This window comes from Triturus cristatus, chromosome 1_2 (genome assembly GCF_964204655.1).
Source record: "Triturus cristatus chromosome 1_2, aTriCri1.1, whole genome shotgun sequence".
Lineage (NCBI taxonomy): Eukaryota > Metazoa > Chordata > Amphibia > Caudata > Salamandridae > Triturus > Triturus cristatus.
In genome coordinates, this window is record NC_140580.1 from 506,408,566 (window position 1) to 506,552,744 (window position 144,179).

General features: G+C 44.4%; 1 protein-coding gene across 1 annotated transcript; it reads left to right on the forward strand.

Annotated features, from left to right (window-relative positions):
• Positions 1-12,305: 12,305 nt before the first annotated feature.
• Positions 12,306-74,365, forward strand: CLRN3 (clarin 3). The gene is made up of 3 exons (XM_085606230.1): positions 12,306-12,804; positions 69,056-69,238; positions 73,124-74,365. The coding sequence occupies exons 1-3, from the start codon at positions 12,564-12,566 to the stop codon at positions 73,393-73,395; spliced, it is 696 nt and encodes a 231-aa protein (XP_085462356.1). The 5' UTR covers positions 12,306-12,563; the 3' UTR covers positions 73,396-74,365.
• Positions 74,366-144,179: the final 69,814 nt, after the last annotated feature.

Genomic DNA, 144,179 nt, shown 5'->3' on the forward strand with positions numbered 1-144,179 from the left:
TGGGGACACCTTCAGTATTGAGGTGTGTTATTTGGCCTTGGATGCACCAATACTGTTTCGTTCACAGTGAACAAGAGGTGGCATGGATTCATATTCTTGCTGTGCTCAACTGTCCCTAGACACTAGCTTCTCAGTATAATTCGATATCAAGTTTTTTGCTGTTGTGTCATGATCTCCATTGTTTCCAAGTGTCATGGTGGGTCAACCAACTGGGGAGCGCAGGGTTACATATGTGCGGACTATTCTAGATGTTACTCATGATGCATTTCCTGATATGCACTGTGACATTTTAATTGGGACTCATGTGTCTGTTGTATACAGGTGACTGATTATTTTCTGTCTCTTCATCTTGCCCACAGCATCATTGGAGGACACCGAGGGAGACACCTGCATGGACGTGGAGGAGGGATCCAGCACTACTCCCACCACTGCTGCGGAGTCTGCGGGAGCAAGTGGCACGGAGGGCAGGGGGAGTCAGGCGGAGGACCTTTCTAGTGACAATACTGACTACGACGCAGAAGGGTCCGATGCTGAATTCCTCCAGGGGGCGGAGGCTGCTACAACACCTGGCAGCAGCACTACATCTGTCACCGCCCCCTCCATTCCCATCACTGCCCTCCCAGTTGCTCCGGTCCCTTCTGTCCGTGCTAGGCAACACCGTGTCTCCTTCGTGCCAGGCACCGCACCCCCTGCCCCTGTCCCCCCTGCTGCCCTCACTGCAGAGTCTTTGGACATTCTGCGTCAGTTGCAGGTTGGACAGACATCGCTGCTGAATGTCCTCCATGGCCAGACCCGAATGATGACACAGATGGTGTCGTACATGGAGGGCATGTCATCAGCGATGTCTGACCAACGGATGTTGCTGAGGTCCGTGGACTCTTCACTGACGGCAGCAGTGAGTCTCCCGCAGCGCTTTGTCCCCCCCTACCCCTACCCCTGCACCATCCACACTTCCCACTCCCATACCTGTCCCAAGCACACACAGACATTCACAAGCACGCACCCCACCAGACACAGCCAGCACACCACCACGTAAGGGCAAGCGCACTCCTCCTGGCACGCACACTCAGGGGGGTGAGGGCACACCCACTGGGTCTGGGGCACACAGGCATACACGCAGCCACAGTCCGAGGCCGCATGGCGCACTAACCAGTCCCTCCAAAGGCACTCCCCTCGGCTCCCCTACCACACATCCAGAGAAAGAGGCCTACTTGGCTGTACTGGGCCTCAGCCCCTCTGTCTCTCCAGCCCGCAAACGGGAACAGCACTCCACGGGTAGGGGAGTTGAGCCCCCCCCTGTTCCCCCCTCCCCCAGTAGCGCTGCACCCCATCACTCCGACCCCCCCCTCCTTTGAGGCTGTGTTGTCTTCTGGTGAAGGGGAGACGCTTGACGACCTGGCAGCAGTGTGCAGCGCCGAGCTGACCTCCACCTTTGGCGCTGCCCCACCCCCTGTGGTGGAGGCGTCCGTTCCTGCACCCACCACACCTACCCTTCCACCTCCTGTCCCTGCGGTGCCTGGTCCTTCCCCACATGATGCCCCCCCCCCCAGTTGAGGAACCTGAGGGTTCTAATGTGCAGGCAAGCTAGGGGAGACGCGTGGCCATGTGTCCCCCCCAAGGACTTCAGATCTGGACTGGCCATGTGCCTTTGTTAATAGTGCCGTTAACTACTTTTTTATTTAATGCTGAATAAAGCATTTTATTTTCCGTTTAAACACATTTGCATTTCAGGTATTGATGTGGGTGCTGATGGTCCCGGAGTTGGGGTGGTGGTAATGTGTTATGTGTCAGGAGAAAGTTGTCGTCTGATGCTAATGCGGTGGACCATGGTATCTGCGTGCCATCACAATGTCTCTGCAAAGTATATTTGGTTGTGTGTGCTATTTGTGTTTGGAGACATTGTCCCAAGGACTGTTCCTTCCTCTGTGGCACCTGACATCTACCCTGCAGGGAGTTGCACTTTTGTAGTGCTGACCTGTGTCTACATTTCCTTTGTTGGTGACGGATACCTTCAGCTATGGCCATGCCTGCTCAGCAATGTCTCCGGCTGCATCCTCTGTGCCATCCTTGCTAGTCACTGTACTTGTGTATTGAGTATGTTGTCATGCCTTAATGGCGACAATCAGCATTTTCCACACTATGCATGTGTGTTATCCCTGCCTAGCACACATTTGGTACTTGTTCTGCAGGGTATTTGAGCACCTGACTGACAATTGTGGGCATTGTATCTGTGGGAAGTCCACCCTATTCCTTCCATGAGATGCAACATCTTGGTGGCTGTCCCGGCACCTGTACATTCCTATCAGTCCTGGGATGTGCGTGACAGTGTGTGTTCCCTTTGGCTCTCTTAGTGTAGTGGGCATTGACATGAGAATACTGTCTTGTGGCATGATCTCTGTGTGTGTATTGTGCTGCATCCGCCAGGGGTGGGTATGCTTGTGTCTTTCTCCTCACACCCACATGTGTTGTGTCATGCAGTGGGGGAAGGACATCCATCCTCATGGGAGTGGGACACTGCTGTCAGTGATGTGTTGTTATGAAACTATCAACATAGTCGAACATTAGGGATGCGTACATACACCCATGGAGTTGTGCTCATCTGATCATGATGTACACACACCCATGACTGTGTCCACTGCTGGGAGTCCTATACACCCACCCCTCACATGTCTGTCCACTGCTGGGAGTGATATGCACCCACCCCTCATATATCTGGGCACTGCTGGGAGTCCTCTGCACCCACCCCTCACATGTCTCTGTCCACTGCTGGGAGTGATATGCACCCACCCCTCATATGTCTGTCCACTGCTGGGAGTCCAATGCACTCACCGCTCGCATGTCTCTGTCCACTGCTGGGAGTCCTCTGCACCCACCCCTCACATGTCTCTGGCCACTGCTGGGAGTCATATACACCCACCCCTCACATGTGTGTCCACTGCTGGGAGTAATATGCACCCACAAACACATATGTCTGTCCACTGCTGGGAGTCATATACACCCACCCCTCACATGTCTGTCCACTGCTGGGAGTGATATGCACCCACCCCTCATATGTCTGTCCACTGCTGGGAGTCCTCTGCACCCACCCCTCACATGTCTCTGTCCACTGCTGGGAGTCCTCTGCACCCACCCCTCACATGTCTCTGGCCACTGCTGGGAGTCATATACACCCACCCCTCACATGTGTGTCCACTGCTGGGAGTGATATGCACCCACACACATATGTCTGTCCACTGCTGGGAGTCATATACACCCACCCCTCACATGTCTGTCCACTGCTGGGAGTGATATGCACCCACCCCTCATATGTCTGTCCACTGCTGGGAGCCCTCTGCACCCACCCCTCACATGTCTCTGTCCACTACTGGGAATGATCTGCACCCACCCCTCACATGTCTGTCCACTGCTGGGAGTGATATGCACCCACCCCTCATATGGCTGGGTACTGCTGGGAGTCCTCTGCACCCACCCCTCACATGTCTCTGTCCACTGCTGGGAGTCATATACACACACCCCTCACATGTCTGCCCACTGCTGGGAGTGATATGCACCCACACACATATGTCTGTCCACTGCTGGGAGTCATATACACCCACCCCTCACATGTCTGTCCACTGCTGGGAGTGATATGCACCCACCCCTCATATGTCTGTCCACTGCTGGGAGTCCTCTGCACCCACCCCTCACATGTCTCCGCCCACTGCTGGGAGTCCTCTGCACCCACCCCTCACATGTCTCTGTCCACTGCTGGGAGTGATATGCACCCACACACATATGTCTGTCCACTGCTGGGAGTCATATACACCCACCCCTCACATGTCTGCCCACTGCTGGGAGTGATATGCACCCACCCCTCATATGTCTGTCGACTGCTGGGAGTCCTCTGCACCCACCCCTCACATGTCTCTGTCCACTGCTGGGAGTGATCTGCACTCACCCCTCACATGTCTCTGGCCACTGCTGGGAGTCCTCTGCACCCACCCCTCGCATGTCTCTGTCCACTGCTGGGTGTCCTCTGCACCCACCCCTCACATGTCTCTGTCCACTGCTGGGAGTGCTCTGCATCCACCCCTCACATGTCTCTGGCCACTGCTGGGAGTCATATACACCCACCCCTCACATGTCTGTCCACTGCTGGGAGTGATAGGCACACACCCCTCACATGTCTCAGTCCACTGCTGGGAGTGATATGCACCCACCCCTCACATGTCTATGTCCACTGCTGGGACTCCTTGGCAGACACACAGCCACCCACCCGCACCCTTGGTGCTGTACACTGCTGTCCTGGCCATGTACACACCCCAATATACTGGTTATATGCTGCACCAGGCCCTAAGCCAACATTCGTGGTGTGTGTACGCCTTGTATCACTAATGTACTGGTGCCCTAGAGGTACGGGTGATGCAGTCCGTACCCCCGCTCTGAGGGCGTGGGTACGGCCTGTACCACCATTGGAGTGGTGATGTAGGGGTATGCGTGGTACGGGCCGTACCCACGCTCTGTGGGTGTGGGTACGGCCCGTACCACCATTGTAGTGGTGATGTAGGGGTACGCGCCGTAACCACGCCCTCAGAGCGTGGGTACGGCCCGTACCACCATTGTAGTGGTGATGTAGGGGTACGCGTGGTACGGGCCATACACACGCTCTGAGGGTGTGGGTATGGCGCGTACCCCTACATCACCACTCCAATGGTGGTACGGGCTGTACCCACGCCCTCAGAGCATGGGTACGGCCCGTACCACGCGTACCCCTACATCACCACTCCAATGGTGGTACGGCCCGTACCCACGCCCTCAGAGCGTGGGTACGGCCCATACCACGCGTACCCCTACTTCACCACTCCAATGGTGGTACGGGCTGTACCCACGCCCTCAGAGCGTGTGTACGGCCCGTACCACGCCTACCCCTACATCACCACTCCAATGGTGGTACGGGCCATACCCACGCCCTCAGAGCGTGGGTACGGCCTGTACCACGCGTACCCCTACATCACCACTCCAAAGGTGGTACGGCCCGTACCCACGCCCTCAGAGCGTGGGTACGGCCCGTACCACACGTACCCCTACTTCACCACTCCAATGGTGGTATGGGCCGTACCCACGCCCTCAGAGTGTGGGTACGGCCCGTACCACGCGTACCCCTACATCACCACTCCAATTGTGGTATGGGCCGTACCCACGCCCTCAGAGCGTGGGTACGGCACGTACCACGCGTACCCCTACATCACCACTCCAATGGTGGTACGCGCCGTACCCATGCCCTCAGAGCGTGGGTATGGCCCGTAGCACCATTGGAGTGGTGATGTAGGGGTACGCATGGTACGCGCCGTGCCCACGCCCTCAGAGCGTGGGTACGGCCCGTACCACCATTGGAGTGGTGATGTAGGGGTACGCGTGGTACGAGCCGTACCCACGCTCTGAGGGCATGGTTACGGCCCGTACCACCATTGTAGTGGTGACGGGTACGCGTACGCGGGGATTGGTGGACACGCCACCCGAAGTGACCAGACCCTGGAGGTAAGGTAAGGACAGTATATGGTATTTTACAAATTTGGTGGAGGTTATGTTTCCTGCCCCTCGCCCTCCCTTTGCCCCTGGGTGTTGTGCTGACCTTCTGCGGCGTGCGCGGCAGTTTTGGTTCACCAGGTCGTAGGCTAGGAGGGCTGGGAGGACACGTAGGATGGGGTCCATGGCTGTCCGTCGCGTCCCGCAGCTCCTTCTTCGCTTCATTCTCAATTTCCCGGGAGTTTTTGGCTGCCGTAAAAAATGATCCGTGCGGAGTGACGTAGGCACGAATCATACTTGCTGGTCCGTAGAACGCTGCCTGACTCCGTCCGGACGTCACGTACGCGATGTCCCGGATCGGAATTGTGAGTATTTTTTCGTCGCACGTAGTTTTTTACGATTCATACGGAAATGGTATTTCTGTACGAATCGTACTTGCTGGTTTGTAAGGTGCATTTCCCGAGTACGAGTCGTACGGAGAATACGCTCCGTACGACCATTCGTACCCGGGTTTTACAGGATCAGAATCGGCACCTTGATGTAAAGAAAATAAATTCATAAAACTTTATACATTTGCAACATATTGTCTAGTGCAGCAACTACAACTTAATCCCTGGAAATAATCTTTAGAAACTCACTTATCAGTGACTATATGTACAAGATCGATTTAGACTATCTCCTCGATAGTAATATGTATATCACATGATCCACATGATTTAATATTTACCATTTACACCTATTTATCCTCATGGTAAAAAGAGGAAACCTACCTAGTTATATTATATGGAGATAGAGTATTGAAGAATTTTTTACATAATTTTTTTTCATAACAATAAGAGTTTTAATAAAATAATTCACAGCTTACTATATGTTTAAGTTTTGATTTTTATTGTAACACATCGTGTCCAATTGTAAACGAACAGCTTTTCTCTGGAAAAACTTGTGGTTATTTTTATTGATGTAGCCCACTTCTGTTATATTATTTATATGGAATACCTATAGCATATGATCCTTATTTAAGGCTGGTTTGCAGGATTTATACATATATATTCCCGGCTCACTTTCTAGTCTTTTGGAAAGGGATTTCTTTGTTTTCTGTTTCATAGACTCGTCCCTTTTCTAAGTATCAGGGTACCTTCCTCACATTTTGGCCTGCATAGATGTAGGCAAGCTAGTAAAGGGGGTAAAAACCGGACACAAGGTAGCCCCTGCGGCTTCGTCCATGTTTAGAACAGTCTTACCACCTCCAGCCTCTTGATAGTTGGGACCAGTCTCCACTTACCCGGATTCAACAACAAGCAACCACGCCGAAGGATATGAGCCATGGACCAGCTCCAGAGCATCTTGTCCGGTGCTGACTCTTCCTTCTCCAACCCGGACCTGAAGGCGGCCACTTGGCAGCGACGCAACTCCTGGGCCGTGCCAATCAAATGCTGCTAGTGGGCCTGCAATACTGATTGATGCACCCACTTGTGAGGCCCTAAAACTTCCCTTTTCTTACATGTGAGTAACCGCTCAGGTAGGCCCAAGGAACCCCCATGGGCAGGGTGCAGTGTATGTGAAAGGTAGGACATGAACTGGTGTGTGTGACAAGTCGTGATAGTGAAATACTGCCAATTTAGTTTTTCATTGTTAAAAGGCTATCTGTCTCATAGGTAAACATGGGAGTTAATTGATAACATCTTACAAATCTAACTTTCCATTGGGACAAGTTAGAGAAATGGAGATTAGGCTCTCTGAACTCAGAATTTAATAACGCATCTTTTAGTAAAGATGGTTTTTAAATTGTGTGTTTGAAAATGCCACTTTTAGAAAGTAGGCATTTTCTTGTTTAACCATTCTGTATATTCATCGGCTGGTGTTTGATTGACAGGAGCGCACAGCATCGCGATCGTGCAGCTAAATGCCCCCACTAGACACCAGGGATGTTTTTTAAATGCATGAAAGCGACCCCTTAGGCAAGGATCACTTCCAAGGGGCCATAAATATCATGGATGTTTTTCTGCATCCAAGGGGAACATTTAATTCTGGATGTTTTTCTATCCCCCTTGGGGGCAAATAGGCCCTTTTTTTTGCCTTTCCTGGGGGCAGAAATACCCACTAGGCACCAGGGATGATTTTGTTACTGCATGGAAGTGACTCCTTGGCAAGGGTCGCTTCCAAGTGGCCAATAATACTTTGGATGTTTTTCTGCCCCCCGGTGGCAGATCGGCCTATTTTTTGGGCCTTTCCTCGGGGCAGAAATACCCACTAGGCACCAGGGATTATTTTTTTTAATGCATGGAAGTGACCCCTTGGGCAAGGGTCGCATCCAATGGGCCAATATAATTTTGGATGTTTTTGTGCCTCCCCTGGGGGCAGATCGGCTTGATTTTTTGGCCTTTCTGTCTCCAGGAGGGGGGGGGGGGCAGAAATCCCCACTAGGCACCATGTATTATTTGTTTACTGCATAGAAGCGACCCCTTGGGCAACGGTCGCTTCCAAGGGGGCAGTAATATTTTGGATGTTTTTTCTGCCCCCCCGGGGGTAGATCAGCCTGTTTTTTGGCCTTTCTGCCCAAACCCCAGTAGGCACCAGGGATTTTGTTTTTTGTTGTATGAAAGCGACCCAAGGCTTTCATACATCAAACAACTAAATCCCTGGTTGCTTCCAAGGGCATCAAATTAACTGGATGATTCTTCTGTCCCCCCGAAGGCAGATCGACCCGTATTTTTGGCCTTTCTGCCCCCAGGGGAGGCAAAAATCCCTTTAGGCACCAGGGATTTTTTTTTTATTGCAGATGGAAGCGACCCCTTGGCCACGGGTTGCTTTCAAGGGCCTTAAGTTATGTTTATGTATTTTCTGCCCCACCATGAGGACAGATCTGCCCGTATTTTGGCCATTCTGCCCCCAGGCGGGACGGGGGACAGAAAACCCTACTAGGCACCAGGGATCTATTTCTTTTGCAAGGGGGCAAATTTCTGCCTACTGTTTTCTGCCCTACCTGGGGACAGATCGGCCTGACAGAAAACCCCACCAGATCCATTGGGCAAGATCACCCCCATTTTTCTCGGCCCTATTTGAAGGCCCATCGGGCAGATTGAACATTTAAGTAGTGACATAGCGTGTTATAATGTTAATTGTTTTATTTCTTCTGAATTGCAATTGTAACGTTTTATTTTTCCTTTTTATTCTAGTTCAAGACTTTTGCTCTTTAGACTGATGTTCCTGGTTGCGGTTTCGTCACTGGTGGTTCTGCAGTTTGTGTAGTTGCATGTGTTTGGTAAGAAAAGGTTTTTTGTACTATTTACTCTAAATGAGTTTCATTTCCGTGCATGAATGTCATTTTGTAAATGGTGTAATAATAGCTGAATGTTTAGCGTCTGTTTTATTGCATTTGTGCTTGATGTGTATTTTTTTGTTTTGTGAGTAATTAATTGTGTTTTTTCTTTCTAGTGGGATATTGTTGGTTTTTGCTGTGTCTCTGCAAAGTAGGTGCTGGTGAGTGTAGCTGTCTCTTGTAAGTGAATTGTATAGTTTTTGAGTACATAGATCTTTGTGATAAAAGCACACATTTTTTTTAATTACTTATTTTGCACAGTGTTGGTTGTTGTTGACTTGTTTGTGCAGTCTCCTTTCTTAGTAAGGATTATGGCTAGCCGCAAGATTACTGCTCAGCAGGTTGTTGGTATGCTTTTTGAGTCTTCCTCTGACCATGGTTCAGAGACTTACTCTGCATCTGAGGCAGAGGAGGGAGTGGAAGATTCAGGCAGTGAGTTTTCTGTCCATGGGGAATCATCAGATGATGAAGCTGCTCTCAGTGCGGATGAAGCTACTCTTAGTGCGGATGAAGTGCCTGTTTTAGAGGAGGACATTGATGTGCCGATAGTGCAGCAAGAGGCATCTGGGCTGCATACTGGGGCTGCAAGGCTTCCCGTTGGAAGTGCTGATGTCTGGGTTGCCCCAGGCATGGTGCCGCTGGCATTGCCAGACTTTACTGGTGTTCCAGTAAAGTCTGAAACACCTGACTTTAAATAAAACAAATTTTATTGCGCGCGCTGAAACGCATTTGGCGCTTCAGCGCGCGCAATGAAATTCATTTTATTTATTTATTTATTTACATTACTCTGCTCGGCCATGAGCCGGAGTTTACTACCCCCCACCCTGCCCTTCCCCACCCCACCGCCCGCGGCACTCCCTCCAGGAGCTGCTACTATTTCCACCACAGAAATGTGAGGAAAATGTGTTTTTTTTTTACAAATGTTGAGGTTTGCAAGGGATTCTGGGTAACAGAACCTAGTGGGAGCCAGACAAGACTCCCCATCCTGGATTCCCCTGCGTTTCTAGTTTTCAAAAAAGTATAGGTTTGCGAGGGTTCCCTAGGTGCTGGCAGAGCTAGGGTTCAAAATCTACAGCTAGGCACTTTGCAAAATAAGGGTCCGTTTTCACTGTGAAAATGAGGTGTGTCTACATTGCGTTTTGGGACATTTCGTGTTACGGGCACTGGGCCTACCCACACAAGTGAGGTACCATTTTTCTCGGAAGACTTTGAGAAATGCAGGGATGTGGAATTTTGTGGATCCATGCAGATTCCAGAACTTTCCACCACAGAAATGTGAGGAAAATGTGTTTTTTTTCACAGATTTTGAGGTTTGCAAGGGATTCTGGGTACCAGAAGCTGGTGAGAGCCAGACACGTCACCCCATCCTGGATCCCCCTGGGTGTCTAGTTTAAAAAAATGTATAGGTTTGCTATGTTTCCCTCTGTGCTGGCAGAGCTGGGGTTCAAAATCTACAGCTAGGCACTTTGCAAAAAAAGGGTCTGTCTTCACTGTGAAAATGTGGTGTGTACACGTTGCATTTTGGGCCATTTCCTGTCACGGGCACTAGGCCGACCCACTCAAGTGAGGTACCATTTTTCTCAGAAGACTTTAGGAAATGTGGGGTAGGCGGAATTTTGTGGATCCCCACAGATTCCAGAACTTTCCACCACTGAAATGTGAGGAAAGTGTGTTTTTTGGGACAAATTTTAAGGTTTGCAAGGGATTCTGCGTAACAGAACCTGGTGAGAGCCAGACAAGTCACCCCATCCTGGATTCACCTGGGTGTCTAATTTTCAAAAATGAATAGGCTTGCTAGGTTTCCCTAGGTGCCGGCAGAGCTAAGATTAAAAATCTACAGCTAGGCACTTTGCAAAAAAAGGGTCAGTTTTCACTGTGAAAATAAAATGTGTCCAAGTTGCTTTTTGAGCTGTTTCCTGTCGCGGGCACTAGACCTACCCACACAAGTGAGGTACCATTTGTATCGGGAGGCTTAGGGTAACACAGAATTGTAGAGAAACTGTTATTACCTATTGACTTATGATGCATTCCTGCCTTTCAAATGAAAAACAATGTGTAAAAAAGAAGTCACTGAAAAATGTCCTATAATTCTCATGCTAGTATGGGTACTCACAATTTCGGAAATGTGCAAATATCTACTGTTTCTAAACTCTATATTTTGTTCTAATTTCAGAAATACACAGGTGTCTTTCATACCGATTTTTCCATGTATATATTTTCTCAAATTAATTGCTATATACCCGGGAAATAATAAAAAAACATTGCAAGACGCTGCTCAGTTATTGGCTCTGGGTTCGTCGGGCTCTTGGTGAACCTACAAGTCCTATATCCCCACAAACAGAAAGGTCCAGCGGATGTAAAGGTATATTGCTTTCAAACAGCTGTCATAATTAGAAGAAGTCACAGGTTGGCACAAATGGCTGTTTTTTTCAACTAATGTTCAATTTTTCCTATATTCAACTGTTAGTTTATATAAAGAAACAATGAAGGATCTACACAAATGAGCCCTTGCTGAATTCAAAATGTTGTCTACTTTTCTAAAATGTATAGCTTTCCAGGATCCATTTTTGCTTTCATACCCATTTCTTCCATTAACTGGAAGAAGGTTGAAAGCTCAAAAATAGCAAAAATAGGCTATGTTCCAATAAAATGCCAAAACTGTATAAAAAAATGTGGTTTTCTGACAAAAAGTCTGTCAGTCCCTAAAAGCTGGGGAAATTGTGCTTTCAGCCCCACATACCCTTTTTTTGATACCATTTGCAGGGGAAAAAACAGACGCTTTCATTTGCAGCACTTTTTTCCAATTCCCCCCAAACCAAATTTGCTGTATTTCGGCTAATTTCTGGGTCCCCTCCAGGGGAATCCACAAACCCTGGGTACCTTTACAATCCCCATGATGTTGGAAGAAAATGACGCAAATTTGGCGTGGATACCTTATGTGGTCGTAAAGTTACAGAAGCCTAAGCGCAAACTACCTCAAATAGCCCAAAAAAGGCTTAGCACAGGGAGGGAAAAGGCCTAGCAGCGAAGGGATTAATACTATTAAGGCACACAGTAGATATAATATCAGACTATAAATGCAAATTACGCATTTATGATGCGCAAGGGATGGAGTCTAAATATCGTGCATCAAAATAATGATACTAGTCTGACAGCTAGAAGATGGAGCAATTAAGCCCTCTTTCTTTATTGCAGGGCACATTTCATAACAGTCATGCATAAGGAAGTTCGACTGCGTCTTCAAGCCGCATACTGAAGCATATCTTCAGAACTTCCAGGTGAAGTAATAGTATTAGTTTATGTAAACAATCAGCACTCAGCTCGAATTGGCGCCCTCCGTTGCTAACAGATGAAATGTGACGAGAGAACCCACTAGCTGCAATGCAAAAACAGGAACATTTTCATTTTTACTTTGAGACAAAAGGTCATTTATGTCCTGTCCGTGGATGCTTATTTGTTGGGAAACAGGTAATAAAAGATTAGACTATTCGTGGACGTGGTAGTGACTTATTCCCGAATGTTCTGCTACACCGGGCTGCAGTCTCTATAGCAACACTTCTCTCCCGACCAAAGTCTAACCACCTTTATTGCCGTGGTTGGTGCAAAGTTTTCCTACATCCCCTGAGAGGCAGATGAGCCGCTGAGAAACATCTGGAGTCCTCGGGCGCCTTCCTCCTCACAGCAGGGCTCTCGTGCAGAGGGAGACGGGCAGAACAGCTCCCCTCTGAAGGACGACACGATGCCGTCCAGGAAAAAGACGTCCATGTTCCTGGCCGGCTTCCTCACTAGTGTGGGGTCCTTCGTACTGGTTTGCACTTCCCTCGGAACGCAGGACTGGGTGTCGAGCAGGATCGCGTTCACCGAATTATCTGCGAATAATGCTTCTGGGGGGTACGTCAGCTTGGCCTACGGGCTCTTTGAAGGCAAATCACAGACGATCTATGAATCTGGACTCGGCATACCAGAATCCACTTTTCAAGGTAATTCTTCGCATTTTATTTTGTATGCTTTTACTTCTGGATACCCAAGGTTTTGCCTGAAGTTCCAAAGTTACATTTAAGCATATAAACTAACCCTGGGCGTAGTGCTCCGCCCCGCCCTTGGAGTGTGCGTAGTTTTGCCTACTTCGCGGTCCGCAAAGAAGGCGTAAGCAGGCAGGCTACGCACACGCCACGGCAGAGCGGAGTTGCCCGCCACCCGCCTCCCTCCCGCCCTCTTTTAAATGCAGTGATAATGTTCAAAACTTTTAAAAGCAAGCGCAAAGTAATTAAAATAACTTACCTGAGCTGCGGCGTCCCGGGGCTCCCTCTTCCTTCTCTATCGCCGACTTCTTCCTCACAAATGCGCATGCGCGTTTTTCGCGACAAGTCCCGCGACAAGTCCCTTGAGCTATCATATCTCTGCTCATACTGTTAAATCAATCAAGTATCGGCAAAGGTGTTCCAAGATGACTTGGTGATGGGGCTTCCGACTTCGTTTCTCTGGCCACTGGCCAAAATTCTTATTGGAATGAATGTGTCAACGATGTTAATTGGCTGAACACAAATTCAAATTATGTCACAAATGTACTCTGGCCATGTATTCGTCCTCACATTAGAAGCAGAGGCATGGGTAATTTCTGTTATGCGGTCAGCTCTTTTTTCCAATATGAACAATTCTAATTCGTTTTTTAGCTATAATGATATTTTTGAGCATTATGGGCCAGATGTGTGACCCTTTTTTGCATCCGCAAATGGGAGATCCTCCCATTTGCGACCGCAAAAAAGGGTAATGGCATGTACAAATGCTATTGTTCGAGTCACTGACTCGCAAAATAGCATTTGCGGCTTCCGCTATTAGGAAGGGCCGTCCCTTCCTTATAGCGAGTCACCATGCCATGTGCAATTGTTTTGCGACTGCATTTGCGGCCACAAAACACTCGCAGTTTACCACCTACTTCAAGTAGGTGACAAACCACTTGCAAACGGGAACTTGGGACCCCTTCCCCTTTGTGAGTATGTGAGAAAATATTTTTGAGAGCAGACAGTGGTCCCAGGGACCACTGCCTGCCCTTAAATAAATGAAACTGAAAAGTTTCAGTTTTTTTTTTAAATGCATCCCGTTTTCCTTTAAGGAAAACGGGCTGCATTTAAAAAAAAATGACTGCTTTATTTAAAAGCAGTCCCAGACATGGTGGTCTGCTGACCCCAGCAGGCCACCATCCCTGGGAGTGCTAGCCATTCCTAATGGGGTCGCAAATTGCGACAGCCTTATTAATATTCATGAGGCATGCAATTTGCAATCCCATTAGGAAACGCTAACAGTGTCTGAGACACTGTTATACATCCCAATTTGCAAGTCGCAAATGCAATGTAATTTGTGAGTCACAAATTGGTAGGTCGTACATCTGGCCCTATGTACTCTCTAAAGATTTAGGTGTAGGGCTAAAAGTTCCTAAAAGTTGCCCCAAACATCCCTTATTGCCTTACAAGTCCTTGCAGTGTACTCAACTCTCCTTGAAAAGACGTTGCCCAAAACAATTTACATTTTAGCACAGGTGACTACTGTTCCCATGTGCAGGCCATGACACAGTTGGTGGGAAGGTGATTGACAGTCGAGGGCTACATGCCATGTTACTGTATCCCAGGATGGGGTTCCAGCCTGCTGGACTTCCTGAGTACATCACAGTAGTTTGGAATGACAGGGTCCTCTTTCTTTGGTGTGTTGGTTCATGAGGTGTTGATGTACCTTGGGTTTTCCCTAACCCCAAGAAGGCAGGGTAACTTGGAAGATAGTGGCTGTTCAGGAGAGATCTCTGTTTGTCTCACTGCAAGTCCTAGCACTGCTGATTCCTCTCGCTGCAACTTGACAGGCCATTACAGTAGTTTGTTGTGTGTCTGATATGGATCATAAAACCTCCAATGAAACAGAGAGGATCTTTTTGTATTCACATCACTAAAGCCCACTCATTCAGACAAGTCATACTGTGCCTGAAAGATTTATTTAATAATTTTTATATATTTTTTAGCATCAAATTATATTTTTAAATATTTTATTAATATTTAATTTAATTTAACTTTATTTCCTTTGTGATTTTACTTTAAGATCCTAACTTCATTATTTTCTAACGTAAGGTGTTTCAGTAGCAGTGACTGGCTATGTGCTTTGGGTCCTTTTTTGGCTGTAGTAACTTTAGAAGTGCAGTTTGTGGATAGGAATGGGCTTGCGTTTTTGTACCTTAGCAAAGGCAACATCCAGCGGCATGGCCTACGCTCATGCCTGAACACAAGGGAATATGTTGTCTGCCACTTACCTGCATTTGTTGCTCAGCTCTTGAACAGCTGAAATCAAGCAGTGGTGTGTGGTTATCTGAACATCTAGGTGAGTAAAATGCACATTCTATGATACTATTATGGAATGCCTACCATCACAATGTAATCAGAAACACTGTGAACAGGGTGGCACATAAAGATATGGACATGACATGGGTGGTTTTAGAGAAATAAACACTTACACCCCAGACCTTCAAAAAACCTGTTCATAGAGAACAAAGATGGATGTACTGATTGAGAACATGGGAGAAGGGGCTAAACGTTGAAATCCCATGGTTACAACTAGTATAAAGACCTAATCGCATATGATTACAACACTATAAGGCAATCCTGATTCACCCAGATGCATCATGTCTTATATAAACTCTGTATAACGGACATACATTTACATCTGTACTACATCGTATTAATAAAGTCTGTGCAGCGCATGCACACTCACATTGGATGCGTGGAGTACACTGGTACATCTCGGTAAATAGTCATATTGACCCGTATTTTCTAACTCCCATGACTATCCCTAGTAATGCTAACGGAGCATATTTTATTTGTCATACAATTGTTGGTTATTTGAATCACAGTGTAGGAGATTGAGACCCACATGCAGAGAGAAATCAGCACTCAGGGTGAAACAACTACCAACCATTGAAAAGCATTAGTACTGAATAAACTGTAGTCTGGGACCACAACTCCCATGAGCATGTGATGTAGGGACCGGGTGTGGTCCCCCATGGGTGCTGCCTTCATGACATCACTAATCATGGCCACACCATGCAGAAAGGCCTGCGTCCAGGGAGCAAGACCCATATGTATTGGGTCCCTCCCAGCCGGAGGGCTTTGACCGAGTAATTTACCAGTCTGTGACTACGAGTTCCATGAACCTTAAATGGACGACTGTAATTGGCCAGTTTGAGATGCCGCTGTAATGACGTTAGGACCTGTGTTGTCCCTGTGCGGAGAAGCATACCGAGCACTCTCTTAGAAATGCTGCCACAGGTGAAGGCAATTGCCCCTCGGCGGTTAGGCATTATGAGTGACGACAGCTGCAATTTCAATTGGCATGAAGCCTCCCTATAAATATGCATCCCATCCCTCCTCCTCCTCACGTCGGGAGGTAGGTGCAGACACAATTAGGTTTCATGAAAAGAACACACCTTGACAAAGTAACAGGGTGGATGTGTACAGGGATTTTGAATCTCACTATGTATTTTACTGCAAATGGGGGTAGATGCTATAACTGACTGATGTTGAACGCCCTTCCATTGCTACTGTTAGAGTGTGACTACAGGGGTTCCTGAGCCCTTCCTCCATGGGGACCAGATGACCAGACACTGGGGTAAGATTGTGAGCAGGTCTCACAACTCAATAAAAAAATTGTTTCTGGTTATCTCCCATGTGCAGTGTCACTTCTCACCGAGCATGCACATGTTGCATACTGATGGTTATCTATAATTGTACAAATCCTTGATCTGCACTAGGCGATATCTCAATATTATCTTTATCTGTTGCAGGTACGTATAGGCCAGATACAAAAGAGGTTGACACAGGTCACCCCTTCTGTTATTAGTGGTATAATTAGTGTATATTTGCCTTACCAGGATCCCGTGTTTCCATCCGGAGGAATGCGTGGACTCACATGAGGCACCAGGCAGAAACATGTTGACGGTACAGTGGTGATGGGGTACTAATTTCCCTTTTCCCCATGGTTGGTTTTAATACCAAGTGTCATTTCTAGTAAATATAAAGGTCGGTTCATGATGCCACATTGGTGTTTAGTTTATCTAGCTCATAGGTCTGTTCTCAGATAGAAGTGCCTCCCTGTCTCCAGGTGAAGGCCTGCTATCCATCAAACTGGGTTTTTGGAGAGCGTGGGTTGTCCTATGATGAAGCATGACACCTGGTAGGGTGTGAGAACATCCTATCACATTTTTGTGTATGTCCAGCAATGGATGCTATGTTGAGTAGAAGCATGAGGGATATATAATTGAAACATTAAATCTCGGGTGGCTCTTTTGTGTTAAAACAAAGGCACAGAAACACACCGGAAAAAAGATTGAATTGTATTTGATAGGTTCCCTGTAAAAATTCTGGGGCAAGTTTACTAAGTATTTGCATCTGGGTTGTGTAAATTTTGTGGTGCAACCCCGAGACAAAATCATTTTTGTTACTTACAAAGCCATGCAAAGCCACTTTGAGTGCCTTTGTGTGGTTTAGTAACTACAAAGTAAAGTGTTACCTTGCATTGGGAAGGCGTTCCATGGGTGGAGCCTGGGTATTCCCATGCATCCACTCATGGATTTTGGAGCATTTCCAGATTTATAAAGATTTGCAAACCTGGGAATGGATCAGAATACTACTCCTCCCCCATTTAGGCATAACGAGGAGAAATATCTTCATTTCTCCTCGCTATTTCCTCTTTCCAGGTGTGCTGAATTTTGCAGCACACATAGAAAGAGGAAAATGCTGTTAAGGATTGTTTTCATGCAGGAGCGTGACTCTTCCTGTACAAGCAAAATCCTGCCTGCAATGCACCGTGGTGCAAAGGTGCCTGTGTTTTAGCTGTAAGCAGCACATGGTTTGCCTTCTCTAGGAGGCAAAAGAAATGCATCATATCTTAGTTGGTATGGCACATCTCAGGCCCAGGCTGGCATAAGGAGCATGATTCTAAAAGAGCAGAGCTCTGCAAACATTCTCTCTGACAAATGCAGATTTTTCAAATAGCTTTTAATTCCCAGGAAATGGTCCATGTGCCCCGTTCTACATGTTACTCCAGTTTGCTGGGATTCCTGTATTTCCTCTGAAGTCCAATATACTACACACTTCACACACTATATTGCAGCGCTTCCTCCATTTAAACTGCTCAGGTTTCAGGTAACTCTTCGCAGATTGCCAGGTTGCCTAAAGTTAAGAAAAGCTCTGAAAGTCTGAGTCTCTCCCAGTGGCAGCTCCTCCGCTCAGGCAGAGGAGCGTCGCCCCACTGCTATTTAAGCAGTGCACAAAAGAAAAAGAAAATGATAATAACAGGACGTTATAATCATTTTATTTTTCTATGCAGCACTCAGAGCCAGGTGGGGGCGGGATTGGGCTCCATGACACCAAGCAGAGTGAAGAATGGTTTGCACTCCTCTAAGTGCACCTGACAGTTTGGTCCACCCTCTGGGGCCAGCCAAACTGTCATGCGCACTTGGCATGTTCCACAAGAATATGCCTAGCCTCCCCAGGCACTGCCTGAGCATCCAAACAGGGTGCTCAGACCAATCAGGACACTACTTCCGCAGCGTCGTGATTGGCTGGGAGAGCCCGAGTGCTTCTGGTGCTGTAGCAGACCTGAAGAGGACGGAAGAGAGGTGGCGGTGGCATGGTGGCGAAGGGAAAGGTATGTTTATTTTTTTGTTATTATTTTTTTTTAATCCATTTCCACCAACCACCCTGTTGCGAGGCAGCCACCACTGGTCTCTCCACATTGAACTGCCAAACTGTGTTTTACTTAAACCCAGGGTCAAGAAACCCATGTGTAAATGATGTGTTAAACAAATGCCATAGACAGGTTAGAAAAACAAGTTTATCTTTATTTCCCACTGGTGAGTCCAGCCTAAGATATCCATGCAGTGGTGAGACACAAACTTTGGTGATGTCAACTCTTTCATTGTAGGAGGGCATTGCCCACATACAGCCCAGACGTTCTATACACAAGCCACCATAAGTTCCTGGAGTTGATGTCTTGTTATGCAAATTGGAATCTTTTGTAGACACCCTGTTCTAGGGTGTTTTGTGTTTGTGTGTTTGTGTGTTTTTGTGCATATACACTGTACTGGGCTACACGTGGTCTCAGAATGTGTGTGTGGCAAAAGGAAAACTGCTTGCAGATGGACATTTCAATGGATCTAGTTGTCTGAGTAATATGATAGATACTGTTTGTATGACACTGTATGGTAGGGCGTCAGGCTGACGAATGAGCTTGGCAGACCACCTGTGGGGAGTTGAGAGCCGAGGTATGGGCTGTGCGCATTAGGAAATGATCTGCTATTATCTGGAGGGCACCTTGCGTGCTGTATCATGAGATAGTATGAGACAAACCCTAGCATGGAGAAGTGAAATTGAAAAACCTCAACTGATGTGGAAACTATCAGAACCAGATCAAGGGTTTTGCATTAAAACAGAAACTGGAAGTAAATTCAAAAGGCCTGTGGGCCGGAAAGGATGTGTAAATAAATAACACGTAACGAAAATACAGCTGCACTGTTTCAACGAGCACCAACTCCTTTTAATGCCTTGTCTGATCCATAGTTGCACTGGAACAAGGGGGCACTTGATAAGAGTGCATTACCAGAGTACCCTTTTAGAATCTGCAAAGTAAGGTCAAATTCTCACCCCACAACACCCTTTCGTAATTCCTGACAGTATCCGAATTAAAAGACCAGATGTAAAGACAGCCCTCTGGAATCCAGATGTGGGCCATCATGACTCTTTTCTCTCACCCCAGAAACACTACAGGTTCATGCCCCTGTACCAATCTGCTCTCTTCAACCATTTCTTGGAAATGGATTCAAACCCTACGCCTCAATTGCTTGACATTTACTCTGGAGAGCCTCATGTATTCCAAACTTGCTATAATAAAATACATTACTGAAACAAACTTGCATATTTGTTTTATGTGCAAGTTGGCCTTGTGTCAATGAACCTAGATGAGAATGAATAGCTGATGATATCTTGATTACTTAAAACTCTGAACCACATTCAAAAGAAAAGCATTCTAAAGTTTTTGTTACCGTCTAGAGATTGTTATATTATTTTTCTGAGGACTCAGGTAGGGAAGGGCAAGCTTTTGGCTGGGACTGCCTTATTGAAAGTCAGAAAGTTCTGTCTCTGGTACTGATGCATAGCAGATATTCTGTTTTGCTCCATCATAAGAAATGGAATGCAAGAAGTAAGACCTGTATAAAAAAACAATTTGTTATTTGAGTTCAAGAACATTTTGGTAAGACTTGTACATACACACTGTTTAGCACACTCTACTATGGTTATCATGGAGGTAAAATGCATGGCCATCCTACCTGGAAGATTGCTGCTTGCTGTGACAAAACCAGAGCACATCTCTTTAGGGCTCCCCTTTCCTCTCTATCTGCCTGTCTCTGTTTTGTAAATAATACTTCCACAAGAAACGCAAACATCCCCACAGGGACAACACACTGCACCAAGCACTCACACGAAAAAGTGCAACTCAGCACTCTAATACAACCCACACCCAGTCATAGTAGCTTGCCAAACCAACATGATCAAGTGGCAGGCTGAAGAATGCACTTAATTTGCACACAGTACCAACCATCTGGAAACTGCATCAGAAAAAGTTACATACTTTAAACTGAATGATAGTATCCAGTCAATCCCTGGTGAACAATTATTGACACAAAAGTCAAACACAAGAGCAGTCCAGTAATATAGTCATTGACACCAGACCACTTCACCAGATAAAAAGGTGCTCACCTACAACACACAGAGGCTACATGGGATACTACCATTCAAACACAACACTGACCAACTTCACTATAGGCAAAGTGAAAAAAAGTACCATAATACAGTCACAAACAAACTTTGTTCTGTTTCCACACACACGTTGAATCTTTCCCTTTCAACTGAATGACGTTGCATGTGAAACTTGTGACTATCACCCACAACACTCAGCTGAACTTTAAGGCTATCACTCACAACACCCTGGGGTACTCTCCTTTCCCATATTTTCACTCCATGACTTACTTTCTCTTGTAAACCCTTGCGACATTGAACTTCTCTTCTCCCACATTGTACACCTCGGGTGCTACCCGATGCAGCCTCTCATGCCAGGAGACTACTCTTCCACACATTTTCACTCCATGAGGTACTTTCCCATGCAACATCTTGCAACTGGGTATTACTGTTGCCCAATGTAGTACACCATGGGGTTCTCCTTTTTAGGTCTCGCTGAGACAGCGAAAGCTATCTCTTTGAGACATTTTGTAAGTGAGTTTTTGAAAGTGCTTCCCCTGGCATAGAGCGACAGTGCACGAGGCGTGCACGCGCGCAAAGCAGCCATATGGCTTTACGTCGCTCTCCCTCGTAGCCCCTCTCCGCCCCCTTCCCTGCTGCTATTTCACACCAGTTTATCAGAACTCGTGCTTCTCTCCCCCACCCCCCCACCATCGCGTCTCGCGCGTCCAATGCTTGTTTAAACTTAAAGCGCGAGGCGCGCGTGCGGCCAATGCTTGTTATATTCACCGTGCTTCATGTTTTGGACAGCACGGTGCTAGCAATGCTTGTATTTTAGCAGACGCGCCGTCAGCTTCATGGTGTGTTTTGAATTTTTTCCTTTCCATATTGAGCCAACCCTCACCCTCCCTTACTCTGTCCACTCTGCCTCCGCAGGAACTCGCGCTTCTCTCCCCACCCCCCCACCATCGCGTCTCGCGCGTCCAATGCTTGTTTCGTGTAGCCCTCCCGCCTTGCTGGTTCTCAGGGGCCCATGCTCTGTCTTCAGGTCGGCCGGGTGAATACTGCTCTTTGAACCTGCCGCTGACCAGTAAAAGCCCTGTGAGTTGTTTACATTTATTTTTGCTTTTTTTTTTATATAGCGCAAGCTCGATCAGCAGATATTGGAGCGCTTTACATGCATAAATTAGAGAAGAACACGTACATTTATGGTAGGTGTGCGGAGATTAATTTATTCATGACGTCGGAATGGGCGGAGTCAAGGCTGCTCTTGTTACTTCTGTGACTCCGGTAACGGTTGCCGCTTGCTTTTCTTCCTTTCTCCCGTCTTTGCTCCGCTATTCATGTCTTCTTATTTGGCTATGGTTCGCCAGTTGCTCCACTCTCCCCCTCCTCCTCCTGTGACAGTCTGCCATCTCCTGGATGCTTCCCTGCCTCTTCTCTATAGGGGGGATGCATCTCATCTGACGGGACACATGGCCATGCAATGCTTGCGATGGGCAGTGACCTGGAGGTACAGCTGTGCTGAGGGAGGGTGGGCTCCTCCTCCGATCCACCTCTCACTGGTGCCAGGGTATTGGGGGGGATCCAGGGAGTTGGGACTGGGAACCCTTGTTGCGAGCATCTCCGTAGTGCATCCAGTGTGTGCATTTTCCCTCAAGTGGTGAAATGGAATAAAACGTGCATGATGCCTTTTACTGTGCTATACTGGACACCTACCTTATCTCTTTACATTTTAATTTTCGAGTACTTGTAAACTTTTTTAACCTGATGTTGTTACTCCTGAACAGCTAAACTGGAGAACACAGGCTTTAAAAATGTGTTTTTGCTTTATGGGGGTAAGGAATGTAGTCTATTAACCCTTACTATACCGCGGCATAATTATAGCGCACCCTTCTCTTGTTCTTACTCCACGCTGTAGTAATTGGCATGCATTTTAGCGACCTTGCACAAAACGTTCTAGAGTCAGTGAAAGGATTTCACAAATCCGTGTCAGCTGCACTTCAGGACAGTTTAGCTCAGGCTGGGTGATTGTTGCTTCAGTCGGGAGCCCAGCGGTTGGTTTATGGGTCTGTGGCACCCACGTGCAATGAATGCACTTACCCAGGGGCATCACCCGTCGTGCGCCGCCATTACTGGGCAGCAAGATCTTCCCGGCAGTAGCACTGTCACAGGCACTTAACTCTACCCCCTTCAAAGGAACCAAACCCCCGCCTCTCGGAAGGATGCCATCCTAAAACAAACACTGATTAAAAGTGTGCACAATAAAAACCCAGTGCCGTACACGTGCACTTTTATTCTACTGTCACTTCGTGTCTCTTGTCGCCACGGTACACAGACATGCAGTATGTCTCACAGCTCACACTGGTGTAAATGGGGAACATCAGTGAGACAGCACAGTAATAGGAGACAGACCTCAACCTAATGCACCACAGACCCTCTTCCGCTCGCGCTTCTTCTTCACGCTGTGTGCCATAATGAAGGGCACGTCATTAGCACATTATACAAACAAGGATTGTACCCCAGCCAGTGATACAGCAACAATCTGCTTAGATATAGCGCCAAATGTAGCACCTGACACATGACCACTGTCTATTCAACTTACCCTGCCTCTCCTTCCTCTTCTCAATTTAATTCCAGCGTGAACCAATATGAGTTTTCTATCCTGTGAGATGTGTCTTTGTACATCCAATGGGAGAAATGGGCATGTGGGATGTAGAGGCCTTGAGGATTTTTTACACTTGATTAAGGTGACCTGCGGGGGGCTGGTGATCTCTGTTCAGGGGAGGGAGTGCAGCGCAGCATAGGTCTGAAGTCTCAAATCTTAGCTGCATCAGCTGTTCGTGGCAGAGTAAAATGTCTTTCTCTACCAAGCTCACCATGGACATGGTTGATGTAAAAAAACAAGAGATTTGTGATGAGGTTAGCATTGGAATTTTGTGGATGGGGTGTTTACCGCTACACCATGAACTTGTCACTGCCTAGGTAAGGTGGCTCCGAGATGCAGTGCTCCAGTGTTGCTCTTGTCATTTACAATGTACTGTTTTTAGGTTCGTTACATTGGGTAAACTGGAGTGAGCTAAGACTTCAACTCCCAGAATGCATTTTTTGAATGGAGATCCAGGATTGGAGCAATGTGTTATATGGTGTAATGGAGCCATCTGATACCCTTATACAGAGGGGGGCTGGTGTGGCTGCTGCATTAGGATTTAGGGCTGCAAGGTGGGAAGGGCACGCAGTCTTCTGGCTGGAAAGAGCATGAGTTTTCACTCCCTTCTTAAGGTTGATCGACAAGTCAGTGGTTTAAACTACGAAGCTGGCTGGAAAATGGGATAACTACGGTGTTGATTCATGGAAGCTGCAGCCTAAAGCTGGTGTTGGCTCTAAATAACAAAGGGCTGCTGGCTCTTAAGGGCATGGTCTCTGCTGGCTCGTAGAGCATTGAGGTTTTCAAGATAGGAAGAGCACAATGCTGAACACAGCCTGCCCCCTCCCTCCAATAATATCCATTATGAGGCGCTGCAGTCGGTTTCAATGGAGAATTAAGCATTGATATCGGCATAGAGGCCCAAACATTATTTTACCCACCTTTTTGTTGGGGCTGACGTGAACAAGGGCCACATATCATACTGTTTTAATGATTATATTATCTTAGGGAGGAAAAAAGCATTCTTCATTCAAGAAAAATGATTTGTGGGCAGCATTATCAGCAGTGGGCAGATCACATCCTCCCTGCATCTCTGTTCTTGTAATGCTTTTACTTAAACCGGTGCCATTCTTTTTGGTTATTCATTTCTATAGACCTCTTAGTGAAGGATTGACTGAGTTTCAGCAATTGTATTACAGAGGCAGCATCAGCCTTATTTTTTAGTTTTCAAACTTGTAAAGATGCACTAAAACAGCTGGGAAAATGAACATGCGTGACACAGAGGCCCTAAATTTAGCAAGTCTCCCCAACACATATGAACTCAGCCTTGTCATAACTGAAGAACGCAGCACGTTTCCAGATATTGAGCACACAAATTATGCTTCATCATTTTAAAACTTGGCATCACAATGCACATAAATACACTCCACACCATGTCACATAATACTAATCAGCATATTTTCACTGAGTGTCACACACTTCCACACCACACAATTCATATCTTCACGTTTCCATTCCACGCCACATAATTCAACAGCAAGCCACATAAATCAACACACCACATACATCCAATCCACATAATATCACATCATGCCTCAAAATTCAACAGCACACCATATAATTAAACAAAACTACATACCCCTCCACAACACAAAATACCATTTCACATAATTACATTCTATAACACACAATCCCACTCCACATAATTCCAGTACACTCACTACTACATAATTACTCTCCACACAATTCCACTACTCATAATGCCACATAATTCCACTATAGAAAACCACTCCACACAATTCCAATTAAACCTACATAATTCCACTCCACACTACATACATCCACTCGAAACCAAAACACGTAGGTAAAACACATTGTCATTTACAACGCCAAAAGTTCTAATTCCCAGAAATGCGAGACCTATTGCATTGCATTTACATTATGTTTGGATCTAATGATAATAGAAGAATGGTTACAGGGAGCATATATTCCTTGGAGTTCTAAAAGCAGCCCTTCCCATTTCTAAAGCTCCTTATACATTCCCTGCTGATTTTCTGTTCCCTACCACATTAGTCTTGCATATTCTTTTGCGCATTTGATCCCTGAACGCTGCGGTTGAACCTATCCGAGCCTGTCTATGAAAGCTTGCAAAACTCGAGTGTATTTAAAATGTGGCAGCATGCTTGTGGCTGAGTTGAATTGAAAGGATCCTATCAACTTTAGGCTCCTATCTCTTCATTGGCTTTCACTTCTAGGCTGTATTGATTGTAAGAAATCCACAGAATAATTGTATTAATTAGCTCTGTACTGCAGCCAGAAAATGCCACGGAAATTGCAGAGATAGGAACAGTTGTTTAAAGAAATTGTCATATGTGGTGAATGGACACATCCGAGTGCCTGCCTAGCGCGGCACAGAGATGGCTGAAAGGATTTCGAGACCCTTAATACTATCTGCTGGGAGTACTTGGCTAGTGCATTTACTGTGTGTGGGTGACTTGGCTACAGGAATACCCTAGTTAAAATGGTATACGTTTGCTAGAAATAATAGTTAAGTAGTGAGTGATGTCAGTGAGATTGTGTCTAGGTACAAAATTAGATTTATTGAGCAAAATCTGCAGAATAGCTTCCTATTTTTTTTTTTTCACACAGGCCTTAATGAAAGCTATTCTTAAATCAGGTTTCATCTTGAGAAACTACAGTGTGACTGAACTATAAGAACCAATTTGGGCTGATGTTATTTTCTAGGAGGACCTGGGTGAAGGAGTATCTGTATCTGCATAAATTAAGTCATGTATTCAATTACACAAGGAAAGCAGTACACCCTAAAAGAAGTGCTTAGAAAAATCTGGCTGCTGGGTCCTGCACAGGCTACTGCCCTTTTTTATGAAAACTATATGGAGGTGAGGTTAAACAGGGAAGGGCCTTAATCTTCAAAACTAATCTCAATTTGTGTAGGATCCAAATGAACAAATCAATAACTACAAAATGCAGCTAGAATTAATGTATTCTGTAAGCCAAATGTGCAAATCTAAGCCATATGAAAATTATAAATGAAAACGTTTGCTGCAAAAAATCATATATTATCATAAGGACCCTATATTTTTGTGCATCTGTTTGAGAGCTCACAACACTAATTCCATTTGCTCTTTGGCATGTCGGTTTCCAGGATATTAATTTTCTCCAGTCCGAATATCTTAGGAGTACAAAAAACAGGCAGTTATGCACATTTTGAAATTAAAATATCAAAAATGAAATTGCTAAGTGTTGCAGGGATTGGAAGTTCCTCTATCACCCGGCAAGGTTGACTGAAGATGAGGGAGCCCTGTAATAGTCACTTTTAGAAAGACATTCTCTATTTTGTAAACAGGGAGTATCGGTCGGTTCTCCCTGAAAAAAGTTAGTATTCCCTTTTAATAGCCACAGCATCCAATGTGGAGCCTGTACATATTTTAGAGCTCAACGACAGCTGATATGCATCCAATCATTTTAGGGTGCTGAGTTCTATATGAAAGTAACATTTAAACAAATAGTGGGTCCCACGAAAACAACACACATTCTGATTACTTTTTCATCCTGTACACTCTGTCTATGTGCCATGCAAAAAGGGCCCTAATATACAGTAGGAACTTCTACCTAGAGTGGAAACTTGCCCATTCAAGAACTCATGCCTATAACAAAACCATTGTATGCCTGGCTTTAGAGCCAGCCAAAGAAACAAGCATTTGCAATGCAATAGGTCTCGCAATTATGCAAGTTTGAGCCATTGACATTGCAAATAACAATGCCTTTTATTTTTGTTTTAGTTTTTAAAACGTAGATAAAAGGCATTGTCATTTACAATGCCACTAGCTTAAACTCTCGTAAATGCGAGACCTATTGCATTGAAAATGCTTGTTTCAACTTCTAGTGACAGGGTAATGCTTTTTCCCCGATTCGCACTGACACACACATAAGTGTACTATACTGCATCTCTCACCACAGGGTACTACTGTTCCCTACATGTGCAACACTTGAACATGCATTACCAGGATGTATCTAAACAACAGCACCCAGATGGCTACTAGACTCTTTTCCTCAAACAGCTATATGTAGGAAATGACCATCTTTTGTGTGATGTGCCCCCAGATTTTTGCCCTGTCTGTTTGATGGCTTGTGAACTCTGTGCAGTTTGACCCGGCTAACCAGTAGTTAAGTGCCTGTGTTCCGTTATAAGCAAAGTCAATTTGTTATAATTCTAATTGGTATTATAAGTCCCTAGTATCTGGAAGAAATTGTACACAATTAAATTTCACTAGCTGCAGCATCTATTGTTCCATCCACTACAGTGCTGGAGCAAACATGGCTTCAGGCCTGCCATTGTATCCTGACTGTAGCATTGTAAAAAATAGGGTGGGCAGAATATTCTGTTCCGCCTGTGGAATTGGTGGAATTTGGCGACGCCATGTTACTCTTTTAATGCCGAGTTCTAGTCAAATTCCGCTAATCTCCATGTGGTGGGATTTTAACTCATACGAGGCTCTATAATGGTAAGTTGGCGAGCCAAATTTGGCACCCCTTTGGACAATTTCTCGTCAAAAGGAGGACATCCAGTGAGATTTTTCTAATGTAGGGATAATGTTTAGGGTAAGAAGGCTGCCACTCAAGTTGAAAATCTACTCGAGCTGCAGCAAAGTAAACTTGAAAAGCTGCACCCTCTGGCGCACAGCGTGGTGCTGTATGTACTGATTTTTCAGTATGGAATGTGCTACTAGCACTAAATCACTAAGTGTCTATTTCTAAATGTTGGCAGAACTCCATGGAATCTTGCAGAGTTTTTATGTAACTTTGCGGAATTCTGAAGAGTTAAATTCCACGAGTTCCACCCACCCCTAGTAAAACTGCAGTTTGGCCTGTCAACATAAACTCTTTTGACATCTCAAAACCTTCCATCTAAATTACACTATGTCACCCCAATGTTGGCCGTTTAGCCCAGAAGGAAGGATGCATGGTATTTAAAACTATGACATGTAGAAAATTTATTTTAACATGTCATTACAGTGACTAGCACCTATAACCTGTTTTCTCTGTAAGAAGGTCGTCTGGCCCATAGAGAAGCACTGGGAAGCAATATTAAATATTAATTTGTCATAGTAGGGACCAGCAAGAAAAATGATTCAACAACTCATTTTAATATTTAATAAAAGCCTAACTCAGTGTTGAAGTAGGATTTTCAATACAAATGAAGGAAAAGTTACTTTTAGAAAGCTTTCATTTCCCTGCCAGAGACTCCAGAAGACTAATTTACATGAACCTTTCAACTATCACCCAGTTTGTGAAAGGCCCTGAATTACTAATGTAAACCGCTCCCAGAGCAGAGACAAAGACCTGGATGTGGGTAGGTATTTTTGTTCCTCTGGCAGGATGGCCATTTGGGCTGTGCTCAGGAAATTAATTTACTTCAAAGGGCCTCCCCTGTCATAGGAAGATATCAAATGACATCTGGAAAGGCCCCTTCCTTTGTCCCCCCAAGTCAGGCATGCACCAATCCTAGTGAGAGTGGAGATACCCCCAGAACTGGTTTGGAGTGATCACAGAAGAGGGTCTTCTCAATACCCTGGCTACACCTCTGGGTGAGCTCTGCAACAGAGGAGAAGGGTTTCACCATTTTACATTTTACATGCTAGGGTCACTGTGGTATTGTTTCCAGTAGGGAAGATAGGAACTGCTGCAAAAAGAGGGTAGGATTAAACCTGGGAACTTATGCCTCATTGGTTAGGGAGGGACCAGGAGTCAACCGCACATTCAAAATAGTGGCAGGCACAAATGTGGCATCTCCTGGCACCCTCTTCAGAAAAACAGAAGAGGAATGGACCTGCTGTCTGTGACCTAAGTGAAGCCTTAAAGGTTTGGACCTGCTCCCTCTTCTACCTAGGACAAAGACGTGGACACCAAGAGTCAGAAGACTAACCTCCTGTTCAAGCTACACAGACACAAAAAGCTACAAGAGGCTTTCTTGAAACTGCCCAGCTGCCCATCTGCAACTTGTCCTGTCCTGGAGCCTGCTCGTAGCCTTTGTTGGAGGGAATCCTGACCCTCAAGTGCTATTTCTGAGGTCCTAGAACCCTTTTCTGTGTGTGGCTAGAGTTCTCCTACCACTCCTGAAAACCTGAAACGTAAAAACTTTTTTGACTTCAAGTACTCCAGAGGACTGTGACAAACTTCCAAAGCTAATACCCACCCAAGGTGCGGTGCCACTGGACTGAAGATTAGGGGTTCTCCTACTCCAAACTTCTCTGCAGCAGCAAATCCAATTCAAAGGTACCTTGCAGAGAAGGTATCGGCCTCATGGTGCCCTCTGCATCTACAGCCTGCAGCTTTGCCCCTCTAAAGGACTTCAAGCTCCCAAAAAGTAACTAAGTGCGAATGTAGAAATCTTGACTCGGTCAAGGCATTAAAAGAATCTTGTCTACAAGAGGACTTCCCTGGGTGAAAAATGTGGATTTCTCCCACTTTAAGCTTTTCCCACTAAAACTAATGGCTTCACCTAACCGTGTCCAACAGTTACCCGATTGGTGGAGCTCTTTTCAGCTGCAGCCCACTGCCTTGCATTGGTTAAGATTTTTGGCTTCCATCTTTAAGACTTGGGGCCTCATGTAGGAAGCCAAATACCGGTCGGTAACGGCCGAAATTCGGTAAATATCCCGTTACCGACCGGTATTTAGGCATTTGCGATGTAGGTGGCAGATTTTCTGGATTCGGTATTTACCGATTCGGAAATTAAGAAATCGGTAAAATACCGATTCGGTAAATACCGAATCCAGAAATGCTATGTAGGGGGCACTCAAGTGAGTGCATCATTGGTGTCTGGATTCGTTATTTACCACCAACTACTAGTTGATGGTAAATGACGAATACCTTTCAAAAAGCATTTTTGTGTTATTTGAAAAGTGCAATGTGGCAGACATACATGCCCTTAGGGCATGTATGTACGCCACATGTGCACACATGCACGAATCAGGGGTGCAACAGGGTGTCAATGTGACACCCTGCCACCCATGATAATGCCTCCCCTATTACCGATTCGGTATTTACCGAATCGGTAATGGTAACTGGCTTCCCATTCTTTCCTATGGGCCTCCAGGCCCATAGGAATGAATGGGAAGGGATGCATTATTACCGATTCGGTAAATACCGATTCTTAAATACCGATATTTACCGAATCGGTAATAATTACCGATTGGTTACCTACATTACATTTACCGATTCATAAATACCGAATCGGTAAAATTCGGTATTTAAGAATCGGTAAATATAATTTACCTACATATGGCTCTAAGTCCCAAGGTGAAACATCCTATCTGGTTGAGCCTGCTTTGTGTCATTGACCTGTGCCTCATCATGGCTGACCTCAAATCACACTTAGGATGCTCTATTTTTTTATCTAAAACTTTAGAAATTCATATTTCCTGATCATATTTTGGGATTTTTGTCATTTTATCCATTAAATTGGATTTTTTTTGTTTTGACATTATTACTGTTTTGGTACTGCATCAATACTTACACATCACCTTAGGATAAGCCTATCTGCTCTCTGCCATAGCTACCGGTGGGCTGGGGGGTTTTGCTCAGATTAATTTAGTGACTTGGAGGGTTCACCCTGACAAGGATTGTGATTATTACTCAAGGTGGGCAGTCACTCCCTCTTTTGACTAATAACCCAATTTCTTACATTGGATTTTAGCGGTGGGATCCAGGACTTTTGTCTGCAGAATCAGTGATTTAAGTTAAAATTGAAAATTCCTTTTTAAACAGCAAAAAATCACTTTTTGGATTTTTTATTGACTTTAATTTATTTTGGGTAATTTTCTTATTTTTCCTAAATTCATTCCTTCCATCAATTTTTGCCCAATAAACTTTTTAAAAATATGGCGGTAGATCTGACCAGTGTGGAGACCTTAATCATTGCAGAGAGAAGGAAGATGTACAAGGAAAGGGGGCTGAGGCTAAGCAGAGTGTCCAAAAAAGAGGACTACCAAATTGCAGCCAGAGCTCGGGAAGATATCTGGCTGCTACAATCCACCTCAAAGGATACTGAGGCACAGGTGGAAGACAAAGATTAGGATGAAAATAAGGGAGCTCCAGTATCAGAGGAGTGTGTCACCTCAGGAGCAGCCTCACCTGCATTGCGGGGCAATGAGAGGAGCCAGTGCAAGATGGACTTGAGGATCCAGAGGGCCTGTGAGTCCAGTGATAATAGTGGCAGTGATACTGAAGTGTCTAGGAGGTAAACATAAAGTCCACATCCCCAAAGACCAGGTGCTAATTATGTGGTGGGGATAACATTGATAAGATAAGTGGTTTGCACTTTATAAGGTGGCTTTATAGATGTATTGAGTCTCAGAGAAATACTAGGGGGGTTGACTATAAAAGCACATGCCCATTGATGAAAGGGTTACACTATTGGACCCCTAGATGCATCAGACTAGGTTACATGAAAGAGGTCTTCATACCCAAATTTGGTCTAACACCAAATAAGCATTTTCTATAGTTTAGAGATAGTGAGAATCAGGCACATCACCCATGGGTGGACTCTGTAGACTAAAGGATTATGATGGGCTGTACAATTTCTTTAAAAGGAAGCACATCTTGAGTAATTGCTTTACAGATTTGCACCAGTACATGATAGATTCCAAGCTAACTCTACTCAGAGAGCATGGGAAATAAGTTGACCTTTGGCTCAGACCTAGAGTGTCCAAAACGGTACATTGGGGAAATGCAACAGAGATTGTTTGCGTCTTGTTCCACAGAAGGTAGTGGGAGGAAAATGCAGCACATGGGAGTTCTCTAAAGGCCCCTAAAGAGTTTCTATGGAAAGAAGTCCTCTTCAGAACAACATAAGAGGGAAGGGTTTAATGGGAAGAAGGCCATGGGGCCACACCAGCCCAGGTGCCATGACTGTCTCCAATAAGACCCATTAGAATGGGGACGCCACATGTCTGAAGAAGGAGCCCCTCTACCGGTGGGACCACATGGGGATTGCTAGTGTTGAGGTGGGGAGGAGGTAACCTCATCCTGTATTGCAGAATGGACAGAGGTCATATTAGTGTCCTTGGATGACAAGGAGAAGGTGCCCAATGCCCACTTGCTAACACTAAGAAGTACAGTGTCACTTGCAGAATAACCACTAATCAGATTTGTCAGAATCCTCAGGAGCGAAGAGTTGTCCCCGACTCTCTCAGACGTTAGCACCAAGAGGAGTCCTAATAACCACTCACTCCTCGACTACTCTCGTCCAGGAGACAGGGCGAAGGTTTCTTGGAGGGACCACACAACTTCATCACAACAGGAATCGACACCCTGTCTCCAACTGAAACAAAACAACAAAATCTTCTGTTAATACCAAATATACTATCCAACACCTATCTCTCTCAATGCGTTTTTAGCTAGTGCATTTTACGCCAGGGCAATCAAGGATTGACTCACCATAAAATATTTCCAACCCCAATCTATTTGGTAAGAGAAATTACAATCATTCCTCCCAAAAGTTTTAGTAACTTCCTTAATATGTCGTCTTTAGGAAGGTATAAGAAAATAGTCTTGCCATAAATGTGATCCGAAGTCCAACAAAAATAAAAGGAAACAAACAAACAACAAAGAAGGTCAGCGTACAGACCTTTTAGCACTCCGGCGCTAAGAATTGGCTTCAGGAAGGAGTAGTTGTCTCCAAATCTGGTTCATTGTCGGATATGAGGAGGTACTTCTCTTAGTGTGAAAGAAGTAGGGTGTCCGGTGTCTGCAAACACCAGCCGCTATACAAATGCGAGCTCGTCCGCGCCTTGCCGAATGCTTCTCATAGCGAAAAATGAAATGCGGCTGGCGGTGACGTCCTGAGCAGGTGGGTTGATGTGGCAACGCAAGGAAAGTAGCCAGTGAAGGCGATCCAAAGTAGTTAGTCAGAACCAAGAACCTCCAGCCGTAGAAGAGTCAGGAAGGGAATCCAGAAGACGCAGCTCCGATATGCAGGTGGCGGCGTGGTCAAGTCCAGGACCAGTAAGCCAAGCAACGGCTCGCTGGCGTGAAGCGTTTAACCGCTTCGCAAGGGAGAAGGAACAAAGGCTGACTCCTGTCAGCAAACGTAAAGGCATTTGCTCCGTAAAGAACTTGAAGAAAAAGAGGTTAAAATAGGAAACATAAAAAGCGGTTGTAGGCGCCCAAACACAAAATGCACTTTCTCTGCTGCAGCCTATTCCAGTTTATCGCGCAGGACGCCTGGGGTCTGACATGCAGGTAGTGACGTACCATCAAGGGGAGGAATGTGGAGGCTTTGTGAGACAAAGGAGCCAGTATAACCCTGTCAGTTGTCATCTTGTGCCTGCAGTGCAGGTTATCTCATATATAGTCCACTGAGTAGTGACGTCTGACAATTAGGTCAGAAACTATCCTGTGGTGACGATTCCCCTGGAGTAGAGTGGGGTAAATAGTTTGCTGTAGCTGTGAGTCCAGCCATGCCGGTTGACTGTCTGCTTGGGAATGACCTGGAGCATACTATCTGGAAGAAGGTAGAGCTTATGTCACAAGCTGAAGTGTTAGGATTGCCTGAGTGGATGTTCATGACCACACAGTCTATAGCTGCCTGTCAGGGGAGTCAGGCATGCCTCGAGCCTAAAACAATGGCCCTGGTTCAAACCAAGATCAGAAGGGCCAGGGGCCATTAGAAACTAGTGCCAAGGATGGCTATGGTCCGGAAGGATTCCAACCCAAAGGGGAAAGACCCAGGAGGTACAGGGAAGGATAAATCTGTCCTGTGATATCTGCCTGAGCTGGCCTGGGTGATAAGCTGTAGGAGGACCAAACCAGGTAGAGTTCTGCAAGGTGCAGAGGAAGTACCCCATACTCAAGGATCCTTGGTGAGAGGCTGAGGTCCAGAAGAATGGAAACATCTATGGCGATCACCACATTTACTGGGAGAATAGTCTCCTATATAGTGAGTCTATGGTGACTGGGTCAACCAGAGTGTTAGTGGTCCCCCAGAGCTATCTGGCCTTACCACTGGAGCTGGGCACAATATCCCCATAACAGGTCCTCTCGGGTAGACCTTTGACCACCTGGCCAACCACTTTTAGTGGCCCCAGATAAGTATACAGGCAGATGCATTCTGTAGGACTTGTATAACCTGTCAGGACAGCGGCAAGTCAGGAGGGAAGTGCAAGGCATCCCTCCAGAATTTATCTGCAGTAGGGACACCCTTTAAGAGGGTAGGAGTGAACATTGCTGGTTCCCCTTAATCCTAAAACTGCCCTAGGGAGCAGGTTTATCCTGTTGTTTGTGCCTGGTCTGAGGAAGTCAGAGAAAAGAAACCACTCTCCTTCCCTTTTGGAAAAGACTGATTTTTTTTTTCTGTAAACAAGCTTGGGACTAACATGTTTCACCACCTTCAGATGAGCGCCAAGAGACCAGTGGTATTTGCGCTATATAAGTGTTATTAACATAATATAACATAACCTGGGGCTGTACCACTGAGAACAGTACATGTGCCAAGACAATGATGGGGATATTTACTTGAGGAGGGTGCCCCAAGGGACATGGTGTCTGATAGAGGGACCAATTTAGTTTCATTGTACATTAAGTCAATGTGAGATGAGCATGGGGTTACCCACAAGTTCTTCACATCGCAGCACCCTCAGACCAATGAGCTTCTGGAAAGGTTTAGCGAGACCCTGAAAGGTATTATTGTGATTATGGGTGTCACTGAGCTCATAAGGCAGACGTGAGACAACTTATTGCCATGCTTGTTTTTTGCTTACAGGGAAGCACCACAGAAGGAATAGAAGTTTCAGCCCCTTTAAATTTCTGTTTGGTCACCCTGTGAGAGGACTTCCAGTCTTGTGAAGAAGAGATGGGCGAAAGTCCAAATGACATTCTCACAAGACCTAGTAGACTATGTGTAGGCCCTCAGAGCAGGAATGGGACAATATCTGAAAAGGGCAAACCTTATTTTGGAGGCCAGCCAGGAAAGAGTACAACAATGGTATGACCAGAAGGCCACTCTGGAAAAAACCAACCTGGCCATAAAGTGTGGGCTGTGGAGCAAATAAAGCCCTGAGCCCTCCAGGATCAGTGGATCTGGCCATATGAAACCAAAGAGAGGAAGGGGGTGGTCATCAACCTGGTGGATCTGTAGACCCCCATGTATTCCTTAAAGGTCAATGTGAACAGATTGAAGCCCCATTATGAGAGGTTTGAATTCACTATGCTCATGGTGACAGATTGGGGTGAGAAGGAGATAGTTTAATTCCTATCTGACCTATCCTGTTATACAATGAGCAGGGTGGGCCAGTGGAGGGAGTAGTCTCCTCCCCTACTTTGATAGGTTAACAGATGAAATGCTGCCAGTTGCTGGGGCTGTTTCCTCTTCGTTCTCAGTCCAGCCCAGTGGTGTTGGTACCAAAGTCCCCCCAGGTAGCACCCCAGGACTTAGAGTCTGTGTGGACTACATGGGAATCAGTTCAGTCACCAAGACTGATGCTTACCCCATATCCAGAGCTCGTTGGCAGTTTGGGTCTGACAAGTTCCTTAGCATCTTTGACTTGACATCAGGGTATTGACAGATTGCCCTAACTGAGTATGCAAATGAGAGATAAATAGTCTCCATGCCTGAGAGATATTTCCAGATCCTGGATAATGCCCTTTGGGTTAGAGAATGACCTTGTCACCTTCCAATGGTTAGTCAACAATGTACTGGTTGAGCTGGAGAATTCAGTGCCGCCTCGATGGATGACATTGCAGTCTTTAGCTCTAGCTGGGAAGACCACCTGACCTACCTGAACGAAGTGCTTCAAGGCTCTGCAGCAAACATGTTGGCTATCATGGGCAGTAGGTAGTAGATAGGACAGGGTTCATCTCTGTATTTGGGCTGCCAAGTTGGTCGAGGACACGCAAGGCCCGTCCAACCCTAAATTTAGAACACCCTGACTATGGAACCTTTCAAAACTCTCACTAAGTATTGCAGGTGCTTTGTGAAAGCTATGGGACCATTGTTGCCTCCTTACTGAACTCACATCATAAAAGCAACCCAGAAATATGATCTGGACAGAGGCTTTTCAAAGGGCATATGACACATTGAAGGAGATCGTGTGGTCAGCACCAGTACTCAAGGCACCTGACTTCCATGAGGAATTTACTGTGTGGACAGATGCTTCAGAGGATGACACTTGGACAGTTCTCCCACAGCTTAATGATGAGGGCCTAGAAAAACCTGTAGCATTTATCAACAGATGGGTACTACCCAGGCAGCAGAGGTGGAGTGCTACTGAAAGGGAAGCATTTGCACTGGTCTCTGAAGAAACAGAGATCATAAATGTTTGATACTTAGTTCTGGTTCAGACAGAATACAGATCTCTCAGGTGGCTCATGCAAATGTGGAGAGACAATCCAAAACTGTTGGGATGGTCCACAGGATATAGACTTCATGGTGGAACACCACCTTGGGACTGACCTCATCAATGCTGATAGTCTTTCCAGATTTATTCGCTTCAGCGATGCGAACCCCCAAGGGTGGGTAACTATCCCCACCTTCAGCTCTGGGTGATCTGTCTAGGGAATGACCATCTTTTGCATGTTGTCCATCTAATTTTTGCCCTACCTATTTTGAGGCTTTAAAATGCTATGCACTTTACTCTTGCTTACCAGTTGTAAAGTGCCTTTGCTCCCCTTTAAACATGGTCAAATTGGCATACTCCGAATTGGTATATTTACCTTGCTTATTAGGCCTTATATATGGTATAAAGTGTATCTAGGGCCTGGAAATTAAAGGCCACTTGTGGACTACACCATCTATTGTGCCATCTGCCACAGTGGCAGTGCAAACATGGCTTCAGGCCTATTACTTTAGCCTGATTGTAGCAGTGTAACAACTATAATTTGACCTAAAAACATAAACACTTTTGACATAACCCCCTTCTTTTTACATGTTCATAATTAGCACCATTTGGCATTGTAGCCTACAATGCAAGGTGCTTAGAATATAAAATAGGGGTGTGCAGATACTTATGTATGACCTTCGGAATAGATATCGTGTTGAACGGCTCTCTGATCTTTTTTGCCAACGACCAGGTGTCCACTGCCGGTTTGGCTCAACCACTCAGAGGGCTGTTATTATGTTTGATTTTGCTGGCCCGAAGGGAGATATGTTTCAGGTGGAAAGACCCCCTCCCCCCGAAAGTAGAAGACTGGTTAAAATCAGCACTGGCTATGGCCCGGTTAGATGTTATGAGTTCCAGCCCTAGCCTTCCTTCACTTTGGGCACCCTTTGTTCGTCTGGGCCAGGAATTGAGACTCTGTTGATTCCATTCTGCAGTTGCTAATGGTCGATAAATACCATGGTCCTATGATTAACACCTAAATCCCGGACGACAAAAGGGGATTGGTTGGATAACCTAAACAATGGCAGGCGGTCGGAGGGCGCCCCATTATTAAAACTGACCGGTTATGTCCTGCTAGCAGTTTATAGGTGAGATGAGGACAAGAAAAAAAAATAAATAAAAAAAAAAAAAATAAATAAAATAGGACATATAGAAATTGATCGTCAACATAACCTTACAGTGACTAGAAGCCAAATGCTATTATCACAATAGGTAGACTGGCTGGTCCATAGAGAAACGATGGGAAGCAATGTTAAATATTATTTCTGTTATCTCAGGGTAGGAACCAACAAGAAAAATGATGCAACAACTCTTTTTAATATTGATTAAAAATACTGATTAAAAGACCAACTCAATGGTGAAGATGGATTTTCACGAAGGCCAACTTACAATAGCCTTCAACTGCCACCTATCTGGTCAATGTCCCTGAATGAGATATAAAATTGCTTCCAGAAAGAAACAAAAGCTTGGGATTGAGGAGTGTTTGGGCCATTTAGGCTGTGCCCAGTAACATAATTTACTTCAGAAGGTGCTCCCATGTCGCAGTCAAATGTTAGATAAGCCCTGGACTACCTCTTGCTTTGTTTCCCGAATCAGCCAAGCAACAAGCCCAGTGGGTGGGGAAGATGCCCACTGAACTGGTTTGGAGTGACCACTGAGGAATGGTTGGTTATTAAATAGCCCATACCTCCAGGTGGGCACATATGCCCTGCAAGAAGGGGGAACGGTTTTACCATTTTGTATTTTAGGAGGGAGGTGCACTGTGGGACTGTTTGCAGTAGAGCAGACAAAAACTGCTGCAAAAATAAGCAGCGTTAACTTTGAGAACGTTTACCCAATTGGGCATGGAGAGACCAGGAGATACCTTTACCCAAAAGGTAGTGGCAGCCACAATTGTGGCATCCATTGGCACCCTCTTGAGAACATGACTAGACTGTCTGTGACCTGAGAGAAGCCCTAAAGCATTGGCTTTGCTCCCTCTTTTCCTAGGACAAATAGTGTACTCCAGATTTTTAGGAATCTGACCTTACTGTTCAAGCTACAGGGATAGAATAAGCTGCAAGAAGCCTTTTCCTGTGACTGCCCAACTGATCATCTTCAATTAGATGAGACCTGGAGCTGGCTTTCGGCCCATGCTGGAGTGAGCCCTAAGCCCAAATGGCTGTTCCTGAAGTCCTGCACCCTAAGCTGTGTATGGCTGGACTTCTCCTACCACCCCTGAAAATGTGGCTACTGCAATTTGAAAACTTTTAAAACATCAAGACCTTTCGGTACAGGAACAAGCCTGCCACGCCTATCTACCCAAGGTGCATTGCTGCTGGGCTTAAGATTCAGGGTTGTCCCGTTCGAAGTTTCTCTGCAGAAGTAAATCCAATACAGCGAGCCTTCGCAGGGAAGGTATTCAACCTTGTGGAACCCTCTTCGTCTGCATCCTACAGCCTTGCTCTGTTGAAGGATTCCAAACTCTGAAAAGTGATTAAGTGTGAACATATAACTCTTGATTGGGTGAACACGCCAAAAGACTGTCATTTTCGTTACAAATTATCACTCTCTTCCAGGCTCCATAAATATTCAGTCTCAGATCAGGAGCACGATTATTACTTTGCACATTCCTTTAAATGCTTTTCTTATTACTTTCCGGAAAACTTCCTTCTTGTTAATTTCCAATGAAAATGAAGCCTGAACGAGAGTGATAATTTGGAACAAAAATGACAGTCTCATTTATTATCATTCCAGGATAACTAAAAGGAAGACATTGAGCACATATTTTTACCGTTATATTTTGAAGCTGCAAGAACTGTTGTAAAGCACCCTGAATGATTTTAATTTTTGTTGATTGTGTGGAGGTAAAACAGTGCATACAAACAAAATAACGACTTTATTCATTTTCTAAAACACAGAAAGTATTTTGTCTATGTTTACCTACTCGCACATGGAAAAGTATTTAATCTGTGGAGATAATGAGCCTCTCTTAGGTTGACAAAGGCTGAGTGAACAGCCGAAACGCGTTCCTGTGGCAAGCATTGTCTTCAAATAAATGAATAATGCTTATATTTCTCAGTGCAGCCTTTCTCTTCACATGGGAGAAAATGCAGTGATGTTTAAAAATGGCATTGTGGTATTGCCCTTAAAGCTGCAAGCACCACCGGTGGTTTGGATGCTCACCAGAAAACCACAAACCCAGGAGTATATATATATGCAACAACAGTTGCGGTAAATGCTGGCGTGCTGCCAGAACGCTGGTGGTGCATCGGAAATAGCGCTACCGCTAGCGCTTGAAATGTGGAAAGAATTCTCCCCAACCTTCCTCTGATTAAGGAGCCTGCACTCGTGTTGTGGGAATTGCTCCCGTTTATTTCAGAATTTGCATCAGTTACAGGGTGGAACACAAGAGGGATGCGTTTCGGCAGTCACCCAAGTGGGTTGGTAAAATTGTTCAAAACTCGGGGGATGCACCATGCGACTCTCACCTTGCTCCGTCCTGTCCATAGATGCTGACGTCGGTTGGCACCAGCAATGATCCGTGGTCACACCACAGCGGGGCTTCTTTCGCAGCAGGACTGGCTGCAGGTAAATCCAACAAAGTGTTGTCCCCAGAAAAGAAGCTTCACAACAGGAAGGTAAGTACTTGTTGTTTATTGGCGTGAGCTGCAGCTTCCAAGTTGATCAATGCACCAAATTAAAGTCAAAACTGCCAACACGTTTCGTGCGTATCATGCACTTCTTCATGGGCTGACTTTTACAACAACGCCAAGCAATCCACAGCACTTAACTACCTTGTGATGCTGGCCTCAGTGAGCGGAGACAGTCGAGCTGCCTTATGGTCTTGGTAGTGCCGGGCTGTGTGAGTGCAGTGACTTAGCCTGCGTGCTGCAACATGATGAAAGTAAAACCCAAGTGGGGTGGTAAAATTGTTCAAAACTTGGGGAATGCACCATGCGACTCTCACCACTCTCCGTCCTGTTCATAGTTGCTGACGTCAGTTGGCGCCAGCAATGATCCGTGGTCACACCACGGCGGGGCTTCTTTCGCGGTAGGACTGGCCGCATGTAAATCCAACAAAGTGTTGTCCCCAGAACAGAAGCCTCACAACAGGAAGGTAAGTACTTGCTTATTGGCGTGAGCTATAGCTTCCAAGCATGCACGAACATTGTCACTCACTGAGAGGCCCACTGGAGGGCAATCATTATAAAAGCACGCAGGTGAGAGGAGAGGCTGAGTAATCATTTCGTGAACTGCTGGCAAGCCTTTGAGAAAGGAGCATGTTGCTCTGAAACGCGTCAGGTGGAAAATCTACTGGTAAGAAAATGACGAGTTTTGAAACGAAATGTTTTGTATGAACTATCAACTGTGAGTGCGTCTTCAGATCAGGGCACAACTTGGGAACATTAACACACAGCAGTCCGGCCGTAGAAGACTGCACCACCAGGCAAAATAAATGTTGGGCCTGCTGCTTTGAACAATGCCAAGCAGGTACAGCGCAGTGGATTTTCTCTTAATATAAAACTGGATTTCCTTCCTGGGGCCCACTGGAGGGTGAAATTAAAAGCTTTAATTGTGGCATAATTCACGAAACCCACTGAAGGGAGAAAACTGGAATTACACTTACTTCAAATCCCAGCATGCACGAACATTGTCTCTCACTGAGAGGCCCACTGGAGGGCAATCATTATAAAAGCATGCAGGTGAGAGGAGAGGCTGTGTAATCATATCGTGAACTGCTGGCAAGCTTTTGAGAAAGGAGCATGTTGCTCTGAAACGCGTCAGGTGGAGTCTACTGGGAAGAAAATGCTGAGTTTTGAAAATAAATGTTTTGTATGAACTATCAACTGCGAGTGCGTCTTCACATCAGGGCACAACTTGGGAATATATACATATATACATATATATATATATTCACTGAAAAAACCATGGGTTTCACACACGTTATAGTTAGGAATTAGCATTTAAAAAACCTTGCAAATTCACTTAAAAAACCATAGGTTTCACACATGTTATAGTTAGGTAGATATTTCACTCGTAAAAAACCAATGAAATTCCCCCGTTATAGTTAGTTCAGATAACTATAACTCGCACGCCCGCAATCCACTGCTCATGACGTCACATATTACATCACTCATGACATGGTCAGTGGCATCACTCATGACATCACTGATGACATCATCCTTGTGATAGAGTGGCGGTCGCGCGAGTTATAGTTATCTGAACTAACTATAGCGGGGGAATTTCATTGGTTTTTTACGAGTGAAATATCCACCTAACTATAACATGTGTGAAACCTATGGTTTTTTAAGTGAATTTGCAAGGTTTTTTAAATGCTAATTCCTAACTATAACGTGTGTGAAACCTATGGTTTTTTCAGTGAATTTGTACGTTTTTTTAAATGCTAATTTATTTATGTATTATTATTTTTTGTATATATTTATTTTACAATAAACTACGTATTAAAATTATTATTTTTTTTTTTTTGGTTTTCACCGTGCGCGCACCCCGCGATTTAAAAAAAAAAATATATATATATATTTTTTTTGGGGGGGGGGTTTCACCCCCGCGATTTGTACGTTTTTTTAAATGCTAAGTTATGTAGTTATTATTATATTTTTTATATATTTATTTTACAATAAACTACATATGAATTATTTTTTTTTTTAATGGTTTTTCTCCGTGCGCGCACGGTGCGCGCACCCCGCGATTTAAAAATCGGTTAAAAGAAGGTTTTTTTCTGCCTTCGGGGTCCTTCAGGGACCCCCTGACAAAGGCTAGGGGGTCAGGAACTCTCTACCCTGCCCCCTTTTCACGTTCGCCACCTTCCTTTTTCACTCTCGCACTCAAAACAAACAAAATGGCGGCCGACACTTCCTGATTTCGACCGATTCGAACGTTGACTGACATGTAACCACCAATCAGAATTACGCTCGTGCACGTTTGGGTGCGCGCACGGTGCGCGCACGGTGCGCGGCTATAGATATTTATATGCTTTTAAATGCTATTTTCTCAGGAACTACTGAACAGATTGACACCAGACCTGCAAAAGGCACTTCCCTGACCTGAGGACTACTTCTCTGCCAAATTTCAAGTAATTCTGTTCAGCCGTTCGGGCTGTACCTTCGACTAAAGGTCCTATGGAAAAATGCATGGGGAAAATGCATTTTGGGACACCCCTTTTTTCTCGGCCCCCGCTTGACGAATCACCCCGAGACTTTCAGGGTAGGAGCTGAGCGGAGCGCCCCATTAGTTTTGAAAATTTCGCGAGGATTCGTCAACCGGCGCCAAAGTTATTCAAAATAGAATTTTCAGATTTCCTATGGAAACACGGTCCTAACTATAACTATCTACTGGCGACCACCAGTAGATAATATATATATATATATATATATATATATATATATATATATATATATATATATATATATATATATATTCACTGAAAAAACCATAGGTTTCACACATGTTATAGTTAGCGGAAATTTTAATCATAAAAAACCATTGAAATTCCCCCGTTATAGTTAGTGCAGGCAACTATAACTCACGCAACCGCAATCCTCTGCTGATGACATATGTGTCTTTATGAAAAAAAAATATTTGCAATATATGTATAGCTAAAATTTAATGGAAGAAGACATGGGCAAATAAGTGTCTAAATACAGTATTAGCATCAGCAGAGGATTGCGGTTGCGTGAGTTATAGTTGCCTGCACTAACTATAACGGGGGAATTTCAATGGTTTTTTATGATTAAAATTTCCGCTAACTATAACATGTGTGAAACCTATGGTTCTTTCAGTGAATTTGCAAGGTTTTTTAAATGCTAATTCCTAACTATAACGTGTGTGAAACCTATGGTTTTTTCAGTGAATTTCTACGGTTTTTTAAATGCTAAGTTACTTTACGCCATTCGTGGCGTGCGCGCCCAGTTAACGCAGTTAGTTCCTTGCGCGCACGGTGCGCTTCGCGCACCGTGCGCGCACAGTGAGCACGCGGTGCGCTTCGCGCACCGCGTGCCCACTTTACGCAGTTAGTGCCGTGCACGCACGGTGGTCACACGGTGCGCTGCGTGCACCACGTGCCCACGTTACGCGGGATGGGCCATGTACGCACGATGCGCTTCGCGCACCGTGCGCACATGGAGGACATATTATGCGCTTCGTTGTGAAAGGTAAACATTTATGTTTTCATTTGTAGAATATATGCCATGCACAAAAGGTGCCCTTCGTGCAGCTTTTGCACACGGGGTGGGGATATTGTGGATAGTTTTTTTTTTTTTATTAATTTTTACCGTACGCGTACGGTAAGCGTAATGGGCGATTTTTCGAAAAAAAATAAAATTGAATTTTTGGCCTTGGGGGTTCTTTGGGGACACCATCAATGCTAGGTGGTTAGGAACTGAATACATTGACCCTTTAGATGTTTTTTGCCTTTGTTTTTGCTGCCTCACTCAGAGTGCGAGAGAGAAAATGGCGGCCGCCGCTTCCTGGTTTCGACCGATTCGAATGTTTACTTAGATCTAACAGCCAATCAGAATCGCGCTCGCGCACGGCACCGTACGCGTACGGTAAGCTTACCGTAAGCGCACGGTAAGCGCACCGTAAGCTACCACAGATATATATATTGATTTAAATGCTATTTTCTCAGGATCTACTGAACAGATTTACACCAAACCTACAAAAGGCACTTCGTTGACCTGAGGACTACCTCTCTGCCAAATTTCAAGTAACTCTGTTCAGCCGTTCGGGCTGTAGCTGTGTCTAAAGATCCTAAGGAAAAATGCATGGGAAAAACGCGTTTTGGGACCCCCCTTTTTTCTCTGCCCCCGCTTGACGAATCCCCCCGAGACTTTCAGGGTAGGAGCGGAGCGTAGCGCCCCACCTATTTTGAAAATTTCGCGAGGATTCGTCGACCGGCGCCAAAGTTATTCCAAATAGAATGTTGCGGATTTCATATGGAAACAGGGTCCTAACTATAACTATCTACTGGCAATGATTCTTGAAGGGGGGGGCCGAGAAAAAAGGGGAGTCCCAGAACGTGTTTTTTCAATGTTAATTTCCATAGGAAACTTTAGACAAGGCTACAGGTCGAACGGGTGAACGGAATTACCCCAAATTTGGAAGGGAGAAGGGTCTTGGTCTAGAAAGAATGCTTTTGTTTATTTGGTGTAAATCCGTTCAGTAGTTTTTGAGAAATATCGAAATTTACAGATATCGATATTTGGGAATTCTGCCATCTGATTGGCTGAGGCATTACAAGCACGAGCTTGCTGGTGATTGGCTGCGAGCGGTGCGAGCGGTTGCAACTAGGAAGTGTTGGCTGCCATTTTGTGATTCTGTTGAAGCGAGTAAGGTGAAAAAAGGGAGAGAAAATGGAGAAAGAAGTGGGAAATAGGAGGGTAGCAGCACTGTAACCTCTGTGGGATGTTTAGGGTGTGCTATAGATGGGGTGCGAAGTGAAGTATTTACCCCTACCGGTGTGTAAGTGGTGGGCTACGGAAATTAAGTGAGGTATTGGGTAGAGTCGGATGCGGGTAAGGTGAGCTGGTGCGGGACTCGGGGATTAAAGCATGAGCCCAAATTGTGTGTCTTATGCATTGAAGTCATGTGTCGTGGCTGCTGCACTACAGTTGTGGAAGTAGTGCCCGGATGTGTTTATAACTACTAGGACGAACTACTGATCCGTACTGGTATGAAAGTCCTGGGGTACGGAATATATGTGAGGTATTGTCAAGAGTCTCATGTTGCTAAGCTGAGCTGCTTCCGGAGCCCTTGTGTTCATTAGTTGGAGCTACATATAAGTGCACAGCTTCAAGTTTTTCAGGAAATCTCTGTTTCCCTGATCTGTAAAGTGTACTCCATCACTTCTGTATATATCCGCCATATCAAAACGTATGTTGTTGTTGTATATGGACCCCATTTTGTTGTTTCTGAGGTATGCAGAGACAGCTTTGTTGACTTTTTTCCGAGATTTTTCAATCTGAGGACAAAATTGTTTGGACCATTTCCACTTCTGTCTTTGGCATATATTGGAATATACAAAGACAAAGTCAATGTGCCTAGGTCGTTTCCACCACAGTGCACAATCATGAGGTCAGGGTGTTGGAGATGCAAACAGGTTTTAACCAAAGGCAACAATTGGGGCCACTTCAATCCTCTCTGTCCAAACCATTTAATGTCCACATTTTGTCAACCTAGGTCTAAGTCAATACGTCTCTGTTCTGCATACCTCTTGTACCAGAAAACATAGCTATGTCCTATGATCCACACTAGCATTTTGAAGGTATGGCTGGAAGGTATGGAAAGATGTCTGTAGCTCATGCAGTTCCTTCGTAGAATAAGAGATATGCTTCAAGATGGGGAACTAGTTTCTTTTCGCATACAAAACGGTACCTGATTGGGAGATGAAAAGCATTGTTTTTTAAAAGTAGTGTGCACATTCGTTTTGTGGAAAAGTATGTTTGTGATTGGTTAAGAAAAAGCAGTTTGCACGTACATATTATAGTACATATTATAGGATAAAATTTGCTCAACTCAACCACACCTGCTACTTGCATTTGGAAGGCACTGTTCGAACTTAAAACAATCGTGAACTTTTAATCTGCACGTGCCGTTAAATGTTTGAGAAAATGTTGCAATTTTTTTTCGTTAGGTTTAAAAAAATGTATGAACTTTTAACCTCCACGTGTTGTAGAATGTTCTAGAAAGTGTGTTGATAGAATACGTTGCATTTCGGACTACGATGTGTACTTGAATATTAAAAAAACTATTTATATGGAAAAATAGAAAGACAGTAATAGAGAGAATTTTTGAAAGCTAAAAGAATCAAGGAACTATTGTAATTTGTTCTGGATTACCTACTGGCAGTCGACAGCAGGTAGTTATCCCTGTTAACGGTCTGAAAGTGCGGTGTTGCTCAGAGTGGCATGGTGGTGATATGATATGGTGCTACACTCGGGTATGAAACCGAGAGTCTAAACCGTGAGGTCATTGCTGTAAAGTGATGTGGTCTGGTGTTTGTAGCATACGTGTGTTATTAGGCGTTTATACCATACAGGGAGTGGGAAGCGAACTACTGACCGCTACTGTGTGTTGATAGTATACCAGAAGCGGGAAGCAAAGTAGTTATGCCGACTGGTGTGAAGACTTGGGGATGAAACCGAGCTGATTGCTGTAAAGTGATGGGCTCTGGGCGGTGTAGGATACTAGCCACTGTAGTATAAGTGTGTAAGTAGTGTAAGTATGCGTTTATAGTATATAGGGAGTGGGAACCGAACTACTCATCCCTACTGGTATGAAGACTCGGGGATTAATCCGTGAGCCTAAATTGTGAGCTCATTGCTGTAAAGTGATGTGCTCTGGGCGCTGTAGCATATTTGTGGAAGAAGTGTTAGTTTACGTTTATACAATATAGGGAGTGGGAAGCGAAAGTCTTACCCCTACCGGTGTCAAGACTCATGGATGAAACTATGAGCTCATTGCTGTAAAGTCATGTGCTCTGTGTAGTATTCCATTGTAAGTCATCGTAGATAGTATGTAATTCTACTAGAATCTAAGGGGCATATTATCAAGGAACGGCGTTAAAATTATCCCGGCTTTAGCGGCAGGAAACTGCAGCTAAAACGGCGATAATGGGCTTGATAATATGCCGTAGAGAATTCCAATAGAAGCCCATGTTAACATGAGAACATGGGCTTCTATTGGAATTCTCTACAGCATATTATCAAGCCCATTATCGCCATTTTAGCAGCAGTTTCCTGCCGCTAAAGCGGCGATAAGTTTAACGCCGTTCCTTGATAATATGGCCCTCAATATGTAATGTTAGAATGTAGGGCTGTCATGAGGGGTACCTTGCGGAGTTTGTACACAGTGATGGATTAGACGGTTGCTTTGCTGTCTGCTCCTGTTGGTGGTTGTTTTCTTGTAATAAATCTACTTATTGGATTCACTGCTGTCTTCCTCTTCACTACATAAATTAGGCGATGAGTGGGAGAAGGCAAAAAGAAGGCACCACTCAGCAATATTTCAAAATTGCTTGCGTTGTGCTGAAGACCCGTTTTGATCGTGTAGCTGTTTCTACTCATGCCAGGGTCGTCGGCTCATTGAGCTATGTCATCCGACTTCTGGTAGGATTTATATTTTTAGATTTTGCGCTTTCTCTGCTTCTTCACTACATTCTGGTCACTGTACTACACGTGTGTAAGTAGTGTTAGTATGCGTTTATACTAACAAATGCATCATGGTAGTAGGGAGGGCGACCTCTCAGGCGCAGCTCATACAATGTCCCGGGGTGTGCATTCGCTGGACATTTGTGTTTGCTATTAGAGGGTGGTGCATGGCTCCCACCCTGTGATAGCAAATCCTTGTTCGACTACTTGAAGCGAGAGGAGGCAAACCTCGTATTGCTGTAATAGAGGGGATGCAGATGGTAAAAATGGAGAGAAAAGAACAAAACAATAAAAAGCGGGGTCTCACCCGTTCTTTTAAATGAGGCCCCTGGTGGGTGGGTAATGTTCCGTGGCCAATCCAATTATTATATTGCGGGGTCTCTGTAGGACTATGGATCTTAACGTCACATGTAAATTAGGCGCGGAAGGACACAGAGACGTTTTGCAGCCTAGGGGAGCGGCACCTTCCCGGATATTGTTTACTAATTGTTCGGGGGGTTTGAGGCCAACTGAAGTCCGGGGATTGCCACACTCCAGGTCTTTATTTAAATATGCAGGGAGGGCCTTGGCAGTCCCTGAAGCCTCGGTGGTCCTAGGCAGTGCCTTATTTGTTCTGTAATCACACGGGCAGTAATTATGGTGTTATAAAGTGATACACTCATAGAACTCTTGCAGTTGTACAATTACCCAGGCTTCATTTGTCTAATAGTCAGGTAGATTATGTTTGGTAGGTGCACTCTAATATTAAATAATGTTGTCCTTAAAATCTCCTATAAACAGATGATTTTCACAATAAACAATAGACAAGTGTCGTCAGAAAAAGAAGACCTATACACTCAGTTATTTATTTGAAAAAATAAGTAACCTTTATTAAAACAGATATAAATAGAAATGTCACTTTAATAAAATAAACGTGGGTTGGACTCCAGTGGAAGCAGCGTAGGAAACCTTCAAGACAAAAATGAAACATAAGTATGTGTGCTATGTGGAAGAGGTAAAGAAAGGTAGTCCGAATGAAAGGACCATAGTGAGAATGGAAGGGAGGGGGAGTGGGTGGAAGGGAGCAGGGGAGGGAGAGTCAAAAGAAGAGAGGGAGGAGGAGACAGAGCGTTGGCCTATTACACCCAGCCCTTAGTGTTTACCCTCCGTCACCTGTTTGTCTAGGACGCTGGGGTCTGCGAGAAAGAGTCTGGTTCAGCAAGTCCTTAAAATTAAATACACGAGGCCAGAGATTATGGGCCATATTATGAAGGAAGGGCGATAACATTATCGCCGCTTTAGCGGCAGGAAACTGCCGCTAAAACGGCGATAAGGGGTTGATAAAATGCCCTTGTGAATTCCCTTAGAAGCTCAGGTTCTGGTGTGAACCTGGGCTTCTATGGGAATTTACAAGGGCATATTATCACCCCCTTATCGTCGCATTAGCGGCAGTTTCCTGTCGCTAAAGTGGTGACAATGTTATCGCCGTTGTTTGATAATATAGTCCTACATTATTAGTTACGGGAAAATCGCTTGCATGCATCTGTGCACCCAGGGTGCTGCACCCCAACCCCTTCCCCCACACTGTGCTCAATTATAGGTCTTGCACACCAAGGCTTCACTGCCCACCTGCCACCACTGGTGTTGTCCCACGACGTGTTGGTGCAAGCTCCTAGTCCGGGGTATGTTTGTCCAATAGACCAGGTCTCCGGTCGGGGACGGTGTCTTGATACCACGATGGAAGGTGTCAGAATGCCAGGGCATCACGCGGGGTCAGCTCCCGCTCCGCCCTTCTTGTGGCAATCAATGGAATGTCTGAAAAGTGAGAAATAATTGAATGGTGGAAACGTCTGGAGGTAAATGAAGGTTTATTTCAAGCTTGATAGAAAATAGGAGTAGAGTGCATCCTTCGTTTTTGAAGTACGATCTACCAACTGTTAGTGGTAATCGTGGTTCAAAGAGGAGTTGGAGTGCACGAGAATACACAAGGTTAAATAATAATATGTTATGCCAACGTTCACATACAAAGGAACAGAGCGAATGCCAGAAGGATAATGTGCATGTGTAATGCAGTGGCGGGAGCCTGTGTGCATGTACACTTAGTAAGGAGCTCACTACAGTGTCCTAAAAGTCAACGCCACATGTCTGTAGGGCAGCGCTGCCCGCTGGCTCAGGCCTACAGTACGGTCCAGCAGGTCCTTAAAATTAGACCGATGTGACTGAATGAGGTCAGAGATCACATCATTACGCACGGCAACATCACTTTTTCGCACGTGCGCACTCAGGGTGATGCACCCCACCCCTCCCGCAGAACCGCCCTCAACAGGTGTCTGTAGGGCAGCGCTGCCCGTAGGTTCAGGCCTACCTTATGGTATAGCAGGTCTTTAAAATGAGACAGAGATGTGACTGAATGAGGTCAAAGATCACATCATAACACATGGCAATATCGCTTATTCGCACGTGCGCAGTCTGGCTGATGCATCCCATCCCTCCCGCAGCACTGCGCTGAAGAGGTGTCTGTAGGGCAGCACTGCCTGCTGACTCAGGCCTACAGTACAGTACACCACCCCTCTCGCCGCAGCGCACTCAATTGGAGGCTCTGTGCACCCAGGCCGCTCTGCTTACCTGCTGTCATTGTTGTGTGAGCAAACACTATGGGCAGCAGAGCTCGCAATTCAGATGGAGTGTTGATTGCAGGAGAGTGTACACCTCATAGATCCCATTCATAGACGACGGGCAGTAGAGCTCACAATTTAGAGCACGTGTTGATTGGCAGGATGGAGTACACCTCATGGATCCATTTCTTTTTTGTATTGCGCATTGTGACATGCGAGGTGGATGCGGCAAATCATTTGAGGTAGTGTGGAAGAAGAGGGACGTGTGGCGTCGTGGTTATCCTATTTATACGTATGCAAAGTGGGCTGGGCTTGCGTACGCCAGGCCAGCGTAGGGGTGTGAATAATTATTCCGGGGACTTGGGCGTTGTTCAGTTCCTGCATGGCCAGGAAGTGTACTTATGTGTGTTTCTTTTGTAGTTTTAACCTCGCAGAGTGTGCAATTTAGATTAGTGTAGCATTTGTCGGGAGGGCGAAACTATCGTTAATGAGATGACATGTGATCTAGGATGTGCAGTCTGCCCGTGGCTGATGATGCTCCTTAAAGCCAGCAATACCCAGGCCGAAAGGCAGCACAATAATGTGCAGACACACACACCAGAGGCATCGTGTAACACATATTTGTTTTTTGATGGAACGTTTGAGATGCATGGCAATCACACATGGAAGGCTAATGTACAGAGCATGAATATTGATCAAGATGATCGTTGCATGTTGTGTGTAGTATAAGATATGTGTATAAAGGAAAACACTTTTCAAAAAAGCTTTCTAAGCAGAAGAGGTGTCTCTCATCGAACGCTGTAGAGAGAATGAGTAAAATGGGTGGGGTCATACAACTGTCACAATGGGAAATGTTATGAACCAATCAAATGCTTTTTTTTAAGGTCACATGGCAATCGCGCACCGAGCGCGCAAGGAGACCGCACCCGACACGATTTTTACAAAATATATTTATCATAAAATAAGTTTATTAAAGTTAGAAATATATAAATGTTTAAAATAATTTAGATTTTCGCGTGCTCTCATATACAGTTTAGAGTTATTTAAATATACTTTTGAGACAAAAAAAAGGGAATGGCGTACCCAGCGCGATACTATACGTCTGTGATGTAACACAGGGCCTGGCAGCGTGTACTCGTCGAATACGCAACGCGCAGCAGGCGCGACCCCATATGTACATGACGTAACGCATGGCTTGGTACTGCGTACCCGTCGGATACCAAAGTAGTATCTGGGGTGACTTCATTTATGAGTTTAGCAATATGGCGGATAGGATTCATGTGGTGATGGAGCTTGGTAAGCTACCGGTAGGGGAATGCAGTTCCCCCCCCCCCTCAAAAAAAATATATACATATTTTTGGGGGAAGATATAAAACATTACATGATTTTTAAAGTTAAAAACAAGAAGTATAATAGAGTTCCAAAATATTTAAAACTATAATAGAATAAATATAGGTTTTATAAATATTATTAAAATATGAAATTAATATTTAAAAAACCTTTGAAATTCACTGAAAAAACCATAGGTTTTACAGACGTTATAGTTAGGAATTAGCATTTAAAAAACCTTTGAAATTCACTAAAAAAAACATAGGTTTCAGGGACGTTATAGTTAGTTGAACATTTGACTCATATAAAACCAGAGAAATTTGCCTGTTTTAAATGCAGACCATTTTCCTTAAAGGAAAATGGGTTGGTTTTAAAAAAAAAAAGAAAAGTTTTCTTTTCATTTTTTAAGTGCAGGCAGTGGCCCGTGAGACCACTACCTGCTCTTTAAAAACATTTTCACCACCATTCACAAAGGGGAAAGGGTCCCTTGGGGCCCCTTCCCATTTGCGAATGGGTTACCACCAAATGGGTTCACTGTCACAAAACATTCATACATACCGCTGCTATTCGCTATTTGGAAGGGACGCCCTAAACATGCCCCTTCCAAATACCAAATCACAAGCCCATTTTGACACATAGGAAAAGCCTTGTTTACGTTCGCAAATGGGCCGATTCTTCGAATCAGCCTGTTTGCGAACACAAAATAGGTTCATACTTGTGGCCCTATATTCCTACCACATTACATTTACATCCATATAAACAATTTCTTGCTATAGGCCTTATTATGACTATTGCGGTCCAAAACCACCCTCTAAGTAGTGCAGCTTTGCCTTACTTTGCGCTGAGGGGGCGTTACATGTGTGGTACATGGGTATTCCCATGCAACCACCCATGCCTTTTGACGCAAAACCATATTTAAAAAGATTTGTAAAACGGGTTTGGCCAAAAGTTAACGCTCCTTCAAAGGAGCACTAACAGGAGAAATGCTTTCATTTCTTTGTGCTTTTCTGACTTTGCATGCGTGCTGCACTGTGCAGCACATATGCAAAGTGGGAAAAGCTTTGCAGTGTGTCTAGCATAGTATTTTGTAAAGGAAGGGTACCCTTCCTGTACAAAACCTATGCTACACTCATGCACACACCCTAGCGCTATGGCGCTAAGGTGTATGAATGGCGCATGGCAGCTGAAATCAGCGCAAGCACAAGGGAAAGGGGAGAAGAGAGCCTGAAGATATGGAGCTCTCCTGCTCCCCCCCTGTTGCACACTGCAGCACAGCCTTGTGGGGGGCTGCGCTGCATTGTGTGACTTTTTGGAAAATCTCTACTAAAGGGTCTTATTATGACTTTGGCGGTCTGTGGATCGCTGTCCCGGCGGTGGCGTTCTGACATGAGTGAGTCTCCTGCCTTATTACGAGTTGGGCAGATTGGCTTTGCGAAGACTATGGCTGGACTGCCGGCACAGCCAGCACACTGCTGACTGCTGGGGTCAGAGGAAGGCAGCCTCCATTGGGTGGTACAGAGGTGCAACACCACCATCCGTATTATAAGTTGACTTCCAGATGAGCCGACCACGGCGGTCAGATTGCCGCCTTAAGGTCAGTGGAAACAAAAGATTTAGGGTGCATTCTCACCCCTTTCCAGAGCTTTCCAGCAGATTTTAGTGTGGATCCCTTTTTCCAGGTCCCCCTTCACCCTGAGTAATACGACCCGTCTTCAGCGAAATAAAGGTAAGTGCTTTAGTACCATGTGCCCACATATGGGTCTAACTCCAGAAATGGGTAGGTGGTATTTTTCCACATATATTATGCATATGTGTGCATTCAACACATATGCAGTCGGAATGTACACACAGGCATCGATATATATGGAAATACATTGCCCACAGCCACAAGACCACTGCAGACCCCTCAAAAACCCATAATACAGCAGTCGGAAGGCCACAGGCGGAGCTGTCTCCTAGCAGATGTGGTCCTTCAGCGGTCGAACCGCAAAACTCGCAATAAGGACCTTAATGTTATTACACTCTACACCACTCCACTGTATGCTACTCCACTGTATGCCACTCAACTCTATGCCACTGCACTCTACACCACTCCACTCCACGCTATTCAACAGTACGCCACTCCACTCTACAACAATCCACTCTACGCCAATTCACAGTATGTAATTACACTATACCCCACTACAGGCTACCCAACTACACTCTAACCTGCTCCACTCTACAACACTCCACTTTACAGTATTCCACTCTACAACACTCTACTGCATGCCACTTCACTGTATGCCACTCAACTCTATGCCACTTCAGTCTACTCTCTTCCACTGTATGCCACTACACTGTACCTCCCTTCACTGTACGCCACTCCACTGTATGCTACTCCACTCATATTTACGCTATTTCACTGTACGCCACACAACTCTACACCACTCCACTCTACCCCACTCCAGTGTACGCTATTCCAGTGTACGCCACTCCACTCTATCCCACTCCAGTGTACACTGTTCCACTGCATGCCACTCCACTCTACACTAATCCACTCTATGCCACTCCACTATATACTTTTCCACTCCACACCACTACACTGTACTTCTCTCCAGTGTAGACCAGCCCACTCTATACCACTCCTCTGTACAACACTGCACTCTATGATATTCCACTCTATACCACTCCACCCCACTGAGCGCTACTGTACTAAATGCTATTCCACTGTAGGTCACCATACGTTACACCACTCCACTGAATGCCACTTTGCTCTAACCCACACCATTCTATGCCACTCTGCTCAATGCCTCTCCACTCTACTCCACTCCACTGGACACCACTCCACTGTATGCTACTCTACTCTGTGCTATTCCACTTTACACCACTGCACTGTATGCCACTCCAATCTATGTCAATTCCACTGTATGCTTCCCCACTATACACCACTCTACTGTATGCTTTTCCACTGTATGGCACTCTTCTTTTACGACAGTCCACTGGACCGCACTTCACTGTATGAATTTCCACTTTACCCCACACCACTGTACGCCACGCCAATCTAGGAAACCCCACTATATGCCACTCTACTGTACGCGCCTCCACTCTATGCTATTCTACTCTATGCCACTCAACTGTTTACCACTCCACTCTACACTATTCTACTATATGCTACTCCACTGGACGCCACTCCACTCTATGCCATGCCACTCTACCCCACTCCAGTTTACAATATTCCATTGTATGCCACTCCACTCCACACCACTCCATTCTATGCTCTTCCACTCTATGCCACTCCACTCCACGGAACGCTACTCTACTACATGCTATTCCACTGTACGCACTCCGCACTATGCCACTCCACTCCACTCTACTCTAACCCACTCCACTCTATGCCACTCCACTCTGTGCCACTCCACTGTATGCAAATCCAGTCTATGCCACTCCAGTCTTCGCCACTACACTGGACACTACTCCTGTATGCTACTTTAATCTACGCTATTCTACTCTACTGCACTGTACGGCACTCCAATCTCTGCTATCCACTCTATGCCAGCCCACTTTACGCCACTCAACTGTACGCTATTCCACTGTATGCCACTGTATGCTATTCCACTTTACTCCACTCCACTGTATGCCACTCCAGTCTAGGACAATTTACTATATGCCACTCCGCTATATGCTTCTCTATGCTATTCCACTCTACCCCACTCCCCTATATGCCACTCCTCTCTATGCTATTCCACTATATGTCACTTGACTGGACACCACTTCACTCTACACCTATCCACTATACACCACAACAGTCATCTCCATGACACTGTACATCGCAATACTGTTTGATATGACACTCTATAACACAACACTGTATGACACTGCACTCTATGCCACTCCAGTCTATGCCAATTGAGTCAACTCCCCTCTACGAACCTCTACTCCACTGTACAACACTCCCCTTCACTCTTCCGACCTGTACTACACTCTATACTACTCCCTTACATAAAACTATAATCCAGTCTGTCACTATACAACACTGTAGTCCACTGTAAGCCACTCTACCACACTGTATTCCACTCATTGACACTCTATGCATCTCCCTCAATGCCACTCCACTGCAATATACTCCAGTATTCTTTATAACACACTGCACTCTCATCGACTGGACTCCACTGCTCCTCTCCACTTAACGGCACTGTATGCCACTCCACTTTACAACACTCTATGCCACTCCACTATACCATTTTGTACTCTGCTCTAGCTCACTCCACTTGACAATACTGTATTGCACTCTATGCCACTCCACTCTACTCCATTCTGCAAGTTTACAACACTCTACTATACAGCACACCACCCCACTGTATGACACACCACTCCACCCTATGGGGCATATCAGCAACAACCGGCGATAATTATCGCTCAGCGCTCTTAGTGTGAGGATAATTATCGCCGGGTAACGTGGATTTTTATCACTGAGGTAGCGTGCTATTAGCAACGCTTATCTCCTCAGTGATAAAAATCCTCACGCTAACTGCCTAACGTGAGATTATCGCTGGAAACCCAGCGATAATCTCACGTTAGCTTGTTGATAGGGACTCACAAACTTAGCCATGATATCCACCTTCGATAGGATATCATGGCTAAGTCAGTCCTAAAGTAGGCATAAGGAAAGTAGCGATAACAGGGGTTATCGCTACTTTTCCTGACTCTATGCTTCATAGAGTGGGGCTTGATGATAGGAGAAATGTCGCTTAGCGACATTTATCCTGTCATGTCAGGTCAGGAACGCCCACTTTGCATCTCATTAGAGATGCAAAGCTGGGCGTTAGGAATCCCCACGCTAAAGCAAGGTTTCACGCGTTAGCGTGACCTTGCTACTTAGGCGATAAAATTATCGCCGCTTTTCGGCCGAAAACAGCCGCTAAAGTGTCGATAATTTATTATCGCCTCCTTGTAAATATGTCCCTATAACACTTTACTCCACTCTATGCTACACCACTACACTGTACTCCACTGATCAGCATTGTAGTATACAAGACTCCACTCCATTATCTGTTAGTTTAGTCAACTCTATGATATGTAATTTCACTCAACTCCACTGTACAACAGTTTACCCCACTCTACACCAGTGTATGACATTCCAATGTGCGCCACTCCACTCTAAAACACACTATAAAACTGCACTCTACAACACTCTATTGCACTCTATGCCACTGTACGACACTGTACTAAACTGTATGCCCTTACAATTCCCTGTACATCACTCCACTCCACCTGATGCCACTGTAGGACACTCTACTCAACTCTTCGCCATTCCACGTCACTCGACTACACTCTAAGGCACACTACATGCCAATTCATCACACCTTACTCCACTGTACTGTATAACATACTACTCCTCTCTACTACAATGTACTCCACTGCTCAACTCTACATCACTCTACTCTATGCAACTCTTTGCTACTCAACTCCCCAACACTCTATACCACTCTAGTGCACCACACTCTACAACACTGTACTGTATGCCACTCCACTGTACAACACTCTACTCCACTCTATGCTAATTGACTGTACAGTACTGAACGGCACTTTACAACACTATGTGACACACCACTCCACTCCACCTTACCACCCAGCACTCCATACTATGACACTTTGCTACATTCTATGAGGCGCCAGGCAACTCTACTCCGCTCCACACCACTTTACTGTACAACATAACACTCCACTACAGTTTACTACACTGTATCCTACTCACTCCTCTGAATTCCACTACACTGTACTCCACTGTATGACACTATAGCCCACTCTACACCACTGTTCCACACTCCACTCAATGCCAGTCCACTGTACGACACACTACTGTACTCTTATGTAACTCCACTCTACAAGAATCTACTACATTCTATGCAACTATATGACACTTTTCTCTACTATGTACATATCCCTGATATGCCACTCTATTACAATGTATAAAACTCTAGTGCATGTCACTCCACTTCTCTCTACAGCATACCATTCCACGGTATGACACGGCACTCCTTTCTTTGACATTTTTCTGCACTGTATGACAGTGTACCACTGTCCATTATACAACACACCACTCTACGACACGCCACTGTACAATAGTACACTGTATGATACTCTCTGCGACTCTACTAGATGACACTCCGCTCCACAACATTGAACTGTACCACTTTATTTAATGTGCTGTACTCCACTCTATAGCACCAGTTTGTACAAAACTCTTCACTACACTTTGCCACTGTATTACACTATACTTGAATAACACTCCACAACACTCACCTGTACTGTACGACACACCACTCCACTGTACAACACTCCACTCTACAATACTCCACTCCACTATACAACACACCACGCCACTCCACTGTATAATTCTTTTCTCCACTATATGGACTGTCACTCCACTCTACTCTACACCACTGTATGCATCACACTCTTCAACACTAGTCTCTGTGACACTAGACTGTGCAACACTGTCATTCACTATACTCTATAACACTGCACTTAACAACACTAAATTAAATGACACAACACTAAAATTTGAAACACATTTTTATTAAAAAATAAAATACATTTAACTGCAATGAAATAACCAAATGTTTAAAGTTAGGAAAACCTTATTTATTCTTTCGATACAAACCCAACTTAAACTACATAAACATTAGAAATTCTAAAGTTATAGTTAAGACTTAAATTTCTAATTTACGCATCACCTTCAAATTACTATAAATTCAAGTTGCACACCTCCATACACAGCCTTGTCACCACATTACATTAACTATAACTCGCCCCTTCTCCAGGGGCTCGTTATACAATTGCATTTTACAGGACTTATAGCATTTGAAATCATGGCATTGATAACACTTATGACATCTCAAATTACAGGATTTTTGAGAACACAGTGCATAGTAGAGTGGTGAATTATAGTTAATGTAGTGGGGTGAGTAAGGCGACAAGACTGTGTACGAAGGTGCGTGAATTTTAGTAATTTGAAGGTGGTGTGTAAATTACAAATTTAAGTCAAACTATAACTTTACAATTTCCAATGTTTGTACAGTTTAAGTTTGGTTTGTATACAAAGAATAAATAACTTTTTCCTAACTTTAAGTTATCTTTAACCTTTGTTTTCTATTTTAGATGTATTTGTGTGTATGAGTGTGTATTTTATAAATATAAAAACAATATTTACACTATTAGAAAACATTAATAATATCAGCAATGAGCTAAAATTTGAAATTAGTCAACATATATTACCGAAAGTATGTAACACTCACAATTAAAAATGTTAAATGTAACTAAAACAATAAAGTAAAATTTTAATAAAAAGCTAATTTTATTTGTAAAAAAAAGTATACAGCTTTTAAGAACTCATACCATCTAATCTAGCTCCAATTTAATCTAAAATAGGATAAGTGGTGGACTTTGGAGAGAGTAGATTTACTATTCTTACTCCAACGTATGCTAAATCCAAGAAAGTGTTGAACTTTGGAGGGGTTAGATTACACCCTCTCTTTTACCCATAAAACTAGAGATTTAAATAACAGATTTGGCTGCTAACATGAAAGAACCTGATTTCATAGTATTTCAATTATGGGACTAGAAGGCTAATGTGGAATTTCACTTGTTGCCTAATTTCAAATAATGTTTTGCCCAAGTGAGGACCCTAATGCTGTATCCATTTTTCCTTAGGCTAAGAGACAATCCATAGAGTGTCTGTTCCTCCGCTTGGGCACATGCAGAAATTGTCTGTGCTTAAGCAATGAGTTAGACACTCTTTTTGCTATTTTCTTAGCCTAAGAAAAAAATCATGCCTGGTAACTTAGTGTAAATATACACACATCTGAGGCCTTGGAAGGAGCTGGACACTGGCTTTTTTCTTAGCCTAACAAAAAATACAAACACCATCTCGCCCCTTGCCGGTACACTGCCACACACATCTGTGACCCAGTGAGGATTCTGATGCTGTTTAGATTTTCTGTTACCCCAAGAAAAAATCCAAACATGCACACACAGGTATGGGCCTGGGGTTGTCTGACACCTAGGGCAACTAACCAAACCTACTCATTTCTGACCACTGAACACCTGGAGGAGTCTTGGATGGTTTGGGAAAGTGGATACCACCACTGTTTATTACCCAGAATTACCTGCACAAATTAAACATTGATCATAAAAAAGTGAACCACACATGGTCAAATATTTTGGCCTATACCTGTCCTGCACAATGGACCCATGCAAACATATGGGGTAATGATTTTGTCAGGAAAATGATTGGAACATTTGATGGGAGGACTTTTGTCACCTGACTGAAGTTATGAAGTGTTACAGAACATTGATGAAATTGTGTTTTGTTTCTCCCATACTTTGACATTTGTGGGGGATTCTGGGTAATACAACTTGCTGAGATTCATATACGCCACATCACCATAGATTCACTTGTGTCTCTAGTTATCAGGAATGTCTGGGGTCTTTGGTACTCTCTGACTCCTGTGAATAATACTGGAGACATCCATCATGGAATCTCCCTCATCAACAGCATTTCCTGGTGCCTAGTGTGCGGATCACTGCTCAAAACCATGGAAAAAAATACATGTCTGATACACCAATACCAAGAAGATGTTAGGGAACACAAATTAGGATCAATCCTCATCATGGATATATTCCTTGTGAGGAAGACTGAATGAAACAACTATGTTTTGGGTAAAAAATGCTTAAATTTTGGCATCTTGGTCAGCTCTTTGACCTGACCAACAAATCAGGGTGAAGGAGATTTCACACTCAGCAAAATAAACATTAGGATGTGCAGATGGTACGGAAATATGGTTGTGGTTGGCTACCCTCTGTGGCGTAGCAAGGAAGGACAGTCTTCCCGGGGCAGCAGGGACCGTCACGGGGCAACAACTCAGGAATTGCCAGCACCCCCTCCACCGCTCTTAAATGAGGCTTCCATGGTTGGCAAATGAGGGGACTGCCACGGGCTGCCAAAGGTCCAGCTACGCCATTGGTCCCCCTGCAGCCTGGGGATAATACCTGTGACCGTTGTTTTTCAAATGTTCAAATTGCACTGCACCTAGTTTATCATCTGTGGATACCCTGGAACCATATACAAACTCACACTTGTCTGGTGCCTACATACCATGCTCAGTACACCCAAAGGAACAAGGTTGGGGGTCAAGCCTTGGCAGTGATATGTTCTTCTGTAATGGAGAGTAAAAGGAATTACCAATTTTTAGGGTAACAGTTGCTAAACATTTGCATATTTTTTATTCAGTGTATTCCATAGATAGGCTGGTGATGGAGAGGGAAGTCTGGCTTGCACAAATAAATTATTTAGGATATACAAAATTAGAAAATGTATCACTTTTATATAGTTTAAAGTATGGTGTATGTCATTATATAAACAGTGCAACTGCCAAATGTTTGTAATGTGTGCTAATAATATATAATTAATTGTGCAGACTACAATCCGTGGGAAACCTCACACCACACATATTTGGTATTGTTGGAAACCAGATATTCAGGATAGGATTTTCTTGATTAGCATGCTGATATTTTTGTTTTTCCATTTGAGAAATAAAACAAAATATCGAGCAAGTGATTTAAAAAAAATCGAAATATTTCTGAATTTTGTATTATATATTCTGACTGCAATGATAATTTGATGCTGGGTGTGCATCAATCCGGAGCCCTAAAATGGCAGAAAAATAGTTTGCATGTGTGCTCAAAGATGTACAGTGGTTTAAATAAGAAAACATTGTTTACCCAGCATGCGAAACAATGCATGCCATTACAATGCGTTCATTACAACGACCGTGTTGTTACATTGCATGCAATTACAATGCAAGCGGTTACAACAGCTTGTCTAGGGGACAAAATGAATAGTATAATTTACTATTCCAACACCTTCCCTACTATTGCACAGACTGGAGTTGGAATAGTAAATTATACTATTTCAACACCAGCGCCCCCCCCCCTAAAGCAAGTCGCTGTAATGACTTGCGTGGTAATGGTATGCAATGTAACATCGCGGTCGTTGTAATGACCTCGTTGTTATGGCATGCATTCTAAACACATGCGTGGCATATTTATTTAAATAACCTGATTCCGATTTTTTTTTTATATAACGCTGGCAGTGAAAGTGTTACTGCTTAAATTTGAAATGGGATTAAAGACCACAATTGTGGAGGAGTCTAAAAAGTACTTATGGGCTCTTTACGATGTCAGACGGACTGTGTCTTCCCGACAGTCGGAATCTCCTCGACAGTGTTGTATCCTATCCGACCGCCTGATCACGATGTTCGCAGTCAGAACGTAAACCGCGCGGTCATTCTGAATCGATTCTGACCAACTCGCAGAGTATTCCTGTCGGTCAGAACCGCATTGTACACTCCTATGGACAGCGTTTCCTCTGTCGGGATTACAATATTGATTTCCAACAGCCTTTCCGCGTCGGCCTGTCCGACACGGAAAGGCTGTTGGAAAGTGACTTTGGGGCCCTCTGGCAGGGCCCCCTAGCACCTGCGGCCTACGGTTGATGGCCGAGTGGGTACCTAAGGGACCCCCCTGTAAAACCCTGCATGGTGTGGCAGGCACCGTGGGGTGCCTGCGACAGGGTGCAGGGTTTTCCACACACACCCCATTTCCCCATAGGAGCCTGTGTTATGGTCGGTCATTGGGCGAAACATGAGCTCCCATAGGAAACAATGGGAATCCGACCGAACAGTGTTCGGTCGCATAGCAATCCGGCGGTCCGTACCGCTAACTACGAATCGGTCGGTCCCGAGCTCGAGACGGTGTTGCTCTGAGGCTTTCCACCCAACATCGTAATGAGCCCCTAAGCTCTAAAAGTTTTTAGTAAATATCAAGTTTATTAAAAACAAAGGGAATGATGAAGCTCAATAGTGATGAACAAGACTATGTCAGATGTAGGATTTACATTTTCACAAAAAAATGGAGACAAACCATTACACATGTACAGCTTCTTTTTTTACTCAAAAAAATAAATAAACAGCTAATGAAAACATGGCTAACACCTATACAATTAGCATGTTCATCTGTTTAAAATATTTTGTAAAATTGGCATAGACATGATACATGACATTTATCAACTAATATAACCATGTGGCAAAATCTACCTTAGATGTAAGATTTACCATATTAGGACTAGAACCCAAGAACCCTCTAGGATGTGAATGAACAAGGATCAATGGCATTCACTCATTAAACAATATCATTATTCAATCACACATTGTTATTATTTGTGGGCCTGAACATGTGGACCAACCACAAAATAAACATTGTTATGAATTGGGTTTGTGATTAAAGAATGAAATGAGCGGTCTAAACATGTGTCACAAAACACTTTTCTGACATAGAGCAAAGGACCCAGTTATGGCATATAAGAACTGAAAACCATTGAATAGCGAATACTCTCAAGTATTTCTGTAATTTACATAGATATGAATATGATAAAGTTGATAAAATGCTGCACATGACAAGAAATCATGTAATAAAAGAAGAAAGATGATGGATGTGTTAAATGGAATGCAGACTGATAAACATTTTGCACAATATTTTTAATTGTGTATGTAACTGAGATGTGTAATACTAAAGAGGTGCACTTGACTGGCTCATGGCCTTGTAATGTCAACCAGAGACATTCGTAGCGAGACGATGAAACACGCTTTCTTACAGCCATAACCCACATATTGTTATGTTATGTTATGTTAAAGCATATTTATAGAGCGTGCGGCTACTCCCTGGAGTGTCCCAGCGCTAAAACCAAACATAAGTCACGCAATATAGAGCAAAACAAACCAATGCTAAAGAGCTCATAACTGGAAGACCCACGTTTTAAGACTTTTCCTGAAGGTAAAGAGATCAGGACTCTGTCTGATAGAAAAAGGAAGGCTATTCCACAGCGGTGAGACAACTGCATGAAAAGATCTACCCCCTATCCGGGAGAGTCGCACCTTGTGAGTAATAATCAGAAGTTGGGATGAAGATCTCAAGGTGCGCTGAGGGAGATAAGGTTGGAATCGATCCCTAAGATAAGGGGCTCCAATTTTGTGGAAGGCTTTATAAACCAGAACCAGGGCTTTAAACTGAATTCTCTTCCGTACCGTAAGCCAATGAAGTGAAGACAGGAGCTGGGTGGTATGGGTTCTAGATCCTGTCAGAAAGATGGCTCTAGCCGCTGCGTTCTGGATCACCTGTAGTCGGCCCAAAAGATATTCAGGAAAGCTGAGATACAAGGAATTAACATAGTCCAATCTAGACATTATTAAAGCCTGAACCACTGTCTTCCTGTAGGGGATAGAGAGCAAGGGGGGAACATTTTGTTACATTCTCAACAGCCCGAAGCAAACCCCAGCTACCGAATGCACTTGGGCCTTCATAGAGAGAGTTGAATCCAACTTGAATCCCCGATTTTTCACAGTGGAAACGGCCGACACAGGGGGGGGGGACATATCCTGGGGCCACCATACATGCCAAGTATCGGGTGGCTGAGGGCCAAAGAAAATAATCTCGGACTTCTCAGAGTTACATTTTAGATGGTTATGACTCAACCAGGAAAAGACTTTAGAGAGACATGTATTAATTAAGTTGCCATCGAACTCAACTCCTTTCTCGCAGGTGAACAACAGGTGAGTGTCATCAGCATATGACACTATTTTGGCACCAAATTTTTCAGCGAGAGGGGCTAGGGGGTCCATGTACAAATTAAATAATGTAGGACTCAAAATAGAGCCCTGAGGCACCCCAACATTCAAAAGAGGAATCGCCACCGAGAAAGGAGGAGACCAGATGGTTTGGGAGCGGTTGGCGAGAAAGGACGTAAACCAACTCAACACCGTGCCTCCAATACCGCTGTCGCTGAGTCTTTGCAGTAATCTAGGATGGGGCACAGTATCGAAGGCTGCTTAGAGGTCCAGTAAAACCAAGACGGCATTACCTCCTCTATCCCATGTAGCTTTAATAGTTTCTGCAACTTCCAGCAGAGACGTTTCAGTTCTGAAATTGGCTCTAAACCTGACTGGCTAGAATGCAGCAAATCGTTGGTCTTCACATAATTCGTTAAGACTTTATTTACAAATTTTACCAAACCTTCGGAAAAAAATGTAGGAGAGAGATGGGTCTATAATTACAGGCTGCCTCAGGGTCTGCCAAAGGTTTCTGAAGTAGCAGGAGAATTTTAGCATGTTTCCACATTTGTGGCATCAACCCTTCCCGTAAAGTGGTGTTCAAGATGGAATTCACACAGGGGTTGATCACATCCGCTAATGAGGACAAAACCTTCGCTGGGCAGGGATCAGCGGGCGAGCCAGATTTCAAAGCTTTCATGAACACCAAAGATTGTTCCACAGTGATCTCTGGGAACTCCCTAAGGGAGGCACTGGGACTGGAGCATGCAGCTAGGGGAGATCCCTCAGCATCCTCCAAGTCCAATGATTGGGCTGCAAAGGAATCCTGGATCAATTAAATTTTTTCATAAAAAAAGAGGGCCATTCATTCAGTCCAGTCGCTTGTAGGAACAAACGTTTGACTTTTAGTCGCAGGGGAGGAGAAGCTTTTTACGACATTGAGAAGGGTTTTACCTTTATTAGCCGCCAAATCTATTTTAGTTGACAGAAAGAGTTTCTTTCCCTCACGTACTTTCTTGTAATGATTTTTCAAAGCAAGTTTGTAAATCAGTTTATCTGAGGGATTATAATTCCTCGAACACTCTCTTTCGAGATGTTTACAGGCTCTTTTACTATCCCTTAAGGCCTCAGAGAACCAAGGAGCTGAAACTCGTGTGGATTTAGCCGGCTTCACAGAGGGGGGGGGGGGTAAATCAATGGCCTGTTGCTGTTACCAACCCTCTAAGGTCTGCTCATCATGTTCCAGAGCGCCACATAGGGGAATCGGCTGATGGTGCAACGCGCACTGAATAGCCTCAGGTGTCAACAGATGGAATGACCTGAAACAATGACTAACCCTGGCTGTGTCCAGGTGTTGGGGCCTTGCAGCGTCTCTACAAATTTTAAAATTGATCAAGTGGTGGACAGACCAAGTTAAGGCTAGAGTGGCATCCATATAAATCTGGTTAGAGGAGAAAACCTGATCCAGTATGTGCCCTTCATCATGTGTGGGAAGACATACAAAAGGGGTCAGGTTAAGAATATCAAAGGATTCATACAGTCTTAAAGGGTCAGGCTCCAAAGACTTATCCATATGAATGTTAAAGTCACCCAGGACCGTACAATGGCTATATTTAGCTGCAATGGGGGAAATGGAGTGGCTGATAGAATCCAAGAAGTTCTTCGCCACACCAGGTGGGCGATAGATTACTACTCCTGCCATAGATTGATGGGCCGAGAGTGTCAGGAGAAAACCCAGACTCTACGCCCCCTCTATCTCCGCATTTGCCAAAGGAATACATATGAAAGAGCTCCTATATACGATGGCTGGCCCACCGCCTCTCCCCGCAGGGCGGTCCTTCCTCAGAATCTGATAGCCCTGGGGAATCGCATTGGCTCCTTCTTTCCATAACTCCTGTCTGTGAAGATTACAGAGGTATATTAAAGATTCAGAGTTCTAACAGCTAACAAATTGTGCTATCTCTAAGAGACATGCTGCTGGGCAACACAGCTTAAGAACCCTGAAATGTTTTTGCAGTAGGGTCAATACACAGGTGTAAGTGGATTTAGTCACTGCTGTCACAAGTTATAACTGAACTCTGTTTACTTGCAAATTGTTTTAGTTTTGTACACCCAAAGCAGAGACAGATTTGATTATTCATGATTTAAATGTATGCATTTGTGTACATGTGCATATGTATTCAGTCCTATACAGCAAACCTTTTCTTTTCGATTTGTGATACTTGTTTTAAACAGTACAATCCATGAAAACGTTCATAATGATTTAAAACAGTTGTTTCATGATTTTGATAAGCACAGTTAGTAACAAATTTTGGTTTATAGACATTGTTTATCCATTGTTATATTTGTATTTGCTGGTTTGAACATTTTACAAATTCAGAATGTTGTAGAAGGTGTAAATAACCTATCTATATGCAGTTTTAAAACTACAAAATGATTGGTATGTAACAGCTTTACTATGCATGTATTTTATATTTTATTATTGATATTTGTACAGCCACGCATACACTCAGGCTTGTAAAGTAGAGCACAAAATATAGTGTTACAAAGATTACCACTACGAGGCTGGATGGATGCTGTAGGGTCTCTGTGACCTCAGGCACATCCATTCTGCAGACTGTTGTATCTGTTCTGGGGGGCCTGGTGCTTTTCAGGTGGGAGTTACAGCACCTTCCAAACAAGCAAAAGAATGGGTCAGATAAACATGCACAAATCTTTTAGTGATGATTGCTGCAACGTGTTTATCAACTGCCTTGTTATATATTACATTGGGTGGACGTTTTACATTGCATATGTTTATATCTGTAGTGTATGTTTGGTGTTACAATACTTTGCAGTATTGAATATACTGCTGAAGTAGATACACATAGGGTTCCTTTCTGGTTGATAGAATATTGTGTGCACTGCATACAGTAGGGTGATGTGCAGAAGAGCTGGATTTATCATCACATGTCTTGATCAATTATAGAACCTAACTTTTGCAATTGTGTTGTCAAATAGTAGTTGTTTACTGGGATGTGCTTAAATGTTGCACTGCTTGACGGTCGCTCATAAATGGTGTCTCAAAAAGCACTGGGTTTGATTTTTGCAGTGAATCAATTATCTGCAATCTATTTTTAAGTTATAAAGCATCTCTAGAAAGACTGCCAAAATCCACATTCCTTTACAGAAGATTTTTTAAATTGTTTCAATTGTTTGTTTCTACAGGTTTATAGCTACAGAATACATTATTGGAAAAAAATCTACACTTGCTATAGTCCTAAAACCCTGCATGAAAAATGTACCTTGGCTTAAACTTTTAATAGCCCCCTCCTTCTTTATTTTGAATGCATGGCTCCTTCTCTTCTTTTCCTGTCTCAATGCATCTTGGGTAGAAACACTATCCTAAATCAAATGCCTATCTTAATCTTTCTTTGTTTGAAGCCATATCCCTGCAACCTAACACAATCAAATAATTCCCTCAACCATTTCCTTCCCACACTTCTCTCGTATCCTCACACTTAAGTCATTAATGTGCAACAAAGAAACATGAGCCAATGCATCAAACTGTGTCTTTTCAGAGCATCAGCCTAATCCCAGTAAACAATAGATTTAACACTAACTTTGGACTCCTGGCCAGCAATCTACAACAATGTAAAGTGCTTCAGTACTTGGTCAGGGGTAGTCAGCTCTATATAAATGTAATGTCAGTTTCAATACTGTGATATTTATGGTTTACTACGGAAGTTCATTTTGACCTAAATATAGATAAATATGTTAGCTAAGTAATGTAGTTAATTTTAAAATTGTGTTAACAACTGGCCTTAATGTAGTAATTTACAATATTTATATAGAGAATATATACAGATCTGCAAGGTGTGAAATACTATTAATTCGCCAGTTTTGAGAATGAATTGATTAGGTGACACATGCTCTGATGGCTATAAGGGTTATTGCGTTAATGACCGAACAGTTCGCCAGGAGCTACTGCAGGTATGCTATAGTATGTTAGGAGAATTAATGCAGAAATTCACACATATTGCTAGGAGTATCAGTTGGGATTGAAAAGGGGTAGTCACTGCTGTCAGTGCCTTGTAATTTGGAAATCTTAGCATTGAACCGTCTAATGTTCGTTTCATGGGTTATTTACACAGGCAAAGGAATTAAAGATAAAAGGGTTCAAATAAATGAAACAGGGATGCAAGAACTGTGATTGCCTTCCATAGTTTCCTCTCCATAGAATTCCCTAGCCCCCTCAACATATGAGAAAAGGTACGAGGCTGTGGGTGGGGTAGCGTGGGGTCAAAGGGTGCTTGATGTCACTTCTGCTATCCCAGGTATTTTCGTAAACTGATAATCTGGGAAGTAAGTCAGAAATCATGACTGTACTTGGTGAAATTATTAGCCATACTATGGCCACTCAGTAATGTTTATTTGCTCAACAGTGTTCTACTAAAAACACTAGCAAACTACTGGGATATAGTACAATTTTGAGGCTACCTAAGAGTTCAAATTTTAAGATGTGGGAATAGAGCTAAAAGGTTTTCTAAAAAGTTGGTCTAGTTTCATTAGTTCAATTCTGGTCCTAGTGCTGGAATAAAAAAGAAAGACAGATTGGTGAATGTTTACTAGATATACATATAACATGACATCCCATGCTGCACTGTTTTGTAATTGAAATCATCCTATTGTACATTAATCCACAATTCTGTTTTAGTTTTAAAGGAAGCCCGAGGAACAGACAGTGCTGAAATTGTTCATATTTTGATTATCGTGTTGCTGGTGGCTGGCCTTTTCTGTTCTCTTTTGAGCTCTGGAATTACATGCTACAACAGTGTGAGCAATCCCTACCAAACATTTTTTGGACCAATCGGAGTGTACGCATGGAGTGTCCTAAATGGTAAGTGTGTTTGCTTTCACCATAATAGACATGAGATTAAAGATGCTTAACTATGCAATGCCTGGTTCGATTCACTAAAGCTTTTGTGCATCAAGCTTGATATATTATTATAAGAAATCTGGCATTTTCTTGAGAGAAAGTGTTCTCTGTTAGTCAACTAAAAACAGAAAATCTCAAATTGGGGTGGATATGTCCACTTGCCCCTATGATTTACAATTTTTCTTCAAATGAAGATTCGGGAATGTGCTTTCATCTTTTTTAGGCTGCACACTGTACAAAAGATTCAGTGAGACAGCAATAGAAGTACTACCTTTCTAGTTGCCACTTCAGAAAAAACACTTGTCTAATGTTCTCCTGGTACTTGGACAAGAAGTTGCAGAGAAGTGTACTAGGACTGTGCATTCAAATTTGAAGATAGAAATGTTTGAGTGACAAAACATTCTTTGTGGTAAGCATGAGATTAAGTCAAACAATCCTCCCATATGATTGTTGCTTTCCTCTGGGGTATGCCTAGATATGGGTCCCATGGGAGCTGTGCCATAGGGCTCAAACTACACTCTGCTGATAAGACCCAAATAAGTTGAAGCTGGTCTAGGTGCGCTTGAGCTCCCATTCAGAAGGGACTTGTCCTGATAGTTCTGGCTGGACTGTTCCTGTTGGTGCTAACCAAAACTGATTTGCACATTGCCCATTTCACTCTGATGTGACAAATTGGGCAAACAATTGATGTATTGAAGTATGGTCCAGATGAATTACAAATGGCTGAGATTAATTCAGGTAATTCACCCATCACTTCTTTGTTTTCTTCATTTAGATGTTGGTGGAGTGGGAGAATGACCATAAATCAACGGTACTCCTGTCCTGCCAAACCTAGGAGCATATTTACAATAAAGTGGCGAAGCGTGTTGTTAAGCCAAGAAGGCTAACAACACGCTTCGTCACTTTAGAAAAGCAGGGCTGCAACATATTTACTAGAATATGGTACAGCCCTGCGTATCCCTCTGTGCTGGTGCTAACTTTAGCTGCCTAGCGCCAACGCAGGCACCCTTGCACCATAGTGCAAGGGTGCCTGTGTTGAGAGGAAGATTGTTTATGTGCAGGAAGGTTCCACTTCCTGCACATAAACAATCTTTAAATGCTGTTTTGTAACTTCTATATGTACTGCTTAATCGAGCCCACATAGAAGTTGCAAAACTGCATTTTTTAAACAGGATTGTTTATGTTCAGGAAGGGGGACCTTCCTGCATATAAACAATCATAGGCAATTTGCTGTTTCTATGTGTGCTGCACAAGGCAGGACACATGGAAACAAAAACGATGAGGAATAAAACATTTCTCCTCGTTTCACCTATTTAAGATCAGGTTTTCACTGGTCTTAACTTTGGCGCTGCATCCTATTTACTCTGCCCTAGTAAATAAGAGGCAGCGTCCAAATCAATGGGTGTCGCACTGGAACGCCCACCACAACACCCATTGCCCTCCCCTTTCACGCTAAGTACAGTGTGAAAGGGTTCCTTATTTACAAGGCAGCTTTAAGCCATGTTAAATGGCTTAATGCTGCTTTGTGAATAAATTGAAGCACCTATCGCCATCGCAACGTCACTGAAAGTGATGTTGTGGAGGCGATAGGGGCTTGTAAATATGCTCCTACTGTTTCTTCACTCTATTTAGAGTCATGGAAAGCACTGTGTTTACACCAATTGAGCCTCTGTTGGCTTCACCTGTGTAAATCTCTGACCTTGAGGTTCATCCTGCAAAGGGTCACCTGGCCACAGACACAATGGCCCACACTATCAAGGGTTGGTGAATCATTTCTGGTTTTGCTTTCTCATGTCCAACACATGGTGGACATATGCAGGGAAAATGTGGCATGCCCCGGGCGTACAGGGAGAAAGTTTTATTTGAAAGTAAATAATTTAATTAATTTAACATTATTTCCTATAGGATTTTATTTTAAGACAATATTTCAATACTTTTCTATGGGAGGGTATTGCAATACCAGTGGTTGGACACGTGTAGTACTAGACTTACTACTGTTTTTTAGTAGCAACTTACAGTCAGAATTTGTAACTACTCTAAATTAGTAAACTTATCCAAAAGTATAAACTTACTTGAAAGTGTAACTTCTCTATGTGAATCAGACTCTATGATTACATTATACTGAGTCTGCAAGCATGTGTCGTATTTTGTGTATTCATTTTTTGTCAATTTTAAAACATGGCAAAGCACTTGCACACGAAAAAAAATAGTTTCATGGCACTCAACAATTTAAATAACCTATAAAGTGAGCCATTCAAGCACATTAGTTCTTGGAGTACAAGAAGGAGTACAATTCTAAAATATATACTCACTCAATGTGTGTAGGGAATGAATGTATCCATGTTTGCAATGTGGTTCTTGGCATATATATTTATGACAAACTGTGAAAAGAAATTCCCAAGAAAACAGAACTACAGATTTTAAATTGATTTGACTTTACATGCCACTGACATGAGCCTCATTTCAAGATCAGGGTTACAGTAGAGGAGAACTTTTGTCAATGATCACACACATGACACAAACAACTGTACATAAATCCGCACACACACACACACGTATACAGATATGTATGAATCAATATAGATATAGATGCACACTCATGTACACAGACTGGCACGTGCACTCAAGGACCTCTTTGCCACGGATATGATGCCTTCACTTTTTATGTGAGTGCCAGAGTTTATAACTTTGAGCTTGAGACAGTATCATTGTGTGTGTATGGGCATTTGTGATAGAGAGGTGCGAAAGTATGTACAAAATAAAGACAAAAAGAGTGTGAACAAGCATGTGTGGGTGCATGCACATTTGGCCACCAGGATAAAGGCTGTGACACATCAATATGGAACCCACTTAGGCAACCTAGGTGAAGACCTTTGAGATCCGAAAAGTTAGCCTCTAGGATACCCTACACTAGGCAAGTGCAAGAGCTAAAAGTTTAGCACCTTGTGGTGCGTTGCTCATGTAATCCTGATGCTCCTCTTTAAAAAGCCTTTTGAGTTACTGTAGCTCTTTCTCCCTTCATCTCCCTTTTCAACTATGTTTTCTTAAGGGCATGTAGCCATTAGGAAATAGGTGTCTCGCATTGTGGTGAGGAGGGAGAGGGCAGTCTTCAGCCTTCCGAAGCACTCTTTCTGGTCCACCCTGCTAGCTTCCTGCGCTGTAACTCTCCGTCTTGCCTTGCCCTAATTCCTCTCACTGTCACAACTCACCTCACCTTCTACCAAATTCACGCTCCAATTCCCTCCTTCCTCCGCCAACTGTTACCATTTTCCCTTCTCTTCTCTTCGTTTGTGCCAATACATCAGAGTGGAAGGCCGACTACCCACAATGCACTAGTGCTCCAATCAGTGTGGTGCTAAAGTTTTCGGAGACACCAGTCAACCCACAGAGCTCATTCTGATTCCCTGTAACATGTCCCCTCCTTCCCTCTACCCTGACCCACTTTTCAATCGTCCCCGGCCCTTGTTCTTTGAAGAGCCCTTAAAGTGGCAGAACAACATATAACCAACATAGCAACTGCATACAGAATGGCAACGAACTGAAACAAACCGGTACAATTGTCTTGAAACACTGAGCTACCTCACTCAAACAATAGAGTGTCTTCCACTGTCTAGTGATGCACAGTGTGAAGCCACTCCCACCTCAGAGGCCTTTCGTAAATAAATGTGATTCATGTACATTTGCACACCCTGGATGGGAATGGAGAGTATAGGGTTAACCTGGGCCCCATCTTTGTACTGTATCCTAATTGTGTAATAATAGCACTGAGTACCTGTAAATTGTATGCACGATATATTGCAGTGATGTGATTTTTGAATGAGCACTAATGTGTGCCCCATTTTCTAGGTAGCTTCATCCTGCTCGCCCTGATCCTCAGCGCGGTCAACACAGAGGTGAACAAATTGCCCGAGCGTCTGATAAAAAAGAACTTCAAAGGTGAAACAACGTTCAGCCAACAGAACAGCTATGGATACTCGTTTTGGCTACTGCTGGTCATTCTTCTGTTGAACGGTGCCACCATTGTGATTATATATCTTTATCACCACGCGAGATACAGCGAGAGGAGGGAGCAGCAGAGGCCCATGGAAAACGCGCCCAAAGACATCATCTTATTCTAATCGGAAAATCAGAACTGGAGATTGAAGTAACTTAGGTTGCCTAATAAATTATTTTCCTTTTATTGGTGTTTATTGAAGCCACGTGTCTCTAGAAAAATGGGATGCAGTTCTGCAGTATGACTTCACGCGCACGACTCGTTGTTTTGAACATCATCTTTGTACTGCGTACATCATTATGGGGCAGAAAGATCATACTTGTGCACAACGCAACACAGCAAGACAACTTGTTGCACTATATTTACCAATATATGGCACATTCCTGCTCTCTGCATGTGGTAGTGCACAATGCGCTGACTTGTGCCAAGCCAGACTTCCTTGCACCTGTGTTGAAGGTAGGAATATTTTTGTGCAGGAAGGGGCACCTTCCTGCACAAAACCAACCCTGAGAGGCATTTTCTTCCAAGTGTGCTTCAGAATGCACCACACTTAGAAAGAAAGAAGAAACAACGAGGAGAAACAAAGATATTTCTCCTCGCTCTGCCTCTGGTGTGAGGGCGTACAGTTCTGAGGTATTCCCAGGATTACAGTTTTTAGTAAATCTGGGAATGTGTCACAATGAAGCCCCAACCATGCAGTGTAATGCAAGGCAGCGATTCGCGCAGCCTTGAGTTACACCAGATTTACCAAGCCACTCAGGGTGGCATTGCGTGCCTTGGGAAATCTGAATCTAGGTTTTACGTGTCCTTCCGTGGTACAAGGGTGACACAAAACTATGGTAGATCAGGGCCCGTATGTTTTATTGTGGGCGCTGTCAGTTGTTTGCAGAAGTACGTGCGTATTGGGGTCAAAGTTTGATTTACGGGAGAAAATGATAACAATATCTATGAAATTTATACATTACAAGACTAACACATGATTGTATCATTGAGGGAAAAACAGGTTAATTATCTACCCTTATATTTACAAAGTGGCAATTATTTTTGTATTAACCGTGGAGTTGCTTAATAAATATCTACATGGGAGGTAATAATTGGTCGCACAAGCTTTAAATTCATTGCGTGGCTCATCTAAGTCTTATAGAACACATACTTTTGTACAGACATACCCAATGCTTAATTTGTAAAAGAATAAGTGGTGGGGCCCAAGGTTTTACACAGAAGCCAGCGGCTGGTGCTATCGAAGGTCGGGGTATCGAAAACCAAAGCTGCATAATCTTAAATCCACCGGATATCTCTCTAATCTACCACCATACACTCCCTGCCTATTTTTATCACTCTTACAGGTTCCTGCTTTTTCCCTTTGTCCCTTTGTCACTTTTAACTTTCTTTTTATTCCTCCTTTTCCCCTTGCATGTTTTTCTCTTTCTTGCTCTTGGTGAAAGTTTGAAGAAGGAAATAAGAGCCGGTCCTCTAAAATGAGTGCCGATGGTCCCCACCTACAACCAATGCCTCAAATAATATACCAAGTATTAGACCTGGCACCTTGGCGTGAGTCTCCCTTCCATTTTTTGCTGTTGCCTCATGTGTTTTTGCTGGTATTAGATGCTCAGGGCCCTGTGCCACTGCTGTCCAGTGCCACAGTGCAAGTGCTCACTATTGTAAATTGATGTATGAATTTGTGATTCCATGATTGGTTGGTTTGGTTTACTTGTCAGACCCTAGTACAGTGCACCAGGAGTTCCCAGGGCTTGTAAATCCAAAAGCTGCTGGTGGGCTTGCAGCACTGATTGTGCCACCCACAGAAACAGCCTGTAAAAGTGTGTCTAAGGTCTGCTATTGCAGAGCCTGCGTGCAGTCTGGTACTGTCATGCTGACTGGGCAAGTGCACCCACTTGCCAGTCCCTAAACCTTCCCTTTTCTTCATATCAGACACCCCTATGGTAGGCCCAAGGGCAGGGCGCATTGTAAGGATAAGGAAGGACATGCCCTGGTGTGTGTGGCATGTTCTAATAGTGAACTACAGCCATTTTCGTTTTTCACTATTGCAAGGCTACCTGTTCTCCATAGGCCAGAATGGGCAGTTTGAATATTACATTTTATAATCCTAACTGACTCAGGGAACATGGTAGAAATTCGAATTTAGTGTGCCTGAACTCAGAATGATAAAATACATATTTTAGTGAAGTTGGTTTTAACATTCTGTGTTTGAAAATACCACTTTTAGAAAGTAGGTATTTTCTTGTCTAACCATTCAAACCTGCCTCTGCTAGGCTGTGTATTCCTTGTCTGGAGTTTGAGTGACAGGGCTGGGGAATTCCAGGAGACAAGGTGAGGTGGCCCAGTGGTGAATAGAGAGATCTGCATCTAGATGGGAGGAAGGAGTTGCACCTGGGACCTGAATAGGGCTGTGCCTTCCTTCTACAATGCTGGCTCCACCTCCTGTGGTGCATCTGATGTCTCTGCCCTGCACTCTGAAAGGAAAGAAGGCGTCAGGTAAACAAAGTGCTCCAGGACTGACCAGAACCGGTTTGAACAAGGCAAAGGCCCCTCTGCCCTCAGAGTACAAAGGATTTTGGGGTATAAGTATTGTGACCCTGATCCCAAGAATTTAGATCACTTTGGGAAACAAGAAGAAAAACTCTGCTGAGGAGAGGAACCAAGAAGAAGCTGAGGAGAAATTATCCCTGAAACTGGGGGATTGGCCTGCAGTGGTTGCCTTACTGCCAAAGGTAGGAAAAAAGAACTGTGTGTGTGCTTTTGCTCAACTTGTGAAGGATCTCCAAGGGCTTGGAAAAGAGCTTGCCGCCTGCTGAAGTCTCAGGGACAACAGACTTCAACCACCAGCTCCCCAGAGTTCTTTAGAAGTGTCTGCTGCTGTTTTTGGGGCCTTCTGAGGGACTGTGTGTTGCAAGGAGCTGGAAGCACGACTCAAGAAGGAGAAGCGTGCTGCTGTCGGAGTTGTTGTTGTCGCATCGCATAAAGAAGTGTTTCGCAACGCCGAAGAAGCGTGTCGCCATCGCAGCCATCATAGCTGATGCATTGCACAGCATCAAGAGAAGAGTCTCGCATCTTGGATGACGCCGCTGTGGCTGTCGCATTGCACCGCATCAAGTAAAGTGCATCGCATCCACGGAGAGGCGTACCGCCGTCGGAGGTGTTGTCGTCGCATCGCTTAAAGGGTGTCGCCGCTGCAGTTGTCGCATCGAACGGAAGCGCCTCGCAACTTTGGAGAAAAGTGTCACCGCCAAAGCCGCTGTCGTCGCATCGCGTAAAGGGGTGTCGCTGCTGCAGTTGACGCATCGAGCCAAAATCTCTCGCAACATCGGAGAAGCGAGCCGCATCAGGAAGATCTTCACGTCTTTATTTCTTTACACCAAACTTTCATCGCATCAACATCATTGCAACACTTTCGTTGCCCTGCGTGTCGCATCTAAAGGTACATTGACTTAAAGTGTTGCATTTAAGAGCTAAAAAGAACTAAGCTAATTCTACCATCTTAAAGTAACAGTATTGTGGATTTTTGTCGTTTATGGTCTTGTGGTAAATCTATATAAAGAATACTTATTTTTGATATAAAACCTGTGTGGTGTCCATCTGTAGTGTTGTCACTGGATTATTGTATGTGTTCGCAAATGCTTCACACACTGCCTCTGAGATAAGCCTGTCTGCTCATGCCAAGCTACCAAGGGGGTTAGCAGGGGTTATTTTAGGAGTGTACCCCCTTACCCTGACAAAAGGGTCCCTATTTGTCACAAGTGCATACCTGTGCCAACTAGAGACCACCTAGTCTAACACCAAGCAAATGATACCGGAGTCTTGACTTGCTTTTTCATGAACAAAATGGAATTCTTATTGCAGCATACTGTCAATACGGGCTGGCTGAATTAAGCAACCTTATGTATGTTCTCATGTAATAGCCTGATTTTGGCTGTAATGGTGAACTGTGCAAGGCTTTGCAGAGGAGTTGTTCCCACTTTGGTGTCACTAGAAAAGACATTCAGTTACCAAGGGCCAAAACATTAGAAATACTGATTTCCTAATTGTGATTATCTCCCAATCACAATAAGGAAATTGGTATTCCTAATGTGTGAACCTTTTTATTTCCAAAACGAGATTTCTAGTAGGTCGCAAATCAACCTACCTCATGAATATTATTTATTTGCGACCCATTTGAAATCGCAGCCATCACACTGATGGTGCTCTACTTAATTCAGCAGACCACCATGTCTGTGATTGCTTTCAAATAAACCTATTTTTTGTTTGTTTGAAATGCAGCCCTTAAAGGAAAGGGAAACAGGATGCATTTCAAAAAAGAAAATGAATCGTTTAAGTTTCATTTTTTTAAAGAGCAGGTAGTTGTCCATTGGACCACTGCCTGCTCTTAAGAAATACTATTTTTTTACATTCTCAAAAGGGAAGGGGTCCCATGGGGACCCCTTACTATTTGCAATTGGGTTCCCATCAATGTGGAATTGGTGGTAAAGTATGACTATTTTGCGATGGAGTTTGGTCGCAAATCAACAATACATACCATTTAATTTGGTATTTGGAAGGGACTCCCTAAACACGCCCCTTCCAAATACCGATTTGGCAAACATTTGCATTCCTAAATTGCGATTTGGTAACATGTTACTGAATCACAATTTCGGATTAAAACATACCAAAATGCCTTTTTGCATTTGCAAACAGGCCTGATTCTGTGAATCAGGCTATTTGTGAATGCAGATAGGCTTGATGCATCTGGCCCTAAATGACTAACACAGCATGTTGTTGAGTCACAATAATCTACACCTCTTTCTATTTCTGGTACTTTTCTATTAGAAACGTGATGTCTTGAAGCCTAACAAGTGGCCACACAAGATACACCAAACATACGTATTTCTTTATGTGTAACAACACTGCTAATGTGGCCCATGTTCCGGTGCTGCTGCGAAAGGGAAATCAATATTCAATATCGCAAACTATTGATTTATTAATAACCACAATGTTCCTAATGGAATTTTACCCAGGGGTGTCAGAGCAGTGTGCACATGACATGTTAAATAAGACAGCATACACAAAGTGACAGACATACTCTGAGATCTTGCCTGGAGAGGAATTAATACACCCAACAGATACAGAAATAATTAAGGAAAAGTATAACAAGGATTGAGTAGGATAGCCATATGGGAAGAACCCTGCAGAATGACGGCCAGGGTAGAGATAGTCTACATGTTTTAGGTACAGCATCTATTAGTTTTTGATGCATATTTAGTGAATGCTTGCAATATAGTTTTTTCTTAGTTTAAATTTGGTATTTTGTGGAACAAGAGGTATTTGCTTCGTGCAGATTATGAATCCTTTGGGATTGTGAGCTTCTCATGGAGAAAGATAGTCTGGTATACTGAAAGTAAACAATACAAAGGAACATGTAGCAATGTAGAGGGTTTGGAATTAAGATCTGTTGGACCTTACCCTCTCTGCATTGTCATCCCCAACCCTTTTGCATTAGGCCTCCTTTTTTCTGAATCTGTTTTTCTTAGCTTTTATTGCTCTGTGCTCTTAACCACTTCTAACCAGTGCTAAAGTGCTCTCTCCTTTTAATATGGTAAGATTGACTTAAACCCATTTGGCATATTTATATACATGCAAGTTCCCAGTAAAGTGGTACTACATGTATCAGGGCCTAAACATTAAATGCTATTAGTGGGCCGGCAGCACTCATTGAGCCATCCACTTAAGTAGACTTTTAAAAGTGTCTCAGGCCTGCCATGGTACCCTGTGTGTGTAGTATGCTCCTCCATTTCGTCATGGCAAAATAAACCTTTTGCCAGGCCTAAACCTTCCTTTTTAATACATATAGGTCACCCCTATGGCAGGCCCTAAACATCCTATAAGGCAGGGTGTAATGTATTTAAGATTTAGACATGTACTTTTAAGGTTTACATGCCCTGGTAGTGAAAAACTCTTAAATACATTTTTCTGTCCTTCAAGGCCTGCCTCTCCAATACTGGGTTAACCTATTACATTTAATAAATGAGAACTTTTAATTGTGAGCAGGTAGTAATATCGAATTTGGTATCTAAAGAATTGTAATTTAAAACTCTCTGTAATTATAAAGTTAGATTTTAAGTCAAAATTCTGAAAAATCCACTTTTAGAAAGTTGGCATTTTCTTGTCCTAACCATTTGATGACTGCAGCCTGCATCCTCGGTCACATGCCTAAATGTAGCTTGCAGTTGTTCTTTGTGCATTGCTCCCAGACAGTAAGACAAAGGATAGGCGTTGGCAGAATAGGCCATCTCTGAGTTGATGATGGGGAGGAGCTGTCACCTACGACACTTGCACATCAAAAAGCCTCTGCCTGAGCACACTGACAGAGGGTTTTACATTTGTTTTTAGGGCTCCCAAATAAACTGGGGCCAGGGCAAAGAGACAGGAAATTCCAGAACCCCACGGGGGGTGGAAACATCGAGAACCTTCTCCTACTTCAAAGTGGCCACCAGTTATAAATAATGGAGCCTCAGACCCAACTCTTGAGTATACGTCTGGACCTGTGGAAGACTCAAAAGGACTTAAAACTATGCTGCTCTACAAGAAGGACTGCTACACTGCTGCCCTGCTGATTGAGTGAGTACTGGACCTGTATCTTGAACCCAGGACAACCAGAGTGACTAAAAGGGCTAGTTGGCTATCATCTTGATAAGAGCCTTAGGGATAGAAAAGACTCCAACCATCTTGACCCTAGAACCTGCACTTTGCCTGCATTGAGTCTTCCCCCCCAAGTGGTGCCACCCCAGTCCTCGACATTTGGAAGTGTGCCTAGAGGTTTTTTGCCAGTCTAACTGTGTTCTCTTGGGCAGAACTGACGCAGTGCGATGCATCGGCTTGCAGCCCCGCATAGCAACCTCTGAAGCTAGAACCATCCCAGACGCAGGCCTCCGCAGCTCCTCGGAACCTCTGCTGAGCAACACATACTTGTTGCAGGACCTCGCATCACAGCCTCGCAGCTCCTCTGAACCACTGCTGCATGACGCATCCTTGATGCGGAATCCCAAGGCTGCCACTGCACCCCACACCTTTGATGCAGGACCTCAAAACACTCAGCAACCCCTAATTAGGGTACTTTGTTCAGTGGTCATAACCTGGTCCGTGTATCTGGCCAGAGCTCTAGTACGGTCAGCCTGAACTTGTGACTTAGTCCTGGTCCAGCATGACCAGATAACCATAGTTGGCGCTCTTTGCATCTAAGCACTATTTTCACCGAAATCTTTAAAATTGAACATCTCCCGTTCTGTCTATTTTTGTCAGTTTGGTCTCAAATAATTTATTAAATGCTACTTTACTTTTCTAAATATGTTTTTTTTTTCTGTTGTATTTTCACTTTATTACTGTTTGAAGTGCTGAATAAATACTTTACTCATTGCCTCTAAGTTAAACCTGATTGGTTTGTCCCAATCTACCTAACGGTTAGGAACAGGCTAATTTGGGGTTGGCTGGTGTTCCACCCTAACAAGAATTGTGGTGCTACTTGAGTAGGGTTTCATCCCCCTCAACCAGTAACTAGATTTATAAGAGAAACAAATAGTTTTGACCAGGAAATTTGCTTGCAGCTTTACTCTGGTCTCCTTCAACAGTATTCCGGCACACTTTTTGGAGGCCTTTTAGGAGGTTATCCCCTCTGTCTGTTTAACCCAGATAATAGATTGAGCAACCTGAAGGAGTTAGAGCTGGGAATTATTTGCTTGATTTTTTTGAGCAAATGGATTTGACAGGAAGCTGTCTTGATGATTTTGGCTATATGAAGCATACTGAAATTGTCACTGATTGTGAGCCCTGTTGATAAGGCTGATGCCACTCTAGATTGTGAGATGCCCAGTGCTTTGTAATCATCCATTCACCCAAGCCAAGTGAAACATCTGATTTTTATTTGACTGCAGAGGCAGGAAGTTAGTTTTGGTGGGATTTAGCTTTATGAGCGATGCCTTACATTGAGTTTTAGAGATTTGAGAGGAATGATATTGGTTAGGGATAACCTTGAATTACAGTTGTTGCGAGCATTGTGTTAATAGTCACTCAATGATCTCCTGCGATCAGCGTTGCCAGGTACTAGTCATGCAGGTTAAAAATAGTTGGTGAGAATAATGAACCTTGAGGGACTCCACAATCAAGCAGAAATAAAAGTGAATATGAGGGTTCCAGTAAAATAAATACATTCCTTCCATTCAGGAAGAAGTAGAAACAGTTTACTACTGTGCTTTCCATACCTAGGTGCTTAGCTAGGAGGGGCAAATTGGTGTCAAGGTCCACATAGTCAAAAGCCAATGAGAGATCAATGAGAGCTTGAAGACAAGCATGGCTATCCCAGGGATTTGGGTGTGTCTAATAAATCAGTGATGTGGTTAGATTCATCTTGAAATTTCACTTGGTAGCAACCAACCATGTTCTTATTACCTATGTAGTTTGGAGTTGCAAATTGACTGTGTATATAGTGTGGCGGGTGGGTTTACATCCAAAAAAGACTAAAGGAGACTGTGTTGTAAAAACCCTGAAGAACCCCCATGTGATTAAACATTTACTATCCTGATTAAGACATCTTTTAATTAGTATTAATGCTATTCATGCCTAACTTTTAGTCAACTTTTATAGGCATTACAATGGGTTTACAGATCAACCATCAAACCAAGAACTGCATTATGGGCAAGGGGTTGGGGCTGTAGGTCAATTACAATGTGGCAACACACAATCGATTTAATTCCCTGGTGCCCCAAAATGAAGTTGAATGACTACCAAACCACGTTAATATGGTTGTTGATTTGTTACCTTCTGCTCTACCTGTCCTGGCTGTTTTTACTCCTACATTCGCCGGAACTGGCTCTTAAGATATTGTTTTATCTGATATAAAATGTAGGAGATTTGAAGTTAATTTAATGGAACTTGACAGGTGCCTCAGTAAAAATCTCTAATACATATTGGCTGTAATTTAATAACAATTATGAAATTATTTTTCTCCTAGAATCTTGGGTGTTTGATCAATTCTTTTTGGATGTCTAGTCCTCTTTAACTCAGCCAGCTATAGGTTCTTCATCATGTAGGACAAAGGGTGGACTGGTTATGTATATTTGTATTAAAATCCTCTCTTCCAGTGTCAGGAAATTTAAAGCTCTTCTTATTTGGTTGTTGTTATGCTTTCTCTTAAGAGCCCTTTACACATTTTACTTCTACTTTGTTTACTATAATATTTGTAATCAGAAATCCTGTGATGAAATTGATACATTTCCAGATTTTTAGGAGAACTTCTGTTTGGGCTGTTTCAGATGGTTCACATGAGACTTCAATATTCAAACTTGTGACCATAGTGGCAAGGCAGTATGCAGTTTTAAGGTTCTAAACTTAAAAGATTTGACCAATTTTAAACATTCATCCTATGGGGAGACTCTGAATATTCTAATACCAACATATTATTTATTCTTTGCAAGTTATATTGGATATTGGGCGACTTCATGTATTCCAACCTTTGTTGGTATTGGGAAGGGAAGTATTATTGATTTTATCCTAGTTTCCCCCCCGACTCTTTGGAATGCTCTCTGACGTTTCAGTAATAAGCAATTGTTTCAGTGATCATAACCCTCTTAATATTACCTCGAACATAAATTTGAAGACTCAGTACCCCTTAAAAACGACGGATTCAATTATGAATACATCAAATAAGGGAGTGAGGGTAAAATGGAACTAAGTTGACTCTCTGAGTTTTTTTACTGAATTAATCACAAAACACTATGCATTTTGGCAACCTTGCTTAGATTCTGAGGTTGATACCATCTTGGATAGTTTTGTATCCCTTTGCCACTTTATTTCCACTAAGCTGACAGCTAAACCAATATAAGCCATGATCAAACAACATAGATGGTCTAATTCGGCCTGCTCCTCCGACCATAGGCTTGTAAAAGAGGCCTTGCTGTCCCGTCCTAGATCTACGTCAGAGATTAAAATAACACGAAGGGAGAAAAAACAAATTGCAGAAGAATGAAAAGCCAAAATAAGACTGCAGGCATTTATTGACCTTTTGGAGTTAGGGAAAGCAAAGGACACTTCGAAATTTTTGGAAGTAATTAATCAGCCCTTATTTACTGACTCACATATTGAGGCCCTGATCCCCATTGAAGAATGGGTAAGGCACTTTTCTCAAATGTTTTCCTCTGCTTTGGGTAAGGAGCATCTTTTTAACCTAGATGTAATCTCCCAATTGGTCACTGAAACAATTTGGGACATTCATAATTCCTTCTTTGTCACTGAGGTAACTACAGCAATTAAGTGGAGTCCTTCTGTGAAGGCCCACAGCCCTGATGATGTCCCCATTGATATCATTAAAGATAATGTTTCTTTCTGGGCACCAACCATTACAGATGTCATGGCAATAGCTATAGAAGTGACAGTTCAAGATGCTGACCCACACATACGAAGCCCTGCACAATGAAGTATCAGCATATATCAACAAACAAATGACCTTCCACCAACCGACCAGACACTGTGATCTGCCTCTCTTTTCCCACAGACACCCCCCGTATCCTCTGAGCAACAGCAGAGGTCGCTCCTTCTCTCACTTGGCAGCAAAAGCCTGGAACGACCTTCCCCTGTACCTCAGGACTGCCTCATCGCTCCAGGAATTCAGGAAAAGAATCTAGACTTGGCTGTTCAAATGAACAGAGCACCGCCAAGTAACTTTGTAAATCCTGATTAATTGATTTGTTAATAGCTGTGGTTGGCCATATTCCAGCTTACTGGAAGGAAAGGATTACTGTGCTCCTTTTTGAAAAAGGTAATAGCAACCAACCCAGCTGATACTGCCCTATTTCTCTTTTGGACTCCATAAGTAAGATTTTGGGGTGGGTTTTATTATCCTGTTTGGAAAAGTGGGAGGCAGAACACAAGGTCATATCAGAGATCCCGTTTGGATTCTGATCAGTGATAGGTACGGTGGAACAATGTTTCACCCTTTACCTGTTTAACTGGTAAATATGTCAGGGACAGGGGAGGAGTCTTACATCTAGCATTTATGGACCTCTCCTGTGCCTTTGATCTGGTGAACGGTTCAAAACTCTGGCACATAATGGGGAATATGGGAGTTGAAAGAACATCTAAATTTGATCAGACGCTTACACCATGGTGCCGCAGTGAGGGTGCATTTTGGTTTGTGGCTCCTTTTTTTACTATATATTAATAAGCTGGAGCATTTTTTATATCACTTAAAGGGAAGGATTTACCTATGATGGGGAATAGTCCCATACCTATTTTACTAAACATGGACGTCAATGACGTCACGAAACAGCAGATGGTTTTCAACTTCACCTTAATAATACATTTTTATCATTTATTGAAGATTTGGATTTAAAAGTAAATTTTGCATAATCTTTTGTTATGATATGTGATCCTTGCAATGCAAAGTACACATCTTAGAAGTTAGGTGGCTGAATACTGGATAAGATAAACTCTTTTAATCATTTGTGTTTTCTTTTTAATTCAGTGTTAAAATGGGAGCTTCTTTTAATTTTTAGATAACGGCAGCTATTGAGAGCCTCAGAGGCTGATATCTGCTTCTGCTCTAACGAACAAACCAGTGTGAGAAATCGAAAGGAGTAAATACTTACCAGTGGGGCATTATGGGGCAGGTATTCGGGGCTAAAGTAGCCCAGTGCCTCTGCAAAGGATTGAGAATGGCTTTGTTTGTAGGCATTAAATAGTCACGCACAGCACAGCTGCCTACACTGGCCACGCAGCTGTTATGGGTCAAAATATGGTGCAGACCGGAAACTGGCTTGGTTTGTTTGTTCCTGAATGATTGCCTGGGAATTGACAATAGGGATCGCATTCCTTAGATAGGTTACGTGAGGCAAACATTTTTAAACTGGAAATGCCAAAGTTGTTTGGGAACCCTTCTAGTACAGATGCAAACTCTAAAGAACATGTTCAATCACATTATTACCGTTGGTGCCTTAACAAGTGAAACAAGAAGGTACAACTCATGAAAACAGTGTTACATTATACAGTTGTTTCCACCACTTTTGAGTGGGAACCGTATTTGGACCTGATATCAAATCCTACTTGTAGATGTTACCTCATTAACTTACGTTTGGGCATCTTGCATTTTGAGGTACTTTTCCTGTACAGAGAATCTGGTCAAATGCACTACCAAAATGTCCATGTGATATGGGCCTAACCATAGCACGGTTCACTTTCTATTGTTTTACATTTTACACTTTGCGCCACAGAAGTCCTTTTTATTCCCTACCCTACCAGCAGCAAATATCTGGCAAGAAATGATTTAGTCACTACTTTTAAGCATTCCACAAATATGCCATGCCGTGATCAATTTTATAACAGCTGCTATTAGGATCAGGAAGTGCTATGGAGAGTCATAAAGTATTGTTATATGAATGATTTTATTTTATGCTATTTATAAACTTCTTTTAGATAAATCATGCTATTAAGGGCCTTTTAAAAATGATGCTGTTAGTAAAATATTGTGATCTGAATTGGGATATATCGAATTGCTGTCCTTTATGAAATGTATTTATTGTGCTCTTTCATGGCATATTACTGAATTAAGGATATTATTGAATTGAACTAACTGCGTTTGTTATTTTTTCCAAGAAAAAATTACTTTGGATACTGTTCTGAAGGTTTTCTAGATCCACATTGTGTTTATTTAGCAGCGAGGACACGGGTAATTCTGAGCTTGGATGAACAGATACCCTGTGAAAGGGAAGTGTTAATAAATTTCAAGGTGAGGTGCAATGAATCTGGTTGCAGTTTTTTTTTATCAAAATGGCTGGGGAATTACAGTTATGGCAGGAGGGATATCTGATGTCCAAGAGAATGTTTAAGAGGGAGTGTGTGTCTGTCCCCAAAAGGAGAATCATTTAAGATTATAAGGATATATATTTTTCAAGAGGGAAGGGGTGTCGACAGACTGAAGATGGGGTGAGTCCTGATGGTTTTCTCTTGAAAGTATTTTTAGTGTTATTTATTTCAACAGACTTTCTTTGCAGTGGTCCTTGTTTGTACAAGAATGTTTTATATGGGTATGTCTTTTGTTTCTCAACAGGTCCTAGTGCAATGTAGATAGTCACCAGACAGGTTACTAAGTTCCAATGCCAACTAATTTGAGTGGCTCTCCACTAATCGATTATTGTACAGCTGTTAGACTGAAAAATCGTTCACTTTGTGATAGAAAGCTAAAAGTTGCTACAGAAATTTGTTTTTGTAAGAGTAATCATATAAGAGCAAGACCCCAAATGGATCTTGCCTATGACATCACTTTAGTCTAATCGAAATCCAAGATGGCCGGCAAATATAAAAAAATAATTTTAAATCTTTTAATTTGCGTCAAATTTGGCACAAAAGTTTATTTGTATATGTTAGTTCATGTCATGTGCATGCCCATGTTGGATCTAGATTGTGACATCATAACTACATAACCAAATGGCCATCAATAAGAACACCAGGGATCAGTAACACACACAGTAGCAAAAGTAAACTTATAAGTTGCAATATTTGCATCGTAATAACACATACTATGAACATGTGGATAATGTTTCCATTGTAATTAAACAATACGCAACTATATTAAACCCAGATAACAATTTCTATAATACGAAACAATGATGATTCAAGTTAGTATACTGTCTTAATCTTTATAACAGTTTCCACTGAAACAAAGGTCGGTGCTTGAGCATTAGCATTGATTTTCGCATTACTGCCATTACTCCATCAATCTGCTTCCATACCCAATCATGTAAATTTGGCAATTCTTGAATGGACTCTAAAGTCTGACCCTGAACATGGCCCCTTGGTACGCAGATCATTTAACATGTTGAAGGAGAGCGTATTGTGTTGGTCAGACATTCTGTTGCCACTTGAAAAAATGAATTGGCGAGCACCTTTTTTTCATGCAATGGACAAGTGTGGCTATACATTAGTACAATGAATCTCCTGACATTGCCGAAGGGAACAGTTTCAACAGAACTTGGTCGATCTAACAGAAATTTAAATGCGGGAGTATTAGACGATAGTGCCATAAAGGTGTCATTAGCTGCTTTCCTGCTGCTTCCATGAAAAGCCAATGTGATTTTGCAACCTGTAAAAGCATGGAAAAAGGGCAGAGATTCACATATATCAATGCCAAAGCTTGTTACAATACTGTGAGCTGGTATGTAGCTGAACTTTTTTCCTATACCAACTGCTAATCAAAATTCTTCCTGTTTGAAAGCTTTATTAAAGAAAAATAAGTATTACATTAAGGTGACATCAGCAAATATGAGAAAAAAGGTATAAAATGGGACAAAGAAAATAGAAGCAGCCAATATCACAGCAAAAAATAAAGCATTTTTAAGTTATGGGGAGGGAAGGAGGGGGGGGAAGGGAGGAGAGAAGAAAACAAAAACATGGTATTTATCGTAGAAGATGGGTAAGCAATAATAGGAAATACAGTAAATGGCAATCAGTAAGTACAGTAAAAAACCATCATATGAGTAATTGCATGAATGAAACAGAAGTATGAAGAAGGTCAATACAAAGCTAAATAACTACAATATTGAGACTGAAAAATATCATGAAAAACTGCAGGGAAGAGTACATGTGTTCAGGGGGGCTTGAAATTATCCGAAGATAGTGGAGAGTAACTTTTTTTGGCGGATTGGTCAAGGTGTAGAGTAAGAGGTAGCCAGTAAAATTCAACATTTCGGGAGGGTTTACAGGAGGAAGCAAAGGCAACATCAAGTCTGTGTGAGTGACATACAAGATTCCACCAACAATTGAGAGACAATTTGTTCAGAGATTTCCAATTAGAGACAATATGCTGTAATGCCAGAGCCAACATAAGGTCAAAAAGACCGCGAGAATGTGGGGGGAGGTCTAAATCCTCTGAAAGGCTACCAAGAAATACTAAAGAAGGAGAAAATTGAATAGAGAGGTTGAAAATGCGAGAAAGGCGAGAGAATAGCTGAGACCAGAAAATACGAGTTGAAGGACAGAAGAAGAAGAGGTGGAAAAGATCCGCAGAAGGGGCATTACAGGTCCAACAATTAGATACAGCATCAGGTTGAAAGCGAGAGATAGAAAGAGGAGAAAGGTATAGTCTGTGGTAAAAGAAAAATAGGGATTGAGTGAGAGAGGCAGTACGGGAAATCTTCAAGGATCGAGCCCATATTTTGTCCCAGAGAGAAGTCGGCCATGAAGAATGTAAGTCTGTCTCCCAGGACAATTCTAATTTTGATTTGAGACGATCTGGATTGGGGGCTGAAAAGTACCGGTAAATGACGGAAGCTTTAGGAGTTGTAGAAAGGACAGTGAGTAGAGAGGAAGATGAGGTAGGTAGATCTTCAGAGGGGAGAGAGTAATAACGATCTAGAATGGTTTCCATAAGGATAGGGAATTTCTTTGCAAAAGAAGGAGGGCAATGGAACTGAGACCGAAATGCAGGAAATGAGCAAGGGGATGACCCATCAAAAAGATGACGTATCCAAATGATACCTTTCGCTCTCCATGAGAGCCATGCAATAGGTCGGTTGTTAATTAATAGAAGTGGGTTGTACCATATAGGCAATAGTAGGAAGGATTCCTGCGTTACTGAGGAAGGTGAAACTAAAGGGCGCAGAAGAGAAGAAGTATGCTTGAATAAAAGGGGAGTAAGGCATGGGGCTTTAGAAGTAAAACGAATTACTTCTTGGAAAGAGTACGGAAGCAGTAGTTCCTGTTCAACAGAAAGCCAGAGGGGAGAAAAAGGGGAGGGTTCCTGAGATAACCAGCGGGAAGCCTGTCGAAGGGAAAAGGACTTATGATAGAGGCGAAAGTCTGGAAAGTTGGTACCACCATTGAGTTTAGATTTACGTAAGTTGAAAAGCGATATGCGGGCTTTTTTCTGCTTCCAAAGAAATTTGGACAACGCAGAATCAATGCGACGGAAATAGGAGTTTGGAATACGAAGTGGGAGCATGGATAATAAGTAAATCAAAATAGGGGCAATCATCATTCTGATGGAGTCAAGACGGCCCCACCAGGAAAGAAATAGTGGATTCCAAGAGGTGAGTAATGAGTCTATCCTAGATATGACTGCATTCATGTTGAGTTGAATGGAGGAGGATATAGAGCTAGAAAAAAGAACACCGAGATATTTAATTTTTGTAGAATTCCAAGCAAAGCCAGTAGCCGTGAAAAAGTGGGGGAGACAAAGTTTGGTTAAAGGAAGAATCTCTGTTTTGTCCGAGTTTATTTTGTAACCGGAGACCAAGGAGAATTTCTGAAATTCGTCTAGTAGTGCGGGGACTGAGGTAGGCGGGTCAGAAATAAATAAAAGAATATCGTCAGCATATGCAGACAGTTTAAGATGACGTTTACCGTACGGGAAGCCAGAGATGGATGGATTATTGCGTATGGAGGTAAGGAAAGGTTCAAGCGCTAAAATAAATAAAAGGGGTGATAAGGGACAGCCCTGACGAACACCACGTTGGAGTGTGAATGGGGAAGTGAGTTGACCATTAACGAGAACAGATGCTTTGGGCATAGAATATATCAGAGAAATATAAGATATGAATTTGGGGTTAAAGCCGTGCCATTTTAAGGAGGCCAGAAGAAAAGACCAGTCGACTCGGTCAAAGGCTTTCTCAGCATCTACTGAAATGGCTGCAAGGGGAATCGATAGTGAAGGGGCTTTACTTAAGACATTAAGGAAGAGTCTAGAATTATCCGAGGTCAAGCGGCCTTTAACAAAGCCGCATTGTTCTTTCCCTATAAGATGTGGCAGGAGCGGGTCAAGGCGAAGAGCTAATAATTTCGCAAAAATTTTATAGTCAACATTAACTAGAGATATAGGTCGGTAATTTTTACAGAACTTAGGGTCTCTACCATCTTTAGGGATAAGGCATATGGTAGCGTCCTGAAAAGAGCCTTGGGCTGATCCAGTAGAACAAAAAGACTGAAATAGAGATAGAAGGTGGGGTAAAAGAAGGTCTGAGAAATGTAGGTAAAATTCAACTGGGAAGCCGTCAGGTCCTGGGGTTTTCCCCTTAGTGAGGGAGGATAGAGCAGAGGAGAGTTCCGAAATCGTAAGATCAGAATCAACGGCCGAAATATTAAGGTGGGAAGTATCTGGTTGAGGTATGTTGTCAAAGTAGGATTGAATAAGCTCTGGGGTGGGAGGGTTTTCCGGAGTATATAAAGTCTCATAAAAAGAGTGGAATTGTTCCAAAATTTCTGCATTGGTATGAAGAAGTACATTAGATGGGGAATAAATAGAATCAATATTAGTACGTTCTTTACGAGATTTTAAATAGTTGGCTAACAGTTTACCTGATTTATTTCGACCTCCATAAAATCGCGCGCTGCTCCGGAGAAGAAAAGAGGAGGCAGAGTCTGTGGTAAGTTTGTTAAAGGCAATCTTAGCCTTAAACAATTCAGGAGACATAATCTTATCGGAGGAAGTATAGAATTGATGTTCCAGAGATTTAATATGTGCAAGGGTGACTTTACGTTTTTGAAGGAATTTTTTCTTTTTTTTAGAGACAAAATCAATAATAAAACCTCGGGCTGTGGCCTTGAAGGAATCCCAAAGAATATGAGGTGGGGTATCAGGCGTAGAGTTAAGATGAAAAAATTCAGAGGCAAAGGCACGAAAAGAGGAGGAAAAAAGAGGATCAGTAAGAAGAGAAGGATTGAAGCGCCAGCGAGAAGATTTAGGAGTAGGAGGAAGAAGGTCAAAAACAGTAATAATAGGAGCATGGTCAGAGATAACAATCGGTTCAATAGAAGAAGAAATAAGATGTTGAGAAAGAGATGAAGAGAGAAAGATATAATCCAAGCGGGAGAAGGAAGCATGAGGAGGAGAGAAGAAGGAGAAATCCATAACGTCTGGGTGAGTGAGCCTCCATGAGTCTACAAGGTGAGTTTGGGTAATAGTGTCAAGGAATTGTTTATGTGGTTTATGAGAGGAAAAACGAACAGAGGATCTTCGGTCTAAAAATGGGTCAATGATCTGGTTACAATCTCCACCCAATAGAAAGGCATCATTTTTATGCTGAATACATTTTGCTGTAATGGAAGGCCAAAAAGAGGAGTCAAAACATGTGGGACCGTAAACATTGAATATCGTAAGTGGGATATTGTTAATTAGTAGTTTAGCTAAGACCCAGCGTCCCTCGTCATCCTTTTCTTCTAGAACTACTTTACACTGGAGTCGCTTATGAATCAAAATGGCTACTCCATTCTTTTTCTGAGAAGCAGGTGAAAATAAAACAGTTCCAACCCATAGTCGCTTTAGCTTTAAAGATTCGATGTCAGATAGGTGAGTTTCTTGGATAAGGGCGATATCTGGATTGTAAGAGGAAAGGTGGGAGAGTACTCTTTGCCTTTTGATAGGGTGATTAAATCCTTTCACATTCCATGAAACAACTTTGAAGGTGAAAGCTTACTAAATTGATCTAAATCAAGAATTGCAAAAGCATACTGTACATGTAATAATAATTCAAACTGTATAGAAGTATTAACCATAAAACTCTTCAAGAAGGAAGAAGGAAGAACAGGTAGAAAAGGAAGAAGAAAAAGGAAAAGGGAGGAGGAGAGGGATGGGAGAAGGGAAGGGAGATCAGTGGGGAAGGAAGAAGGAAGAAAAGAGAGAATGCATAGAAGACAGTACAAATCCAGAAGGATGACTGTATTAAACATACCTGAAAGAGAAAAAATACACATAGGGAAGGTGGGGAGGTGGTGATGCTTTACAAGACGTACGGACCAGGATCAGGAGGAAAACCACATCGAGACCGCACAAAAGGAACATGGAATGGGACAAGGTGTTGAGAGGAGTATCCGATACATATCCGTCTGGGGAGGAAAAAAGGGAAAAATGTTAACCTAAATAACATGTAGACGTAAAAACAGAAGTCCAGAAAGTAGAAAAAGAAAATAGAAGGATATATAGGAGATGCCAGAAACAGATAAAGGAGAGAAGAGATACAAAAAGAGAGTGTAAAAACTGAGATGAGAAGTAAGGAGAATACATGAAGTCAAAGACAAGCCATTAGGAAGACAAACAAGTTAAACAATAAAAATCCAATTCAGCCACTGGTCGAAGCAGAAGAGGAGGCGTCCATCCCTTCTTCACGGTGTAGAAGAAGAAAGTTCCTTAATTCACCAGGTTCCTGAAATGACCAAGTCTTTTCTCGATAGGTGACTCTGAGAGTACAAGGATGAAACAAGCCATATCTTGCTCCCAAGGCGCGCAGAGAGGGACGCATAGCCAGAAATTCTTTACGTCTGGAGGCAGTGACGTTAGAGACATCCTGAGATAGATATACTCGTTGACCTTGCCAAGACACTTGTTTTTTACTCCTCGCAGCTGAGAGAATTAATAAAAGATCTGTGTATTTCAGAAATAAAATGATGACTCCACGAGGTTTTGAAGAGGAGCCCGTTCTGGCACCTAGTCTATGGGCTCTTTGTATACTAATGGAGGTGGAAGGTGGTAGGTCCAGAAGTTTCGGCAAGAAAGTGGTGAAGAAAGTTACTGGATTATCTCCCTCAAGATTTTCCGGCAGATTGTAAATACGGAGGTTATTCCTCCTATTTCGATTTTCCAAATCCTCTGTATGCTTTTGGAGTGAGAGGACCGCTTTTTCTAAAGAGTCTATACGTTGTGTGTTGGACTGAACTTCAGGAAGGTGCTGTTCAACAGTAGAGAGACGGGCATCCATATTTTCCCATTTATCCTTTAAAAGCTGCATATCTGAACTCGTTTTTTCAATAAATGGGCGCAGCGCACGCAATTCCTCTAGAATTTGGTCAGTAGAAGAATGTGAAGGATTGTCTTCTGGGGTAGGAGAATTTTGCTTGAGGCGCTTGCCCGCCGGAGCGGGTGGGGAGGACTTACTGGAGTTAGTATGAGCCAATGATGATTTTGGGGTCGTCATTTTCGCAGATGCAGCGGCTCTATTTGTATCAGATGAAGATGCTCCTGAAGTACTCCCCGATGGTGTGAAGACAAATTTAGGTTTGCGTAAGTTGACCATAGAAGGAAATGAACGTGCGACAATATAGTCTCAATTCCCTGTGAGACGACTAAAGGTGCATGTGAAATGCTCCAGAAATATCTCCAAAGAGAGGGTGAAGCACCAAGACGTAACTCAGTGGAAAAGGCGACAGGGAATTAGATTGTGCTAAATAACGAGTACAAAAAGGGGAGGATGACTAAAAAGGAAGCACAGGAAGGAGCATTCTGAAGTAGCTGAGGCGCAGGAGAAACGGGCAGAAAGTCTCAGAGAACGTTGACGCCATAGCGTCATGAGGAAGAAATTTAGGCTAAAAAGTATTTCAGAGCAGTGAGCATGTTAGGGCGGGAAACATCCAGTTGTCAGGGGTGAAGCGCCGTAAAAACTGCGTGTTTGGACGTTTCCTCTAATGTGGAGGAGGAGAGAAAAAATGTAGCAAAGGCGTCTTGCGCAATATATATAAATCTCACCCCTGAAATGAAGTCGGTGTCTGAAAGTTCATTGGTGTCCAGTGACACATCGTGTAATGACAGCTCCTGTCAGCAGAGGCTCCGATGTTCGGAAGAGCTTCAAAATGGCGGCTCCGTGAGGGGCAGGGAATTCATCGCGGAGAAGGGCGAAAACGGCTCCACCAGCGGTGAAAAGCTGCTCCGCTGATTCCGTAAATGTTCCGCCAGCCAAATCCGGCGACGGTGCTCAATAGCGGTCCCGTTTACATCGGGAAAAATACGCCGTGAGGTGATCGATGCGGCGGAGCTCCGTACCTAGTCGGCCATCTTGCGCGGCATCCAAGCCACGCCCCCGCTAATCAAAATTCTTGACATCCAATGTTTCTAAAATTAGCAAATGCAAGAATGACTACATTGGTATCTATTCTATGAATCATTATTTTGGAATGACCTTCAGTTGCTGCATGGCAAGAATGAAGCATAACTTGTGTGGGTGCTTCCTCATGATTGCAAGGCGATATTATTTCAAAATTCGTAATTGGAGTGGAACATGCAACGTTAGCCTGACAGGTGACAATTACGTGCTTCCCTTCGATGTAAATCAGCTGCACACGTCTACTCAGTAAACTAAACAACTCTATCTTGTTTTCGTTTTCTCTAAGAATCTTTGGGTACAGGAGTGTTAGAATCAACTCACTTGGAAAGACCATCTCCTCTTTTTTTTCTAACACTTTGCTGGATGCTTCCAGTAATATATATATCCCACACAAGATCCAATTGTTTCAAGTTCTTCGCTTGAATTTCTATGTGGATTATAAAAACTGTTGAAGCGTAATCATCAAATATTTTACAAGACTTGGGAGGTAGCATATTCACTATAGCTGCACAGTGTAATATATTTACATCCACCTGTGGTGCAGTGTTGTGTATTTGTGGTACTTCCAGCAACACAGTCCAATAGCTGCAACTTTTGTCCTTGTCTGAGTTTTCCATTCATAGATTTAGATTTTGGAAAAGACTGGTTCTCATGCTTGAAAAATTCTTCCAAATTACAATTTCTTGCCTCACACCTGATATATATTTTGTAGCAAACAGACTGCAATTACTTTAACGAGGATAGTTTGGCTTTGTACCCAGAAGTGTTATGGAGACTGGTGCTGGGTAATTGACGTTTTTTTCTTGGTATTGTATCTGTTAAGGGCTTTGAACACGTTTGCAACACCTCATGTGCTGTTTTCACCGACATGATAACTGTAGCAGGCATAAATTCATTGCTATCCAGGTTGACTAGATCACCACTCTCCTCCATAAACATATTACCAATGTCCTCAATTTTGTACAGCAGTGATTTGACATCTTTTGCAAAAGATTTTTGTACACTAGTTATTTGTTCATGGTGGCAAAGGTTTTTTTTTTTTTACTTTCACGAATGTTTGTTCAAACTATTTACAACTCTGGAAATCTCTGGCCCAAATATCATACATCTTCTGAGAGCTCTTGTTTTTTGCCGACAGACCACTAGCACCTCCATCTCCCTTGCCGATAGCATTTTTCTGCTTATGATTTTGATCCAGAGGAATTGATGAGAATGCGCAGTTGCTTTTATCGACAACAAACTTTCCTTTATGAAAGCACATAAATCATGGTTTAAATCCCAGCCTCCAGTTACAAGTTGTGAAGAATTTGCATCTGCGCCATGATAGTGCACAGGGGTAAGCTTCTGATTTCAGGCTCTGAAACACAAGGAGTCCTTGGAGCCATAGTGTGGACAATAAATGTTCTCCCGTACAGTGCACCAGAGATACACACCTTTGGGCTTGGGGACGGAGCATGTAGGAGAAGAGCTGGACAGTAGTATGTGGTGTTTTGTGCTGGTCCCTGAATGGTACTTGGGATGGGCCAGTTATGGCCATTGATCAAAGGTCTCACACTGGACTGTGGCCAAAGGTCTGGGTATGCTGCATGGGGACAGATTGAGCTGTAGACAAAGGCTGGGGAACAAGCCATTTGGACATGGGCCGGGTCATTGGTAATGACCTTTGGGAAAGTGGTTGTATGGGCCATTCACCAAGACCTTCACATAGGTAAGGAAGTAGTGAGATGTTAGACTCTTAGAAAAAGACTGCCACCCAGGAAGTAACAGGCAGGAGGTGCTGTGGGATAAGACTCTCACCCAGACTTTGATCATCTGCCTATCACATAATGGTAACAAACATACGTAGGGATTCCTGAATATCTATTGAGGAGATAGCAAACCATACAAAATGCCACTGCACGCTTGGTACTCAATGTCCCTGCCTGTACTTCCATGTCCCCACACCTTAAATCTCTCCACTAGTTTTCAATGAAGTAGCATGCTCTGTTTAAACTACTTACTTTGTCACACACTTCTGGCTCTGCATGGCACTGGCCTTGCTAACTGAGCAGAAGAATTTGGATCATTAAATCTACCCATGTACTCTGCTCCACCGCTTTACAATCTACTTTGGTTCCCCGGACACGAGAACCGGGCATTGTGCCTTTTCCCTCCTGGCAGCACACAATTGGAACACCCTACTGCTCTCTCTTTAGCTGACTGAAAACTTCATCAGCTTTTAGAAACAGTTGAAAACATAGGTATTCTAACATCGCCTCACGTTCTCCCATTTTGATGTTTCTTCAACTGTTGGAGTGCCAAACCTAATCCAGTAATATGGTTTTATAGAGCTAGGATATCCCACTTTGGGATGGGTAAGTGGTCATGCAAATCCAAATAACATAACAGAACAGTGATTCGATAGGAAAAAGCAAGGCAGGCACTGCCATCGACAGCTGAATCACAAATGTCATATAAAAAAGTGAAAAGAAAAATAGTTCCCTGACATCAGCAGTGAAAAGATACACTGAACCAATCAAAAGCCATGGTGAGAGGATGAAAGTCATTGAATTTGGAGCACGGAATTGTGAGCACAAAGCCTTCCAAAAATGAGCAGGGAGCAGACTAAAAGCCTACTGTTGGGGGTAGATTTAGAAACATTTTGCGGTGGGTTAGTGACCCAAAAGTGATGCTAAACAGCGCAAAATGTTTTTTGCTATTTACTTTCCAGCGCAAAACTTGTTTTGCGCTGGAAAGCACCATCAGTGGAGTGCAAAGCACTGCTTTGCAATACTTAGCTTTGAGGAGGCATTACATGGGTAGAACATGGGCATTCCCATGAAACCACACATGCCTTTTGATGCAAAACCAAATATATTAAGATTTGTAGGCATGGTTTTGCGCCAAAAGTTAACACCCCTTTGAACAAAGGAGGCGCTAACAGGAGAAATGCTTTCAGTTCTCCTTTCTTTTCCTACTTTGCATGCGTGCTGCACTGTGGAGCACGCATACTGTTGGAAAGTCATCCTGTGCCCTGGGCACCCCCCAACTTTTTGCTGACTGGTACTGGTGGTAACTGACTCTGACTGGGCCTGGGCTCTGCCTAACCAGGTCCAGGGCCAGTGTTATGCTGAAAGAGACACATTTAGAACACAGTGAAAACACCTACATACACTAGGGTACACTATGGGTTTGGGGACCCCTGTGATTGGCATGCCCTACCCTATAAGGCCTTAGTACATAATGGGGCAGGTGTAGTGAAACTACCTCTTCATCCCTAGTATATAATAGGGCATGGCAGTTTAGAGGCCATTAGCTCTTTCTGCACTTGCATGTGTGCACTGCTGAAGCCTGAGGTCAGTTTAAAAGTGGCTCTGTGCTGCAGGACTGCTTTTAAAAAGTAAATTGGGCCCATACTCGACTTTGGTGTTTGAGGCACTTAAGAATGGATAACCTACAATGTTTGGGCATATTATTTACCCCCAAGGTCTCCCCTAGCTGTCCCGGGGTAGGGGGTCAGGTATTTATAAGGAGGGCCCTTATAAAATGGGTTTTATATGCCCTGGGTTAAGTGAAATTGCATATTTCATTCCCCACATTATGATAAAGTGCTGCACAAAATCGACGTTGGTGCTAGGAGCACTGTGGAGGGAGGATCTGCAATATGTTTACATATCCAGAACCCCTAAATCTCCTCTAGGTGTTCCAGGGGTGTTGGTCCTGTAGATATAGGCAGAGTACTTATAAAATATGCTTTTATAAGCCCTGTTGCTACAAAAATGGACCAAGTATTTTTTTATTCCGATAGCAAATCCCATGCCACATAGAGCAGCATGGCAAGAAGTTATTAACTACTAACTCTTGATAGGAGAAGGCTAAAAATACCATTCAAAGACTTCCCAGAAGGGTATTAATAAATCCAACAATATGATATTGTTGAATTTCTCCTAAAATGTACAGACAAGAAGTTATACGATTTTCTTGTTTGTAAGCCTAGATTGAGCCTTCCAGTGGATTAGCCAGGTTCCTTTGAAGAGGTGATGAAGAACCCCTGGGGTTTACCAGCTCTGCTGGTAGGGCAGTGTTCTGTTGCACAGGAATGCCAGAGCAAGGGAAGGAGTCATAAACAATAGACTTCAAGGGAAGGGGAAGACACCAGTGTCATTTACAACTCTACTCTTTTGAACCCAGCCAGATGCTAGGCTTTAGGAAGGAATGAGCAGAGGCAAGGGGGAGAGACTATGGAGATTAGCCATCCACATTTTGTAGGATGTGGTCATACCTTTGGGTGGTACCCTGCAGCCCATTAGACAGGGGTGACCTCCTGCTTGACTCAGAGAAATTGGAATAAGTATCTGAGTGGGACAGAGCCTCTCAGATCTGCTGCTTGAAACTTAAGAAAGCAAGACGGGTTATGCTGAGAAGTTTGATGTTCATTTCCTAAGGCCTGCACTCTGAAGATTGTACCTGCTGCACAATCTAGAACTACAGCCCTGTGGACTACCTTGCTGTAAAAGGACTAAAGAGTGGACTCCCTGCAAGCTATAGGTTAATAGAGCTCACATGGAACATCACCACCAAGAATCCTCAACCTGGAGAACTACCAGTGGATTTGTAAGGGTTTTGTCCAAGTGGATTGTGGGAACTGAAGTCCTAAACTTTCAAGTACCATCTTGGAGATTCCAGACCCTGGGAGTAAATTTGAGACACTTTGCGACCCTTTGGGGATCTTCAAGAAGAAGTTCCAGGAGTTTGGAGAATTTTGGAGTAACTTTGGAAACAAGCTCCATAAGTGGACCGACTCAACCTGGTCAGACAAGCTGCCTGCCTTCAACCGTGATTCAGCCTGCCGTCCAGGTTCGTCCCGCTGAAAAGCTCTGTAGGTCCTACTTTCAGAGTATGACTAGGAGTAGGTGAGATCTGAGGCCAACGAACCCTCACTGAATCCAGCCGGGTGAAGAGCATCAAGGGACCCCCTGAGAAAAAGCTCCGTAAAAGTTTCTAAGTCCAAACGAAGAAAAGGTGATCTGGAGCAACAGCAAAAGCCAAGCCTCCTGCCCGAGTCGACCTGGATCCATGGTTTGTCCCGCTGGAACGCTCTGGAGGTCGGACTTCCCTAAGTTTGACTGTGAGTTTGTCACAAGGCAATCCGGTGAACCCTCACCGAATCCGGACTGGCTGAGAGCTTCACAAGACCCCGGGAAGAACAGCTTAAGAAAAGTTTCGAAGTCAGAAGGTAAAATATTTGACCGAGACCTACCGCGAGGGGTAGCCACCCAGGGCTCCATCACGGGCAGCCTGAAACCCGGTCTATCGCGACCAGATGTCCCGATAAGGTGCTACAGGTTTCTATGTGGTAGATAATGCTAAATCTTTGAAAATTCATATCTCCTGTTCCGTACATTGGATTTTTGTTGTTTTGGTGTAATTTTAAAGATAAAAATATTTCCTATTTTTATAATTTGGTGTTGGAGTTTTTATTGTGCATTGTGTCTTAATGATTTACTGAATTGGTGTTTTTAATGCTTTACATACCTGCCTTTGAAATTAAGCCTGCGTGCTCGCAGCCAAGCTACCAAGGGTTGAGAATAGGAATAATTTTCTAAGACCTATTTTGAGCCCTATACTGTGTTAGTGGCCTTATTGTAAGTGGCAGATATACATTTACCCCTACCAATAATCCACTTTCCAACACATACAAAGTGGGAAAAGCATTCCATCACGTCTAGGCATAGGAGGAGATTTACCTCCTCGCAGCGCAGCCTCCCGCAAGGCTGCGCTGCATTGTGTGACAGGGAAAGAGCAGGAGAGCACAATATTTTCAAAGATACTTCTTTTTCCTCCCCTTTCCCATGAGCTGACGCTAAATACAGCTGCCGTGTGCCACGCACCATCTTAGCGTTATGGTACCCTTCCTGTACAAAATACTATGCTTTTCCCACTTTGTATGCATGCTGCACAGTGCAGCACACATGCAAACTCGGAAAAGGAAGTAGAAATTAAAGCATTTCTCTTTCTTTGTGCCTAATTTAAAAGGGTGCAGTTTTCTCACGCTAAACCCAATCTACTGTATTTAGTAAGTTGGGTTTAGCATGAGAAACCTTGGGTGGTTGCATGGGAACGCCCATGCACCACCCTTGGTACACCCTCATGGCGCAATGTAATGTGAAGCAGCGCTAAGCGCTGCTTCGCATTACTTTTACGTTATTTCCAGCGCTAAACAAGTTTAGCATGCTGGAAAGTAAATTAGGAAAAAAGATTTGGCTCAGCTTTGCATCACTTTTGTGATACAAAGACGGCGCAAAATCTTAGTAAATCTCCCCCATAGTATTTTTGTACAAAAAGGGTACCCTTTCTGAACAAAACCTATGCTAGACACATGCACACACCCTAGCACTATGGCGCTAAAGTCAGTGCTTAATTTGAGCCGGTGCATTCCGGTGCTCAGCACTGGCACTTATTTCACAGGGCCAGGGCTACAATTTTGACCCTGCAGGTGGTGGTTTCAAAATTAATTGTTCAATTATAAAATACAAAAAATAACATACCTTGCATGGTGACTGGCTGCTATGTGTTCATAGGCAGGCCGGTGTATGCCTGTCCAGGCAGGCATAATCGTGTATCACTACGTTAGTGATGATGTCATCACGCCTGGCAGTCATGTCTACAAGAAGTCATCTTGAAACAATAGCTTGCTTTCTATTCCCCGAGTCTGCTGCACCCGGCCACTGCTTGAGCCTAAGCCTCCCAGGATAATTGTAGCTGGGGGCTGGCTCATGACGGAGTTGAGGCAAGGAAGCTGCGTGAGCGCATTTGGAACTTGAGAGTGAGGGCTCATCATGAGGAAGAATAAATGAAAGTAAGTGTGGACTTTCTTCTTGCTGCACAGGCAGAGTAGCATATCCTGCAGCCCGGCTTTGCTGCTAAATCTTCAACGTGCTCGATGCGACCCACCACAACTTTTTTGCGCCATGGAATCACCTGTAGTATTGGTGCTGCTGACTCCCAGCATGCTAATTGCTGAGCGTGCGTGAGTCCTAGGCGCCACAGCCATACTCGCGTCTCACCAGCATTGGCAGCATTACGGCCGGGGACAATGCTTGTGCTGTAGCACAGTAGCAGGCAGGGTCACAGCAAGCTGAGCAGTGGATTCCGAAGTCATCGTCATCCCTGGACCTACTAATTACAGGCAGCACTAACAGTGACACAACCTGCTGTGCTTGGGCAGCCGCCTGTTCCGCCATAAACCCAGTCGCACCGCACTGCTTATAATATGCGAAAAAAGCATTTTCATTTGGTGTACATTTTGGTTTTGCACTTGGTATAGGTAGGAAAGTAAAATCCATGTCATCTTCCTCTTCTTTAGGAATGACAACAAGAATCGCGGAGTCCACAATAGCAGGGACATGTACAGGCTGGAGACAAGGGGGAAGAGCAGCAGTGTTAGAGATGAGAGAGAGCAAGAGTAAAGAGGAGAAAGAAACAACAAGAGAGGAGAGAGATCACTTGGAGCAAAGTAGAAGAAAAGGAGGAGACAAAATGAGAGACAAAGAGAAAGCAGACATGGTGTGAAGAGAGCAATAAGAAGAGAAAAGATAGAATGAAAGGATGTAGAGGACAGGACAGAGGAAAAAACACAGCTAATCACTGCTAGAAAAGTGATAGTAAAGAGCCAAGATCGAGGGGAGAGAGAGCAGAACATGGATAAAAGTGAAGAGGAAAAAGGGCAGGGGTAGAATGAATAGAAGGCAAATCAGAAATACAAGGAAAAAGGTAAAGCACCAGGTGTGACAAAGACAATAGAAAACGATTAGAGGGGTGAGAGGATAGACTCTTAGAGCAAAGACTTAGGGGACAGACAACAAAGCAAGGTTGGAAGACAGAGACTGAGGCAGTGCGAGTGCTGAAAGTGGGGGTCACCGGAGGTAGAATGGGGTTTTGGGAGGGGGCGGCCAACCAGCGGGAGGCCTGCCACCCCCGGGGAGTTTTGGGCCGGGGGGGCAGCCATGACACGGGGGACAAGCCTTGGGCTCCTTTTGGGCTCGTTGGGCTGAGGTTGGGCGGTTTTTGGGCGGGAGGGTTTAAAACCGGCCATTTCGTGTTGCGAGCCACCATTTTGGTGGTCGTAACACGACAGCCGGTCGAGGAAGGCTTGCGGTCGGGAGAATTTTGTCGTGGCGTTCATGGTTGGGATCAGTGGTGGTGGCCTGAGGCGCGGGGACGTGTGTGCGCAGCAAGACAGGACCGGTGATCGTTGTGGTACTTACGCGGTGGGGCGGCAAGGAGCAGTGGCGGCGATGTCGCGGCAGGAGGATCCGCGGGTTGTGGAGGCGCTGAGGTTGTTAGCAGACGCGGGCCGCATGGATCTCGTGCGGCCCGACATGCAGGTAAGGCCCCCCAGGCACGCCGCGAGTGGGGTAGCGGCAGCGGTGATCGCGTGTGGTCCGCCGCAGGTGCAGAAGCGTGCCCCGGCGGATGCAGGGGGCGCAGCTGCGTGGTGCACGTGGCCGCCCCGGTGAAGCACCCGAGGGTGGGGAAGCGGCACGTGAAGAGGCCGGCACTGGAATTCAGGGAGGGGGCGGGAGGGGCGGCAATGACGCGGGACTCACGGGAGGGGCCCTCTCATACTGCCAGCGCTGGGAATGTGCCTTCTGGGGGAAAAACTGCCAAGGGGGCAGGTGGCAGGCGTGGTGTTGGGCCGAAGGGCAGGGGAGTTGCTGCGGGGCACAAGGCGGTCGGTGCTGGGGATGCTTCTACACTGGGGCCCAGCAGGGCGGTTTCACTGCTCTTGATAGAGAGTGAGGGTGAAGGGGTGGGGGAGGCCCAGGGGGAAGCTCAACAGTGGGAGGGTTGCAGGCTCGACGGTGTGGGGGATTGGGGGAGGGGGGCAGGAGCGGGGGTTCGCAGGCGGGGCCTCAGGGGGGGGAAGGGCTCAGTAGAAGGGGGAGAGAGTACTCTCGGGGGCTGAAGGGAGCGGAGCACTCGGGGCAGTATGGGGGGGCGCCACAGGGGGGGCAGGGGCTGGCGCGGGGGGAGTCTCGATCCACGTTGGAGGTGGGGGGAGGTTTGAGGGTGGGGGGTGGGGGTGGGAGTGGGTCACAGGGGCGCAGAGGGGGGATGGGTTGGGGGTGGTGCTGGGGCAATGGGGGGGTCGTCAGGGGCGAGCGGGATTCGGTGGGAGCTGGAGTCCCTGGCGTTGAGCAATGGGGGAGAGTGGGGTGGGTTGGGGGGATGTGGGGTGGAGCGGTTGGGGTAGGGGTGGGACCCTGGGGGCGGGGGGGGCTATGCCGACGCAGCCCGGGGCTATTCCTCAGGGGCAAGGGGCGGGAGGGGTAGGGGTGTCTGGGGGGACGCAGGGGGGTGCGGCGGGGCGGGGGATAGGTTTACCACCGGCATGTCGGATGCCACTTCTTTATTTCGACAGGTAGGCGTGGAGAGGTGCTTGGGAGAGCTTCATGCGGCTCCAATCCACCGAGGGGATGGGCCGGCTCTGCCCCATGTGGGCGGTCGCGCTCCCACGAGGGACTCGGCGAGTGTGCCATTAAAGAAGCAGGGTGGTAGGTCCCCGCCAGCCTCACCCCACAGGGTTGATGCAGCCTTCGGGGGAGGGGGACAGAGTTTTCACAGTCCAGGGAGGGCCCGCGAGGGGCGCCCGCAGGGCGATGGAGCGGGAGTGTAGATCTAGAGGAATTGCTGCATACATGTAGGAAGCGGGCGGGGTTGAGCCGGCTGGAGCCCGTAGGGGGCGGTCGGTTGCCAGAACAGGTGAGGGCAGGGCTGGAGCCCGAGGAGGGCGGCCCTTACATTTGAGAGGAGGATGGGGAGAGTGTGGAAGAAGGGGAAATCCGGGAGGGTTGGGAGGGGGAGGGGGGGAGCAGAATGATGCTTGTGCTAGTTCGTTGCAGCCCCAGCGTTTCCAGGCGGAGAGAGTGACGGCCCCTCCTGCGCAACTGGTTAGGCAGCGGGATCCGGTGCGGACGCCAACCTTGACGCCAGGTAAGGCAAGGCAAGGAGTGGGGATGGGGTCGGGCGGCGCGGCACAGGTGGGGGTATCGGTGGGCACGGATGCACAAGGAGACGATGGGGGGTTGCGCCTGAACAAGGGTACGTACATGCGGGACACCGGGGTGGGGACAGATGGCGCAGGGACCGAGGGGACAGCCACGGGTGACAAGCGGGCTGGGGGGACACCCACTAAAGGTACGGGGAAGGAGAGTCATGAGGTGCCAGTGCGCAAACTCCCGTATATGGGCATTGCGAAGCCCCTGGGGGCGCATCTGTCTTTGGCCACCAAAGAGAAAATCTGGAAGAGGGAGTACTTAGACATCTTGAAGCTCCTGCATAGGGAGTTAACGGCAAAGGAGGGGTCTAAGGAGGAAGAGCTGGAGCTGGCTCGGCGGCCCAGGGTGCCCCTGAATATAGAGAACTGGTCAGCGGGGTTTTTGATCTTTGCGAGTGTGTACTGTGACAAGTACCCGGAAAGGTCCGTTGCGTTGTTTAAATACATGGACGTGATCCGTCGGGCGCAGATAACGTACGGGGGATATGCCTGGTCGCACTATGACGAGGAGTTTTGTGCGCGCTTGGCATGGGACCCGGAGGCAAAATGGGGTGAGATCGACTCGGACCTGTATCAGCAGACAATGGGTGAGGCTAAGTTTGGGAAAACGATTTACACAGCCAGCGGCCTACCGTTGGCGCCTCACCCCTTTCCGGCCCGTCCCACCCGGGGGGGGGGGCAAGGAGAGAGTACTGGGGTGGCCAATGTGGGGGCATGTTGGGATTACAACAAGGGAGCTTGCGCGCAGCAATCCTGCAAGTTCCGCCACGAGTGTTCAAAATGCAGAAAGCGCCACCCCGTGGTGCATTGCGGGGGTCAGGGGGCAACCAGGGGCAGCAGTCCGCTCCGGCAGGGCAACAGTCCGGGGGCAGGGATGGTAGGGGGGGACAGGGGGCTTTGGGAAAAGGCTCATACGCCAGTTAAGCTGGACCGGCTGGAGCCCTTCCTGGCGTCTTATCCACGGACCGAGGACGCAGGCCTGTTGCGACGGGGGTTTCGGGAGGGTTTCCGGCTGGGGTATGAGGGGTCCGTGGATCGCGCGGTGGGCGGAGAATTTGAAATCTGCTCAGAAGCATAAGGCGGTGGTTTGGGAGAAACTGGGCAAAGAGGTCCGGGAGGGGCGGATGGCAGGCCCCTTTCAAGAGGCCCCGATACAGGACTTGATCATCTCCCCCATAGGGGTGGTGCCGAAGAAGGCTGATCCATCATCTGTCCTGGCCCAAAGGGGCGTCAGTCAACCACTACATAGCGGCTGACTTGGCGTCGGTATCCTACTCTTCGGTCGATGTGGCGCGGCATCTGGTGGCGTTGGTGGGGTCCGGTGCTTTCATGGCTAAGTGCGACATCAAGTCTGCTTTCCGGCTGTTGCCGGTTCATCCGGGAGACTATCAACTGTTGGGAATACAGTTTGACGTCTCTATATTTGTGGATAAGGCATTGCCCATGGGGTGTTCCATCTCCTGCGCGTTGTTCGAGCGTTTCAGCACGTTTCTGCAGTGGGCTTTTTCATGGCGCACGGGGCACGCGACGTTGACGCACTACCTGGATGACTTCTTCCTGGTGGGACGGCCCGGTTCGGCGGACTGCCAGCAGCAGCTGGACAGTTTTACAGAGCTCATGGGCTACCTGGGTGTGGCCCTGGCGCCAGAGAAGACACACGGTCCCAGCATCGTGCTGTCATTTCTGGGGATAGAGCTGGACTCGGAGGCTATGGAGGCACGATTGCCGAGGGACAAAAAGATGCATATGCTGGTGTTGGTGGATACGCTGTTGGGGAAACGGAAGGTGACGGTGAGAGAGGTGCAGGTTTTGTTGGGGCATTTGACCTTTGCGTGCCGAGTGGTGCAGGCGGGGCGTACGTTTTGCTGGCGTTTGGGGCTGTCCTTGTCCGGGTTGACATTACCGCATCACCACTTGCGATTGTCTGCGGGTACGAAGGAGGATCTGCATATGTGGCGGGCATTTTTGGAGCGTTTCAATGGGATCCACATGGCTCCCCCGGAGGACTGGGAATGGGACGTGACCATCTCCTCGGATGCGGCAGGGGTGGGGAGTTTCGGACTGTATTGGCAGGGGAGGTGGTGTGCGGAGACCTGACCGCCAGCGTGGCAGATCGGGGGGAGGAGCATTGCATTTTTGGAGCTGTTTCCTCTGTTGGTGGCGGTGTCGGTGTGGGCGCGGGAGCTCACGCATAAAAGGGTGCTTTTCAAAGTGGATAACATGGCGGTGGTGCACGTCGTGAATCGACTTTCGGCTCAGGATCCGCAGGTGCTTAAGCTGTTGAGGGTGTTTGTAATGCAATGTTTGGAACATGACATTCTGTTTCAAGCACGTCATGTGCCGGGGGTGGACAATGACATTGTGGATGCTTTGTCTCGTTCACAGTGGCAGAGATTCCATGGGCTAGCCACGGACGCGGACAAGTGCAAGACGCCGGTACCAGCGGGGCTGTGGTCCGTAGGTGAGAGAGGGTCGTGCAATTGGTAAGGCAGTCGGTGGCCCCGTCCACATGGAGGGCGTACACGCAGGCGTGGCGGGAGTTCTTGGAGAGCGGGGCGGTCCGGCATGACAATCCTTGGGTGCGGAGTGAGCAGGTGGTGCAGTTTATGTTGGCGCAGATGGACGGGGGACGTTCCAAGGTGACTATTGCCGGCAAATTGTCAGCCATAGCATTTATGGGAAAGATGTTGTGGGGCTATGCGCCGTCGGCGGGCGAATTGTGTGCACGGTTGTTGGAAGGCTGGGTGCGCGAGAAGGGCGGCAGGGCACCTCAGCGCCGTCCCATCACGGGTGCTATGCTTGGCGGCTTCATACGGCTCATGCCGCATATTTGCCATAATCAGGGGGAGGTCCTGTTGTTTTCCACACTGATGTCGTGGATGTATTTCGGGGCCTTTCGAGTGTCCGAGCTCGTGGGGCCACGGGGAAAGCTGGGACTGCGGTGGGGGGAAGTGGAATTGCGGTCGCGGGAGGTGGCGGTCCGGTTGCGGTGCGCGAAGACCGACCAAAGGGGCAGGGGTCAGTGGGTGGTTCTGGAACCCGTAGTCGTGTGAGAAGTGTGCCCCGCGCGGTGGGGGAGGAGGCTGGCTTGTGGGGGGCAGGACGGGGAGGTTTTCCGCCGGGCAGACGTAGGCAGGGTGATGGCGGCACAGCTGCTCTGGGTGCTACGGCACGCGCTGCAGGCCTTGGGGAAGGATCCCAGACATTTTGGAACACATTCTTTTCGCATAGGGGCGGCGACAGATGCTGCGCGGAATGGGTGGGGGAGGGAGGAACTTATGCGCTTGGGGAGGTGGAAGTCGGATTGTTTCAAGACATACATTAGGTTGCGAGGGCACGGGATGGCGGAGGAAGCATGAGGTGGTTTTTCGATTGTTGACATGTGTCTCTTTTCAGGTGCAGTGGCGGGGCCGGATGTGGAAGGACTGTCGATCCTCATCGTAGGACATTCTTTTGTGAAACGGGCTGAACACTCTGAATGGGATAGGCACAGAGATCTTAATTTAGGACTGGATCCTGGGCTTTTCAGTTGTCGTTGGCAGGGAAAGGGGGGCATGAGGTGGCATGAGTTAATTCCCATGTTGAATCAGGTGGTCGGGGGGGATCTGTCCAGATGTATTGGTTATCCATCTAGGGGAAAATGACCTGGTACAATGTAAGGGTTTGGCTTTGTTGAAGCAGATGCAGCGGGACTTGAGGGAGATTCGGAGGCAGTGGTCCGGGTGCCATGTGATATGGTCTGAGTTCGTACCCAGGAGACAGTGGAGGGGGGCAGAGCGCCCTGCGGCCATAGACAGAGCGCGTAGGAAGATCAATAGGGATATGCGGGTCTTTTGCGATAAATAGGGTTTCGGGAGAATGGAGGACCAGGAATTGCGCTATGCGGCAGTCTACTTTTTTAGAGAGGATGGGGTTCATCTGTCCCGCTATGGAATGGAACTGTACATTGTACAGCTAAAGGAGGCACTGGGCAAGGCAATAGGGGTACGCAGATACCCGAAGCGTTTGGAATCCTAAGGGGGGTCGAAGGTTGTCTAGGACACCCTTCGAGTGGCGTTTTTCCTAGTTGATTCGGTATAAGGTTGGATGGTTACAGTTATGAGTATGACGGAAGAAGTTATTTAGTTAGGTAGGTGTAGAGAAGTTAGGAATGGCCAGTTGTTTATAATGGTTGCAGGGGGGGGAACATGTTAGGGGAGGGGGTGGGGGGTAAGGTAGGAAGACTTATATTTAGTGAGGTTTAGTTTTGTACGGCACAGGCCAAGGGAATTTGGTTGTAAGGTGCACCTGTTTCCAATAAAGCGGCCTTTTTCACACCAGAAACGTGTCGTGGAGCATGCTGCCCCCCAGGTTAGGCCCAATGGGGTTTTGGGGGGGGGCGGCCGACCAGCGGGAGGCCTGCCACCCCCCGGGAGTTTTGTGCCGGGGGGGGGCAGCCATGACACGGAGAACAAGCCTTGGTCTCCTTTTGGGCTCGTTGGGCTGGGGTTGGGCGTTTTTTGGGTGGGAGGGTTTAAAACCGGCCATTTTGGTGGTCGTGACTCGTGACACGACAGCCGGTCGAGGGAGGCTTGCGGTCGGGAGAATTTTGTCCCATCCTATTTTTTGTTTACCCTCGTGTGGGGGTGCTGGTGGGGGACTTTGGACAGTTTGTGTAGGTTCGGTTGGCTTTTGGGGGAACAGGTGCATCCGGGGGGGGGGAATACGTGTATGGGGTTGTCGCTGGAACAGGTGCGGGTGTGATGATATAGGCTGCAGGGGCATTTTTCCTAGTTGATTCGGTATAAGGTTGTATGGTTACAGTTATGAGTATGACGGAAGAAGTTATTTAGTTAGGTAGGTGTAGAGAAGTTAGGAATGGCCAGTTGTTTATAGTGGTTGCAGGGGGGGGGGAAACATGTTAGGGGAGGGGGTGGGGGGTAAGGTAGGGAGACTTTTATTTAGTGAGGTTTAGTTTTGTACGGCACAGGCCAAGGGAATTTGGTTGTAAGGTGCACCTGTTTCCAATAAAGCGGCCTTTTTCACACCAGAAACGTGTCGTGGTATGTGCTGCCCCCCAGGTTAGGCCCAAGTGGGCTGTGGCCTCCTTGGCAAAATGTTCAGCACCGGCACCTCTTTTTCTACAAATTAAGCACTGGCTAAGGTGTGTGCATGGCGCAGGCCGCTGAAATCAGCTCCGGCACAAGGGAAAGGGGAGGAGAGACACATATCTCTAAAGATATGACACTCTCCTGCTCCCTCCCTGTTGCTCAACGCAGCACAGCCTCCAAGGGGCTGCGCTGCGTTGCATGCCTTTTTTGTAAATATCCCCCTAAGTGTTTCTGAAGGTATGTGAAAAATAATTGTATTTGATTTTCTTAAAATCATAAAAGGATGGAACAAACCGCCATGATATGTACAATGTAACACAATTAATCTGGATTAAAATTACAATAAAAACATGTTCTAAATAGTGAACCATACATGATGTCATTGAACCTAAGGACCAACATTTTTGTGATAAGAAACTTCAGCCAATACTCTGTAAGATTGTTTGTAAGTGTGTCTATTCCTCCGGCATGGGATAAAGTGCTTGTGCTGATAGGAAAAAAATACTGGGGTGAACTCAACTAGTCTGCGGGTAGGATACAGTTCATCTGTCATTCTTTTCTAGTTCTTTCGCAGCTAAATTAAAAAATATTATTGTCTTAAAAGACAGTTGTACAGAGGAACCACCAAGACATTTTATGACTGCTGCTCTGCAGGTCCTTGTTTGTTCTTCTCATATAATAGGCTGTAAAAGGATCTTCCTCATGTTTTGTAGAACTGGACAGATACATAGTAGGTGCAATAGTGACTCTTCTCCGTTGCCACAAAGGCGGCAATCTAAAGTCTACCAGGTCGTTTGCCATTTTGGAATGAGATCCTTCGTCGGGAAGGACCCCAGTCTCAATAGGGTCACGCTCCGCTTATAATAGTCTATGAAGTAATCTGTAAATATGGTTGCAGTTTCAGCTGTTTAAAGATGGCATCACCATCCATGCATTTCTTTTATGGGCCAAGGAGGCTTTATCAATTTGCAGCGATTGTTGATTAATTGCTTTATTGGTGATTTGTGTAAATGCCGAATATGGCAATTATGTGTGCCAGGCTTCCTCTAGCTCTAATACTGAAAGAGCTTGTCTTAAAATTTGAAATATTGATTTGTTCTGCCTTGATTGTTTTTCGACCTCCTCCCAGCAGTGATGGGCTAAAGTGTTTTCTTCAGCTGCCCTCATTCTCCAGTAATATTAGGCCCATGCTCTTGTCTAGCCGGTATCTGTTTTTTTAAACCGTATTCCAGTCATATCTGGGCCTGAGAAATGTGACGTGGAAATAGGAACAGTTTCTTAAATAGACAGGATTGGGCTGTATTTAGGGTTGTTCAGACCTTGGTATTTAGCATTTCCAAGCCGTACGAGATAGATGGCAGGAATTTAGATGCTACGACCTTTAATAAATAATTTGTTGAGCTGCTGCTTAGTTTTTTCTGCGGAAGTTTAAAGGCAAATAGTGGTTGTCTTGCTTTTGCTTGCCCAAGGTCTTGATGTTGCTTGTCGCTAAGTTGGCGATCTAAATGATCTGAAAGTACGGTTTACAATGTCCTCTGAGAAATACAGCTTAAGCTGTTTGTAGCGAGTCTGCAGAAACAGTGATGTGGCATTCAGTAAAAAGAGTCAGTAATTGTTGAAATAATTACAACAGCACAACGGAGAGCAAATGTGCCATTCTGAGAAAGAAGGGCTGGAGTCAGTTAAGGTAGCAGACAAGTTAGCAAAATAGCAAAAATAATATAAGGTCAGAAAGTACGCAGGGGCAGATTTACAAGAAAGTGACGCTTCTGTGAAGATGCGTCACTTTCCCTGCGCCACCCTGAGAAACCCTTGAACCACTATGGATGTGCTGTATTTACAATACGGCACACCATGGCGCATGGATTGACAGGTACGTCACAAATTCTGACGCATGTGTTGATGCAAAAGTCATTCATTGCTGGAGTCGTGTTGCAAGCACGACGCAACTCCAGCAATGCAGGGGGAGGGAGGCCTACCCTCATTGTGCTGCGTCACTCCTTATGCCTGCTTCAAGCAGGCTTAAGAATTTGACATAGTGGCGTCCTAGAAGTGGCACAGTGAAATCTTGTAGATTTCACTGCGTCACTTCTACAAGGCTTTTTTTGCGTTGGAACGCCACCCTGCATACATTATACCTGACGCTGGTATAATGTGACACAAGGCTTTACAACGTGGCGCATCTCCCTTGATGCGTCACGTTGTAAATAGGCCGTATTTTTACGCTGCTTCTGCGTCACAACAGTGACGCAACGGTGGCGCAAAAATGATGCAAGGGGCTTGTAAATCTGCCCCGCAGTGAGTATGTTGTGATTTAAAAAAACACACATAATATATTATCCTTACACCAGTTTGATGTCTGCAAATTCACACAGCTCAGTTTTTCTTTTTACCGTGGCATCAATGTCTAATTTTAAGCTAGCCAGGCAAGGGAGCAGATTGAAAATGCCTTATTTTAGTTTTGCTGTTCCCTTTTTTCCGGGGCTGGACTGGGCATTACTTATTAGGGCACATGCCCACTGGCTTCAAAGGAAAGGGCACCACGCCCCTGCAGGCTTCGGAATACATCGCTGTACGTCATCTCCAGTCCTGCTTTCTTCTTTTTAGCAGCGTAATGGCTCCCTCAGGGCGGCGGCCTTTATTAGAATGATGAAAAAGCAAATATTTATCGAACGGAGGGGCGCGTGCCAGCTGCTGTGCATCAGCAGTCCACACCCACGCTACCTAGAGCGACTGGAGGAAAGAAATGGGAAAGACGTGCAAATCTGACTTTTAAAACGGACGGAACTGCTGAGGCTTTTACTTTTCCCGGCACACCATTCCACCTCTGAAAGGTAAAATCCTAAATATTGAAAGTATGTATTAAAATTATACAGAGAATTAAACCCATTTGAACCGAAATGGACAGTTGAACCTGCACTGTTCCATAACTTGCGAAATGGCTCCAAACTACTGCTTCCTTGACTCACAGTGATTGACGGAAGTGCCTGTGTAACAGCCGCACTTTGCACCGACATGCACTATTTCACGGACATCATTTGCTTCTGACCTTTGCTGCTGATGTGTAAGTCGCGAGTAATAGATATTTAAAGCAGTCATATAAGAAGACGTCAGCCGAGGCTGTCACTTATTAACGGAATTCAATGATAGAAGTGCTGCGCTAAGCTGCTTTACCAGGGGAACAAAGGAAAGAGCAGGGCACAGGTTCATCGTGTTCAAGCAGGATTTCCTCTGTACTGGGGCTTGCCCCACCATTACAACAGAGCAAAAGCCTCTTTCAGTTGCTGGTGGATGCGGATTATTCCTTGGAAAGAGCTTAAAACGAATAGCCTAACAGAATCCTGTTCTACAAAACAGTTTTTAATTCGCGAATTAAATATATTTTACCAAGGTTTCGAAATCTGGGGTGCTATATGATAATACCAGACTGTGCAGTAACACAAATTGACATTTTTATTGTATGCTCAAAAACTTGTGTTGGTTTATAGAACATCACACATAGAGACAAATAGTCACATATTGCCTGAAATTCTTAGTCTGACACCTGCTAGAGGAGCCGAGACTTACAACATGGCATTGCTGTGCTTAAAAAAAGATATCAGTGCTGATCCGATAAAAATGATATAAACAGAGCTGAATTCCTACAGAAAAAAAATATAGTTGTCCTGCAATGGAAGGAGTGTCCAATAAGGAGAGACACATGGAGTGAATTCAAGATAAAAATAAGATATAATGTGTACGGAAGAAGGAAGCAATCAACATCACACTAGTTATGTAGAATTTCGAAACAAATGCCAATTATGTAGTTGTCCACTAATGAAACACGTTGACAAACTTACTATGAAGCACTGCACACTTCTATTGATCGTTGGATGATTTCCGAGTTAACTCAGTGAATTTCATGTGCTTTATGACTGTATCTTACAGGGTGTTCAGAGTTCTGACGTACTTTGTTATCTGTACAAATGCTATTGCAGCTGGTTCAGGAAGTAGAATTTCCATGCGCTATTGTATATCACCTTTACAACCATAACCCTCAGTCCTCTTTCGACTGTTAATCCCACCTATTTGTGTTTATGACGCTCTCAGCAATATAAATAAACAACAGCAGAACATGATGTTTGTCCCGCCCATTTGCAGTTACTGATTTTGCATGGATCACGTGTCATACCATAAACCGTTGTAAAGAATGGTCATTGCACGAGATGCTAAGGATAATTCTAAGTGCAGGTGATGGACCCAGCACTTACACCTGACATTTTCTGGTAGCCAGTATCACACCTCAGGTGCATTATTAGTGCTTTAAGAAGCCCTTCAATATGTGGACAGTAGTGGTCCGAGCAGGGGGTGCTGCCTGTTCCTTCAGCGGTTACCTGCACTGGGCGCAACTATCAAAAGTCTGCTCCACACATTAACAGAAAGACAGCATTACTTGTGGATTTTAAAAATAATGGCGGCGCCATATTTTACTTCACCCCCGAAGCAGTGGGTGCAATGAGCGCTAATGTTAAGCCAGACAGCAAGCCTTGGTGAGTGTTGTCTGGCTCTGACAATCTGGCTCTGACAAAGAGTTCCCTTGATTGATTAATGGGAAGGGGCCAGCTCCCCCTAGGGCAATTAGAATCTCCTTACACCCTACCAAAATATTCACTTACAGAATGAGGCAGCACAAAATATTATTAAAAGGCGGGGAGCAGTATGTTTTAATCTAAGTGTAAGAATCACCCTGCCAAGAGAGGGGTACCAGAGTCAGTACTGGTTCAGAAGAAAACTGTGACCAGACGAAGTCAATGTACTATCGATGTGGTCTTGCATGGTCTTGTCTTAGGTAATAAGCCCAGTCACACAAGTGGGGTACCTTTTTTATTGGGAGAAGCGTGGGAACACTGGTTCCTGCAGATTCCAAAGCTTTCTCTCACATAAATATGAGGACAATGTATAACTTTAGCCTAAGTGTGAAGTTTTCTGGGCTTTCTGAGAAAAAGAACACGTTGTCGGGCCTATGCAAGCCACACCACCCTCGATTCACCTGGTGTCTAAGTTTCAGAAGTGTCCAGAGTTCGTTGGGACCCCCAGTTACTGGCTGACCCAGAACCCAAACAGTGCAGCCATTAACCATTGCAAGTGAATTGTCATTTACTTCCTCTCTGCCGGGCCATTTGCAAAACTACCCTCAAATTCATTAACATTTTCTATTAATTGCCATGGTGATGTGGATGCTCTAAGAAGTCCCAGGAAAAGAAACTGTGGGGCCTATAAGGGGTTATGGTCAGGGCGAGTCACACCCAAACCCAAATATTTTCCTAAAACAAATTATCCGAGGTGCCTAGACGGCTTTTTGACCCTCAGGTGGGTTGCTTGGAAATAACATAGAAAATAATAGAGGTAAAAGCCCGATTGGACATATCCTTCAAACAGATGAATTTATTTTGATTTTTAAAATATATAAATGTATCTTAAGTTAAAAAAAATCAAAATGATAAAAAAAGATAACATTATAAATTATTTTAATAATATTGTTTCCATTTAAAAGATGTAAGTTTATTTTTTTTTAAATAATTTACTCATTCCAAATTAATCCTACTCACAACTAATTTTTACTAATCTTTAATCTATACTAAATAAAACTAAACTTTTTACTGTGGGACGTTTTTAAATAAATGTTTATAAAAACGAACTTTAATTTACTATACAAAAATGTATTTCAAAAGCATACAAAACTAAGGGACTAGTACATTAGCATTTTTTAGTTGTACTACCTTTAACATAAATATATAAAATTGATTTACATTAACATCTAACTTAAACCAATTTTAACTTTTTTCTAATCTTTAATGCACTTTTATAATTTTCCTCATGCTTTCCCCTAGGGATATCTCTGCCTGTTTGCAGACATCTTCAGCAAGTGTGCAGACCATAAATACAGTTGTAAAGTCACTCTCAATAATAGCCTTATGGACGTATATGACGCCTTGCGTCCACACCCCAAACTGGGTGGTAAACCTTCCCACTGCACGGCCTTAGGCTATGTGTCACAGCGGTTGGCTGCAGTACCTGGTCTCTAACCAACTGCACTCCATAGCCTCTGTGCTGCAGGGTTGGCTGCAGAATGAAGCTTGAGAGGTGCCTTTTTTACTGGAATACAGCGGTACCTCACCAGAGGGCACTACTGTGTCCTTTAGGAGCACTACAGTACCTGTAGTAGAAATCTTTGGTCCGTGAGGTTTCCTCTGGGTCCCCCTTCCAAGTGCTAGAGGTTCAGGGTGTATCCACCTAGCACCAATATACTGCTTAAGCTTAAACATTTTTAGGACATAGACACTGAGTCCCCGAGTCCTGTAATGGAGGCAGCAATATTTTCTTCTGAGTTGTGGTCAGCCAAATCAGATGCTCATTACCACAGGACCGGGATCGGTCCCACGGTACCAAAATGGCCAACAGGAGAAAAAGCTCCCTTGTTCAATCAGAGGGCACTATTTTTAAAACAATTTGTATTGTGGAATTCCACGGGACTACCACAAGGCCAACTATCCAGATATATCTAACTTTAAAACCTTTCATGACCATTCCAGGCAACTCTTTAAATGCTTATTTTTCAAAAACGGCTGAGCAGATCAACACCAAATCATTAAAAAGCATGTTTTCTGAGGAAAGGATAACTTTTTAACCAATTTGGTGTAATTCTGTTCAGCTGTCTTTCTGTATCTCACAGCGAAGTTTCTTATGGCAATTAACAGGGGAAATAAATATTTTGTGAACCCTCCGTATTCTTAGCTCCCACTTGATGGGTCAGGGCGAAGGAGCTGAGGTGGATGAACTTTTTCTGGAAAGTTTTGTGCAGATTTGTCAAATGGGACCAATGTTATTAGCAAATCAATAAATATTCTTCCTATGGAAACTCTGACATAACTATAACTACACAGTGGTGGCTACAACACACACACAAGGGACACCTTCACCTTTGCAAATGGAGAAAAAATTTACTTTAAAAATAGGCAAGATTTTAACTAACATGAAAAAAAACCTTAGACATTCACTGAAAAAGCACTGCAATTTTAAAACAAAGAATCCACTGAAATTCACCAGTTGTATGTTATTGATATAAGTAAAATTTGCACTGCTGTGATGCACTTCTTATTGCATCACAGATGACATCTGAAACATACAGTGTTGCAAGTTATACTTATGTCAGTTATGTAAATCTGGTTGATTTCAGTGTCTTTTGGTTTATTAACGGTAAGGCTTGTTGTTTTTTTAATGTAAGGTAAAACCTTACTACCTTCCTCCCATATAACTCCACTTTACCCTTTTTTTCAGTGTATTTACTGAAGTAACACCACATCACGTACAATATTATCATCAATGATGTTATATCAGCTGTCATCAGTGATGTTATTAATTGTTAAACAACATGTCATGAGTGTCGTAAGATGTGAAGCCAAAGCAGTGCATGAAAGAGCATGAGATATAGTTACTTCGATCGACTGTAACTGGTGAATTTCAGTGTTTTTTTAGTTTAAAACATTACGTTTTAACTGACATTTTCACCTAACTATAATATCACTTTAAACTTTGTTTTTTTCAGTGAATTTCTGAGGTTTTTTCTTAACATAAAGTAACAATTTAATGGCTATCATTTTAAGTATTGCAGACCTACTGGTTTTGTCAAAGGGTCAGAAGTTCAACATATAAAAAGCAATCCAATTGGCTTTATCAGCAGGTCAGCACATCAACATATACAAACAAGACCTATTGTCTTTGGCACTAAATCACCGCACAAATTTAGCAACCATTAAAATCCAATGCATTCCCATGTACATTAACGACAAAGATTATGAATAATAAATAATTGTTGCCAAAATATTTTAAATGTAGCATTTTTACTCAAAACAACCATACAAATATTTTGGAGTCTTTGGTTTTTCTTTAAGTTCAGGCCACAAAATGCAGCCATAGAATCAACCTCAAGGGGTCTTCACATTCCAGTGCTTTAAAAAATATTGTGAGCTCTCCTGTGGTCATGTATTCAGTGACCCACTAGACCAACTGCACCTTTTCTTTAAATGTTCCTAGGGCTGCTGCTGTAATACCTGCTGCCCCCCACAACATTTATTTTTTGCTGGTGCCTCTGCCCCTTCTACAGGCTTCAGGAGGATAGAATTATTCAAATATATAGCCCTCGCAGGGCATTTCGGTGCACTTTTTGGTGGCAACAGTGAATGTGAAATGAGTGGCGACTGTGCCCATCCTCTTGCTTTTTTATTTGAACAATAAATATTTATTTTTGGGTGATCTATCAGAACCAGGGCATCCAACAACTTGAAATGTTTGGGGCTGCATGGAGAGGCCCATGACCCCTGCGCCGCTGCCAGCTCCCTGCCTTCACCTATCCTTCAGTACAGACGTGAGCGGGCAATTCTCACCCTGGACACTCACAACATTGCTGGCCCTGTGAGCTTTGAGGGAAGGCCATGGCCTCCGCGGCCCCACTTGCTCCCCATCCAGCACCCACCCTGGGTGCCGGTGGGAGTCGCCTTCACTAGTTTACTCCCACCCAACTGAGAGCAGCTTTTCTTTAGCTCCTGTCGAGCAGAAGCAATCTAGTGCTTTGCTCCCACCCATCTGGGAGCTGCTTTATTTTCTCCTCCCATAAGGCGGGAGCAACCTACAGTGTCCTGGAGGAGGGAGTCCCCGGGACACTATAAAACTTCAGGCCTACTGGATGGGGATGTTTTAGCTGACATTTTCATCTCACTATAACATCCCTTTAACCTTTGTCTTTTTCACTGAATTTCTAAGGTTCTTTTTTATTGCAAATCTAAATATTCTTACCATATCTAACTATAACATCAGTTTAACCTTTGGTTTTCCAGTGAGTTTCTAGTTTTTTTTAAGTAAGCTATATTTCATTACCATAAATAATGACAAACTGACTCTGTGCACGGCCAGCTATGCCCTGCTTCCAACCCCCCAGGGGCAACCAATCCCCCCACAGGCAACCAACTCAACGGCATTCAGCCGTGTGTGGCATGTGGTTGGCTTCAAGGCCTGGGTGCGCCCAACCCCGTGGTGCCGCCCAAACCCCCACGGGCACACAGGACCGACATGTGAAGTTACAATATAGAGGGTATTTGTTTAAGTAAGTTAGACCTACTGATTTTGTCAAAGAGCCAGAACATCAACATTTTAAAAGTGAGCTGATTGGCTACATCAAGGGGTCAGTATATTAACAAATAAAGAAAGCGTCAAAAAAGTCACCATTAATAATAATCAAATGTACATTATATAAAGTCATACATTGCAATATTTAATAAAAGTGATTGTCATGTTTTTAAAAATAAATAAAGTCTTATTAAAAAAATAAACACCAACCAGTCTTTGAGTCTTTTCATTATGACATTTTTCAGACCACAAAGTTGAACCATATATCCAAACACAAGTGGTCCTTGCGCACCAGCTGATGAGAATACAGCTCCAGCTTGTGGTGCTTTAAAAAACATAAGGCAAGCTCTCATGAGATCATAAATGTAATGAACCAAGACACGTACTGTGCTTCTTTAATGTTGCTGGGGGCTGCTGCATTCAATGCGCACCACAACATTAGAAAAAATGCTTAGTGGTGCCCCTGCATCTTCTAGGGGCACCACCAAGCTCTAAAATATATAATTATTAAGCCCTTGCAGGGCAAGATGGGATGCTCCTTGCAAGGAACAGTGAATAATAGATGTGCAGCTTCTGCTGCTAATTTATAATTACTTTTATTGATTTATTTTTTTCATTTTTAAACTTATGTGGGTGTCCTGGTGCCCATCGTAAACAGTGATAAACTGAGAACAAAATATAAGAAAAGTCCCACACCAATGCAGAAAAATTGAGCACATTTTAATATACAAAATCATACCAAAATGACAAAAATCCAATAAGTTAAACCAGAATTATGATTTTTTTTAATGTATAGTTCAAAATAGTGTCAAATGCTATTAAGCTTCAACCATGGTCATCAGGTTGCACTTGACCGGGACAAAGTCAAAAGTAAAGCTGACTGACTGCAATGGAGCACTGCACAGATACAGGGATCAGATTGATGCTGAGGAAAAGTTTTACCTTTGGACTTAGTTTCCGGGATCAAAATCAAAACTCCTCGACAGGGCAAGGCAGCAGGGTATGGCCATGTTGTCCAACAACTGCTGGATGAGGTCTCGCCAAAGCTGTTGACTTTTAGTGGGAAAACTCCAAGCAGGATAATTTAAATGCCCACATTAACATTCAACATTAGAGTTTGAATTCCACAAGACAGCCTGTATGCTGCACCACCCCTGCAGCAGTTTATTGAGGGGCTTCACCCCAGAATCACAGGCGGTGAGTCATGCAGACGCGAACTGAGGAAAATGTACTGAATCCAAGATTAGACTAAACACTGAGAAGCATTTAATGTGAAATCGAGATTTGGAAGTCGAGCAGAAAAAGTAAATTAAAGAATTGAAACATTACTGTAATTCAAAGAAAACGTTAAGAAACTGCTACTAAACCCCATATTTCATCCCCATTCAGGTAAAGAAACACCTACCAAAATCTAAGAGTCTATGGGTACAGATAGAATGGGAAGTGATGACATTTTTGTTAGAGGCTAACAGATGGAGAAATTTGCAAATAGAAGTTACCCAAGAGATATATTGCCAGAAACAGTAAACAAAATGCAGAACATCAGTAGAAGGAACATATTACAATCTAGATAAAAGAAAGCTACAAATCAATTTATAGTTGTGATTAGATACTTTGTGAATCACAACAGACCAAAAAAATACTCTTTAAAGTGAGGCAAATATTTGCAAATGTTTATGAAATTCAACATTTTTTTAATGGTCCTACACAAAAGGATTATAGAAGAGGTATCAATTTAAAAGGTATAAAAAAACAAAAAACCTAATATTAGATATAAGTATAATTTGCACCCCTGTAGATTTCATGTCAGCAGTGATGTGATATGTGTGGTCATAAGCAGCACATCATAGAAGTGCAAGTTATACTTATGCCAGTTAGCTATAACGATAAAACGAATTTTAGATTTTTTTTATTTTAAATGGCAGTTTTTATTATTGGAAGACCTATGGATACTCCACTTTAAACTTTGTTTTTGTTTGGAATTTATGTGCTTTTTATTTAACGCAAAAGTAATATCTTGTTATGATAAGTATGCGGCCAACCCCCTGACGCACCCTGCCTTTATTAGTGACCAATAGAGTCAAAATATTTTTGTTGTGTGTATTTTATTTCCAGATCAGATTTGGATGTAGCCATCCACTGTTTTATTTTTTCCTCATTCTTTTTATCCATCTTCTTTGCCTACTGTTCATGCTGTCCTATCTATCTATCTATCTATCTATCTATCTATCTATCTATCTATCTATCTATCTATCTATCTATCTATCTATCTATCTATCTATCTATCTATCTATCTATCTATCTATCTATCTATCTATCTATCTATCTATCTATCTATCTATCTATCTATCTATCTATCTATCTATCTATCTATCTATCTATCTATCTATCTATCTACCTACCTACCTACCTACCTACCTACCTACCTACCTACCTATCTATCTATCTATCTATCTATCTATCTATCTATCTATCTATCTATCTATCTATCTATCTATCTACATATCTATCTTACACAGCGGCAGTAGCCACTTTGTAGTTATATGTCAGTCTGAGTTTCCACAGGAAGAGTGGTTTTTGTTTTGCTAATTATTTTGGTGCTGTTTGACAAATCTTCACATAAGATGCTCAGTCCCCTCAGCTGCTTCCTAGAAAGTTTCTAAGTGATCTGTCAAGTGTGAGCAGAGAAAAAAGAGGGGGGAGGGGAGGATCCCAAAATACATTTTACCCTTTGCAATTTCCAGAGCAAAAATTAGACAATGATCAGAAACAACAACTGAACACATTGACACCAAATCTGTCAAAAAGCTAGCTATTTATCCGGAGAGATAGTGCATTTTAGGTCTCGCATAGGCAGCGCATACGCTGCCACTACGAGACATCAAGTAATCTATACGTGTTGGGTGAAACTCCGCCTAGTGCCGGTAGTTTCTCCTGCCTCTTTCTATTCCTTAACTCTGTCATTTATTTTGTTAGCGGGCTTATCGTTGGCTTGCGATCCGATGCGGCACTTCTGTTTTGCTCCCGTTTTGCAGCAAGCAGCACCGACCAACTACAGTTTTGTTCCGCTGCTCGACGTTATCCATTCATGTAGGGACTACTTGTTTTTTTTACCCGTCCCTGAAGGTCGCATCAGATCCTGCCGACAAATTTAAGAGCCGGTCGTGGTTGGGTCATGGCCCCCTCCGATTCCTCCTCGCCTTGTTGTTGTTCACAATTGTTGCAGCCCAGCATGGTGAGCTGTATCTTCTATTATGGGGCACGCATTTCTTTTGCGCTGCATTAAATTGTGATCATTAGCAAAGCACTTTACCTGCCTGCGCCTGGCTCCCGTGTAAGTCAATACTGGGTGACCTCCCACATTACACGCACGGAATGAGTAGACATTTACATGCATCGGAGAGTAAAGGGGCCTGCTGCTTGGCACAAGAGCACACATTTGCATCTAAAATGTGGCCACTAATTACTCCTCGAGAGCCGCAGGAGCGGATGGGAGGGGCGGCAGCCTCTCACAAGCATGTTTTACCAGCTCCGCAGCCAAACCTCTCTTTCCGTGTCAGCTGTGACAAGGGATAAAATGCTAATGGTGTCACAACAGGGGCCTCGATCTCTATTTACTTGGAGAGGGATTCATTAGATCAATCTTAGCTGTGTTTTACATCATGCTTGCATTTCAATTCCCCGCCTGCCTGAAGCCTTCCCCTGCGTCCCAGGGGTGGCGGGAGGGGACTCAATTAACGGTCATTCCAATCTTCTGATTTTACATCAAAATGAAGGCAATAAGAGGCAATAAGTACCCAAAGCAAGGCCTGCCTTAGCACTCCCCCGCTGTCCCACTTTGGGCCCTCAGTAGGATTACAGGATGAGTCGCTTTGGCCCCAAGGGCTCGTATGAAGGACAAGCAAGGTTTGAACATGATCCTTCCATCAGTCACCACCGTGAAAGCTGCTATATCACTTCTCTGCACCCCTACTTCGACACTGCTGCCTCCGAAACACTCGGACACCCTTCACTGCCACTTCTCCGTTTTGTTTTTATAGTTAGGAAATGCCTAATCCATTTCACTCTAAATTCTGTTTCATTGCCACTTACTAATTTCTCGGCCCCTATTCTCATCGCGCGATTTTTTGTGTTATTTAATGTGAGCAGTAGTATATTTATTTTTTGTACCCCTGCTCCTGTTCTTCAGTCCTCTTTTCTGGTCCGCCCACCCTGGTTTTTCTTACAGCGTCACATACACCAAACTGATTTCCAGTCCATGTCACCCCACTAGTTCCCTTTCACAATGGGTCACTTGTTGATTTCTTTTCCACTTGAACATCGTTTTTTTTTCAGTTAGCCATGGTTTCATTTTTCATGTTGACCTCAGAATTTCTCTTGTCACCATTATGGTTCCATTCCCGGTCACCTCTCGGCTTCTCTTTAACAGTTACACCCCTGGATTATCTTCTCGGACTCTCTCAGGTACTCCTTTTCCCCAGCAATGTTTTCAGCCTGCTCCACATACTTTAAGCAGCACTGCCGGTGCCGCTGCTTACCCCGTAATCCAGACTTGTTCCAGGCATTTCGCCTGTAACCTCACCCCAGAGCAGGAGAGGGCGGGGGAAGAACCGGGAGTGCTGCGAGAGAAGGAGCGGACATTAGCACTATCCGTCCGACTTTGGAAATATTCAGCTTTCTTTAGCTTTAAGACTCAGCGCAGCGCCCACTTCTGGGACACCGCGCATTCACTCCACCACTTCCCTATCTAGGTGCCCTCTCTCTGCCCTGGGACCCACCAAGACTTTTTTGTTATCTAGATTGATTGATTGATATCTGCCCTCTGCACCTTTCCTGCCCATGCTCTGCCACTTTCTTGAAAGGGTTCACTAACAAGAGTTGGGTGGGGGGCGGACAGTCCAGGGTCCTCGGTTAAAAACATGCGCCGGGGCTGCTCTGTGTGTGAAACCGCCGCCAATGCTCTCTCAATGAAAGTGCCCGGACTGACCTTAGACTAAGAGCTGCTTCTGATAAAATGGCGTTTGCGGAGCTCTAAATATAAACATGAGGAGGCTTTGTATATGGAGCTTGGTTTGAGCGAAACAAGACCTAATGAGTGGCAGTAATTGGTTCCAGAAAGGTAGCAATTATATCAGAGTGCGGCATTTACTCTACGAGAGGGGATTCAGGTGATGTCTTCAAGTGGTTAACCCTGTCCTGTGAACCAACCAGATATCTGTGAGAACATGGTCGAGCCTTCGCGAAACCGAGCAATACTTTTTCTATAATTACTCATTGAATAGTTGTTTTTATAGAGCACACATTCCATCCAGTTGTGTGTCAAGGCACAATGGCTGCCATCTTACTTGCATAGATAGTGATGGAAAAAGCGCAGCGCTTGCTGTGTACCTGTGACAAGAGAAATGCCTAAATAAACCCCATGTTACACTCGAGTGCACTGTGTGCCCTGCTGCAAAGCATAACATCCATTGCACATGGACAGAGCACACAGCTGGGCACAGAAACAAAATGTAAGTGGTTATGTATTTTAAATATATTCATCATAGAGCAAAAGCGCAAGTGATGGATTTGTGATTTTTAATATATAATATTGTAAATGTTAAATAAGCTGCATGCCCATCTTCTCCATCTAAGTTCACCTGCTCCATGTACTCGCAGCGCCAAAATATTTCTGGCTGGTGGTGGGTGCTTTAAAAAAGTAGAAGCAGATAATTATGACTATTTGAATGTGGCAGAAGGTAGCGTTTCGACTTTGCCGACAAATACTCGTATTAAACCTGCTCTTGGGGGTTAATGCAGCCTGGGTCCCCCGACCATAATACTGTGTGGGCCCAATTCGCGAATGGCAGGCTTGAAAGCGTGAGGTGTGCGTGGGGGCAGTGCGTGTGTTTAAATTCCAGGTCACAGTGTCAGGGGAGTGGGGGGATCTGCGGTTCTTCTCAGTGAAAACCGAGGTGGTCACTGCTGCAGCGGGCTCGTTCAACATTTGTGGTGGCATCCTCTAAGGAAAGAGGTGGTCCTCCGTTGTTAGCTCGCCTGGAAGCTGCACAACACCTCCTCTGATGAGAGCCCTGCGCCCTTGAGCAATGGAGCGCTTAGAAATCCGTTGCGTTTGTTACTACCAAGCAAGAGCTTCTCTATTGAGCTGAGTTCTGAGGTCACTTGATCGTAGTTACAAAGTTTTAAAGGTAGGTTAGGGTGAAGCGCACCATTAGATGATTTCGATAAACTGTTGACAGGGACTATTCGAGCGGCACTAGCATTGTCTGACAGTGATATGTACATGCCTTTTATATACCAGAAACCGCGAATGGACATTAAGCCATTGCCTCAACTTAAAAGCTCCCTTTGTGAAAAAATAATGAATAATTATCAAGTGTAGCTGTATTTTTCGGCCGTCCATCCACCCACCCCGGCACCAATCTTAAGCGCCTATCTGTCCACCTGCCTATCCTAATCACTCTCATCCATCAACCCATACATACATCTGTCCCTGCCCCTATCCTAAGCATCTATCAGCCCACCCGCCTATTCTAAGCACTGCACCATCAATACATCCATCCAAATATCCATACAACATGTGTCCCTGCACCTATCCTAAGCATCTATCAGCCCACCCGCCTATCCTAATTACTGGTCCATGCATCCATTTATCCTTCAATCCAACCATTCACCCATCCATCCATCCATCCACTAATTCATTCATTTATCCATCCAGCCAGCCATCCATCACCACACAATTCCACGCCACACAATTACACAACTAGTCCAATCCAACCTACATAATTCCACAACCCATCACATACACTCCATAACACATAAGTAAAAGCATTGCCATTTACAATGCCAATAACTGCAACAAATACAAGACCTATTGCAATAGTAATAAACATTGCCATTTACAATGCCAATAGCTCCAACTCCAACAAATGCGAGACCTATTGCATTTACAATGCTTGTTTGTGATTTGGTGTAAACCTGTTTTAGAGAAACAAAGGTTACAAAATAGCAATTTCTATTGAAGCACCCTAAAACGACAAAAACACAGTTTGATTGACTGGTCCTGTGAGACACCCGCAGGCGCTATTACAGGATTGAAGACTTGGTCCCCAAGTCCTTAAAAATAAACTCATATTTTTCTTCATACATATGAAGAAAAAACTGTCATATTCCATTTAACAACACCAGGTAGGACAGCATAAACATTTAGGGAGAGAAGATGGGTAGAAAGAATTTGAAAGAAAAAAATTTATATCTACATTCACATGTGATCTGGGGTTAATATACACGCAACGTAAATGTATGTTTGGACAATATTGGGCACCAATTAAAATTGTAAGAATGGACACATTACATTCAGACAATTGGTGATATTGCAATCTGGGTTTTCAGTACTTACATGGTGCTGTACCTGTCAGCCTTAGGGTGGGCTTCTCCCAATCTTTTTGCTTTATGCCTCCCCATTTTGCTGAATCTTTTTGTTGGCCTTAGGATTCTGTGCGCTTTAGCACTGCTAATCAGTGCTAAAGTGCATGTGCTTCTTCCCTAAACATGTGTGTAATTGGTGTATACCTGATTTACCTATTTAATTTACTTGTAAGTCCCTTGTAATGGGGTAAGCCAAATACCCGTGGCCTGTAAGCTAAATGCTACTAGTGAGTTGCAGCACTGATTGTGCCACCCACAGAAGTACCCTTTCAAACCTGCCTCAGGCTTGCCACTGCAGTGCCTGGGTGTGCAGTTTAAACTATTTGTCATGCCTTAAATTCCCCTTTTTATTACATAAGTCACCCTTAAGGTAGGCCTTAGGTATCTCTAACGGTAGGGTGCTATGTACGTAAAAGGTAGGACACATACTTTTTGTCAGACTTGGGGGTCTCTAGTTGGCACAGGTATGCACTTGTGACAAATAGGGATCCTCGCCTCTAGTCAGGGTAAGGGGGTGCAGTCCTAAAATAACCCCTGCTCACCCCCTTGGTAGCTTGGCACGAGCAGACAGGCTTATCTCAGAGGCAGTGTGTAAAGCATTTGTGAACACATACAGTAACCAAGTGACAACACTACAGATGGACACCACACAGGTTTTATATAAAAAATAAGTATTCTTTATATAGATTTACCACAAGACCATTAAACGACAAAAATACACAATACTGTTACTTTAGATGGTAGAATTTTGCTTAGTTCTCTTAAGTTCTTAGATGCGACACTTTAAGTCAATGTACCTTTTAGATGCGACACGCAGGGCAACGAAAGTGTTGCAACGATGTTGATGCGATGAAGTTTTTGGTGCAAAGAAATAAAGACGTGAATATCTTCCAGATGCGGCACGCTTCTACGATGTTGCAAGAAGATTCGATGCTTCAGCTGCAGCGGTGACACACTTTACACGATGCGACGACAGCGGCCTTGGCAGCGACACTCTTCTCCGACGTTGCGAGACGCTTCCACTCGATGCGATGTTGCAGCGGCGACACCCCTTTACGCGATGCGACGACAGCAGCTCCGACAGCAGCACGCTTCTCCGTGGATGCGAGGCGCTTTTCTTGATGTGGTACAATGCGACAACTACGATGGCTGCGATGGCGACACGCTTCTTCCTCGATGCGAGACTCTTCTCTTGATGCGGTGCAATGTGTCAGCTATGATGGCTGCGATGGCAACACACTTCTTCGGCGTTGCGAGACACTTCCTGGATGATGCGAGACGCTTCCGCTCGATGCGATGCTGCAGCGGCGACACACTTTACAAGATGCGATGACAACAGCTCAGACGGCGGCACGCTTCTCCTTCTTGAGTCGCACTTCCATCTCCTTGCGACACGCATTTCCTCAGAAGGCCCAACAACAGCAGCAGGCACTTCCAAAGAACTCTAGGGAGCTGGGGGGTGAAGTCTGTTGTTCCTGAGACTTCAGCAGGCGGCAAGCTCTTTTCCAAGCCCTTGGAGATCCTTCACAAGTTGAGCAAAACTACACACAAAGTTCCTTTCTCCTCTCTTTGGCAGTAAGGCAACCACTGCAGGCCAATCCCCCAGGTTCAGGGATAGTTTCCTCCTCAGCTTCTTCTGGTTCCTCCCTCAGCAGAGGTTCTTCTTGTTTTCCCAAAGTGATCTAAATTCTTGGGATCAGGGTCCCAATATTTATACCCAAAATTCCTTTGTCCTCTGAAGGCAGAAGGGCCTTTGCCTTGTTCAAACCGGTTCTGGTCAGTCCTGGAGCACTTTGTTTACCTGACTCCTTCTTTCCTTTCAGAGTGCAGGGCAGAAACATCAGACGCCCCACAGGAGGTGGAGCCAGCATTGTGGAGGGAAAGCACAGCCCTGGAGCACTTTGTTGACATGATTCCTTCTCTCCTTTCACAGTGCAGGGCAGAGACATCAGACGCACCACAGGGGGTGGAGCAAGCACTGTGGGGGGCAGGCACTGTCCTATTCAGGTCCCAGGTGCAACTCCTCTCTCCCATCAAGATGCAGATCTCTCTATTCACCACTGGGCGGACTCACCCTGTCTCCTGGAATCCCCCAGCCCTGTCACTCAAACTCCAGACAAGGAATACACAACCTAGCAGAGGCAGGTTTGAATGGTTAGACAAGAAAATACCTACTTTCTAAAAGTGGTATTTTCAAACACAGAATGTTAAAACCAACTTCACTAAAAGATGTATTTTATCATTCGGAGTTCAGGCATACTAAATGCGATTTTCTACCATGTTCCCTGAGTAAGTTAGGATTATAAAATGTAATAACCAAACTGCCCATTCTGGCCTATGGAGAAGAGGTAGCCTTGCAATAGTGAAAAACGAAAATGGCTGTAATTCACCATTAGAACATGCCACACACACCAGGGCATGTCCTACCTTATCCTTACAATGCACCCTGCCCTTGGGCCTACTATAGGGGTGTCTGATATGAAGAAAAGGGAAGGTTTAGGGACTGGCAAGTGGGTACACTTGCCCAGTCAGCATGACAGTACCAGACTGCACGCAGGCTCTGCAATGGCAGGCCTTAGACACATGTTTACAGGCTGCTTCTGTGGGTGACAAACCAGTGCTGCAAGCCCACCAGCAGCATTTGGATTTACAAGCCCTGGGCACTCCTGGTGCACTGTACTAGGGTCTGACAGGTAAACCAAATCAACCAATCATGGAATGACAAATCATACATTAATTTACCATAGGGAGAGCATATGCACTTTAGCACTGATAAGCAGTGGTAAAGTGCCCAGAGTCATAAAGCAGCCAACAACAGGTCAGAAAAAATATAGGAGGAAGGCAAAAAGTTCAGGGATGACCCTGCAAAAAGGGCCAAGTCCAACACTTTTATTTTTTCTTTTCCTGGTAGTGACAAACAAACAACCTATTTTATTTTTCACTACTTTGAGGCCTACTTCTCTCATAGGTTAGCATTGGGAGTTTCTTAATACAGTTTTAAACTGTAATTCCAGATCTATTAGAAAGTGAACATTTCTCTGCATTTACTGCTATGTGTGCCTGACAGTCTGTCTCCAATACATGCCTAGGGTGGGTGACAGCTACACTTTGAGCATGTCCTATAGGCAGCAACAACACAGGAAGGATAGATGTGTCTGAGTACCCAACTACATACAGCCGCATTATGATGGCCTTGCCTGGGAAGGATGGAAGGGAGGGGCTAACACTTCACTAGAATATGTAGTGTCTTGTCTCTAAACAAAGGGCTTATTTACCCCCAATAGATGGATTAGCAGACAGGGCTGGGCTGAAAGGGGAATGTGTGCACTTCAGAGAGCTGCTTTGAAGTCACCCCAACATCATAGGCCCTTTTGGGTATAAATCCTGGGTCTCTGACCCCCTAAAATCAGACACTTCTGGATCTTGAACTAAACCTTTGTCAGAAGGACTGCTGTGCTGCTTAAAGGGCTCAACTGGACTGCTGATCTGGAAGGCCTGCTTTTCTGTTTGTTGCCCTGTTGCTCTCTGACTCTGCTGAAGGAGAGCTGGACTTTTTCTTCCCTCCAAGTGTTCTCCAAGGGCTTGTTGGCTTGTCTCATGTTGCTTGAGACCTCAGGGATATCAAAGTCTCTACCCCTGCCCCTGTGCCTGGCTCACTGGAAGTGGCCTATATACTTGCAATATGGATTTCGATGCAGCTCCTGTCTGTGTGTAGCAAAACCGGCACATCGCCACGGTTGCAAGAGAAACATAGGGTCATCATCTTGGAACCAGCACTTAGCCTCCAGAGAGCGATGCAGCAGACAGTGTATCACCGCCACTGCAGATTGGTGAGTTTGATGTATCCCCTCAACTACATGGCAGAAACCGGCACATCCCTCGATGCCTCTTGATTCTGGCACCCATCTTCAGAACTGACTCATCGCCTCACTGCATCGAGAACATCGACACATCTCATTGTGTGCGACCAAAAAATTACTTTGGTCACAGGGCCTGATTGGGTCCTGTTGCCTGCCAGCGCTCTATCGTGGTTTGCCCGAACTTTGACTTTGCCCTGGTCCAGCATGACCTAAAGTAACCTTTTTAGCGCTACATGCTTCTAAGCGCATTATTGTATTTACTCTTTTAAAATTCAATATATCAACTTCTATACATTAGATTATTGTCATTGTGAGCTTGTTTTGTTTATAATATGATAACATATTTTCATAAACCTGTGTGGAGCCTTTTGTGTTCTATTCTTTGTGTTACTGTCTGTGTCATGCACAAATACTTTATATAAGCCTGACTGTTCTGTGCCAAACTACCAGAGGGTGAGTACAGGTTATCTTTTAGTGTGTATCTGGCTTACCCTGACTAGGATTGTGGCTTCTGCTTGGACAGGGTGCATACTTTTGTCAACCAGAAATTGTAAGATTTATAAATAACAGCATTCAAAGTATTGTTTGATGAATGACAGGGCTGACTGAAGGTGTCACCCAAGCAAGGGCCTATATGGCAGCTATAGCATATGGGAAAATGTAACCACTTACTATACATTATTATGGAAGTCACCTCAGAGTGCCTTGAAAAGTAAAACCACTCTGTCTGCTCCCTCTTGCCTCTATATGGTTATGAAACACCTTTGTGGCTGCTGATATTGACATAAAGTACAGTAGGATGTGCTTTGCCTCTCCCATAACCACACTGCGCTTTATAATATTCACAGTGCTTTTACTGTGCTATTTGATCAAAGTATTTCGTTATTATCTTTTGTAAAACCTATCTTGCTTATACTGACTAGAGGTATTCCTAAGATTCCTTATTATTTTATATTGTTTTGCCACTGAATCCCAGCAGTGCCTTATTCTATGTTCCAGAAGGTACAATGCTGTGAATTTCACATGGGAACTCCAGAAAATATAAGTATGTACCGTGGAAGTGTTGGGTTTATTGTATATGTGCGTGTTTGGGAAAAAGGGACAGTTTGTTTTGACATTCTGTGATGCCAACAATCCTTGCAATTACCCTCTAGGCTTTTACAAAATATTATTTTTTGCAATCCATTTAAAAGGATGAATTATGGTTATGAACTGCTGTGACTCATGTCGACACATACTGTTCAAATACTTCAGTTTGCAAATCATAACTGATTGTCAGTATTGGTAATTCTGGTCAGCTTGGGTTTGTGTGCTCCACAAGCGGGTTGCTTGCGAATTAGTGTAACCTCCCATCTTGTACTCAGTGCTGTATCCTTACCTCCACGATTCACGGTGCTATGCTGTCTTCGGACTATACACTAGCACAATATATAATTTAGCAATCGATGAGCATATACCTGCACACAGCTTGCTCTGACCTCTAGTTTCATGTGGGGGTGTACGCTGAGAGGGATGTGTGTCCTTGGCCAAGAATGCCATTTTGCAGTACAGGTGAACGCAGGAATAACTTAAGACAGTCACATACTACTTCTACATTTCACTAGCTTTCAAAGACAGAGCAGCATTAACTCTATCGGATCAAGTGTATTGATAGAAAAACAAACTGAGCGATTTTTTGGGAAAATGGTTGGTGTTTTTTTGTTTACTGAGAACACCTTTTGGCGAATCCATCCTAATACCATCAGAGTGCTAATACGTCAACAAAATATGTTATTGTATAACATTGTAAGCACATATCCCTTTACAGGACCATCGTTAGACTAGTAACTACGCAGTCACACTAAAACACAATTTAAGAACCATTACATATTATTTGATTATTTATATTAAAATAAACGTCTATGTGTATGGCCTGTGGGAATCACGCTCTCCCCATATAGTCTTGGACTGGATTAGGAAGACGACTATATCCGGTTCCAGAATATTTTTGTGAAGGCATTGCTCAACAATCGAATAATAACTTTACATAACAGTTCGTTATGAAGTAATGAATCGTGTTCATATTGGATCAAAATATTTCTATAAAAATATACTCTATAAAAAGTTGTCTATACTCCATCCATTCATTAAAACCATATTGATCTATCTGGATGCACTAGTTCCCCATTTAAACGTAGCTTGTTGTATGTAGTATTGTACTTCGGCGCATCATAAGCCGTCTTTTTACATTTACAATTCATTAAGTTATCCTGCAGATGGCAGTAGAGGAGCAGTTTTCTGTTGTAGAAGTGCTATTTATTCCTAATTTAAAAAAGCACCTACGTGGCCAAAACGAAACATTTTTCAGGGATGCACAAGTATACGTTTGTCATCAAACCCTTTAAATAAAAAAGCGCAATGTGCATGTCATGGTTAAAGCACATCTTTTCTGCAGTTCTAGTCATAAAAGAATAAATGCTTGCATCCATGCACTGCAGATGTAAGTGTACATTTTTTAACTCCTCTGTTGGTGTAATTACAAGAAATCAAACACGTTAAAAATCACCAATAAAGTTTCTGCATGGATTTCCAATTCTACGTAGGCCCATCAAGACCCCCACACCACATATGTTTTCATGGCAGTTATGAAGGCGGTTCAGGCTGGAACTACTCCACAGATATACAGCCCTGTTGCCCTCTGACGGCATAACCAGTGGCCCTTTAGGATGCCGCAATCAGTTTCCTAATATTGATTAACTATTTATATCCCTGTACTGTCAGAATTGACTCCGCAAATAGTAAGGGGCCGATTTACAAGCCCCTTGCGCCACTTTTGCGACAATTTTAACATGGGAAAAATGACGTAAGGGTGGCGTAAGGGGCTTGTAAATAAGCCCCTAAGTTCTACAACATGCAAATTGTAAGTTAGTGATCAAAAGATGACAAATCAAACAATAAAGCCTGTCTGAATCATTATGCACCTGTTGTGGACGGAGAAGCAATGAAGAAACTCCTCTACTTTAGTGAAGTCAAAAGCCACGAGGGAAAGAAGCCATCACGCCACCACGTCATCATAAGTCAGTGGACTTCAATTAGTCTCCTGCTAATAATAGGAAGAGACTTTTTAACTTTCACTTGGGAAGGTTTGACCATTTATTGACACTCCTTCGCAGGGCACAATCTTTCCCCTCGCTTCTCCATCCACAACAGGTGTATAATTCTTCAGACAGACATTATTGTTTGAGTTGTCATCTTTTGATCCTCTTTTATTGTTTGTAGTGGGGTCTCATTTGGCATCTTCAAAAAATGTTACAGCCCTGAAGATGGCCCCGTGGATTTATACCGTATGAGACTGAAACGTCCACGTAAAGTCAATCGCTCCCTTGGACCATTCAAATCACCCCCAGAATTTTTGTCTTAATGCTAAGACGGACATTCCTTTGTTGTTCTGAGAGAGTGGGTTATTAGTTCTCTGCCAAATGTTAAAAAGCAACAATACGAAGGTTGTATTGTGGACAATTCTGTCAAAAAGAACAATCCCTTTGGACTCTTTTTTTAAAACATTCTAGAACAACTTACAACCATCCTTCAACAACCCACTCGTCAGCACCAAATAGAGACCAAAAACTTAATGTAAATTCTATATATTTTTATTATTAGGATCCTTATAGATTCAATAGATATACAAAAAGATTAAAAAACATATGTATCTTCAATACACATAATAAAAATATTTCATACACAAACAACAAGGAGAATATATCAAGCTCTTAAAAGGGTTCAACAACCAAATGAATTAAGTGAGCACTCCAAGTTCATAAACAGATATTTTTGGTAACCCTCGAATGATATTTAATCACGTTCCTCCTTTCTCTCTTTTTTTACCACTCAGACCAGGTGTTGCTTGGGTGCTTTTCTTAACCAAAGCGATGCGTTTCGGTGGTATAATTGGATTTACCACCTTCTTCAGGCTTAAGAATGTTATTCAATGTCTCCCACCACATTTATCAGATAATAAGTGTATCGGTTTGTGAACAGAAGCAAGGAGCACGCAAGGAGACTTTTTAGTCCCGAGGCCGGCTGACTTGGAAGCCCCTATACAGGAACTGACGGGGCGTAGCCTCGTACAAAACTTAGAAGTAATAGGATTTTTATCGTTCTGAGGGCCATAGCTCCTGTGGCCGAGATAACACGGAGTGAGGATTAAGCGTTATCAGTGAGGTCATGTCCCCTGATTGTCACACTTAATTCGTCTGGGCCCGTAAAAACAACAAGAGAAAGAACGCTTGCGCCCCTAATGCCATTTTAGCATTGTGGCCATACTGAAAAGGAAGATGTCATTGGGGATGAGAAATACCTGCCTCACTGTAACCTCCTTAAGTTTGCCATATATGACTCAGATGATGGTACTTTAGTTACTGGAAAAATGAAATTCTAAGAGATAACGCAATTGACTGTGTTTGATGGTCGCTTTCAGTGCAGTGATCAGTTCTAAATTGCTAGATATGGACAAATAGGGACAAATGGTTGCTAACGTGTAATGCAGAGAAGACACACAGTTCTCAATGGCCCAAGTCCATGTGGGTAGCATATCATCCACAAACCTACCATTCTGCATTCTCAATCTTGCTATTGTGCAGAAGGTAAGGAAGCTTCTTCCCAGTTTCTCTCGGCGCAGCTTGTCCGGAAGAGTCTGCTTTGGGTTTTCTCCATATCCATATTCGTCATCATCAGCAAGTTCACCATCGTGACTATGGAATAGTTTGATTGTAAAGTCCCCTGCCAATATGATTTCTGAGTCCTTGTGTTCTATTTTTGTGTCCAGTATGACCTGACTTAGCTTTTCCATCATTAACTTTTCTTCCTTCAAATTAGGGTTGAAATATATATTGATGAGTATTAGCTGGAGTTCGGGACCACGGCCCATCATTTGATGCTTACTGCCAGGATCTCTGACTTGGTTATCAAAAGCTGTGGAGGGTGCAAGTTGAGCCCCCATCTTATATAGATGGAGAATCCACCCCTTGAACATCCTGTCTTTTTAATTTTATCGCAAGGCTCATCAATTCCACATATCCTATTATCGGTACTAAGGTCTGCGCCCTTGTTTTTGATTCAAGCCCCCCCCCCCAGGGTCCAGGAACACATTTTTAAATCATTCGTTGTTGGAGTTGGTGGCAATATGTTCTCAATGATTCAAGTGCCATTGTCGTTGGAGGAGAGGGTTGTGGCGAGCCAGCGCCAACCCGTTTGATGCTGATGAACTTGCGAAAGTTTATACTGATTTTTCTGGATGCCTCAATTGAATATTATTTCTAGTCTTGATTTGCCTGTCCTATATGGCGCTGCTGGGTGCCCTGTGGCACCCTTTAATTCTGAGTTGACTTGGGCGCCATTCGTGAAAGCCAGTTCGCATGAGATAATGGTGGAGGGTAAGCATCCGCAAGGTAATAAGAGATTTTTGCGCCCCAGCTTCTTAACATTATTTTCCTTGAGTAAACAAGGATAGCAAGTTGTGTTGTAAAGGTTACCACTGTGGGTTCAATTAGTTGTGCTCCATGCAGGGAAATAAACGCAATAGATAATATGTCTTCTGATTTTATCGTGGTTAGATCTAGGAGTTCTGCAATAAGCCTGATCATATTAGAGCGGTTTAAGATGTCTTGCTTCCCCCTTGAGGCACCAAAGGAGCTTGTTTGAGACTGGACCAGGACCAGTGCTTGTCTGGGCTTTGATGGAACTATTAACTGTTCTTCCCTCCTACGGTTCTCTACCACTTGCCCATGGGTTGACGTTTACCTATTTAATCACTTGCTTTAAAATACCTGTAATTAGTTTTGCAGCATCTGGAGCCTGCAACATTGGATCTATGTATGTGTTCATTCCTTGCTTCTGTTTGATGGTTGCTTCTTTAAGTGCCATCTGATTCTTGGTTTGCGAAGGTATTAGTTCCGGTTGCTGCATCCCATGACTCCCCTTGACTTATTTTGTGGTGGTCCATGCAGTTTCGTGCCTATCAGTGGTCAATGTATCCATGTGGTGATGTCTTGACTAGCCTCCTTTGAAGTCTTCTTGTATTTGTGGGCTCTCCCACTCTGTTTGGGTTGCTACACTAGCAACTTCGGCCCTGGGGTGCTTCTCCTTACTCATGATAGCTGCACCTGATCTCTTGGGCCTCTCTGGGCTGCCTGCAGGTTGCCGGCTAGGAGATATTTCGAAATTAAACACTTGAGTGCAGATTTAAAAGCCCCATGCGCCACCAGTATGTCACTTTTCGTGACGTACTGGTGGCGCAGGGGGATCCTCCATATTTACAAGGACAGGAAACACCCATGGAACAAGACACATCTCCAGATTTACGAGAAATTGTAAATCTGGAGATGCTTCTGAATGCTACGCCACCCTTAAGGTGGCATAGCGAGGCGCAACGAGGAGAAATGTTTTCATTTCACCTCGTTTTTTCCTCTTTTAATGCGTTCTGCATTCTACAGCACGCATTGAAAGAGGAAAATGCCTGTAGTGATTGTTTTTGTGCCTTCCTGCACAAAAACAATCTCCCCACGACGCAGGCATCCTTGCACCATGATGCAAGGGTGCCTGCTCCAGCGCATGGTTGCAGTTTGTGTGCCAGCGCAGGGGAAAGCACAGAGATGCGACATATTCTTGTAAATATGTTGCATCCTTGTGCTTTGGAAGTGCCCCAGTGTGGCGCAGCCAAAGGGTTTGCAGTGCCACGCTGTGGCACTTCCTTGTAGATCTGCCCCCTGTGATCCCTACTGCTATCGACTGATACGATAATCATTCCTTGAGGTGCTTAGAGGTTTTCACCATTTTTGGTCATCTATCCTATTACAAACTCCTGCCTAGTGTCTATTACAGCTTGATCTGTGGTCTGGTTATTAATTTTCTTTGAATTGTCTACACTAGATGGCGTTTCTTGCTTGGCCTCAGTGCTGGGCGCTTTTTTTTCTCCCGAACCTCACCTACTGCTGAGGTTCGCTCTTCGATAGATGAATCCCTTTTCAATTTATTTTCCACTTCTTTTTGGTTAGCAAAGATTGAGTAGATTTTCTTATTGTGTTGAATATTTGCCTTAGAAAGTTATTTGTTTTTGCCTTTGATTAGCTGCTTCCTTTCACGTTCACTTAGACGAGGCAGATCTTTTCTAGCTATCCTGACAGTTAACGGGGAAGGGTCCCCCTCTTATGTAGACTGCAGAAGAAGGCTACCTGTAGTAATCAACAGAGCTCCTATTGGGCTTTGCCCAAGGTTTTTCACCCCTCTGTCCCAGATAATGTCTGCCCTTCCATTATAATCAGCTGACTTCCTAATTGATGCAGATGGACCTTCCTTATAAGTTGTGTTTGCCGGGTTAGTGGGGCTATTTGGACCATTCATTTCCTGATATGGTGAACTTCGGCAGTAACGATCAGGCCATTTGCACGTATTTTGAAGGTTTTCTTGTTATATTTAGTATAACTGTCTGTACCAGATTTCGCTCACAGGTTTTATTGGGGAGTCCGCTCTCTGCGTTGTGGACCTTAGTTTTACTTCAGTCAGCAGGTCACTCTGATAAATAAACAATGGAGCAAAAGTGGGAAACATAGCAAGGGCACCCTCCACTCAGCGAATTATATTATACACAAAGGGGCAGATTAACAAGCCCCTTGGGACACTTTTGCACTGCAGTTGCATCGCTTTTTGTGACCCATTGCGGCCCATTTGCAATGTGACGCATCTAGGGAGATGCATTACGTTGTACAGGCCTACATCACATTATACTTGTGTCTGGTATAATGTATGCAGGGAGGGCGTTCCCACACGGGAAAGGCTCGTAGAAGTGACGCAGTGAAATCTACAAGATTTCACTACACTACTTCTAGAACGCCACTGCATCAAAACCCTACGCCTGCTTGGAGCAGGCGTAAGGAGTGAAGCAGTGTATTAGGAATAGGCCTGACCATCCATTGCTGTAGTTGCAGCATGCGTATAACACGACTCCAGCAATGTGTGACATTAGCACCGACAGATGTGTCAGAATTTCTGACGCATCTGTCATTCCTTGCGCCATGGTGTGCTGTATTGTAAATACGACACATCCATGGCGGCGCAAGTGTTGCGCAGGCTGGCGCAGGTCAACTGACGCATCTATACAGATGGGTCAGTTTCTTGTAAATAAGCCCCAAAATGTATAAGATTGACCCTGAAATCAACATAAAAAGGATTGGATGTGTGTGCCATACCAAGGGTTTTGTGTATAATACACTTATAATTTCTGGCCAGCAACATATTTTGTCCAGTACTGATGAGCATGTACAGTGAATAATTTCAGTAGCATTTTCTGGCTGTACCCGTAATATGAGATTGTTAAATTGTACAAGCATTTTGTCAATTCCTTAGACAAAAACTGCAAGTTTATTCTAAAGATTAACTTGTGCGCCCATTTTATCTGAATGGTAATCTAGAGCATTGACCACCACTTGTATTGTGTTTAAAAGAGAGAACCAACACGTAACAGTTTTAATTCAATCCTGTCCTCTGGAAAGAGTGATAGGTTAGGGGAAACCACAGAATAATTTCCAAGTAGCATTCCAGAAGACTTTGACTTGCTGTCTTCAATTGAAATTGGGGGGGGCAGATTTACAAGCCCCTTGCGTTGCCGGTGCATCACGTTGCGTGACGCACCGGTGGTGCAGCCTTCTGAGTGATATTTACAAGCCCAGGTAAAGTCACCCTGTGTGACTTAACCTGCGCTTGTAAATATCGCCCCTGTTCACGCAACACTGGGGGTGTTCCCATGCAACACCCATGTCCACTGATGCATTTCCAAATTTACAAGAAATTGTAAATCTGGAATTGCATCAGAATGTTACGCCACCCTAGGGTTCTCCTCGTTTTTTCATTTTCATTGCGTGCTGCATTCTACAGCACACATTGGAAGAGGAAATCACCTCAATTTATTGTTTTTGTGCAGGAGGGTGCCCCTTCCTGCACAAAAACAATCTCCCCATGACGCAGGCATCCCTGCAAGGGTGCCTGCGCCGGCGCATGGCAGCAGTTTTGTGCGCTAGTGCAGGGAGAAGCACAGAGATGCGACATATTGTTGTAAATATGTCGCATCCCTGTTCTTCTAAAGTAACGCAGCGTGGCGCAGCAAAATGACTTGCGGCACCACACTACATTAGTTTCTTGTAGATCTGCCCCTTAGCATCCTCTGCATTAGGATCCTCCAACCCAACTGTATTGGCATTCGTTGGTGACAGCAACGCATTAGGGCTCTATTTGTGATACTGGAGATTGGGCTAACAGGATCCAGTTCAGTCCAGGATACTATGGTACAATTGTTACCTTTCACTTGGTCTCTCAGTGTTGTTGGCCTTGTCAAATGCTGCTTCCGTGACAGGGCCAGTTGCCAATGCCTCTGATTTAAATACTTGATCCAAACTAACTGTAGAGTTAAAGCTTGCAGTCGGCGTTTGTCTACCGCCACAGCCCATGCTCGCACCCATCACGTTCTGTGGTTGCTACATTTGAAGACCTGCAGAGTTTATTGCTCATGGTTTCCATTTTCTGTGGTGCCAACATTTTAAAGAAGTTAGGGGCATATTATCAAGGACGGCGTAAAAATTATCGCCGGTTTAGCGGCAGAAAACTGCCGCTAAACCGGCGATAATGGGCTTGATAATATGCCCTTGAGAATTCCAATAGAAGCCCATGTTCTGGTGTCAACATGGGCTTCTATTGGAATTCTCTGCGGCATATTATCAAGCCCATTATCGCCGCTTTAGCGGCAGTTTTCTGCCGCTAAACCGGCGATAATTTTTAGTGCCGTTCTTGATAATATGGCCCTTAGGTGGTGAGCGTCTTATTCTTTGCTCCGTTCTCAGACATTTATCTCTAGTGGACACTCTGCTTGCGCTGCTGCACCCTTTCAAGTTGGTTATTGGGCATTGCAAGTTTCTGTGTTTTGGTCCCAGTTAGATATTTGGTCTGATTCTGCCATATGTCATCTTGCAGAAATTGCTCATGGACCAGATTTTCGCTGGGGTTTGATGGGGCTTAGGTTTTCAATGAGCCTCACTCTCTTGACTTCATTACTGAGTTTTGAATGTTTGGGCCTGTAACAAGTCCTTATAGATGCTTGGATAGCTGGGAGTTCGCCCTTCTGTCCTCCATGTGATTCGTCTTTGGCTTGCCACATTGCAGGTGTAGGATGTTAATGTTTAATAACAATGAAGACGGATACTGCACTTATCTGTTGATTCAGTGGTTTTCTTAACTCCTGTAGCTCCAGATTCTTGGCCCTTGGCCCTTGTGTCCATAGGGAGAGCTGATTTGGATGCAGGTTGCAGCTGCCACTATTTCAGACGCTGCTGCGCCTTGTGCTGCCTCCCCTCGCTGCTATAGCATCTAGTGCTAAGCGCGGTGCCTAAAGGACCCCCTATCTCCTGCCTGCTGGATTTACACAACAGCCAGTGCTGCAGGGGGCAGGAATTGGTGCCGCCACCCTCGATGTTACAAGGCTTGCTCGCCAGGCTCCGCGATTCTAGGGGCATATCACCAAGCGGCAGCGATAATTATCGCTGGCCGCATGTAGCGTGTGAAATCCTAACGCCGTCTATCGCCGGATACTATCGCCCGGTTAGCGCACTATCAGCAACGCGCATCGCCGAGGCGATAGTAATCCAGGCAATAGCAGCGATAAACGGCAACATCGCAGGATTACCTTCGATAAAAAAAGGAGTTAGACAAAAACATTGCTGATAGGGATATGTGGACTCAGCATAATAATCCACCTCCCATGATAAACATAGCCAAGTCAGAAAATTAGCAGGTGTAAGAAACCTGCGATATAGCCAGTTTGCGCTACTTTAAATGTCACTAAACCGGGTAGCGATTTCCTTTCTGATAGGGAGAACCTCTGTTAGCGATTAATTTCGCTGTATTTAACACGGAAACGCCTACCTCGCAACTCATTAGCGATGCGAAAAGATACTGGGCGCTACAGCATGGATTTACGCGTTAGCGTGTCCAGGCTGATAGGGCGTTAAAATTATCGCCGCTTTTCGCCCTAAAAACGGACGCAAAAGCAGCGATAATTTTAACGCCGGCCCTTGATGATATGCCCCCTGGTGGCTTACACCACCTCACCACTTGTACCACTTCTTGCAGGCCAAATGGTGGAAGTAGTGATAGGGGCTATAGGAGGCGAGGGGGCAGCAGCGATGATGCAGCACTGAGCAGGGTGCGTCGAGACCCCAATAACCTGGTGCTCCAGTGGAGCGATGTGGCTCCAAAACCCTGTTGCTTCTGATTTCTGACTCTCCGTATCCAGCCTGCTGCTCCTCCTCGGACCCCCTGAGGTTGGCCACAACAATCACGGTGGCTGTGCAGCAGGCTGAGTCTTGTGCAGCATCTTGAGCCTGGCAGGACCAACTTTAGGGCTGGTGTTGCCCAATGCGACAATCATTTTTGGCACCCCCACACCCCATGACCACCTCTTCGGATTCTCTCACTACCAATGGGCAAAAGTGCCCCTCATCAATCCAATCATAAGGTATTGCTGAACACAGCACCCCCCTTGAGGTCAGCATCCCCTCCACAGGTCAGAGTCCAGAGCGGCCGCACCAGCCCCACTGCCCTAAAGCCAGCCCTGGTGTCTGGGATCAGTGAAACAAAAGCAGTGTCCCAGACCATTAAGATCTAGTTGAAAAAAAGATACCTTTTCATTTGTTTCCAATCTTTCCAAAAAATGACTCTATTATGTATTTTACTCATGCTGTTACACAGTATAGACAACATCATAAATTTGTGTCTATTAGATATATATCTGCCAATGATCGCTTTAAATAGATGACATACATAAGAAATCGTGGGCTATTTTAAAGCCCCAGGTTTCTAAGTTGCATAAACATTTTATTTAAAGGAAAAAGGGTACAAACTTTAGAGTTATAAATCTTGCCAAATGCTTCATGCTTCTCCTTTATTAACTCCAAAAAGATTTCAAAATAATTACATTTGTTTGAAGCCAAAAGCAGAATGATATATGAATTCGGAACATTTGCTCCTCCTACACTATTCATTTTGCCAGACTACTCAGTAAAATTCTAGCCAATGTCCCTTCTTACCAAATGTGTTTTTTGTGAAATTTCAAAAACCTTTATTGGTACGTTCAGACCACATACAGAAAAATATCCATTATGGACAAGAAGAGCATGAGTATGAGAGCGCATCAGGGAGCATGCCCACCTGACTGTGATACAATACAATAGTTTTCTGCAGAATCCTAAGAATATGTTCCAGTTAGCAGGCTGTAGTCCATGTGGTCCAACCGGGTTTCCGTCTTACAATGCTCAAAATGGTCCAACATAGTAGCACAGAACAGAAGAGATGCAGTTGAGCATCCAGCAAAAAGGAGGGATGGGGTAGGGAAAGGGGGGGGAAAAGGGGGAACCTTTCTGGCCGAGACAAGATAGCTTAAGGACAACTCATTGAAGCGTGGGTGGCGGGGGAACCCCTCCCCATTGGACGCCCTACAGATCATATTTCGTCTACCCTTCACCCGCAGGGCTTTGGGCTTGTGTGTTGCGCTGTTCTTGCAGGAACCTTCACAGAGGTTGCCATATATCCAGGGGTCGCGCTTGTGTGGGCATAAGATCCCAATACTCAGACAGATGTGTATGGCAGGATTCTGCATCCGACAACCAGTCGTCCCTCCAAGGCCTACACCCATGCCCCCAGCTGATTGCCTCGCGCCTCTTATCTAGTATCAGGAGCATAGCAGCGAGCCTTCTGATGCTCTTAGGCAGAGGTTTAACATAGCCCATCCAGGCGCATAGCGGGGTGCGCTCAATCCTGTACTCCAGCACCCCATCAAGAGCATCGAACACACTACACCAGAAGTTCGCAACCTCTTGGCACTCCCATGCGAGGTGCATGAATGAGACCTCAGACATGCCACACCACACACAGCACGCATCCGCACACAGCCCCATCTTATGCATCCATACTGGGGTTCTATAAAGTCTGTGGAGAAACTTGAAATAAACTAATCGAAGTCTGTAATTGGGCGACAGGTCCCTGGACTGCGCACAGCAGTAGGTCCACACTCCTTCCTCAAACCACCCATACATTCCTCCCAAGCAGCCTGTGCTTGGGCCACCAGCACAGGGTAGTCACGCTGCATGTCAGTGTACAAACGCATTATGAGTTGACGGGGGGAGGGGTTTGATAGAAACGCTTCCAAAACCTGAAATGTGGGTGGAGCCAGCAGGAATGAGGCAAACTTCACCCTCATGGCTGCCCGAAGCTGGAAATAAGTCAACCTATCTAGGAGTCCAGTATGCTCCTCGCCCAGGGCAGCATCTAGGTCGATGAAAACCCCATCAGTTAATGCCCGACCCAGCGTATGTACCTGCAGATTACGCAATCGCCGGCAGACCCCCGCTTCCTCCGCAAAGGGCAGCTCCTGGTGGCCCGTAAGTGGCACTGAGGGCGCAAAAAGGGTGTCCAGACCCGCTCGGCGGTGAAGCGCCAGCCACGCCCATACTGTACTGCCAATCGTGTCTATCTTTGCCCGTGGACGGTTGTGCGGGCGAAATATCACCATAGGCAGCGGAGTCGGGTCCGCCAGGTCGAATTCAGTGTCCATATGCACTAGGAACAGTGTCGGAAAGACCCAATTGAATGCGAATTGTGCCTGGGCACAGGAATTATATAATTCCATATCTGGTGCTCCCAGACCCCCCTGCTCAAAAGGGTTGCTTTGAGCGTGCGCTCGATGTTAGTGTCATCAGCCATCACCCCAACACCACAAAACGCGAGCAATGAGGGAGCGTGGGGGAGGCGAGCCAAAGAGCCCACAGCTGTAGATGTTGTGCCAGAGAGGGAGAGGAAAGGGGAGAGGGAGGGAAAAAAGGGAAGAACAGATGAAAAACATTTTATGCAGTGCAACCAGCACCCCCCCAACCCACCGCCCACCCACTGCAGCCACCCAACCCAGCTGAAGAGAACCCACCCATGCCCAAGAAGGTCGCATAGGGCCAACGTCAAATCACAATGCGGTACTCCTCCCAGGGGGGAACACCAGGAAGCTCGGCGAATCCCAGCCCAAAGAGCTGGGGGGCTGGACAAGAGCTCATATAGAGCTCATAATTTCAAGCGGGCCGACATCCCAGGCACAACCCATCCAGTTCGGGGTGTCCAAAGGACAGAATGGCAATATATGAATAGTCCAATAGAAAAAGCAAAAGAACCTAAAAAAATACAGTAGATTCAATTAGAAAAGGCGAGACAGTTGCACAATACTCAGTCATTTTTCAGTGAGATCATCTCCTGCGTGTCGATCCATAGCCATGGCAGCTTGCGGCTTCGGACGCTTGAGAGTGCGGGCAAACTTAGCAGCCAGCTTAGGGTCTGTAAAGTAGGATGTCTTGCCAGAATGGAATACCCGCAGTTTTGCCGGGTACAGGAAAGAATATTTCATGTCTTGCTGCTGGAGTAATCTC

Bases quoted from the DNA above. Each gene is read 5' to 3' on its own strand.
- CLRN3 (XM_085606230.1), top strand. From the start codon at position 12,564: ATGCCGTCCAGGAAAAAGACGTCCATGTTCCTGGCCGGCTTCCTCACT. The intron at 12,805-69,055 runs GTAATTCTTCGC...ATTCTGTTTTAG, and splicing joins ACCAGAATCCACTTTTCAAG to TTTTAAAGGAAGCCCGAGGA. The intron at 69,239-73,123 runs GTAAGTGTGTTT...CCCATTTTCTAG, and splicing joins CGCATGGAGTGTCCTAAATG to GTAGCTTCATCCTGCTCGCC.